The sequence below is a fragment of the Mus musculus genome, chromosome 2 (genome assembly GCF_000001635.26).
Source record: "Mus musculus strain C57BL/6J chromosome 2, GRCm38.p6 C57BL/6J".
Lineage (NCBI taxonomy): Eukaryota > Metazoa > Chordata > Mammalia > Rodentia > Muridae > Mus > Mus musculus.
In genome coordinates, this window is record NC_000068.7 from 137,631,090 (window position 1) to 137,775,268 (window position 144,179).

Genomic DNA, 144,179 nt, shown 5'->3' on the forward strand with positions numbered 1-144,179 from the left:
ACATGAAATATGTTACCTTGCATTTAAAAAAAAAAGTTGTTTAGGTTTTCATCACCATGGAATGTCACAGTCACTAAAACTCCAGCCAGCACACTGATGCTCTTGCTTTCAAAAGAAAGCTTGCTCCCTACTCATGTGTACCACATAACATGTCAGGGACAAATATAAGACCACCCCCTCTCACCTCTCGGCTTCAGTTTCTTTTTTAAAAAATGAATATAATACTACCCATTTCGTTTCTCCTCAGCCTCAGCTTTACAAAAGTAGAATCAAATAGGAATTGTACATATTTGTGTCGCACAGAATTGTTGTTAATATAAGTAGTGTTGAGAGTGTGTTCAGTTAACCTGATTGACATGATTGACTTCTGGTATGTTGAACCTTGTTTAGTATGGCTAGTGCTTAAAGTTTCTCAACATTTTCAAGTGTAAACTGTGTTATTATCTACCCTAATCTCCATGCTGTGACCATATCTCCAGAGCTTTTCTAACTCAAATAGCCTGTGTCCTTTGATGACTTCCATGGTTTTCTTAGAGGAACACAGTCCAACTCTAACACTGACCAAGCAAACAGGTGATAAGAGTAGAGTTAAAGTACAGTATTCAAACTTTATGATGGAAACATGAGTAATATTTGGAGCAATGGGAATTTCTATGATATTCTGATGACTGTGTGCATTCAAAGACATATCCAGTTATTAAGGCAAACAGCTACGGGTAGCCAAATAGAATATACTATAGGCAAATATCTAATTACTATATTGTGGTTTCATTCAAGGAGACTGAGAATCTCTTAGCCTGGGGCTCAGTGTAATCACGCTGATCACAGAGCAGAAGCTGGCTTTCTATGTAAGCAGAATGATGATGGCTGTTTCGTAAACCCATCTGTATTAACACTGACTCTGCCTTTGTGGCCATCCGTATTAAAGTCATATCAGTCACTGAAACTCTATTACCAAACTGTGCTGTTTAATTTACCACTTTAGAAAAATCAGCATTTTCCATCAATCCAAGTATCTGAATCCATTAGTTCTGCAAAGCAAGGTTTAATCTTTAAATATTGGTTATTTTATGATAAGTATACAGGCCTTGTGACTCTAAAGAACATTTTTTTTTACATGAGAGATTATCTTAGTGAGTATCTCTGACTTCTGCGTCCACAGCTTCTCTGTAATTCGCCAGATATAGCCCATGTTCCACATCAATGCTCAGCCTGGGGCCACTCCTACCTGCATCACAACCAATATCTGTGTCTCCACCAAGATCTGGCTTATTGTCACCATTAGCAGGTTCTTTCTGAGTCATATCCAATCTTTCCATCCAGCCATACCTTCCACTTTCTTTTCCAAAGTCTAGTCCAATGAGTCTCTCTGCCCTCCCCATCCATTGTTTTCCCAACCAATCACATCTAGCCCAGATCCTACATGTCTAGTCTGCCTCCATCTGCCTGTGCCACAAGCCATCTCTAGGATTCTGCCAAGATCCTTACTACCAATTCCCAAACTTGAAAACCCCCTCATACATCAAATATGGCCTTTCCAACCAGCTAAATCTATCCTCATACTCTACACTTGGATCAGGACTTATCCTTCCCACTAGACCAGTCCTCTCTGACTACTTGAATTCTTTCCCATGAAGCCATTTCCAACCTCTGGTTTAATCTACCCATACATCCTCTGCTGCCCCAACCAGCTATGCCCATAGCAGATGTAGAACTAACAGAAGAAGCCCACATACCCAAATTTCATCCCCCAAATACCAACTATATAAAAGATCAAGCTAATATCTTTTCTTGAAAACCCACAAAAGTTCTAAGACAGAATCTTAAAAAACAATCATAACCTTTATCACAATATTCCAGGAGTTTAAGGAACACAAACACACACACACACACACACACACACACACACACACACACACACACAGAGAGAGAGAGAGAGAGAGAGAGAGAGAGAGAAAGAGAGAACAGGGAAATATCAATTTTAATTGACAAATGTATACAAAATATTCCACCCAAACACTAAAGACACACTCTACTCAGCAGCATGGAGAAGTTTTTCTAAAATAGAATGTATCCTGAGATGCAAAACAAATGTTTATGAATTCAAAACATTGAAAATAACACTTTACATTCCATCTGGCCACAATGCAATACATTTTAAAATTGAGTGTAAACGAACTGCTAGTGAATGCAGAAACTCACAGAGAATAAACAACTCATTATTCAATGATGAATGGGTCAAAGAGAAAAATTCAAGTAAGACATAAACAACATCCTGGAACTAAATAAAAATGCAAAGCAACAAAATCTCTAGGACACATTGAAAGCAATCCTTCAAGGGAAATTACAGCTCTCAATGCATGCATTGGTATATCAGAGAGTCCACAAACAAATGACTTAACAATGCAACTCAAAAATTGGGAAAACAGGAACAAAATCAAATCCACACCCAGTCAATGGAAAGAAAAAATAAAAGCCAGAGCAGAAATCAGTGATAGAGAATCAAGAAATTAATACAGCAAAGAGTCGACAAATCTAATGACTATTTTGCAGGGAAGAGAAACAAGATAAGCAGACCTTGAACCAACTAACCAAAAGAGAGGACCCAAATTAACAGACTAAGAAATGAGCAAGAAAACATTTCAACAGATTATAATAGGCAACAGAAATCCAGAATACTGTAAGTGAATATTTTTTTAAAAAAATAACCTATATGCCATTAGCCATAACACCTTAAATAAAAAATAAAAAATGAATTTCTAGATTCAGTAATACCACCAAAATTAAACCAGGAAGTCTACAATCTGCGAGAAGTCAACAAACTAAACAGACTCATAGCAAATGAGTAATAAAGTAGGAATAAAATGCCTTCTAGCCAAAAAACAGTCCAGGACCAGATGGATTCACAGCAGAATTCTTCTAGTATTTCAAAGAAAGTCTTATAGCCAATCCTCCTTAAACTAATCAAAAAAATATACACATATACGTAGATACATTTAATAGCAATTGATTAAAAAATAACATTTTCTTATTAATCTTTTCTTAAATTTGGTTAAAAATAAAGTTTGTGTGGCTTTTCGTTTTAATATACCCAATCATTTATCTCTTCATTCTTCCCTCCTCCTCCCTCTCCTCCTCCTCCTCCTCCTCCTTTTCTTCTCCCTCCTTGTTATCTTTGAGATAGACAGGTACTGCTTTTTAACTCATGCTGGTCTCAAATTCAAGATCTTTCTGTCTCAGCCTCCCAAATGATGCATTTACAAGTATGTGCCACTAGGTCCAATTTAAGTTCCTGACTGTAAGAAACTCTACCTGATGAATAATTTATCTTTATATATGTACTCTGTGTTATAGACAATTGGGTATCATATGTTAATACCACAAAAGCAGAAAAACACAGAAAACATTTACCCCTACTGTTTTTCTTATAAAATCACTATTCCAAATGTGGGCTTCCTCCCTCATAACTTCATCTAGTCTAGTTACCTGTCCTTAGTTTCTACCTCTCTGTATGGCAACATTGGGAGTCCAACTACCTAAAGGATCCAATCCAACCAAAGCACAGCAGGAAGAAAGGTAAATACACTGAGACGAGATTTGAAAATACAGTCCTTAGAATTTGCTTATGTGTTATATTGGAGAGGGTAATAAAAAGAGCACTCAAGAATCATCCACTATCTTCTAACTATAAACTTCAAGGTTGCCATAGAAAGGCATGATGTTATTTTCTAGGATTGGGAGACTCTGATACAAGTACAACTTCTATATCAGATTCGAAGGTTTTATTGCTAAATTCGTAGAAAAATCAACAACCAATTGTGAGTTTCAAGTCTTAAGCATTGTCTTGGGACATAAATTTGAAGAAGGGCGCATCAAGACTCAAAATTAGTAAACTCTGCCGTGCAGACCAAATGTTGTCACTGATTTTTATGTATCTAAAAGCTATGAGTGCTTTTTCATGTTTAAGTGGTTGAGAAAAATCAAAACAAAAGAAATATTTCATGACACATGAAAATGATATGAAATTCAAGTTTTAGTGTCCATAAATAAAGCTCCATTGGAAGCTAGCCATAGTCACTCAGTTATGTGCTACATACGGCTACTCTCTTACAGCAAAGCTCAAGAACTGTGACAGAGACCATATGGCCTGCAAAGTCAAAACTATTTACTACACGGCTATTTATAGAAAATGTTTGCCTACCACTAATTTAGATGATATTGAACCTATGGGACTAGATAGTAGCTCTTTGCCTGTGTCCAGCTGGCCAGATGTCCTAGAAGAATGTGGGAACCTAGAAAGAGGGCTATCTATCCATTCGCCTGCTGTGAGCCCCACTTGTAGACTCTCCAAGGAAGGAACAACATCAGAAGAGAATGATGGATTAGTGAAGCCACACGGGGCTCCTGCATTGCAAGCTCCAAATTAACTGTACAGTGAACAGACTTGCAAACTTTAAAAAAAGAAAAAAAAGGAAAAAGAAAAAAAAACACATGGGAAAAGACCTTCTGTTTATTTTTCCCCTTATTAATTTACCACAGCCACCACTGAGTATCCCATTTTCTGTCTGGGAAGAGTGGCTGGCAGGGCCAGCCATCAAAAAGCAGCTGGAAAACCCCAAGAAATTATGGAACCCTCATAAAACAATGAAAGGACAATGTTTTTCAAACCACTTGAAAAAACTGAAGAGTCCATTCTGGTCATGTTATTGTGCTTTTCCTGATGTGTTAACAACTGTAATGAAGGACCTGGATAGTGTGGACTCGGGAGGGATGTTTCTAATGAAATTCATGCTCCTAAAAGAAGGATTCGTGGAATCTATTAGTGAGGCCCCTGCTTTAGCATGAAAACAGTGCCCAGGAGCTATCTAGCCTAAGAACCCAGAAAACGAATTTCTCAGCAGAACTTCAAACACATGAATGTTTTCAATAGAGCACCAAACACTGCATATTAATTATACTTACACATCCACTTGATCTGTACAAGTTCTCAGTCCTGAAGAAACCATTGAAAAAGAATCCTTTTCCAATAATTTAGCTAACAGAGAAGAGGAAATTCCAAGCCTTGATTTATGCACTTCAGGGTTGTAAGACAATCACTCGGTCTTTTAATTTTTTTAAAAAGTATCTATGCCGTTTTCATGAGGCATTTGAGTACATGAGGAATTTGATTTGGTGTTTTAAAATATTGACCTTGACACAAAGAAGACAAGAACCTATTGTATCCATTCACAGTTTTTTCTAGGAATCTTAAGGGTTCTAATTGTGGTGAAGCAGAGGCATTCTGTCTGTTGTGTACACTTACGCTGATTGGCCTGCCTTTGTATTTCCTGGTCACTTTGGTGACTATTTCCTTATCTCCAATGTTGCCAAAAATGACAATGAGGAAAAAGATTTTCCAAGCCATTCTATGTTTATCTATTATTATAAAAAAAAAAGTTGGCATTTGGGGAAAAAATTTAAAGTAAGTTACATAAATTAAAGTTTCAGGAATTACCATTTTCCAAAGTTTCATCATTTGTTTAAAAGGTTCATAAAATCATTTTGTCACAAGGTGGTAGTATGTTTTGGCTTGTCTGCATTTGGATATATATATATCACATGCCCATACTAGTTTTTAACCTGAACAATTCATGTGTGTATTTACATATATATTATATTTTGAGAATCTCATACTTGAATACTTTATATAATATCCATTCCTTCCTTTTTAACTTCTAATTCTTCCCATGTATCTTCTCACTTCTTTTTTTTTTAAAGATGTATTTATTATTATATCTAAGGATACTGTAGCTGTCTTCAGATGCACCAGAAGAGGGTGTCAGATCTCATTACGGATGGTTGTGAGCCACCATGTGGTTGCTGGGATTTGAACCCAGGACCTTTGGAAGAGCAGTTGGTGCTCTTAACCCCTGAGCCATCTCTCCAGCCCCCATCTTCTCACTTCTTAAATGTTACATATGTGTTTATATAAAAACATCCTGATGTGTCCATTTAATTTTTCACATATATAGATATGTTTAGAACTGACTTTTTGTGTTTGGATGACATAAAACGGGGCTTGGGGATTGGGGTTTTGCAAATGTTTCCCATCTACAATGGCTGTCATCTTGTGTTGTCATTGTGCAAGTCTTATATGGGTGACCATGTTGTCATTTTTATATATAGAAGACAGCATATCATAGCAGATGTCCCGGGACTCTGTCTCTTATCATCTTTCTGCCTCTCCTTCCAGTATGTTCCATCAACGTTTCATGTAAGTACTTTGTTTTAAATGCATCTACTAAATTTAACCCCACAAACAGTTCTCTGCAATTTAACAACTTGGGGATTTCTGTAATGGTTTCAATCTACTAAAAACAGAAAGTCCTTTGATGAAGGATGATCGGCACTGATCTATGGGTACAGGATATTTAAAATGCAATTAAAAATAATGTAGGTTTAAGAAATTGCAGAAGAATGTTCTCTTATAGGGTCATGGCCTCATCCTTCACAGGCAATCAGCTGGGTTTACAGTAGCAAGGAAGAATTTGTTCTTATTGATCAGGATCTTAGTTCAATTAGCCATCTGTTGTTACCCCCATGATATAAGCTCCACTATTGCACCCTTGGGATATCTTGCCACACTGGTTATTGTCGTGATTAAGCACTGAAGCTGGATAAGATTATTAATTAATTTTGTCCCATAGCAGCTCACATAGTACCTTCAGCTATTATGAAAGGGAGCACTAGTCCTCAGGGAGGAAGCTTCCAGAGCAGTTTCAGCTGAATTTTCTCCAACACTTGTGTCTGAAATATGTGGCATCTCTAGCAGTCTCACATTCCAGTGCTTGAAGATTTAAAAAAAAAGGGGAGGGGGCAATAGTAATATCTGTAACTCTCCTGAACTCCCCTGATACTGATGTTTTGTTAGACAATTTATGATTCTTGGGGTGACCATTATCACTTGGGGTAAGCATTTAACACACACACACATACACACATTTATACACATAAGTAATTCATAGTACCTACCTCTCTGCCCTGTTTCTTCTTGCTCTTTGTAACCTGTAATGATCAATCTTCTAGCATTTATGAGCTCAATCTTGAGCTTCTACTAGGAGCAGAGCATGAAGTATTTATCATTCTGTGTCTGCCTTATTTCATTGATTGTGTTTCAGTTTCATTTATGCTCCCGTGAAAGGCAGGACTTTATTCATTTTTACAAGATAATAATATTTCGTTGTATATTCACACCACCACATTCTCCTTACAGAGTCTTCAATCAATACTAACATTCTCTTTTTAATCCTTAAGTGCCTGACACAATTTCAATAAACAGATTGTTAGAGCAGAGAATGATAGCACTTTATTGTTTAAGACATACATTAATATCCAGGTTATCCTTTTCATTTGTTTTCTACTGTATTCACACAGACTGGCTTTATCTACAACCTAAGGTGAAAGAAAAAAGAAACAACAACAACAACAAAACAAACCATCAAACAAACTGACCAATCTGTGAAAAATTAAGAGCTTCCTTCAGCACTATCAGCAAACCAATTCAAAGAGAGAAACCAAATCTTGCTTTTTTATGCTTTGTTCACTTTCCATGTCGGACCAACAGTCTCAATGCTTGTCTCTCACTGGTATATGTACCAAAATACACTCACAATGTTGCACAGTGCTTTTGAACACCAAAGAAGGGCATCAGGAAGACTTGAAGTTGGGTTGCAAATAGTCCTGAACTGCTATGTGGGTGCTCAGGAGCATGTCTAGAGTTCTCTATAAGAGCAGCAACACTTTGGTACCTGGTATCTGTCCAGAAATTTGTCCATTTCGTCCAGGTTTTCCAGTTTTGTTGAGTATAGCCTTTTGTAGAAGGATCTGATGGTGTTTTGGATCTCCTCAGGATCTGTTGTTATGTCTCCCTTTTCATTTCTGATTTTGTTAATTAGGATTTTGTCCCTGTGCCCTTTAGTGAGTCTAGCTAAGGGTTTATCTATCTTGTTGATTTTCTCAAAGAACCAACTCCTCGCTTGGTTAATTCTTTGAATAGTTCTTCTTGTTTCCACTTGGTTGATTTCACCCCTGAGTTTGATTATTTCCTGCCGTCTACTCCTCTTGGGTGAATTTGCTTCCTTTTTTCTAGAGCTTTTAGATGTGTTGTCAAGCTGCTAGTATGTGCTCTCTCCCGTTTCTTCTTGGAGGCACTTAGAGCTATGAGTTTCCCTCTTAGAAATGCTTTCATTGTGTCCCATAGGTTTGGGTACGTTGTGGCTTCATTTTCATTAAACTCTAAAAAGTCTTTAATTTCTTTCTTTATTCCTTCCTTGACCAAGGTATCATTGAGAAGAGTGTTGTTCAGTTTCCACGTGAATGTTGGCTTTCTATTATTTATGTTGTTATTGAAGATCAGTCTTAGGCCATGGTGGTCTGATAGGATACATGGGACAATTTCAATATTTTTGTATCTGTTGAGGCCTGTTTTGTGACCAATTATATGGTCAATTTTGGAGAAGGTCCCGTGAGGTGCTGAGAAGAAGGTATATCCTTTTGTTTTAGGATAAAATGTTCTGTAGATATCTGTCAGGTCCATTTGTTTCATAACTTCTGTTAGTTTCACTGTGTCCCTGTTTAGTTTCTGTTTCCACGATCTGTCCATTGATGAAAGTGGTGTGTTGAAGTCTCCCACTATTATTGTGTGAGGTGCAATGTGTGCTTTGAGCTTTACTAAAGTGTCTTTAATGAATGTGGCTGCCTCTAAACAGTCCCATATCGCCTAAAGAAATAGAAGCAGTTATTAATAGTCTCGCAGCCAAAAAAAAAGCCCAGGACCAGACGGGTTTAGTGCAGAGTTCTATCAGACCTTCAAAGAAGATCTAATTCCAGTTCTGCACAAACTATTTCACAAAATAGAAGTAGAAGGTACTCTACCCAACTCATTTTATGAAGCCACTATTACTCTGATACCGAAACCACAGAAAGACCCAACAAAGATAGAGAACTTCAGACCAATTTCTCTTATGAATATCGATGCAAAAATCCTCAATAAAATTCTCGCTAACCGAATCCAAGAACACATTAAAGCAATCATCCATCCTGACCAAGTAGGTTTTATTCCAGGGATGCAGGGATGGTTTAATATACGAAAATCCATCAATGTAATCCATTATATAAACAAACTCAAAGACAAAAACCACGTGATCATCTCGTTAGATGCAGAAAAAGCATTTGACAAGATCCAACACCCATTCATGATAAAAGTTCTGGAAAGATCAGGAATTCAAGGCCCATACCTAAACATGATAAAAGCAATCTACAGCAAACCAGTAGCCAACATCAAAGTAAATGGAGAGAAGCTGGAAGCAATCCCACTAAAATCAGGGACTAGACAAGGCTGCCCACTTTCTCCCTACCTTTTCAACATAGTACTTGAAGTATTAGCCAGAGCAATTTGACAACAAAAGGAGATCAAGGGGATACAAATTGGAAAAGAAGAAGTCAAAATATCACTTTTTGCAGATGATATGATAGTATATATAAGTGACCCTAAAAATTCCACCAGAGAACTCCTAAACCTGATAAACAGCTTCGGTGAAGTAGCTGGATATAAAATAAACTCAAACAAGTCAATGGCCTTTCTCTACACAAAGAATAAACAGGCTGAGAAAGAAATTAGGGAAACAACACCCTTCTCAATAGTCACAAATAATGTAAAATATCTCGGCGTGACTCTAACTAAGGAAATGAAAGATCTGTATGATAAAAACTTCAAGTCTCTGAAGAAAGAAATTAAAGAAGATCTCAGAAGATGGAAAGATCCCACATGCTCATGGATTGGCAGGATCAACATTGTAAAAATGGCTATCTTGCCAAAAGCAATCTATAGATTCAATGCAGTCCCCATCAAAATTCCAACTCAATTCTTCAACAAATTAGAAGGAGCAATTTGCAAATTCATCTGGAATAACAAAAAACCTAGGATAGCAAAAACTCTTCTCAAGGATAAAAGAACCTCTGGTGGAATCACCATGCCTGACCTAAAGCTTTACTACAGAGCAATTGTGATAAAAACTGCATGGTACTGGTATAGAGACAGACAAGTAGACTAATGGAATAGAATTGAAGACCCAGAAATGAACCCACACACCTATGGTCACTTGATCTTCGACAAGGGAGCTAAAACCATCCAGTGGAAGAAAGACAGCATTTTCAACAATTGGTGCTGGCACAACTGGTTGTTATCATGTTGAAGAATGCGAATCAATCCATACTTATCTCCTTGTACTAAGGTCAAATCTAAGTGGATCAAGGAACTCCACATAAAACCAGAGACACTGAAACTTATAGAGGAAAGTAGGGAAAAGCCTTGAAGATATGGGCACAGGGGAAAAATTCCTGAACAGAACAGCAATGGCTTGTGCTGTAAGATCAAGAATTGACAAATGGGAACTAATGAAACTCCAAAGTTTCTGCAAGGCAAAAGACACCGTCAATAAGACAAAAAGACCACCAACAGATTGGGAAAGGATCTTTACCTATCCTAAATCAGATAGGGGACTAATATCCAACATATATAAAGAACTCAAGAAGGTGGACTTCAGAAAATCAAATAACCCCATTAAAAAATGGGGCTCAGAACTGAACAAAGAATTCTCACCTGAGGAATACCGAATGGCAGAGAAGCACCTGAAAAAATGTTCAACATCCTTAATCATCAGGGAAATGCAAATCAAAACAACCCTGAGATTCCACCTCACACCAGTCAGAATGGCTAAGATCAAAAATTCAGGTGACAGCAGATGCTGGCGTGGATGTGGAGAAAGAGGAACACTCCTCCATTGTTGGTGGGATTGCAGGCTTGTACAACCACTCTGGAAATCCGTCTGGCGGTTCCTCAGAAAATTGGACATAGTACTACCGGAGGATCCAGCAATACCTCTCCTGGGCATATATCCAGAAGATGCCCCAACTGGTAAGAAGGACACTGCTCCACTATGTTCATAGCAGCCTTATTTATAATAGCCAGAAGCTGGAAAGAACCCAGATGCCCCTCAACAGAGGAATGGATACAGAAAATGTGGTACATCTACACAATGGAGTACTACTCAGCTATTAAAAAGAATGAATTTATGAAATTCCTAGCCAAATGGATGGACCTGGAGGGCATCATCCTGAGTGAGGTAACACATTCACAAAGGAACTCACACAATATGTACTCACTGATAAGTGGATATTAGCCCAAAACCTAGGATACCCAAGATATAAGATACAATTTGCTAAACACATGAAACTCAAGAAAAATGAAGACTGAAGTGTGGACACTATGCCCCTCCTTAGAATTGGGAACAAAACACCCATGGAAGGAGTTACAGAGACAAAGTTTGGAGCTGAGATGAAAGGATGGACCATGTAGAGACTGCTATATCCAGGGATCCACCCCATAATCAGCAGCCAAATGCTGACACCATTGCATATAGTAGCAAGATTTTATCGAAAGGACCCAGATGTAGCTGTCTCTTGTGAGACTATGCCAGTACAGGGGAATGCCAGGGCCAAAAAGGGGGAGTGGGTGGGTAGGGGAGTGGGGGTGGGTGGGTATGGGGGACTTTTGGTATAGCATTGGAAATGTAAATGAGCTAAATACCTAATAAAAAATGGAAAAAAAAAGAGCAGCAAACACTCTTAACTGTTGAGCCATCTCTCCAGCCCAGTCTCGGATTTGTTGCTATTGTTTAGAACAAATCCCTTGAGAAAATTCACTGAAAAATATAATAACTTGTCTCTTGCTTCCTTTCATCATGTGTGCTAGATTTTCTTGTTGTTGTATATTTTTATGTTAAGTTTTAATGTAAGTTCTGTAAAGGATTAAGAAAAAAAAACCACGCTTTTAAAAATAGTAATAATAAGGCATGGTTCCTAAGTTACAATGAATAAAATACCTTTGGTAAGAAGAAGGTAAAGGCCTTCACAGTATGAAGATTAGACATCTGAGGGCCTTGGAAGTGAACTATGGCATTTTTTTTCTGACTTCCTTTGGCCAAGGTCAAGGCATCACTTAGCCTGGTTCATCATCAGTTTCTTTATCTTAGACAGAAAGCAGGATACTGGCTGCTCTCTTAATAACTGTAAGAGGATGGAGAAGCAGAATCTAAAAATCTGGAACACTTTCCAACTGCCAGGCAACATAACTCACTCCAACATCAAAATAGGTCATTAAATGCCATGAAAGGGTAAAGTACATGATCTGGAATCATCTTCCTTTACTGTTGTGAGGACAAAGGCTCTTTGTCCCTTTAAGAGTTTTCAGCCACATCTCCAGTCACATCCTAAAAGCTTTCCTCATGTGTTGGGTAGGTGTATCCGGTCACACAGCCCTGTTCAGAACTTCCTGGCAGATGTCATAATTTACTGTCACCCTCTTGCAGGAACCCAGAACAAGGGGCCCCCATGCCAGCACTGTGATCCATTGCCTGACAAGTCCTGGGTGTCAACCTTCAGCAGGCTCAGCGGAGGTGGAACACCATTTACCTGATAGAGCCTTTGATAAAGTTGGCAATTAGATGCACTTGGGAAATCCTGGCTGGAAACTAGTTTAGGAAGCATTACAACCACATCACGTTTCTTAAAAATTAATAGAAAAGACGGAGCACTCCGGTATTTGCTTTGTTCTCGGAAGAAGGCAGAAATATAGGGGTATATATGTAGTTTTATCTCTTTGGGTGTCTCTTCTGCTTCTTACTCTTATTTCCTCCAGACACAGTAATAAATCCCCTACCAGAGACAGGAGTGAGATGAAAGGGATCAAGCGACACGGTTTACAGTTTGGGATCATAGAGCCACATTGTTTTTTTAGGCCTCAAGCTCTTCCTCTCTGTTGTTTTGTTTGTCTGTTTTTGTTTTTGAGACAGGGTCTTAAATTGTTGCCCAGGCTTCCTTGGAACTCACAGTAATGCTCCTGCCTCATGCTTTCGGGCGTTGAGATTACAAGCCTGCACCCTAAAGCCCAACTCTCTTCCTGTCTTTATTTTTCATCCCTTTTTCTGATTCTTGGTAGTCTCTGTTCTCTCTCTCTCTCTCTCTCTCTCTCTCTCTCTCTCTCTCTCTCTCTCTCTCTCACACACACACACACACACACACACACAGAACAAAGGGGACTTAATATTCTATATGTCACTAGAGCTTTCTATCTTTGATGTTAGCACAAGAGCATGATTTGTTTGACATATATTCCACATCCCCCACCCCTTTGCTTCCTCCTTACTGGATGGCTTCAGCTTGCCAGTGATTAATGAGTCTGGAAGGTGAGCGACAGTTATCTTAAGGGCTCTAAAACATTTGTTTCCACAGCCTAGCCAAACTGTCCTGCTGCATTAGCTGTAGTTAGATTTCCTGTTGATAACGGTCTGCAGAAAATAACCCCCACCCCTACCCCAAAGCTGCCATCAGCATGAAGCCCTGTTTGTATGCCAACAGGGCAGAAGTTCTCACTGTCAGCCATGCAAATTTCCATTCTTCTTTAGGCAGATAAGCATTTTACCTTTGAGAAGGAGCTAAGGAGTCTGTTGTGAGGTTAGACCAATTCTCAACCTCCTTTGGATGCAGAAGCCTTATGAAATCAAAAAGTCAGAAGTGATCTGGAAAATGTGCTTACAAATAGTGGAACAGGGAAATGAGTTCTTCCCCTAGGCTTGTTCCTCCTGTGTGGGGTGAAATAGGTGGGAAGCAGGGACAGGGCGTTCTCTGTGTGATTGGAATTCCCCTGTAGAGTCACAGGAGATGAGCAAGCCTTTGGTTTTCCTTTTTTTTTATGTTTTATTTTGCACCTAGACCAATAGGCATGGGGAAAGCTGGCAGAGATGCGCACATGAGGTTTGTCCTCTTTAATGATCAGGTCTACAGAGGTTACCAAGGCTTGCTGACCACTGGAATATGGGGCCAATTAGGCCTTGGCTTCCTTTCAAGGTGGGCAGAGAATCATTTGGAACCACAGTCTATGTCATGATGCCAGTCACTGTGGGGAAGTGAATGAATGAGTCTTCCTTCCCATATTTGCTTCTGGACCCATGTAGTCATGGTCTCTTCAGCAAATAAAGAGGCTTCTTGGAATTGGCAGAGGTTGAAGTGGTATAAACTTAAGCAGAAAAACAGTGTTCTAATACTACAGAGAAAATCTAGAGCCTGGTGTGATGGTGCACACCTTTAATCCCAGCACTTGGGAGGCAGAGGCAGGCAGATTTCTGAGTTTGAGGCCAGTCTGGTCTACAGAGTGAGTTCCAGGACAGTGAAGGCTACACGGGGAAACCCTGTCTTCAAAACAAAAACAGAAAGAAAGAAAGAAAGAAAGAAAGAAAGAAAGAAAGAAAGAAAGGAAGGAAGGAAGGAAGGAAGGAAGGAAGGAAGGAAGAAAGAAAGAAAGAAAGAAAGAAAGAAAGAAAGAAAGAAAGAAAGAAAGAAAGAAAGAGAGAGAGAGAAAGTCTAGGGAGGGGAGGGGAGTGGAGGTGGTCCTCATTGCTGTGCACAACAGCTCCATCATATCTTCCTGGTGATGATTCTGAAGGAAACCAAGTTACAGTTTTCCTTATGATCTCATTTTACTGGGCTCAAAGCCCACCTCAATCATCATCTTTGGAGTCTAATGAGCTGTTTGCAGAACAGTGTTGAAAGGCACATAGGATAAAAAGAGAGTAAACTGTGTACATGCAGAGCTTCAAAATCTAGGCTCCTCGGCAGAATATTGCCTTCATTCTAGAAGAAACACTGGAGAAGTTTCCAATGATTCTCCTGCTCTTTTGCATAGCATCTGTGGTACTGCAGTCCCTCCAACCAAGACGCAGGGTCCTTGGTGTGAGCTGTTCTTGGAGTGGCATGCACAATCATTGGAAGGATACTGTTCCATTCTGCCTAAAGCCTTCAGTACATTCACATTCCTGCTTGCTCGCACCATGCCTGCTTTTCCCAACCATGACGTTATGCCCTGAAAAACTTTCCAGGTAATGAAACAGGAGAAACAGTTTTATGTCTCTCCAGCTGTCTTAGAAGAGGCCATGCTAAATCATCCAGAGACTGAGAACATGAACAGGCCCACGTCAGTGTCACCTAAGTCCTTAACCCAAAGACATAGGAGCAGAGTAAATTGTACTGCTTGGAACCAGAGTCCAGGGACAGATTGTTAAATGACATTATTGCAACAATACAAAACTGATCCTTTTGCCTATTGGTTTGTATCCTGGTCTCTGTTTACATCATATTTTTTTATTGTAAGCCAGTATAATGTCTTTCATGTAAATATCCAGGCCGTCATTTTATCTTTATTTACATGAATCCTTTCTTCTTGGAGCCCATTTTGTTCCAATGCAACACAGGACCCTAAGGTTATCACAGGACAAACAGCATTAATAGAGAAATGCTCATTTCTTCTCAAAAGTGATCTTCACTTTGGGTTATTTCTATTATCGTAGAACAAGAAAATAAATAAAAATATACACATGCGTAGTACATCAAGGATGCTTTGTGCTTGGAGAAAAAATAGCAAGCAAATCTTAAAGTATTCCTGTTGCATTAAGAAAAGAATAGAATGAAACTTTTGAGCACATTGTTGGTGAGGTTATTACTATTTCTCTGAACAATATTGAAGTCGGGGAGGGACATTTAGCCATGACATCCTGAGTCACTCATGTAACTCACTAAAAAAAAAAAAAAACCACTAGAGAGATTTATGAAGAATAAGCAGGGTTTACTCAATGAAACATATTTCCTCTCTGTCACTCTAGAAAGGCATTTCAGGACTTTTGAATTCTTAATTCTCCTATTATCAGACTTCTAGCAAATATCTGCTGGCCCTGGAGTCTAGAGAACTAGATTCTTCTGTCTTGACAACCATAAAGAAGACATGGCCTTGACAAAGTCATTTGTTCCCTTTGGGTTGGATGTTACTCTTAAGCAAAGGATTCTGTTTGATTCACTCTCAGGAAACCTCGAGGTGTGGGTGTCAGTGGTTTGGTGAGATTGTGGCGCTGGTCCTTTCAGGGCCTTAAAGGATATGGAAAGGAAGTGACAATAGTGTTGTTCTCTCTGTGGTCACTTCATAGCTTCTTAATAAAAATGAAAGAGAAATCAAGCACCTTGTAGGCTGTTAGAAAGCAATGATCCTTTCATCTCCCGCCTTCTACCTAGAGTGATCAATGCATCGTCTAGGCCCTGGTATGAAATAATGCATAGGAACTGAACACAGCCCTACGTGGACATTCTGAAGTATCCCCTGTGACAACTAGATGACATGTGATCACCATGACCTTCCATTCACTCTCTATCCAACAATGGCACCAGAAAAACTCATTGCTAACCTTTAAACCTGCAGCAAGATGATGAGCTGAGGCTAAGGGAAAAAAGGTAAGAGTCTCATCTTACAACCTTCTTAGCCTTTCAGACTCCACATAGATGATTACTCCACATGCATGCAGTAAAAACTATCATAAGCTTAATGAAGGAGTCAAATAGCATGGAAGTGTGTGTGGTGGGTACTTGAAAAGGTTATTAGAGACAAGGATTGGGAACAAAAGGCTAAACAGTAAATGATATATGCACTATGGCAAGCACAGGCACACACTCATACACACTCACACAGTCGCACACATATACACACCATACACATACAGGAACACACACACACACACACACACACACACACACACACTCCACTATTTTGCTATAGCACACAGGACTTATTTATCACTGCACCAATATTTTATAATTATCCTTTTGGTTATTCTGAAGATATTTTTAAGGTCTTTCTTGATCAGTTTTGACATCTTTGAATAGTACTCTGCTTTAGAAGGGGGCTCTGAAGCCATAGGTTCTTTCATTTTACTTTTTAAATCTATTGATTTCCATGTTATGTATATGGATATTTTGCCTGCATGTATGTCTGTGTATCACATGCATGCAGTGCCAGTGGAGGACAGAAGATGGCACTGGATTCTCCGAACCTGGAGTTACAGGTAGTTGTGAGTGGCCCTGTGGGTGCTGGGAATCAAACCTGTTCTTAGAAGAACAGCCAGATGAACAGCTCTCGATTAGCTAGATGACTCTGAACTTCTGAGCCATCTACTCTGCTTTTGAAGATGGCCACTTTAAATTCTAGGTTCTAATTTCCTTTTGAATATTTTGTCCATAATCTTCAGTTTAATTATATACAAAAAAATGACAATGTACAGTTCATATGGTATTACAAGAACTATGGAGAATAATAGACATAATTGAGTCAATGTCTTCATTGATTATTATAGATGTTTTAAAGTAAAACCAGATTCATCATATCCCTGTGACTATATGATAAACAAGCAAAGAGAATGGAGTTGGTGGTTTGTTTAAAAAGTTAGGCATAATAGTCATTTCTCATAAGCAAAAGAGTTGAGGATGAAGGAATACAGTGTAAAAATTGAATAAGACAGGTATTGAAGACAAAGTACATACAAAACAAAACCTAAGTGAAGTGTTGACTAATAGAGATGTAGCATCTAGATCCCATTTTAAGATGTTTAAGAAATAAACACAACTTATTAACCTGCTACAGTGTTTGAGTTGGACAGCACTTAGTAGTCACTTTAATTAAATCTTAGCTCCCCTGAATGCTGTTTATATTTATTCTGAGAGCTCTTTGGTCAGTGACTGTTTATTTCACATTTCACATTTCATATTTCATCCACCCATGAAATAATATTATATTTTTGAATAATTATAAAGGGAAAAAGAACAAAAATGAACCTCAACTATATATATGATAAATAGATCAAAGTGTTAATACTGTCAATTTGTAGCTGTAATTAAGCATACTAGTAGGTGATAAGCACAAATAGCATTTAATTATCAAATTCTAATAGATGATATTGGAATATAAATGAGAGAAAGAATGTTGTAATAGTCTTTCTTTCTAAAAGGCTACTGAATTATTGATCTAATATATACTTTAATAAGTACTATTATTTTCATTGCTAGACTGTATTATAGGTATTATAAGGAGAATTCAAATAAATACTAGTCAAACTGAAAGTGTGCAAGAAGAATCCAAGAAGGTAGAAGGAAAACATATTATGAAACATATAGTTTAAATGTGCATGTTCTTAAATATAAGTAGATTGAACTATTAAAATTAAGAAATATCAGTGTAGAATGAAAGAAAATTCTAATGAAATCTGAAATATAATTCCTGTTACTTGTGTTAATCATTTGACAAATTACCTGACAATGACTGTTTATGGAAGGAATGGCAGATTTTGTATCATAGTCCGAGAGTCCTCCATGGTGTTGAAGTTATGGGGACAGAGCTTGTGGCAGCTAGCTGGTTTCATTTTGTTTAGGAAATAGAGAAAGATGCTTTCTCCTTTTTATTCAGAACAGGACCCAAACCAGTGGCATGGTGCCACCCACAGAGGCAGGTCTTCCTATCTCAATTAACCTAATCTTGATAATCTCTCACAGCAATGCCCAGAAACTTGTGCCCTAGGTAACTGTAGTCTCTAGAAATATGACAATATAAACCATCATGAAGTATATTTATGTTGCTTTGTATAAGAATGGTATCTTCTGAAGTTGTGTACCTGATATGATCCAATTCTAGAAACTACAAATATGTATGTCTTTCTGTGTATATACACAATGCAAAAGAAAAGAAAGTTGAGTATGAAAGTTTAAAATATCCTTTGTAGGCTTATGCTTTTCAAAACCTAGTTTAATAGGTGTACTTAAAATGCCTTAAACTCCCTTTTAGCCCACAATCCACCAGAGACAGTAGAAAGGAAAGTTTAATAAGGTAAATAAAGGAGGATGTAGACATGTTTAGAAATAGTTCTTTGGGGCAAATCCAATCTGCATTGTTAAGATACCAGCAGTTCAGTTTACATGAATCAGCAGTGGTAGCTCAACCCACTCACAAACACTGTTCATAAACCAGTAATGGCAGTCAAATCCAGAAGAAACCTCAAGTCTCTGCCAATTGGCCAGAGTCAGGAGAGGTGGTAAAAAAGCCAACAGACTACAACCAGATGTTCTCTGTTGCATTTCTCTCTACAAAATCACAAAAGAAAAAAAAAAATCAATGATCAGCAAAGAGTGGCAAGGTGAACCAATACCACACAGTGTCATCACTGGAGACCAGCATTAGCAAATCCCAATGAAGACCAGCAAATAGTGTCAAGGCATACCAATACCTCACAGCATGGTCCACTGTATTTTGGGTTATATTGATATCCTTTCCAAACATCATGTGTTTTCTTAAGCATCTGTTCATATCACATAACATCACAGGACTTTTTTCAGAAAACCACTGCCTGCTCTCAGCAAAACATCCTCTCATAAGTCAGTTTGAAGAAAAACATTACATGATGCAACTGAGTCTCCAAAGAAACCAGGAAATTTCACTTCAGTCCCTCATGTGTTATGTGTTTGAATATGTGGTCCCAATGTGGAGGCACTCTTTTTAGGAGGATGTAGAACCTTCAGGATAAGCAGGCAGACAAAAATGTGTCACTAGGAGAAGGTACTGAAAGTTATTATCTTGGCTTTGATTCTTCATCATACAGTGAGATTTCAGAAGACACACTGTAGCTCAGGCACCATTTGCAGAGCTCTAGCCACCATGCCTTCATCATAATAATAGACTGTCTCCTCTTAAATCATGAGCCAAAGGAAATCCTTTCCTTACTGGAATTTGGTAACAATGACAAGAGTAATCAGTGTCCTGAGTAAGGGATATCACAAGGATATTAAGCACAACAGATAGAAGAATGAAAACATGAGGGAGTCAGTACATAAAAATAATAATAACCTTAACTCATAGAAAGATATGATTTCAATAGCTATGCACTGAATGACATGCTCAAACCATAGAAACAGCTATTAATACAAGCCCAAGGAAATATTAGAAATAGGAGACTATAATAAAGAGGAGACAGAAGACACAGGCAAAGTACACTCGTGCAGGAAAGTTTGCAAAGGACACTAGTGCAAGAAAGTTAGCACCCTTCTCTCAAAACCTGAAAAGATAAGTCACCCAAAATAACTTAGGCTTTTAGCATATTTCTCTATACAGTTGGTGGAATTTCAGGGGAAAAAAATTAGTAAATACAAGAATAGAGGCTAAAAATGTGTAAGATAGTTACCCATTACAATGGGTTAATATGATTTCATAAAGCATAAAATAACCATAAATGACAAGAAGACAATAGAGATCAAGGTTGACAAAATTTGATTCCTTGAAAAAATAGATAAAATTTATGAGAATCTGACTAATTAATAATGCAGGAATTAAAATGCAGAAATAAAAAAACATATATAATACAAGGAATGAAAAGAAGACCACCACACACTTATAGACGTTGTTTAAGATATTCTGAATAAAATCATGGTTTTAGATATAAATTTAAAACTCTTAAGAGACAGTTATAGTGACAGACGCTTGTAAATCAGTGCTAATGCTGTGGATGTAATTTTGCCAGTGGTCTACACTGACCATTTTTAACCCTTAAAAAATGTAAAATTACAGGGAATTTTATATTCAGTAGATAAACATCATTTAGTTCCCTTTTCTCAAACTTATGATGTCTTAGACTCATGAAAACCACATTTAAGTGAAGGCAAGAGAATGAGTTGGGAAGATGTCAGGTCACTGGAGGGAAAAGGAGGTCAGGACTTACATTAGCACATAGTACATAACACAACCAAGCCACCAAGGAAAGATGCTCTGAGATCTCAAAAGCTACGCTCTGCTGTGAGAAACGGACAAATAGAGACACACCCTGAGAACAGGCCAGGAACCTGTCTAGGTCAGAGGACCACTTTTCCAGGTCCTTAAGCCCTCTGTTGATGGTAGGGCACAGGTTTAACATTTTCAGCTCTGAGTTTTATGTGTGCCTTTCGAAGTCTTTACACTGAAAACCAGAAACTGTAGAATTTCAATATCAAACTCTGTAGCATAGAGTTCGACAAAGTTACAGACTGAAAAGGACCAGGGAGGGGCTATTCAGTGAGTACTTGTGATTGAAGCATGTTAATAAGGAACAAGGAAGGCTTTTCTGGAGAAAGGACATGAAGGCCCTCTGGAGTGCTTGCAGACTCAGATCAGGAAGCTCCACCCACCTTTTTTATTGGTTAAACTAGAATTGATTTGCATTAAGGAGAATCTACTTGCATATGGTTGAAATGGCTCCTCTTTCCCCAGCAAAATTGGTGTGGAAGTCATTCAGATTTTCCCAATCAAAGCTAGAACTTCATGCCAACATATCTTAACCACAGAGGGCCTGTCCTCATCTTGCCGAACTCATGCCAGAAAAGAATGCCTACTGCCAACTTGGAGATCTTTTGGCACAAATAACTTTCTGCATGTTCAGAACATGAGGAAAACAGAGACAAACACTTCTCTCTCCAAATGCTCTCCCACCTTGGGAGGAGGCTTTTTGGCCATTCCCCTCAGGGGAGAATCCCACACACCAAGTATAATTTTCAGGCATGTTGAGTAGTTGAGCAAAATTAAGTTGGACTCTTCTGTCTTAAATCTAATTAATCGTCTTCTATTGTACATTCATTCTATTGAAATATGGCAATAAAATTAGCGCAATTGAGTTTGCATTTCCTAGCCACATTTTATAAGCAAAGGTACTGCATAAAATCCTAATATAGAATAATTTAGAAAAGCAAAAGAATCAATTCTCAGCAAAGGAGCAAAAATACATTATCTTAAATTTCTATAGAACCAAACAGTAGAAGAGCAGTGCCGCAGAGATACAATAGTTATTATTATTTACTAATAGTAATTATTATGATATTTCACAGCCAGTCTAATCATCCACTGCGCTAAGCTGTTAGGTAACTAACATGTTTCATGACTACATACGTTGGTAATGAATTGCGGAGAAAGCGCTGCTTAAGGTGATCTATAATGATTAGTAATGCATACTTAATTCTTACTTCCGATTTCTGCTTTTCAAACATGTAGATGTCATATTTGCTACTATGTAGGGAAAAATGTTTACTGAAGATCAGAATTAGCCACATTCCAATGGCAGTGAACATCACAGCATTAAGACATGCAGTTGGAAAAAATTCATTAAATATTACATTGGAAAACTTTAAAAACTAAATTGCCATTTGAATTTTCTCCTCTTACTTACATGAAGAAATCTCAGGCAACACCAAACCAAACCAAACCAAACTAAACTAAAACACAACAACAAAAACTGGTTTTATTTAGTTATTTTGTCTCCACAAAGATGATGGTCCTAAAAAACATTTTCAGTTAGTAGTTGCTTTAATAGGAAATATTATAAAATAACCTATAAATCCACTACAAATATTTATGCAGTAGGTTGTTTAAATGCACACACACACACACACACACTATATATATATATATTCTGATAGATGACAAGGCATACTTTGGAGTTTGTTTATTAAAAGCTCTAGTTTTCCAGTACTGACTGCATAGAATCAGCTAGAAATAATGATCCCTGTTGGTTTGAGGTTGAATAGATCTATAACTTATGTGAATCCGAGTGGTTTACTAAGGTGAAGACCATGAGAAGGTCACTAACACATGCTTCTTTTCTTCCTGAAGACCACATGAGAAGTATGTGTAGGAGGGAAGCTTCCAAATGTTTCTGAAGATGAGTGATTACAACAAGATGATTTGTGATGTTCAGGAATGTTTTGAAAGAATAGGAGGCTACTTTGTTTCTTTGTATTTCTCACAGTATTCATTTTATTGCTTTGATAACTGGCTATATGTGAATTGATTAAGGATAAGCAGAGGAGTAACAAAGAAAAGATAGAAAGAAAGAAGAAAGGAAAGAGGAAGAAAAAGCCAATTTTTAGAAAGGTGCTTATGTCAACGTGTTTAGTTGTGAATACATTATACTCCTCATTACAAAATTTGTTATGTCTTATCAGCATTTTATGTTATGTTATGTCTTATTATGCATTTTAGTGAGACTTCTGTAGACAAATGGTGTAGCCATAACCAATAAAACTTTACTAACAAAAATAGTCTGCAGGATAAAATTATCTCATGACCTATTGATAGATGATGTAAAACATCTTAAGTAATTTTTCCTTTTCTAAAGAACCATTTTAGAGATTTTCAAGACTACATTAGTAATTTGACTTCAACAAAGCACAACTCTTTAAATTGTTTTTTTGGCAGCTCTGATTCCACGGTCAGTGCTCAGGAACCTCTGCATATCAACAGTAACTTCCCGAGACAGTGAATTCTTTCTGCTCATGCTGCAGTTCATGTGCTTCCCTTATGTCTAAGCAAACATGAGAAAAACAGAATAGATGGCATAAGAAGACATTGACTGTGACTAGGGGCTGCCCAAATATTCTCTGGGTTAGTCATTCTGGTTTCCAGTGGAGTGAATGCAGCATTCATTAATGCCCAGAGACTGTCCGGGCAAGGTCCAGACAGTCTGCTGGCAGAAAGAAAGCTGAAGGCAAGGAAGGCCTGTGTTGATTGTCGTCTATAGCTATGAGCCTGAGAAACAGTAGCTATGAATCAGTCTGTCTGAGGCTTTGCTGTCTATATTCACAATAGCAAGGAAGATAATATTTTACAAAGCTTTAAGGAGTAAAATGAGTCTTAACCACTAGAGAGAAGAATCATAGTCTACAGCTACATTGCCTAGAGGCTTAATGATGATTCAGTGTAAAATTAGACCAATTAAGCATCCCCCCCCATAGTGCTGTCTTGAGTGAGCAAGATAAGATCATCAGTTCCCTTTGACTCATGGAATCTTAAAATTAGATTGGATCTTAGAAATTTTTCTGGCCATGGGGTCGTTGAATTTGAGCATACAAGGCATCTCACTGGAGATCTGGTGAACCAGTTTTCACAGAGGGGGAAACTGAGCCCTGACCAGGTAAGTGGTGAACAGTGATTCATGAGAGTGGGAGGTGGAGATGGATCTCAACCAGCACGCTCCAAGCTAGTTTGATAGATTGATAGCCTCATTCATTAAGACCATCACTGTTCATTCAACAAATGTGATTTACCTGTTTATTCTCAACACAATGTTATCATAGAACCAAATCTGATGCCTCACAAGGATCAGAGAAGGCCAGAGATCTCCAGAACCTGCCACAGAAAGCTGGTCACTATCTCATACCTTCAAGGGCTTTCAGCACCAGTAACACATGTACAGGTAAAGAAAATGAGATCCAAAGAGTTTGTGTGGATTGCTTCAAGCCTGTGTACATACTGGGTTACCATAGTCTCTTTCAACATTCTGAAGATCGTGCCACATTTAGACCAATGTATCATAATCTTAAGACTTGGGACATAGATGCTAAATGCTCTGAAATGTCTTAGGTGATTTTGATATGCAGCCAAGTTTTGGGAACCACTGGGCCAGGTATACTCTTTTTATTTCATTCCACATGTGGAAAAGCTTGTCCATCATAGGGAAAATAATTTGGAAACATCAGAAGAAAAATAAAGAAATAAAGATTGTTTCTAGAGGGAAGCCTTATTCTACACACACACATACACACACACACACACACACACACACACACACCTCTAAATGGTTATCAAGAACTTACAGATTGAGCCGGGCTTGGTGGTGCACACCTTCAATCCCAGCACTTGGGAGGCAGAGGCAGGTGGATTTCTGAGTTTGAGGCCAGCCTGGTCTACAGAGAGAGTTTCAGGACAGCCAGGGCTATACAGAGAAATCCTGTCTCGAAAAACCATAAAAAAAACTTACATATTAATATAGGGGAACATATTGCAGAAACGAAAGGATCTACATGTTGCTGTTTTATTTTAAAACTCTAAGTCTAAGTTGAGTTTATGTTGTTTAATCTATTTTTGCATTGTTCACAAAATTAGATATAAATACTCCCAAACATTTAAGTTTTAAAAGTAGGCCTAAAATCAGTGGGTGGTTTCTCCTTCCTCGGAGCACCAATACTGTAGGGTTTTACGATGATATATCGGCAGGAATTCATCCAGTATGTGACCTAGTGCAGCTGCTTGGCTGCTTTTTCTCAGAAAGCTTTAGTGTAAATGTTTTAAAATGGCAGCAGGTGTTTGGGTTCAATTATCCATTGTATAATTCTATCTCCTGTGCTGAGGCCTGAATATTCTGTGATGTACATACTGGGCAAGTGTTCTACTGCTACAATAAACCCACAGCTCACACCAATTTACTTGAGCTTGCTTAAAAACTGTATATGTGTACGCATATACAGTATATGTACCACATATATGTATACATATAACATATAGAAATCTCTATGGTATATTTAAATTCAAAATTGATATATACAATCAAAATAGTACAGATTATATCACATTTGAGCAATCTACTACCAAACACCTTCATATAAAAATGTTCATTTTATTTCTCTTAACGAAAATATTTCAAATTTTTGTCAGCTCTTCCTCTATTCACAGATGGGCAACAGTTGAGTCTGTACTAAGGTGGGAGGCAGTCCTTCCCCTCTACGTGCATGTATTAGAATCACAGACCAAATACATTTCTGAATGCTGCGTCCAGAATGCAGTTCCTAGGCCTTGAGGAGCTTGCTGGGTTTTATAGGACATGATGACCACTCCCATCCTTGTTTATCTGGCCCAGCTTAACTTTCACTATTTGTTTCTCCTTATTCAACTATATACTGAAGCTGAGTCTCTCATCCCTTTGAGAGGTAAGTCAGAGGCAGGATCCCTCCACCCCCACCCCTACCCCAAAGTAGTTTACCTAAAATCCATTGCAAGTCATTTTCTCAACAGAGGTTAAAAGCATTCTTGTTCACAGGGATTTGAAGCTGCAATTACATTCTGAATAACATCTAGCCTAGGTTGTATTTAATCAGCATGACTTTAAGAGATTAGGAGAAATTGTGGGAAGAGCTTAGAATAGTTTTTCCTACAGAAGTCTGACATTCAGACCAAAAATAAGTCATCTTTCTATCCTTGTTCTTATGCTCATCTTTAAAATTCTTGATTTCTATAGGAAATCGTCCTGTGAGATTTACAAAAGAAAAGGCTAGGAAATGCATGTACTGAAAATCAAAGAGCTGGGATCGGTAATAAAGAGCAGGATACTTACTGAGAAAATGCCCAGCACTGACGATCTCTTTTATTGCCCTACTGACAGATTTATCAAAATAAATAGACCACCATGCTCTTTGGAGCTCCTGGGAAAGTGACCATAGCAGGAAACTTTTTAGAAGAGTCACTCAAATCAGGAGAAGATAGGAAAGGAGGGGGTATGACCTATCCATCAAGAGTAGGAAAAAGACGAATGGCATTTCCATCCTGGTCTAGAAAGTTCTAGTCTCCCTTTCTGGGACAGTGCCAAACTGTACACCACATCTCCACAATTATCAACAGGCAGCTCATGTCTGCCATGAGTACTTCTGTATGGGCAAACTTAATATCCAGGATATTCACCAGGCACGTAGTCTGGTAGATGCTGATGTATGAATCAATCTGTTAAAGCTGCTTATGTTTCTTCCATTCCTAGTCCCAAGCTAATAATAATAATAATAATAATAATAATAATAATAAATAATAATCCACTGTATTTTAATAAGGAAGGATTGGAAGTGCAGAAGGATGGCAGAAACACTGAGATATCTCACCCTAAGAAGACAGAAATAAAAAAATTCTAAGAGTTATTTGTGTCAAATCAATGGGGGCACCCAACCTGTTTATGTTTATTTCTATAGGTTATCATTAGGACAGTTGAAGTCACCTTTAATTACTTAGGGCTTTCTTTCTTTCTTTCTTTCTTTCTTTCTTTCTTTCTTTTTTTTTTTTTTGAAACACTATTTTCCCCCCTTTTATTTCCAGTCTCTTGCTTTACAAAGAAAGCACTTTTTGGCAATTTTGCCCCCCCCAACTCTATTTGTGCTACAAGCATAAACTAAAGGTATACTATGCTGTGTCACAGAGATACACATACTGCATATTTTGTGTGTATACAGGAGAAGACAAACTCACATTTTTTGAATTTTTATTCTACAAATGAAGGTAAATTTTTATTCTACAAACTTCAAATACATAGGCCTTTTGTTTTAGGATACTCACTCTACTTATTTATAAAATAATACCAAGATTTTTTTAAAGACACTTATTTCCACGTACATATTTTTGAGCTCTTTTAAGTAGGGAAAATGTTACCAAGCACCTGAGGTGGTAGAAGGCCTGTGACAGGCTAAGTCAAGTGCTGCCAGAAGTTGCTGACTGGTCACTCTCTGTGTGCTCTCTGTTGCTTCCATGTGCGTGTATATACATGGTCATGGACACGGGTGTTCATGGATGTGTAGTTTCCTTAATGAGTTGCTCAGCAAGTGTGCTTCTTCTTATCACCTAGGGCAATGACATCAATGGTTAGAGATTCCAGAAAGAGAAACTAATACCAGAGTCAACAGAGGATGGTACTTTCACATGTTACAGAAGACATACTCCACACCACACCATGTTTTCTGACACTTCTGAACCATAGAAGAATCTCTCTCTCTCTCTCTCTCTCTCTCTCTCTCTCTCTCTCTCTGTGTGTGTGTGTGTGTGTGTGTGTGTGTGTGTGTGTGTTGAAGTACCTAACTCACATTGCCTTGGCTCCCATTTCGGTTTTCTTCCTACAGGAAGAAATTTCCACCCAGTCTCCTTCATTGTCTGCTTTGTTGCAAGGAGATGTATTTAAAACTCTTATAAAATGTCACACTATCAGACAATTAGCATCATTGAAGTTCCTTTCAGCTGACTTGTTTTGGAAGAAACTGAGTTTTCCGAACTTTTGAAAGATGTGCATCACCAAGAGCTTTCTGAAGGACGATGGGAAAGATTAAGGCATGTATCTTGACCAGAAATTCCCACGCACAGCACAGCTGCAGTCCGTGTACCTCTGTCCCACGGCACACTACTGTTAAAAAATATTTTTGGCTTTTTGCTAGAGCCCATGGATTTCAGTGGTATGAATATGTTCATTCATTTATGCAACAATCATCACAGGGGTTCATTTGTTTATGTGACAATTCATGCCAGGCACAATTTCAAAGACTTGACCTGCCTGCAAATTAGCATAGAGCCTTCAGCCTGGGAAACAGTTCCATTATTTCAAGAATCAGAGAGAGCTGAGTTCACATTCCCAAGCTCTGCTGTTTAGTTAACACAGAACCTCTGAGAATGGTTCTAACTTCTCTAGATCTTACTTCTTCTAATTGACGATGTAATAAAGTTGTGGAACAAGACAAGGGCTCAGCAGAACTTAGTTCCTATCTTTTCAGGTGGTTAATTTATTTTATTTTATTTTATATTTTCTAACTGGTAGAAGTCTTTCCAGTACCCTTAACCCAACCTTATTTCACTCAGTGACAACTAGAAGGAGAAACTGAATCTCCAGATAGCAAAAGCTATCCCCAATCCCCACCCTGCTTCACCTCCCCACAGATGCTACAAGTCTTATGAATTCCTTACCTTATGCAAAGGTAAAAGGGGTGCCACTACAACCTGGCCTGAATTTACTACTGCCTCCTCCCTGTAATTTAAAGGGTTAATTTGCTTTCATGTTGCTCCCACTGAGAGGCACTGTTATTATGGGATGCAGATTCCCACAAAAATAAAGAGAGGTGCTTTTCTCAAAGCACAGACTGGCAAGATCATAGTTAATTTCCATGAGAGCAGAGAGCAGAAGCACAGGGCCAGTCTTTGAAATCCACTTGGGACATGTTATGTGAGAGAGACTGGTGCTTGAAAGACAGGAATCCCATACCTTGAATTCACTTTCCCATGAAAGGCGACAGGAAACAAAAAGCAATTCACCTTCCCTCCCTCCCCACTCTCTCCAGTCCACTTGTTTTTCCTGTATCAGGCAGCAACCTAGAAATTTCTAACTTGGGAACCACACCACCCTGCAGAACCAATGTGCATCTTCACAAGATCACCCAGAATTTACATGAAGCCTAGAGACATCATCTCTTTACTTGACCATCTCTGCTTATTAGGGGTCTTTTACTTCTTTCTTCCCCATTTTTTCAAGGACATTTTAAAAAGAAAAGAAGAGAAAATACCCTGACACTGAATGCTCTCATGTGAAAAAGGTCATGTCAGTGTTTTGAAAGTGTGCTATGTCAGAGGATTTGCATCCTATCGAGACAACCAAGAGTGGGCATGTATATGAAGTGGCATCTGTGGCTTTCTAATGTCATTATCTAATGAGGATCATATCAACCTTACTGTAATTCAAACCAGTTTTGCAAGCCATGTGTGACTCTGTTTTCCTGTAACTCTGGCGCTCTGCAGACACTCGGCAGCTGATCTCAAACACAGAATGTTCAAGGGCAAACCAAAAATGTCCACACAAAATTTAGGCATAGGAGTTAAGAATACCTTAGAAAATGCCTGGAGTTGCTTTGTTTGCTAAGTCACTTGATGTTTTGTTGTTGTGGAAGGCAAAGGCTTGAATTAATAACATACAGATGGGTATGCAAAATATGCACTTAATGTGTAAGTATAATTATGGCAAGAGGTTTAATTACACCGTGTCATGAATTTCTGACTCATTTGTAAACATCTTTATTAGCAAATGAGTATTGAACATTACCATATGTAAATTGAGATTTAGTTAGACTGTGTGGAAAAAAATAGGAAATACAGACATTTGTGCCTTGATTAGCTTCTTAGGACTGAAAGGGGGAATTATGTTTATATCTCACTATTATTCATCATTTATCAGAGAAAGCCATAGAGTAATGCATGTTAATTATTTGAAAAAAGAAGTATTCAGGAGAGCTAAATTCTGGTTCAATTCACCTAATTGGCAAGCAGAGCTATAATCCAGAAATTTGGCCCATTGTCCTGCCTCCTATACTTCTAAAACCATATCTTATAAATTCTCCATATTCCCAGGCATTCGGCAGGGAAGAAAAGAGAAAATGAGCTTTCAGTGAGACTGGAGGCAAATCCTTCTATTCCTGGAAACTAGGAGAAGGCAATCGTTAGCCATGAGCTGTTCCTCACTGACAGGTAGTGCCTTTACACTGCAGGGTAATGTGCCTGGTATGCTTTGAAGACTTCCCATGGTGGTGGGCTTGACAAGTCTTTCAGTGGACACTGATTCTTATCACCAATCCATAACAGTCTGTTTTGTCCACAGAAGGAAGAGGAGGGAGGGGAAAAGAGAGGGAGTGGGAAACTGATAACACTCTACATTTAGAAAGAGTTTAAACAGAGGCTTCAGGGACCAAACTAGATGGCTAGCTGAATCATTCTGGATTTTGCCTGGCACAAAAAGAGGTACTGGAGCCATGCACTGTGTGTCTGAGCCACCGGTCTCTGAAAACCACTTGCACCGATTCTGAATACACCCAGTGTTTCTATCAATAACTACATGTATAGTTTGAATATTTATGAGCTAGGTTCCAGACACATGCATTTTCCTGTTTATAGATAATTCCTTAAGAAGAATGTACATATCACTTGGATAACTTAGCTGGTCAGAGGCAATGAGGGGCAAAAAGAGGGTTACTTAGGGCATGAGTTTTGCAATCCACAGCTGGCATAGATATGAAGGGCCATTTATCACCCTTTAGTGACAAAAAAAATGGTAGGGAATGTTGTTTGCTTAGTTGCTTACTTTTTATTTGTGACAGAGTCTTACTTTGCCCAAGCTGGTCTGGATAGTAGACCTCTTGTCTCTGGCTGGGATTGCTCTTTAAACTAAAACAAAAACCAAACAACAAACAAACAAAGAACAAAAACAACCAACCAAACAGACAAAAAAAAAAAAAAAAAAAAAAAAAAAAAAAAAAAAAAAAGGAAAATAAAGAACCTCTAGCAACCAACAAGCAAAACAGTTTTTCTTTCCCAGAGAAGTGGAGTGATGTTTAAAGGGTCCACAGAGGAGCTAACAGGCTTCTGCTTTTGATCAAGGGTATCTCCATGGTTGCTTACTTTTGCTACAAACCACTGAGCTACATATCCTGTTCTTTGGATATAGGCTCCATTGCACAGTAATTTTTTTTCAATCTTCTGCACCACACAAGACACCATAAAATATACATATAAAAACATATGCTTACATATTAACTGAGAGATAATACATTGCAAGCATTCCTAGATCGTGATTTGTGCATAAATTAGAACATACCAGAAATAGATGTGCAAACAGCACTCACCCCAACTCTCTGCCTTGCTGGTTGTCTCTAGGAGAATCCCTGAAATCCAGCAGTCACTAAGTGAGTGAGGAGAACTTAATTAAAAGACCTTGCATCTTGCACTACTTTTGAGTCTGCTCCCTGCTTATTATGCAAGAGAGAACAAGTCATTTCTCAACTGATTTGAAGCAAAGCTGGCATGGCTCAGGGTACTACCACTAGCTGTGGGCTCTGTTTGGCACTTGGTTCCTGAGCAAACCTGGAAAACTGGCACACTTTCTCAGAGCTAAAGTCAAAAACTCCTACCATATCTTCCTTCATATTTGGACATACTTTCTTGGCTTTAAATCTCGTTAGGAGTGACACGTTGTATTTTGTCTTCTCTTTCTCCTTCTTTCTGTTTATCTGCCATTGTCCTCATGGTTCAGAAAGAAGAAGAAGAAGAAGAAGAAGAAGAAGAAGAAGAAGAAGAAGAAGAAGAAGAAGAAGAAGAAGAAGAAGAAGAAGAAGAAGAAGAAGAAAGAAAGAAAAATCTGGTCACTTTTGATCACAGCACCCAGAGGGATAGAATGGTGTCTGACAAAAAGGAGGTGCTTACTAACAGAAAGTACAATGTTTGTATAACTGGAGAGCAATAGGGAGCCAATCCATCTAGTTATGAGACTCACCCTTTTGTGTAATAAACTTAATGTTTGCAAAAGGCTTTATAACTAAAGAATGTTGTGTATCTCACCCTGTCATATGTTCATTGTTTGTTATGCAACTTCTACAGGTAAAAGGCATTACATATTTGGGGCTGTGAGGCTTAACCTAGAATCTTTGTTTATCCCATGCATTTAATCAGAACTCGGGCTCTGGATTCAAAACACCATGTGAACCAGCCCTTGAAACATGACCTCTTTGAGAGAGCAGCCTCTCCAGATCAAATGGAGTGTCCCATGAGCACTTCCCAGACTTTATTGCCAACAATTATTACACTAGTTGAAGAACATATTTTCTCACTGATATCCTGCTGCTGTTGTGAGGGGAATTGATTCTAACTGCCAGTTTCCTGCATTTTCTTCAACATTTCGATTTTGCAAGGGGAAAAAAAATCACAGTGATGAAAATTCCACACGTTACTGGGATGACTTCACAAACAGAACATTCCTGGCTTTGGAATTCCCCTCAGACTCCAAATGGAACTTACCCAATACAGAAAGCTTGAATCCATTCTGAAATGCAATAAAGACAAGGCAAAATGTTATCTTTGAGCTACAACACTGGGCTTCCAGTGGTCACTGGGAGTGGACACACATCCAATGCCAAACAGGCTGATAACAGACAGGAAGCTTCATTATAATCAGAAATGGCCTTCACTGCAGGTACAGTTCTGGATGCCATATTAATGTCCTAAGCCCAGATCTCCCCAGCATGAAGAAAGCTATGATTCAGGGGGTGCTAGGACCCAGAGCTTGAACGTTGATGGTCAGCTCACAGATCATCAGACTGAAGTCTAGCCAACAGGAGTAGGGGGTTGGGGTTGGGGGAGTTGAAGATATTTATCTATTGTGAGGAGATGAGCAAGGCAGAAAATGAGCCCCAGTTCCAAGTCTTCCCTGGCACTACTCACAGGAAAACAGCACAATATAATACAGAAATAAAATACAGAAACTTCCTCTTTACCAGCATTTTGAAGCTGTCCTGGCACCAATTTGCACTGACATCAGCTCACAGCAGGCGTAACATGAAATTTATCATCATGGAAATATGACCCTTGGCTGTGAGTAATCTAAAAAAAAAATTATAGCCCAAAATGGGGCAAATAAAGATAAAGACATTTGTGCAGGACAAATGTTGCATTTCCTATGCACAACTTTGTAGTTCTGTCTCAGGAAATGAATAGAATACAAATGGATGTCGACTGCCTGGGGGATTTCTGGTGCTATCTACACAGGGTTTATGTTCATAAAGCTGAGGGCCAGGTAGTGTATTCAAGATGACGAACTTGGATCACTATGAATCAATGACATGATCGAAATGAGCTAACAGAAAGGCTTCACAGAAAGTAAATGTTCTGTTGAACTTACTAGCTTTCTGTACCACAGCACTTTTCTATTTTTACATTTAAGTGGCTTAAACTTACAGGTCCAGAAGTGCTTATGTTGCATGCCTGTGTGTGTTATGCTTACGTGTGAAAAGTTTGCGATTTTTAAATGGACAAACTCAGAGTACTTTTGGTCAGTGAGATTCTTAGTTAATCACATGGGTTTTGAACTCTGCATGTATGTGTATTTTACTTTGGTTATGTTTTCAAAATGTTGATCTTAACTTCTTCCTGGCTCATGTTTTGGCATTTTCTACTAATTTCTTGAATTTATAGAACTGTGGAGGTTTTTGTTTGTTTGTTTTTTAATGCAGGATTCTTGTAAAAAAAAAAAAGAAGAAGAAGAAAGAAAAAAAGATCTTCCATAAAGGTAGACATTTAGAATGAGCAATATAGAAAAAGAAGGAAAAACTAAAAACATTCTTCTATGGAATTCTGTCAGTATATTAAAGATATACCAGGAAATCAGCTAAGCTAAGCTAAATAAACACAGACATTTTATACTCAAAAACAGTGCAGCCACTTCTTTTTTTTTTTTTAACATCAATAAATCACTGTCATAATTGTCCCAAAGTGATGTGGTTTGAGAAACAGCCATTGGGGGAAGTCGTTCTTCCCAAAATATCCACCTTATCTGGCTTTTCCTGATAGCTCGAATTCCACTGTTTGAGAGGGCTGCCATAGAGCCAAGGGGTGCAAATGTCTCTGTGAAAGGAGGAGCCATGAGCTATTTACACTTCAGGGTGAGGTGTTTAATCAAATGTGATAACTAACTGAGATGTGTTTTTCTTGTGAAGCCACTGATTTCCATGAAGGAAGGGTGTCAAGATAGCAGTGGGAAGCCCTGACAGGGAAGGTGTTGAAGACAAAACTCAACATCAACCTATGCTGATGGGTGTTTTTTACTCCCTGGAAGTTCTTGCATGACATATTACAATTACCTTAGCTTTCTCTTCAGATTAGAAGTTTTAAAGCCAACTTCATTATTAAGACTATGATCCTGGTGGAGTTTTTGTTGGTTCCTTTGATTAGTTTTGTCTTGTTTTGTCAAAGTAAACAAGGAAGAAGCAGAAACTTTTAAGAATCATCTATAAGCTGATTCCTTTGCTCATCATTAAAGTAGTTTGAGCTCCAGTGGCTACTTTTGAAGACTTGACAAACTATTCCTTAGACTTGCCCCTTGTCTTTAAGAAGAAGCAAAGGAACCTTGTAACAGCCATTTCTAAAGATGACCTTTATCTTGCTGTAGGCAATTTCTGGTTCCCTCCACCCTACTTGGCCCTTTCTGGTACCACATGCCAAATGGATAAGGAGATGGCACAGCTACTGGCGGACATGGTAGAAGCACTGATATTGTCTCAGACACGGGCAACTCTATCTGTATGGTGGAAAAGTCATATTATGAGGACCTAGAAGGTATATCACCTTCTTTGGTCTGTAATAATTCATTGGTAAGAAATTCATCTACTTCAGAATTTCAGCCACTCACTTGTCACCTTTATTAGATTCAGATTGGTAGAGGTAACTTGGAAATAACAGAAAGAAGACTAGCATCTCCAGAAGTAGATTGATTGATGATTAATTGATTGATTGATTTTAAATCAGAACAGTTGAAAAGCCAGTCTTTCCTCAGGAGAGGATACAGTACGCACATGGTATGGAGGGCTTAGGGTTCTTTTAGCATGGGATGGAGGACACTTTGGAAATGAAAGAGTCCATCTGGAGAGTAGTTCCCTTGCATTCTGGAAGCAGCATATTTGGGGTGTGGCTCTCCCTACCAGAAGCTTCCACAGGTGTCATCACTCAAGTCACTTCTTGTCCAGAGCTTCTCAGTCCACCTGAGGCTTTTCAGTCAGTCCAGTTCTGCAGTGTCTATATACTCATTCATTCACCGACTTTCTCCCATTCCCTTGACTCTAAAATAAATAATCTCCCCATTACTTTCAATTTTTGCCAATAAGGTTTTTAACTCTGTTTATCTATGAACCTAGTACACTGGATGTGATGGGGAAACATTTTCCAAGTTTTATTGGTTGATGTTGCCAATGATTAAGCTCAAATTTTCCAAAACATGGCTTGCCTATAAATACAGGGTAGTAAGTGAACCTGTGTACCAAAAGTTTCGTCAGCTCCAACATGAGGGTGCCAGTGCCATAGACAATGAGGACCAACAAGAAAAAGAATCAGCGGAGTGATGCATGAACACTTGGTGAAGACTTTTCTTGGGAAATGTCTTAGTTAAATACAAACTGGCTAGTGTCCCAATCAAATAGTCTCTTTGATGATTATATTTTTAACCAGACAGAAAACTCTTATATCTGTACTTAATAAAAGTCAACAAAGCCTACTTGTGCTTCTTTATAGCAAGTCTAATGACAGGATCATGCCTTTTAATTTGTGATAATTAATTTGACAACATTACGGTCTACCTATAACAGAAGCACTATGTCTGTAGTTGTCACAACAGGATACATAGAAAGACACAGATAGGTGGTGAATGTTCTTTAGTGTTGGTGATGCAGACATTTTACTAAGTACCTCTTTGCAAAGAAGGAAATAGAAAGCAACTGTCCTAAAGAAAGGCACACTTTCCTACCTACTGAGAGTAAGCCTGTGGCCCTACTGCTAAAGGCATCTGGGTAGGATGACACTGTTAGGTATATACTAGGTATTTTTAAGGAACATAATTTGCATTGTTTTGTCTTAACTTGCCCCTGTCCCTTTCTATGTATCCAGGAGGCTTTCATGGACACAGGCCTACTCAGTAGATTCACATAGCTGGAAATAATGTCTTTGTGAGTCACTAAGAGTTCTCTTGAGCCATGTGCCCTGCATATTTAAATGTGTGTTATGTATGAGTGCTTGTCAGCCTGAGGTCAATCTCAAGCATTGTTCTTTAGGAACTAAGTACCCTGTTTTTGAGACTGGGTGATCACAATTTGCCTAGACTGGCAGGCCAGTGAGCCCCGGGAATGAATCTTGCCTCCTCAGTGCTAGGATCACAGGAAAACCTCACTTGGCTTTCTCCTAGGTAACAGAGATTGAACTTAGGTCTTCATGTTTACATGATACATACTTACCAACTGAATTATCTTTGTAATTCCTCATTCTTTCTTTAACTCAATTGTACTTAATAAATTTTTCCATGTATTTATTTATTCATTTTTACTTGCTAGTTGCTGCCCCCTCCCAGTTCCCCCTCCTATGGTCCTTCAAATTTCTCTTCCCCTTCTCCTCTGAAAGGATGGAAGCTCGCTGGGTATCCCCCAACTCTGGTGTATCAAGTCTCTGTAAGGTTAGGTGCATCCTCTCCCACTGAGGCCAGATAAGGTAGCTCAGTTAGGGGAATAGATTACACAGACAACCAACAGACTCAGGGACAGCCTCTGCTCCAGTTATAGGGTCACCCACATGAAGAGCAAGCTGCACATGTGCTCCATATGTGCAGGGCATCTAGATCCAGCCCATACTTGTTCTTTGGTTAGTGGTTCAGTCTCTGGGAGCCCCCAAAGGTCCAGGTTAGTTGACTCTGTTGGTCTTCTTATGGAGTCATTATCGCCTTTGGGTCCTTCCAATCCTTCTCCTAAACTCTTCCACAAGATTGCAGAAGCTCTGCCTAATGTTTGGCTGTGGGTTTCTGGATTTGTTTTCCTTGACTTCTGGGTGGAGCTTCTCAGAGGAGAGTTATCCTAGGATCCTGTCTGCAAGCATAACAGAGAATCATTAATAGTGTCAGGAATTGGTGCTTGTCAGGAACTGAGTAGTCTAGAGCACAAACAACAATTGATTTATTTGAGCTAATTTTGTATCCTGACACTTTGCTGAAGGTGTTTATCAGCTGTAGGAGTTCTCTGGTAGAATTTTGGAGGTGCTTATGTATACTATTATCATCCATAAATAGTGATATATGACTTCATCCTTTCCAATTTGAATCCCTTTGATTTCCTTTTGTTGTCTTACGGCTCTAGGTAGAACTTCAAGTACTATATTGATTAGATAGAGAGTTGGCAGCCTTTTCTTGCCACTGATTTTAGTATAACTTCTGCAAGTTTCTCTCCATTTAATGTGATGTTGGCTGACTGGCTTGCTTTTGCTATGTTTAGGTATGAGCCTTGTATCCCTGATCTTGTCAAGATTTTACATGACGGGGTATTAGAATTTGTCAAAGGCTTTTTTAGCATCTAATGAGATGATCATATGATTTTTTTCCTTTCAGTTTATTTTTATGGTGGATTACCTTGATGGACTTTTGTGTAATAAAAGTCATCTTTGCTTCCTTGGGGTAAAGCTTATTGATCATAGTGAATTTTTTGATGTGTTCTTGGACTCAGTTTGCGAATATTTTATTGAGTATTTTTGCATTGATGTTCAAAATGTTTTGGTCTGAAGTTCTCTTTCTTTATTGAGTCTTTTTGTGGTTTAGGTATCACGGTGACTCTGGCCTCATAGAATGAATTTGACGAGTTTGGCACTATTTCTTCTGTTTCTATTTTGTTGAATAGTTTGAGGAGTATTGGTATTAGCTCTTCTTTGAAATACTGGTAGAAATCAGTGCTAAAACCATTTGTCTCTTGGCTTTCTTTTGTTGTTGTTGGTGGAGATTTTAATGACTGTTTCTATTTTCTTAAGTGTTATAGGACTGTTTGGATAGTTTACCTAATCTTGATTTAATTTTGGTAAATGGTATCTTTTTAGAAAACTGTCCATTTTATTTAGATTTACAGCTTTTGAAGTAAGACCCAATGATTTTTTTGAGTTTCCTTAATTTCTGTTATGTCTCCATTTTAATTTCTGATTGTGTTAATCTGGATACTGTCTCTCTGCCTTTTAGTTAATTTGGCTAATTGCTTGTCTATTTTGTTGATTTTGTCAAAGAATCAGCTCTTGGTTGTGTTGAATCTTTGTATTGTTTTCTTCTTTCTAATTGATTTATTTCAGCCTGGCGTTTGAATATTTCCTACTGCCTACTGCTCTTAGGTGTGTTTTTGCTTCTTTGTGATTTAGAGCTTTCAGGTGTGTTGTTAAGCTGCTTGTATGAAATATTTCCAATTTCTTTATGAAGGCACTTCCTCCTAAGAACATCCCATTAGCACTGCTTTCATTGTGTCCCATAAGTTTGGTTATGTTGTGCCTTCATTTTCATTGAATTCTAGAAAGTTTTTAATTTCTTCTTTTATTTCTTCCCTGACCAAGTGTTCATTGAGTAGAGACTTGTTCAGTTGTTTCCTTGAGTAAGTGGGCTTTCCCTTGCTTCTGTTGCTGCTGAAGTCCGCTTTAATCCATGGTGATCTGATAATATGCAAGGGGTTCTTTCAACCTTCTTGTTGTTTGTATCTGTTGAGGCTAGCTTTGTGACTGATTGTATGGTGAATTTTAGAGAATTGTTCATGAGGTGCTGAGAAGAAGGTATATTCTTTTGCGTTTGGGTGAAAGGCTCTATAGGTATCTGTTAGGTCTGTTTATTTCATAACATCGGTTAGTTTCATTATTTCATGACAGTGTCAGGGTGGTTGATCAAGAACAAATAGTGAGGCAAATTCTCACTATGCCTTTAGTCTCTTTGAAACCAGAAGTACTTTACCTATTGTAAAGTACCTAGAAAAAGTAACTAGGGCCATTTTAAACACTATGATTGTTGTTCTTGTTACTATAAAAAATGACATTTAGCAGATGAAAGGGTCTAATTGAAGACTTTCAAAAAAAAAAAAAAAGACTCAGGTGGCATAGGGACAAGCATTGCAACTCATGACTGCTAAACACTGTTAAACTGCTAAACACTATGGCTCTCCATTAGAAGGTCTAGGAAGGGCTCCCTCATATGGAGGTTTCCTTCTGGGTTTAGTGACTAAAACTGTATTTATCAATAGAACAAGATCAGTTCTGAGAATGCTGGGAAGGATCTCAGCAGATATCAAAGTAGCCTTATTAAGGACCACAACTGGATATAGTGGCACACTCTTGGAATCCAGAGGCAGGAGGATACAGCCAAATTGTGGCTGTATAATGTAAAAACTTGAAGTATAGCTTGGGCTGCAGAGCAAATTCTATGACTGTTCTACAAAGAGGGATTCTATCTCTATAGTAACAAAAAGATATATATATATACATATATATATATATTCTTTATCTATGATAAAAAGAAAACATAGCCTCTCCCATTGCAGATACTAGGAGATTGCCTCCCACTGTTATTTGTGCACCTAAAATAAGTTAATAGGTTCATTTTACCTTGCTTTTGCACCTGTAAAATATAGAACTATTCAGGCTTCTCTCATGAGTTATGGAGACTGAGTAAAGGCAAACCATATAGTGCCATCCCTGGTGAGCCTGAGTACAAGACATTTTCCTATTGGTCTGCTCTCCTCTTAGGCAGACCAGTACCTCTGTTCCTCCTCATTGTATTTCTGTTAGCTTAGATTTACATATCACACAAAGTAATGATCATGTCAACAAGTTTCCAGAGGAAGATATACCGCTTTGATGATACCAAAAAAGCTCAAATGGACTGTGGATTTTGAAGAGGCAAAATAAAAATGTCAATAAGCAGACACCCAGAACTTGTTTCTGGAAGATAAAAGGATGTGAACAAGCAAAACTTCGGGATTTTTTTTTCTCACAGTTAGCATTAAAAATGTAGCCAGAGGGCAAATGAGTGAAGTATCTTAAAGGAAATGCGATTCTAATTTAATCAAAATATAAGGGAATTTAAATTTTATACTTGATTAAAAATTCCCTAGAGATTATTACTGTGTTACTTGAGTCCTCAAGCACCGGATGTTCTCAATGGTCCTGATGTGACTGCATATTAAGGATGTGATCTCATGATTTTTATCTGTTGATTTTTAGGAGTAGATTCAAACAAACCTCTGATACAAATAAAGAGCCTTTCTCTATTTCAAAAATGTTTTTGTAGTAAGATTTTACAATATAGCTGCTATGTGCCAAACTCTATGATGGGAATCTCCACCAAACTTATAGCCAAATGAATAACATTTATAATTTGTGCATGAGCAATGAGAGTATTAAACAGTTTTCCCTTAGGTAGTCTCACTATTAGCTTAAGATGTTTTCCATCTCTTGGATTTTCTGCTCCATATCTTAAGTTTGGGGGTTTCAGTCATTTGTTATTGTGCTGGGCGGGTATGAATGTCACGCACTTTGGGAGAGATGAACGTACGGCATTGTGGTTCCTTATCAGCAAACTATCACCCAAGGGTAAGAGAAGTGTCCAGATCACAGAAAGAAAAGCTCTTCTAGGGCTCTGTGATGGTTCTGGGATTTCTGTCTCCAGTGGGATGTCTGAGGAGGATAGGATAGGTAGCTGCAATCAAAACAAGAGACACTGTTGATTCCGAGGCAGGCAAAACGAAGAGGAACTGGAACGGTCCCATGAGGAGTATCGCTGAAGGAGAGGATTCCTTTCCTGCCGTTCTTCCAGAATGACTGGACAGAAGTGATAAGGAACCAGCCTGCGGGATAGTATACTAGTATACTAATTTTGACATATTACTAAAATGGGATATGTTACATTTTGGGGCAATGAGCTCTTGAGCACCTAAGACACTCAACTAATTTCTTTAAAACTAAGATCCATTCATTGTTAACCAAGAGACCCCTACATGAAGAATGCATGACAGTTGGTAGAAAAATTAATTGAAGATTAAAAATTTTTAGAAGAGATTTCTTTTCTAAAATAAAGTTTTGTTTGTTTATTTGTTTGTTTTACAACAACCATCTGCCTGACAGGTTCTCATGTTAGTTTCTTACTAGGCAGGTGTAAGAGGAATATAAATATTTTCCCAACTATTCTACATTTAATTATATTGTCATGTCATTTTCCTCAAATTAATTACCCCCCTTTATAGAAGTGTCACAATTTGTAATTTTATTACACATACTGAAAGCTTACAAAAGTACATGCAACATTTTGGTTTGTTCACTAGAACATGGGACAATTAAGCAATATATGAATATGTTAAAGGAATTAACACAGTTATAAAAATGAGTTAAAATATGAAGTTTAGCACTTTCTGAGATTTTTGTGCAAGCTAGAGACAAACATGTTTGTTTATAGAGGCTTTTTAAAAAGGGAATGTGTTTGTATATGGTGCATGTAAAGTTGCAAATGTGTGATATCATACATATGCGTATGTGTGCTTTATATATGCATATATGCATGCAGGCCATAGATATGCAACATATCTGGAATTCAGTTCTGTATGTGTGACTTATAGAAAGATTACCACAAGAAGAAATTTATCACTGGTTTGTTATTATATCTACTCCCACAAGTTACAAACATCAATATTGAAGAGCTAGCATACTATAGAAAGTGGAAGTGGAAATGTGTCCTCCTGTCATAATAGAGAAGACTCTACAGATTCACTTGACAATCCAAAACATGCAGAAAGGGCACAAATGCAGATGCTGAGATTAATTTTTTCCTCCAAAATACTGAGCATGAAGGATGACAGGATGAATTCTCATAATCTGTTTCTACACAGCAGAGTCAATACAATGTGTGGGCAAGAGTAAACACATTAAATCAGTCCATGGAAATCAACTTGAATGTCACTAGAATTTGACACTATATAGAAGTCTATAGAATGAGATACTTAACTACAAGACAGGACCATATTCAAACTCCTGAACATGTCTACACCCATTTCTGCAGTTTCATACATCCACGTCATTAGACCACAGCCAATGTCAAAACCTTTTCCTAACATTCAACCTACCTGCCCATACCAGTCTCTATAATCAGCCCTAGCTTAGAAGGCCATTGGTGAGACCAGTGGCCCAGATTGACTTTCTAAAGAAATAGAAGGGTATTTGGGGGAATACATCTTTATCTGTTTTGTTGTTGTTGTTGTCATCTCTTTTTAGCTTTAATTCCACAGCGAGCTGCATCACTTGATAGTTTCCTATATGAGATAGCATGTATCTCAATTGTGATGTCTTAGTCAGGGTTTCTAATCCTCCACAAACATCATGATCAAGAAGCAAGTTGTGGAGGAAAGGGTTTATTCAGCTTACACTTCCACATTGCTGTTCATCACCAAAGGAAGTCAGTACTGGAACTCAAGCAGGTCAGGAAGCAGGAGCTGATGCAGAGACCATGGAGGGATGTCACTCACTTGCTTGCTTCCTCTGGCTTATTCAGGTTGCTCTCTTATAGAACCCAAGACTAATAGCCCAGGGATGGCACCACTCATAATGGGCCCTCTCCCCTTGATCACCAACTGAGAAAATGCCCCACAGCTAGATCTTATGGAGACACTTCCCCAAATGAAGCTCCTTTTTCTGTGATAACTTCAGCCTGTGTCGAGTTGACACACAAAAGCAGCTCTTCCTTAAAACCCAGTGATTAATCATTTCAGTGTCCTAGATCCCATTTGCATGAGTCAGTCAGATTGAATATTGATGGAGACTTTCACTTCAATTGACATCTGTACAACATGGAGTTCACAGGCAGTCATGGCAACATCTATAGAGAAAGTATTCTCTAAGTGCATGCATAGAGATAGCTGGATTGGAGGCTTTTATCCTCATTGGTATAAAGTTAATCTAAAATGTGATCAGATCTCAATCCACTATAATTTATTTAGTCTTGGGAGACAAATTTCACTTAACCATTAGGCATGCTCACATTGGCTTTCTTCTCTCTTTAATCCCATGTTTTCTATTCTGTTCCATATTATTAGCTAGAATAAAGGGTTATCTCTCTTTTCAAGTGGGATGAAAGTGGCTCTGCACTGCACACACAACCAGTAATAGCAATGGGTAGCAGTATTAGCTCAGTGAAAAAGCCACAGACTTTGAAAACCATGAAAAAAAATGATACTCTTAAGTATGTGACATTTAGAACATATAAGAAGTTACTGTGTAAAGAATTTGGTATGGAGAAAAAAATTAAGTAGTAAGAACTCAGCATAAAGTAAATTTAGAATCGACATCTATTATGGTACATCAAAGAAAAGGTATTGAACTTAGTAGGGTTATAAAAAAAGTAAAGTTAGTACCTCCAGGAGGAACTCTCAGAGTTTATAGAGAGAGTATATACCTCTACTAATAATATATAGAGCAGTGTATTTGTTCAACCACGACTATAAGAGCAGCCGCGAATACTCCATGAATCTGAGCATTAATGAGGGGCCTACCTGTGTGCTCTTTCGCTGTAGCATTAGCCTGAGAATGAGAAAACCATATGAACAAGAAGCAGCCATCAGAGATGCAGGCATCCACTCAAGCACAGGTAATGGCTCCCCACCAAAAAAACCCTCCAAGAAACAGTTCTCTTCAGCAGTAATTGTTTTTGACTCTGGGGTGAATCTTTTGCCCATCTAAGGTGGCTTCTAACTCACCAGCATATGAGCACCTTTGTTGTTTTGCCACAGAGGAACTAGGTAATTTAATATGGGACCCAGGTAATTTACAAATGAGCATAGAGTAATATTTTGGTGAAATTTTAGAGTGTTTCAGTATAGAATACACATTGGTTTTGGCATGTAAGTATTTGAAAACAGAAATCTAGAGCAGCCTTGGAGCAACCCTTAAGCAACCCAAATACTTTGCTGTTTTGACTGGGATTATGTTATTACTAAATATTTTGGTGGTGGTGGTGGTGGTGGTGGTGGTGGTGGTGGTAGTGATGGTATTGGTGGTCATGGAGGTGGTTGGTTGGTTGGTTGGTTAGTTGGTGTTTTGCTTGTTTGGGGTTTTGTTTCTGTGTTTTTCTTTACTTCTGTATGAATCACATGCCTTACTGCATTGTAGTTAATGCTTGATAACATCAACATAAGTGAGGATATGGATGGTGATGCCATCCAGAGATAGAGGAATTGAAGGTTTTGACTTGGTTTTTATAGGTTTCCATGAGAAAGAAGACATTGTAGCGCACATAGAGACAGTTGTAATTAGTTACCACTTTTATACAATACTTCCTTTATTACAAGCATGATTTAAGCAGCAGACACACGAGAAATAATTTAACTTTTTTAACAATACTATAAAATAGATAATATAACCCACTGGAAAGACTGAGAAACTGATTCAGTTTAGTGGGTTGACCAATAATATACAATTAGTAAGAAATGAGTCCATGATCTGAAACAAGATATTTGTGGTCAGTTTAATAGCTATAAAATGACATTGAGAGCCAGGTGTGGTGGCATACACCTTTACTTCCAGCACTTGGGAGATAGAGGCAAGCAGATTTCTGAGTTCAAGGCCAGCCTGGTCTACAGAATGAGTTCCAGGACAGCCAGGGATATACAGAGAAACCCTGTCTTGAAAAACTAAAAAGAAAGAAAGAAAGAAAGAAAGAAAGAAAGGAAGGAAGGAAGGAAGGAAGGAAGGAAGGAAGGAAGGAAGGAAGAAAGACATTGAGAACATCTATTTTTGAGTATCTTTGTACAAAAATGTATGTATCCAGAGAAATTTATTTTTGACATCAGTTCTCTTATGGTAGGGCTATTGAATCATCATTTAGACTCCAAGCAGACGCCAGGGAAAACCCGGTTTCTAATTAATCTAAGAGTTGGCACTATGAGGGAAATTAATGAAAAGAATTCTGGTAAGTTCCATTTCAGATTTTCCAATCTTGTAAGTGCAATGGTATGGTGAGTATTAACAGCCAAAGCTGTTTTTAGAAATCAATACCCTGCATTTGGTCCTGCTTTTAACTTTAACAAGTGTTGCTCTTCAGAGATTCCCCTTTGGGAAGAGATGGAAATGGAGGGCAGGCGTTTATGGTAAAGTGACTTACTAAGCTCCAATGTAAATGATCTCAGAGAAAGATTAAACCTCTAATTTTTCTCAATTCCAGACCAAGGATTTCACATGACGTTGCTTGGTTTTAATCTTTTTTTTTTTTTTTTTTTTTTTTTTTTTTTTTTTTGCCTTGCTCTGCTGCTGTTACTACTGCTGTCTCTGGTTTTATTCATCTCTTTTATGTCTGAGCATCTATAAAATTCAGAGTACCTATGAAATAATGGTGCAAATGTGAAGAAGACACTGCCCAGGAATGAACAAGCATTCCATAGATTCTTTCCCTAATTCCTCCCAAGTGACTCCTTGAAGTAATACCTCAATGTCACAATCTCCATCTTGACTTATGATTTTTATGAATTTGTCCTTAGACTGTTATCTCAAGATTTACCTACATCTTCTCTTTTTAAAATTCACTTTATATCCCAAACACAGGCTCTCTCCCTTCTCTCTTCCTGATCTTACTTTTATAATACCTCCCCCGCTACTCCTTCCCCCCCTTCTCCTCAAAGAGGGGGAACTCCTCACCCTGGGTTCAACTCCACCCTGAGGTATCTAGTCCAAGCAGGTCTAGGCACATTCTCTCCTACTGAGGTCCATCCAGACAGTCTAGGTAGGAGGGAAGGGGATCCAATGATAGGGAACAGAGACTGAGGCAGCCCCTATTCTACTTGTTAGGGGTTCCACATGAACACCAAGCTGCACATTTGCTACAAATGTGTAGGAGGCCTCGGTCCAGCTCCTGTATGTTATCTGGTTGGTGGCCCAGACTCTGTGATTCTTCATGGTCCCAGGTTAGTTGACTCTGTGGCTTCTTGTGGTTTCCTTGACCCCTTTGACATGCTCACTTCTTCTCTTCTGCACTCTTTCACAAGACTTCCTGGGCTCTACCCAATGTTTGGCTGTGGATCTCTGCATCTGCCTCCATCCACTGCTGGATGAAGCCATTCAGGAGACAGTTGTGCTAGGTTCCTGTCTGCATGCATAGAGGAGTGTCCTTAATAGTGTCAGTGGTTAGCTCGCTCACATGGAATGGGTCTCAAGTTAGGGTATTCATTGGTTGCTTGTTTCCTCAGTCTCAGCTTCATCTTTATCCCTGCACATCTTGTAGGAATGGCAAATTTGGGACTGAAGGTTTTGTGGATAGATTGTTGTCGCCTGCTTCCTCTGCAAATTCTGCCTGGCTATAGTAGGTAGACATTTCAGACTCTATATCTCCTTCAGGTAGGAATCTAAGCTAGGGTCACCCCCATAGACTCCCGGCATACTCTTCCATCCCAGGCCTCTAGTAACCAGAGATGCTCCCATTTTCATTCTCACCCCCTTAACCCCACATCTGATTGCCATCCCTGTCGCCCTCCTTACTTCCTCTCCTCCCCAATTCCCTCTCTTCATCCACCTCAAATGACTATGAGTTTCCCCTTCTGAATAAGATTTATGCATCCTCCCTTGGGCCCTCCTTATTACCCAGAATTTTGGGGTCTGTTGATTGTAACATAGTTATCCTGCACTTTATGGCTACTCTCCACTAATGAGTGAGTACATACCATTACACGTTTTTCTGGCTCTGTGTTACCTCACTTAGTATGATATTCTCAAGTTCCATTCATTTGCCTGCAAAATTCATGATGTCCTTGTTTTTAATAGCTGAATAGTATTCCATTGTGTAAATGAACCACATTTCAGAAATGTCGTTCAGTTGAAGGACATCTGGGTTCCCAGTTTCTATTATGAATAAAGCTGCTATTAACATAGTTGAACAGGTGCCCCTGTGGTATAGTGAGTATCTTTTGGGTATATGCCCAGAATGGTATAGCTGGGTCTTGAGGTAGAGTTATCCTCAGTTTTCTGAGAAACTGCCAAATTGATTTCCAAAGTGGTTGTCCAAATTTTGCACTCCCACCAGCAATGGAGGAGTGTTCCCCTTGCTCCACATCCTCACCAGCATATGCTGTCAGTTGACCTCTTTGTCTTATCCATTCTGATTGGTGTAAGGTGGAATCTCAGGGTCATTTTGATTTGCATTTTCCTGGTGACTAAGGATGTTGAACTTATCTTCAAGTGTTTCTAGCTCATCTGTGATTCCTCTGTTGAGAATTCTGTTTAGCTCTGTACTTCGTTTTTTATTGGTTTATTTGGTTTGTTGCTGTCTATCTTTATATATTTTAGATATTAGCATCTGTCAGGTGCTACCTACACTTATTATGTCTCTTGCTCAATCTATGGACTGTTGCTTAGAGCTTGATCTTAACAAAATTATTAAATGCTCTTTTTTTGTTGTTCAAAATATTCATAGATTTCTGTTAATGTGTAGCTCTTTGGTGTGTAGAGGCATTTTGTGTTTAAAGGCAAGGCAAATTTGGCCTTCATTTCTCTGTATGCCAGAATTGAACCATTGTTAGTTCAACCAATATTGTGAGGAATAGTATGTGCTTTAAAGAAGTAAGTAAGTTGTCATTTGTGATAGAATGTAATAAGCAGGTTTGATACCTCATTTTAGTACCCCTATATTGGAAAATCTGAAGGGTGGGTTGAAAACTTAAATGGTGTCGTGCAGGGGTTCTCAATCTGTGGGTTGTGACCTCTTTGGGGATTATGTATCTGATATTCTGCATATCAAATACTTACATTAAGGTTCATAACAGTAGCAAAATTACAGTTACAAAATAACAACAAAACAATTTTAGGGCTGCGAGAGACCACAACATGAGGAACAGTATTAAAGGATTGTATCATTAGGAAGGTGGAGAGCTATTGGTCTATGGTCACGTCTACTTGATTAATGAATATTCAAAGGCTGGCTAATTCTTAGCTGGTTTACTTTAGATTTATTCTACGCATCTTCCCACTTTTAAAAATATAGCTTTGCATTGTGCATGGTAGTTGTAGTGTCTGAAGATTAAAGCATAGTGAGTCCCTCTTCATTCTTCATAGACAAGTTTTGATCCTTTGTTCCATTCCAGTACCCCATGGATCCAATTAAATCACATAGATGACCCAAAATAAAACTAACTTTATTGTATAGTGGATGGTGAGGAGTATTGTACAATTTACCACATATTCAAATTTTTAGTATTTCTGTATGAATGATATATTATATATCTATATCTATCTATCTATATCTATATATGTATATATATATATATGCATTAACTGGGGAGCATTAAACCATAAAGCCTCTCTAGTGATACACCTCCTCCAACAAGGCCACAGTTCCACCAACAGTGGACCAAGATCCTATGGGCCATTCCCATTCAAAGTACTATATAAAAATTGCAAAAGAACACAGTAGCTTAGAAAGGCACCATTTGGTTTCCATAAGTACTTCAGAGTGGGCTTCTGGATTGTTGACTTCAAGTGGCTTATCTGGATATAATTTTAGAGTATATTCATAAAGCCCATCTCTAGTTAAAGATTTAATGCTGTGATAAAACACCACAGGCAAGAACACCCTGGTAAGGAGAAAAGGGTTTGTTTTATCCAACACTTAACGTGTAACAGTCTGGGTACTCAAGGAGGGCAGCAACTCAAGTACAGCAGGAACTCAAGCACTGCAGGAACCTGGAGGCAGGAACTGAAGCTGAGACCACAGAGGAGCACTGCTTACTGGCTTGTTCCTCATGGCCTGCTTAGCCTGTTTTGTTTTTTGTTTTTGTTTGTTTCTTTGTTTTGTTTTGTTTTTGTTTGTTTGTGTTTTTTTTAATTTTTTATTAGGTATTTAGCTCATTTACATTTCCAATGCTATACCAAAAGTCCCCCATACCCACCCACCCCCACTCCCCTACCCACCCACTCCCCCTTTTTGGCCCTGGCGTTCCCCTGTACTGGGGCATATAAATTTTGCGTGTCCAATGGGCCTCTATTTCCAGTGATGGCCGACTAGGCCATCTTTTGATACATATGCAGCTAGAGTCAAGAGCTCCGGGGTACTGGTTAGTTCATAATGTTGTTCCACCTATAGGGTTGCAGATCCCTTTAGCTCCTTGGGTACTTTCTCTAGCTCCTCCATTGGGAGCCCTGTGATCCATCCATTAGCTGACTGTGAGCATCCACTTCTGTGTTTGCTAGGCCCCAGCATAGTCTCACAAGAGACAGCTACATCTGGGTCCTTTCGATAAAATCTTGCTAGTGTATGCAATGGTGTCAGCGTTTGGATGCTGATTATGGGGTGGATCCCTGGATATGGCAGTCTCTACATGGTCCATCCTTTCATCTCAGCTCCAAACTTTGTCTCTGTAACTCCTTCCATGGGTGTTTTGTTCCCACTTCTAAGGAGGGGCATAGTGTCCATACTTCAGTTTTTTTTTTTTAACCTGGGACTACATGCTTAGGAACAGCAAGGCCCACAGCACGTGTGCCTTCCTATATCAATTATCAATCAAGTGAACATGCCTCAGGCTAGCCCCCAGGCCAGTCTGGTGGGAGTATTTTCTTAATCTCTTCCAAAATGACTCCAGCTTTTGTGAAGTAGACATAATACTAGTCAGCATAGCACATATTTCATTAATCAGCTTATCTGAATTTTAAGAGGCTTCATCTAACTGAGTTCTAATTCATAAAGACACTATCAACACATTGCTTTTGTGAGTGAACTCCAAAATGTCTGCAGTCCCTCCTCTTTCAGGATGTGTTCTCTTTTATTAGGTGTCCACAGACCATCAGTAGAGCCAAAGTCTGATCCCAGCTCCTGAGTCTTAGAAGGCCTCATGCCTTGTTTTATCCAGTGAAACTCGGTAGGTGTAGTGCTGTGTAAATTCTGCACCTTGTGACCTAGACGCCTTATGCACTGTTTTTCTTGGAGTAAAGTAACAGTCTGGTTTTGTTTGTAGAAGATAAGAAATCAAGTGGAGGAGAAATACAAATTACCATCTAAGTAAGTGTGATAGTTTGTATATGCTTGACCCAGGGAGTGGCACTATTAGGAGGTGAGGCCTTTTTGGAGTAGGTGTGTCACTGTGGGTGTGGTCTTAAGACCCTCACCCTAACAGCCTGGAAGTCAGCATTCTGCTAGCAGCCTTCAAATGAAGACAGAAGTTCCTACCAGCGACTGGGGTATTGCTGTGATAGGCCTGACTTTGCTTTTGTTTGGAAGAATGTAGATTTGGGAACTTTGGATTTGAAAAGCAGTGGAACGCTATAAATGGAGCTTAATGGACTATCCTTGTAGGAATATGGAAGACTTTGTTACTGAGAGTGATTTAAATTGTAGCTGGCCCAAGAGGTTTCAATGGAGAATTTCAATATGTGGCCTAGAGACTATTTTTGTGTTATTTTGGAGAAGAAGGTGGCTATTTTTTTGCCCTTGAAGAGTCTTCCTGAAGCTAAAGTGAAGGGCCTCAGATTAGTTGCATTGACAAACAAAGTATCAGAAACTACCGTCATAGACTTTGTTCTTTGGTTAGTCTCATGAAGAGCATTTTGAACAAGTGTAGCATTTTGTAGCAAGTTTAGAAAGGAAAAATATAAAATATATGGTTCAAATATTAAAGGGGCACCAGGAAGTAAATTGGAACCAAATCCTGTGTTCTAGGAGATAGCAGATTAAGGGAGTGGGACTTTGAGGCAAGATCCTACCCAGTTAAATTTAGATCCAGGCACGGTGGTACATACCTTTAATCCCAAGAGATAAAACCAAGCAGATCTGTGAATTAAAGGCCAACCAGGAACAGAGCAAGTTCCAGATGAAGTAAGGCTTACATCCAGGTGTGGTGGTACATACCTTTAATTCCAGGAGACAGGCATGCAAATCTCTTATTTCAAGGTCAGTCTACAGAGCAAGATTCAGGTCAGGCAAGCTTAGGCAGTGAAGGAGTTGGAAAGCAGAAAGCTAATGTATTGTCATAGAATAATGGGCCATGTTCCAGCTCCTGCAAGTTGCATAACCCAGCAGCTTCAGCCATTTGGCTCTGGCTTTAGAGTCAAGAATAGAGGGTGTTACTGGGACAATTGATGCTGGTTAGTTGGAACTAAGAAATTAGCGGTGATAAAGAAGAGATCTGCATCACTGAGGTGAAGTCTTCTGGGAAGTGTTTTCTGAGAGCACAAAGAAGCTGTGTTCCAGAGATAGTCAAGTTTGTACCTTGTGCTGCAGCTGTACTTGGTAATGTGTAAGAGTCACCCAGATAGTACTGGTTTTGAAGGCATGACAGGGTCATGACGAGCAGCTGAGGTTTGGCACTACGAGAGGCCATGGAAGGCCATTGGTAAAACTGCAGCTGATAGACCTAGTGGGGAAGCCCCCACCCAATTCCCGATTCGGTGTGCACCCAAAAAAATCACGAAGGACCATCTTGATATAAATACGTGAGGTCGTTTAATTACGGAGCTCTGGACTGACATGCATCCCACACAGGAGATAACAGATGTCGGCCACGAGGCTTGGAAGTTAGGGGTTTTTATAGAAAAGGGGTGGGACTGGGGGAGGAATTGGCTTGGTTTCATATGATTGGTTCATTTAAACATCAGCAGACTGTTAACATTTAACTTAGGTCAGAAGGGCAGGAGATAGGGAGGCACCGGGCCATTCCGGCATGTCATTCTCTTTATCTTTATGGCTAAGCAGCCTCAGGAATGTCTTAATGACAGGCCTGCCCGGGCATGTTCTGGCCTGTTCTGCTATGTTCTCAGCCTGAGGTTTCAAAGCTCACAAACAACTCTTTGGGCTATTTGACATAAATTACATGAATCACAGGTCTCAAGTTTTATTTCCTTTCACAGCCTCAGTTGTAGTTTAAGCCCCAGGACTGAAGGAGTCATGCAAAGGATTTGAGGCTTGGCACTATGAGAAGAGCCTATGAGAGGCTACTGGTGAAGCCTAGTTGCGGTGGAAGACCCCAGCTTATTGGAGATGCCATAACCATGGGATGATCAATAAGAACAGCAGCCGCAGTGGAGTGAATCAACCTGAGCTTAGAGTGCTACAGAGGGCAGATCTAGAGAAGTGATGCCAGCCCTTAGGAGTAGCCAAGAAGATCATGTGGAATCTCAGACATTGAAACAGGAAGCTGTAACATGGAAATTGCCTTGGAGACCCAATGATGTTAAAGATGCCAGAGCCCTTGGATACCTGCCGAGGAAAGCTGCTAACAGGGAGCAGGGCCAGCCCAGGAAATGAAGTCTGCTGCACCTTGCTTGCCTAGATTCCATCATGCTCCTACCTTGATGATAATGGACATGAATCTCTGAACCTGTAAGGCAACCACAAATATATGTTGTTATTTATAAGACTTGCCTTGGTCATGGTGTTTACTGTTCACAGCAGTAAAACCCTAACTAAGACAGTAAGCATCAGCCAACTGCTGGTAAATAGCCATTTCAGAATCTTCCTCCTCCACCTACACAAGGAAGTCCAGATAGGCACAAGACTGACTATCATCTCCATCAGCCAAGCCTGCTGGGGCTGCAAGAACTGCTCAGCTACAAGTCACCCGAGGCCTTATAAGATCCAGATGACCTTGTACCTCTGCATGTGCCCTGGTGTGTTTTGGCAGATGAGTAAATAAAATCTTTGTCAGAAAATTCTGCCACATTTTTTGCCATAGCATATATAAAAGTCTTGGCTCACTGCCCTCTTCCTCTGAGTGTAACATATCCATGTGTTCAATACACCCCTGCTTTCCAATGCAAATATATGTGCCATGAAATGTGTATGTCTCTATGGTCAATGTTGCATGAGCAACACATCACAACATGCTATGTTTACCTGCATCATTAGTTGTGGGACCTTAATAAAAACAACTTAAACCCTCCAAGCCTTGGCTTTTCCCTCAGAACAATGTGACAAATAAGACCCAGTTGGCCAAACTAACCTGCAGCTGAGGTTACTATTATCAACGTTGAGAATCTATGTGAGGATTTAAAATTGGCCTCAAAATTTTGACCCTTCTTTCTCTGAGAAATGTAGGCTGTGTCCCTGTCCTTTTGTATCTGGACAGACACTGACTGTGATCAAAGAGTCCCAGGCCCATGTGGTAGGAAACTGGTCGCTTCAGGGCCCCGTCTGCAGACTACTGTAAATCTCATTTTCCGCGCCTCTACCTGGCAGCTGACGACTCTAATGGCCATGTTAAAGAGAAGACCTAGGGAGACCCTAACCCAGACACAGAGTCCAAGCTAAGCTCAGCCTTCCAACTTCTCTGGTGTCTCTGGCATAGCAATAGAACTTCCTAATAAATTTAGCTGCCTACTAATGTATGAGTGACCCCAGGCAGTGTCACACAGTGCTGATAGTCTAACAGAGAATCATTACTCGAATGCCTGCCTACTGTCACTAGACTCTGTAAAATGTCTATTGTTCAGTCCTTCCACTTTAGGGCAGTTTGCTAAGTAGTCATAGATAAGGAGAATAATTTACCGCAAGACAGGCCCTCGGGATGCATGGTAACTCTAGACTATGGGGATTCCCAGGATGCAGGACTTTTCAGTGCTCAAACCTGGAAAGTCCCGGGTAAAAGTGGAGGAGTTGAGATTGCTCAATTCATGCCAGAGATTACCTTTGTTGTTATGTACTCAAGCAAAAATCCAACAACTTCTTTGTGATTATTTCTTACAAAACTGTCTTCAGGCCAGCAGACTCCACACTGCTGCAGGAGGTGAAAGTGTTTACAGGTAGTTGGATGACCTACAGGATGGCAGCGCCATATGTATAGAGAATATTGTATTGAAGGTAGTTCTGATTGATTTCCCCATCTAGAAGAAAACTGGTTTGTCAGATAACGACTTTGCTTAACCTTCTTTCACATGAATTGGGGTGTGTGGGGGTGGGGCAGCAGCAGGACACCTGATGGCATTTCAAACATGCTTCAACAAATATTTTGATTACCATATATTAATAAATATTGCCCTTTACCTTCTTAAAATGGCACCTGCTCAAATGTAATTTGGGAGAGACTTTTCAAGTGTATACAATAGCTACCTTAAGAATTTTCTAGGGGCTGGTGAGATGGCTCAGCAGGCAAGAGCACCCGACTGCTCTTCCGAAGGTCCGGAGTTCAAATCCCAGCAACCACATGGTGGCTCACAACCATCTGTTACGAGATCTGACTCCCTCTTCTGGAGTGTCTGAAGACAGCTACAGTGTACTTACATATAATAAATAATAAATCTTTAAAAAAAAAAGAATTTTCTAAACACAACTTATAGATTGAATCATACTGTCAACTAATTTTGACTATGATTTTCATAATTGCAAAAATGATGCTTCATTAAGACTTTTGAAAACAAACAGAAACACAACATGAAAGGGGTTTTAATAGAATTCAGACATTTTCTATTTCCCTGATATTTTCAGATGCATATACAAACCAGTGTATAGGGAATCTAGAATTTGATTTATCAAGAAGATCCAGAGATTTCATACTCTGAGATGATAGATAAATAGACTAATGTTAGGCAAAATCTAAGGAGGGTAAAGGACACTAGCAGCATTCCTCCTTGCAGTTTAAATTTCTCTAGAGCAGTGGCTCTCAACTTTCCTAATGCTCTGACACTTTAATACAGTTGCTCATGATGTGGTGACCCACCTACCACCATAAAATTATTTCATTGCAACTTCATAACTGTAATTTTGCTTATGTTATGCATTTTAATGTAAGTATCTGTATTTTCTGATGGTCTTAGGTTATCCTTGTGTAAGGATTGCCAAAGGAGTTGCAGCCCATAGGTTAGGGACCATTGCTCTAGAGGTAAGACATGGGCTCCTGAGTTACATGCTGGTGTCTCATAGGGAAAGACCAAGGTTTATCATCCAGCGATCCATGATAAAACAGAGTCTCCTCATGGAGACTGTCATACTACCCAGTGCCCAGGGCTGCAGGGTTCAGAGGAAATCCATTTTCATAAAATTATGAGGCTAAGACACACACATGGTTTTTTTTAGAACTCTTTTAACTAGTGCCATTAAATTTATTCCCATTTGAATTTATTCCCATTGAGAGAGTTATACATCATCTACCTATCTAGCTATTAATCTATCTATCTAATAGCATATATATCATAACGTACACACACATATATATATGCATAGTCTACATTTTATAAATTGTTTATAATAAAATAAAATTTGTCAGGACAAAGTTTGTCATTGAAAAGTTGTTTGTTTTTATTAGGAATGGATTTAGTTGATGTTAAGTATTCATTTGAGATATATTTGTTTATTTTAAAGCTTTGCTTCTGTTTTAGTTTATGTACATATGTGTATGTATGCGGTGTATTTGTGGGAGGGTAGGTGGGTGCAGAAGTCAGAAGGTACCCGAGTCCCTGGAGCTGCTTTGCAGGAAGTTGTGAGCTAACTGAGATGGGTGAGCCATTCAATCCAGACTCAGGTCTTCTGGAAGAGCTGCAAGCGCTCTCAACTGTGAAGACATCTTCTTAACACCAGAGTTGAGATTTATATACTCTTTCATTTGCATATTGATGTCCTATGCTTGTGTTTTGTGATTTGTGTACATGTTCTCCCAGCTGGTGTGTTGTGGTGTGTGCTGGGTCCTGGGTCACTTCTGTCTGGCCCACCCCCCACACTTTGCCAAAGTACACTTTCAACACTAGTTGTCCCTTATGCTAGGTGATGAGAGAATTTAGGACAGTGGAGAACTAACTGATAAGACTTTCCAAGTGTGAAGTGATTTTGCAGTCGAGGCCTCAGTTCCCATATGAGAAGGCATGGCTTATGTTTTTAAACTAAATAGAAATGCCTGTCACAGGCGGTTTAGGTTTTTTCCTATTTAATTCTATGTTTTCAAATCACGCTTTTCTGACCAGTGTAATTATAATGATGACATTTAGAGAAATGAGTCACACCTGCCCTCAGCCAGTTCTGCCAGCCCCGATGTGCTGGCCTGGACCTCATTTCCTCCCTCCAGCACAGTGTGCTCTGCTAGATCACAGATTCCTTCCTTATGGGCCTTGCCTGTTTTGGTCAGTACAGTATGGGCCTTTGAGACAGAGTAGTCCCCTGTCCAGATGAATCCTGCAGAAGGAGTTTGTGAGCCTCAAACCCTGTCTGGGTCACGGCTGCATATAAACACCTCCCTGTGTTCCCAAGAAATCTCAGGCAGGGTCTGCTAGACCCAGGGGATTTGGAAACTTAGCCTGTGAGGGCTTGCTAGAGACAGTAGGCTTTCCCACCTGGGCTCCCCACCCTGGGATGGTGGGGCCTTAGGGTGCGTGTACATTTCAGACACCGAAAAGAGATCAGTTCCTTTGCTGAAAGGCAAGCCTGGGGCAGTGTTTGACAGAGCTGGGGACACCAGGAGGGACAATTACCACGTAAGTGGTTCTCACGCTGTGCCTGGCACTGGGTGCCAGCTTGCACATTAACTCCTTTGACGGCACTTTCGTCAGTTCACTCAACATTCTCAAGGGATGGCTTTGTCAATTGTTTGGCTGGCTGCTATGTTGACAGTCGATAGCCCCTGGATGCCAGTTTAGCCTGTCTAATAAGAAAGAGGCCAGCGTGAAATTCTAGACTCAACTGCGGGCGCAGTATAGGGTGGCTCCGGCTCTTTTCTCTCCCCTTTTCCTCTCTCCTGAATGCCAGTGACTCTTATCAGTTCACCTCTTTCCTCCTCCCAGGCTTTGGAGACAGGGTGCTGCCTGAGCTGCTTCTGGGCAGGGCTGTGCAACCTTGGAAGAGTGTGGCATCCTTCGTGGAAGCAGACCCCGGATGCTAAGCCTGAGTGTAAGCACATACTCTCCTAAAGTGTTAAGAAGATTGGAGACAAATGCCCATGTTTAAGAAGTTCTCTGTGTCAATCCCAGAGAGCAGCAATGATGGAGTGGTCAGCAGTGGGGCTCTGACTACACCAGCCACACCCAAAAGCGTATATCCTAGAACCATGCTGTTGGTGAGCAGTGCCCAGACTGGAAGTTGGAAAGGAATCCTTCAGATCCTGTAGGAAGCAAGAGCAACCAGGAAGGCTCACTCTCAGCCTGGCTGTAATTCCAGGTGGAAACCCATTTCTTTCCGATCCTAGTTATCTTTCCGGATTCCTTAAACTACAAATTCTCAGAACAAGTTATAATGTAAAACCTACAGACTGGATTTGCATTTTGGTTGCCACACTAAGCGTCATTTTGCAGCATATTAAGTGAAACCATTGGGGAGAAATTTTTCTTTAATTCGTAGTCATGCTAACCCAAATCAATGTACTTGATATTTGAGTCAGTTTTAGCTTATTCATTTAAAAATGGTTTCCTTGTCTCAAAATCAAATAGAGTGACTCCCCATGCTTCTGTTCAAGAAAATAATTTCATTTCTTGATTCATAACCTTTTGTTTTTCATTTTGGTTTGTATGTTATTGTTAATGATGCCCAATCTTGATTTGAGGCAATGTCTGGCTATGTAGCCCTGATGATGTGGAATTTGCTAGGTGAACTGACTGGCCTTGTGGCAACCTCCTGTTTATGTTCCCTAAGTGTAGGAGTTACAAATATATGCCAACATACCTAGTCTGAAAGAGTTTCTTAAGTTCTATCTAATCATGTCTTCAGAAAGATAAGGGAAATTAATAGATGTATTTACATATATCACTAATATTTCAGGGTTTATCAGTCTTCTAGTCTAGTTAATCAGTTCTGACTTATGCATAATTTTTATTACCTTAAAGAACTCAAGGTGCTAATATATGCAGCTGATAAATACAGAAAATTAGAGGTGTGTGGGTAATTCGAGAATTTAAATGAATTAATTTTTTTTTTAATAATTGACTCCATTTGTGCTGTGTGTGTGTGTGTGTGTGTGTGTGTGTGTGTGTGTGTGTGTGTTTACAGTGCTGGGCCACTCACTCTAGTATGGGGACATATCCTCAGCCTTTAACTGGTCTTTTTTAAGTCCCCCTATCATGCTCTTTTGGGGACAGTGGGGGTACTAATCCACAAGCTGGAGGAGCAGCGATGGCCATCTGATATTAAGGGGAAGAACATTTTGAAATACATTTGCTGATCACTGCCACTGGCTTTGCAGAACCTAACAAGCTCCTCACTGATAGCATCGGTGGGATTAAGTCCCTCTTTTTGTACCAAAGGCTTTTTCACAGTTCAGTAACCGTTCCCATTGCTCCTATACTTTCCCACTCCACTTTCCCCATGCAGAGTGGGCCTTCACTAGAGAAGCTTAATTTCTAATAAAAACACTTTTATCTTTTCTTATTATGTTTTATCACCTCTTTCTAAATGTTCGTAAGCCATAATCATTATATTAGTGTCTGAGCGGGAAAAGGGCTCTTGGCTTTGGAGTTGAGTTTCTGAGATCTGAAGAACAAGCTGGCTTGCTGCTGCCCTAGAGTTTCCACCCACTTTCCTCTCAGTGTGAATCAAGAGGCAGTCAGGGGCTTGACATATGAACCAGAAACAAACAGCAAAGGACAGGAATCAGGAGCTCTACTGTGACTGCAACAGAAACTATTGTTTAAGGCACTTCCTGGGAATTATTTAGGGATTATGGTGTCAAAACTGCTTAATCTGTAGGAAATAAATCAAGGCCTTCAACTCACATCAGCAAATATGTATTAAGTGCTTATTCTGTGCCCAGGACTGAGTCAAGCACTGTACAAAAAGAACAACAAAACAAAACACCAGCAAAATATAAATTAATTGCTTTATAAGCAAAAGTGTCCGAGTGTTCTACTGAAAGCAGCAAAAGGTGGGTGGTACGCATGTTTGGTCTTTTCATTTTGTGAGATACAGAAGTGGATGCTCACAGTCAGCTATTGGATGGATCACAGGGCCCCCAATGGAGGAGCTAGAGAAAGTACCCAAGGAGCTAAAGGGATCTGCAACCTTATAGGTGGAACAACAATATGAACTAACCAATACCCCCCGGAGCTCGTGTCTCTAACTGCATATGTAGCAGAAGATGACCTAGTTGGCCATCAGTGGAAAGAGAGGCCCATTGGTCGTGCAAACTTTATATGCCTCAGTACAGGGGAATGCCAGGGCCAAGAAGTGGGAGGGGGAGGGGAGGGGGGAAGGGTTTGGGGGACTTTTGGGGTAGCATTGGAAATGTAAATGAAGAAAATACCTAATTAAAAAGATAATGAAAATATGTATATAAATGGTGCTATCCTATGGATTTGTGAGGCAAAATAAATCCTTATTCATTTAAATTTAAAAAAAAAAAGAGTTTTGAATCTCTCTTTAGCTAACCCCCTTAAACAAATTTACTTGTCCTAATTATTTTGTTTTAAGGACTCTGATGGTTTTGAAACCTAAGGAAGAGTCCTTGAAAATAAATATCTACCAGAGCCAGAGCGGGTGGAAGGGGTTAGGGGAAGAAGGAGGAGGAGGAGGAGAAGAAGAAGAAGGAAAAAGATGGGGAGGAAGCTAAAATATTAGAGGAGGGAGAAGTGTTGGAAGGGGAGAGGAAGGGGAGGAAGGGAAGGGAAGAGGAGGAGGGAGGGGAGAACGAGAGACAGGCTGTGAGGCTCTCAGAACTTTTACAGCAGTTAGGAAGACATAGGAGGCATGGATGGGAACGTAAACTACATGGGCTGCATTCGGAAGCACTTATTACACCAGGATACAAAAATAGATTAAGATCTGATGAAGACTTTGGAGTCTCTAATATTTAGGAAAAGTTTCCTCATGTTTGGTTTGACTTTTCTTATTTTACAAAATCAAAAGACCCCTAAGTTTTTCATTAAATTTCCCAGGTAGCTCTCAGGTTTCTAGACCGTCTCCCACAGCCCTTTCTAAGACAAATTCAACTAAGCTTGTTGTTTTAAAGGTTTCTAATCTCAGGAGACCCACATAGTCAACTTTGCTCATTTCCTGTGCCAATTAGCAGACAAGGGTGGTTGTCTCCCTACTGTTAGCACAAGGAATTCCAGGGACTGACCCTTTCAAATTTGACTCCCCAGCCCCTGGGAAAAGCAGTACTGGCTTTGGAGAGAGACAGGAAGTTGAGGCTCTGTATCCAGGAGCCTGGGAAGCAGAAGGGCATTTACAGGCCTAGGGTGGAAACTGAAGGATGAAGATGCTTCCCTTTCTCATCGGAGTTTCATTCTGTACTGAAGCAGTGTCTGAGACTACAGTAACAGCAAACTCGCTTTGCTTTGTTGGAATCAAGGAGACTCCCCAGCCCAATAAGCACTTGTGCCCAAAGGATCAGAGAATCTGGATCCCAGAGTTCACATGAAGGAAACACAAGCTTTGAATGTTGAATTGGCAGACCTGGAGCAGAGAATGGTGATAAACTGAGGGGCCCAGATTCTCACAGAGGCCTGAACCAAAAATGCACAGCTGTTCTCACTTCCTCAGAAACAGTGGGAGCTTGAACAGAATGAGGGAAGGGATGCTGAAAGAAAGTGAGGGGACAGCTAATGCAGCCAAGGTGTGATGGGTAAACTGGAATGGCTGAATCCAATGTCCTGAAAACAAAACAAAACAAAACAAAAACCTCTCTAAAACCTTCCTTGGAACAATTAGTAGAGTTCTCTGAAACTACCCATTCTACAGAGCTACTTCTGTAGACTACTAGTCACATTCTCCCATTATCTATTGATAATAGTTCTGTCTAATACACTGGCTGTCTGTTACAAATCATAGTAGTTTAAAGCAAACACCATTTATGATTTCTCCTCTCTGTAGGTGGCCTTGGGAGTTTTGTTGCTTTGGGCTTAACACCTGAGGTCTTCAGGTAAAGAGCTCCTCTTTTAGGGAAGGTCTCATCTCTACTCCACATGATCTCTTTACCTTTAGGAGTCTAGCTAGAACTTGCTCTCATGGTGATCTAGAGGTCCAAGTGTTGATATTGCATTGCAAGTTCCAAACAAGTATACTATTCCTTTCTATCACTGTTCACAAAGGCTATTGAGGTTCAACAGGCCTGAGTTCAGAGCCTACCACATGATAGGAGTAGTGACAGTCACATTACAAAATGGAGAATCCAGGGAGATTGCAATATTGAGCCACTTTGCAATCAGTCTATTGCAACCAACCTTAGTGGGTTTGTTGACATATGGACTCCTGATACAGACTGTCCTTTGTTTGAACTCCTCTAGAAATTGTGAATGAGAGAACTATGTCTTCAAGGAATTAGCTATGTTATGAGGATATCAACTTAATAAGGTTAAACAACATATGAATCCTATCTTTTGTTTGAGTACTGAAAAGCAACACTTGCAAACCTTGGATGTTTTGCTTGCAGAAATAGTTTACATTACACTTATCAACATGACTTTCATTTCAACTTAAAACCAGTGTGGTGTTTAGGTTCTGAGTCCTGCATTCCCATCCTGCTGAACTATTGATTCATCAACATCTGCTACTGGGTTGAGCATTTTCCTGGAGGACTTTAGCTATCTATAGATAATACAGAAAAAGTCCTTGGGATACATTTTGTCACAGTACAAGTGCATGTAATATTTTCAGGTTGACTATAGCTAAACTTCAGAGTCAAATAAGGAAAGTGGATTGATCCCTAGAGTAACAATAACTCTGCATCCCTTAGGTTTTAGCCCTTATCAGGGTACTGCCTTGAAGTATAGGGTAAATGTTTATACTTCAGGCAGTCCAGCCTGTAGCTACCGATCCATTTGTGATACCCGGGGTCCTTACTGTCCTCCAAAGGGCTAGAGGTTAAGGTTTTGTTACTGAATTTGGTATTTCTGGGACATGGTAAAACCTTTAAAATTGTGGCCCAGTATGAGAAAGAGAAGTTATTGGTAGTATGTTTCTGGTGTGGACATTGGGGCTATGTTCTTTTTCTCTCTTTCTGCTTAACCTCTCAGATGCCATGCTTACACAGGTCTCTTCTGTCACCATCTCCCTTTCCGTGATACATTGAGCCAGCCAACTCTTGCACCACAATCTACTGTAATAGTCACAGACCCAAAGCAACAGAGAAAAGTCACCATGAACTACAGCTTCTGAAATCATGGGGCAGGATAAACTTTATCTCGGTAAGTCTGTTGTCTCAGTATTTTGTTGTAGTCGTTTGTATAGATTGAATGGGACGTGTTCCTCTCAGGCTCATTTAGTTGGATTTTTGATTTCCAGCTGAAACTTCGAGGTTGTGATGCTATAAACATGTTTGAAGGTAGGGACCCACTAAAGAAGTGAGTCATAGGAACTTAAGCCTTGTAATTTAGATCTCTACCCTAACATTGGCCCTGTCTTTCATTCCTACTGTTAGGGTGTGAACAAGCTCCTGTCATCATGTTTTCTCCAACATTGTGGACTGTATTCCCTCAAATACTGAACCAAAATAAATAAGTTCCCTTCTTAACTTACTCCCTCCAGGTAGTTATACCCTCTTAGGAAGATTTCTTATTTCAATTTATCCTTTTTTGTTAAGGCTCAAACCCCTACCCTAACTCACACTAAAACACAAAACTCCAATGGGCAAAGAGCCATGACCTTCCTGAAGATTTCTTGTAGCCTGTCCTAAATTCTTGAGGTATGGTACTATATGGCTAAAGTGCCTGACTAAAATATGGGAAGGAGAATGTATACAAAGAAAAGAAAATGTCTATCCCACATTGTCTTCCATGGCTTATATTTTTGGTGTGTATCTGATCTAGATCTTGTTCACATGTAACTAAGTGACTTTCTCCTTCCAAATTAGTGCTCAGAATGGAATAGAGTAGTCTCACTAAACATGGAAAGCTATCAAAGAGAAGGTCACAGGTGGTAATAATAGAGGTAATCTCATAACAAGATTCTTAAAAATATACCCCAGAGCTGTTAGATTCAGCAGTAGATACAAAATGTCTGCCTCAACTTAGCCCTTTGTCTGGCTTTAAGTACAAGCCAGCTGTTCATCAGCCTCAGGAAACAAGCTGAAGAATAACTAATTAGATGAAGATGTTTCAAGGTTGAACAAAAAGAAGATGGTATTTCGATGCACAGAGAGTTGGCTGCCTCTATCATAAATCTTTCTTCCTCTCTGTGTACCGCAACCATTTTCAGCAACTTCAGTGGAAGAGGAATTTCTGTAGCCACTCAAGAAGTTGTAATGTGTGGCTCTGACTCAATTGTCTGGAAATCTGTGAGGCAGACCTGGCTGGAGACATATGCTATGAGAAGCTCTCATGCATGGGGAGACTGTAACTCTCAAGCGTCTAGAAACTTGTCTTCTGAGAGTCTCCCATGTGTCAGGGACATACCACTAGGTAAACACCAGTAAACAAAACCATCTGTCTGTTGTCCTCAAGTACGTACAGTCTAGGGAAAGATCAAGACAGATGGTTGAACACTTGGCTTGAAACTTTCTGTGCTAAAATATCTTGATAGCTCATTACCATAGGATAGACATGAAGCCAAATATCGAAAGTCATCTGGAATATAGTTTCCTTTCCCCATAGAGGCACACATAACCTTAACTTTGTTCTTGTAACAGACAATTTACTTTTATATCTACCATTACTCTGTTGCTTTTCCATGTTATTTGGGGTAAAAGAACTTTTCATATAAAGTATTAGATAATGTTCTTCATAGGATGGGTACAACAATATGATGTCAATCTCAATGTCATTATCAATATTGGGGGTAAAAGAGTTGCCAAGAGGATGATTGTAGATTAAAGGAAGACACATAGCAGCTAATATTTATAGAAACAAATGAAGGCTTGAAACGAAATGAAGAGATGAAATAGAATATATAATACACACAGTGAAGTAGGGGATGTGCACTACACATCAGCAAATCAGCTACTACATTCTATTTAATTATCACTACAGGGGTTGTGGAATTATTATTGCCAAACATGCTCATTTTTTCTGGAACATACAATAACCCATATTTGATGTGCATGTCAATTTTTCAAGCCTTACAAGTTGTTGGTATTGGGGGATCGTGGGAACTGTAGATCACATAAGACATGCCATTGAGTTGAATGTGGCTTTGGTCAGTGAGCAGGAAGCTAGAAAAGGGGCCATGATTTTGCACGAGGAGAATGTGTCCACATCTTTGTTTTCATGTGAATGAAGACCAGTTGGGTATAATGTGAAACAGAAAGTCTCTCTCCAAAACTAAAAATTCAGAGAAAGCTGCTATAGTTCTACAGGTCTACAAGAATATGTTAAGAGAGAAGAATGACATCTTTGACACATGAATGTCATTATACACAATTCTTACCTCCTCTACCTTATGGTTTTCATTATATATATATATATATATATATATATATATATATATATATGTGTGTGTGTGTGTGTGTGTGTGCGCGCACGTGTGTGTCTGTGTGTGTCTGTGTGTGTGTGTCTGTGTGTGTCTGTGTGTCCATGTGTGTGTGTCTCTGTGTGTGTCTCTGTGTGTCTGTGTGTGTGTGTGTCTGTGTGTGTGTATGTGTGTGTGTGTGTGTACCTATACCTTGCTCTGTCTGAATGGATTGCCTCTATATCTTGGGTTGACAGATGTTTCTCATCAGCAGTGGCAATATTGACTGCAAGGAGAAGCCAGATTTCAAGCTGCTTCTAACTTGATTTCCCAAAGCAATAGATCTATTCAGTGATGCCTTTCTGGTTCAATTCAATGAAACTGCAGAAAATTTGCAAACTAAATCACTAAGAGGAGATGCTCATAGAAAGTATATTTTTCTTCCTTGGTTGCTGTGATTGAGAATATCTTCAGAACACCATACTCTGTATCCTCAATGTTTTCGGAACTAAGGGGCTGGGAGGACTTTGCTTTGCTAAGCATATACTATATATGTTTTAGAGCTCACTCATATTTGCTGCAATGAACTGTGCTTTAACACAGTTCTTTCCTGGTTGTCTAGGCTTGCTTCTTTGAGTTTTTCTGATTCCTTTACAACCAATTCCTAGTGAGCTCCCATCACCAACTTATCTGCAGTAGTCCCACTCTTACTCCTGTTTTCCCCACCTGGATGAAGTTTTCATCATCACAGAACCACTCGTTCTCACTGACTTCTGCTAAAGTCAGACATTCATACATTGCATTCTCAGAGAATGTAAGCTCGGGACCAGGGATAATCTTGCCACTTTTGTCCAATGGCTAAGACAGTGTGTGCTTGATACTCACGATAACTACCCACGGAGTGACTCATTGACTCATATGTCTCATAAACTATGGTGAAACATACATGCAAGATCCTGGCTGGATATTCACAAGCACCCACTTCCATATCATATAAGATTTTCAGTATGAACGATTGTATTGTTGTAATTATACTTTCCTGTGAACAGTTTTACATATACTTTTATGTATTTCCAATTTTTGAGTTTGATTTTTTTTTTTTGGTAAATGATGTAATGATCATTCTGATATGTACAAAACAAGCTAAAACATTTTTCTTTCTTTTTTTCTTTTTTATAAATTACTCAAAGTGCGTTTGTGCTATGAGAACATTTTCTTCAGGCTAACTTCAGGTTTAGTTGTGTATAGATGGGGTAACATTTTCTTTCAAAGATAAGTTGATCTAAAATTTGAAGAAGATATTTACGGGATTTGGTTTTTATTTGGTAAATAACAGGTTTAAATTTTGAAACAGCTTTTTATTTGTACGGATGGCCAACTTTTAATACTGGCATTATATATTTTCATAACAGTATTTTAATCATTCATTAGAGTGTCTTTCATATGAACTCATTCATATTTCTCTTTGGGATATATTGTAAGACACCTTCTTAAATCAAGCAGAAAACCTCACACCTCCTTACAACTTTCTAAAGTTGGAATTCCAAGTATCAGTTATTTTAGAGATGAACAGTATAAAAAGAAAATCAAGTATCAGTTCTTTAGTTCAACTCAAAAACAAACATTTTTGAGAGTCAATATTATATTCTAATATAATGCAAAGAGCAGCAACATGAAGAAAGAAACAATGTGAATTATTAGAGTTGAGAAAATACTTTAAATCTGGCTTGTGGCTACCCTGACAAGTGATATTGATGATTGGGTCTACTCTCCAATTACTCAAGAATCAACTAGGTACATTATCTTCAATGATTTCTTTTGTTGGGGATAAGAAATCTGCTGGGGCTGGAAATCTGTAGATATAATAGCCAATTCATTCCAGTAAGTGCATGGCCCAGTACCCCCTGAAATAAGCTCTGATCATTGTGACTAAAGACCATTAAATTCAAAAGATATTTACTCATTGCTGTCATTTTTCACAGCCACACTTGTTATTGATTCTTCCCTCTTGGCACACGAGTTCCCCATAGCTTCTGTATCAACATTTCACATTCGTGAAAGGCTTTATCTGAACTTAGGACTGGATCCTTTTCTCTACTTGCTGACTAGATTTTCTTTTCTTAATTCATAATCTCTCTAAAATATTTTAGTTGCATACTTCTCCTTAAATATCCATCACTATGATTTAGAGTCTGATCTTTAATTCCTGTACTTAAACTTTGAAATATCCATAATTATACAAGTTAACTTCAATGAAGTATCTTAAAGACCCAACACATCCTTCTTTTCCAAGATAACTTACAGCCTGGACATCTGAGCTCCTCATCCCAAACCATGCCTTTTATAACATTATGGAAATTATCCTTCATTTCATTGCTCCTCAATCTAACCACAATTTGGTTGTTTTTTTGTTTGTTTGTTTGTTTGTTTGTTTTTGTTTTTGCTAATAAATCTCAATATTGTATACTTCCAAATCTTTAATCACTGCTTCAACTTAAGCTATCATTTCACTATTTATGAAAAACCTGCACTCTTTCCAAGTAGGTCTCATTCCACCTACTCAGTCATTCTCCAGCTATGTCTCTCCAGTCTACTCCCTAAGAATGATTCAGAGTAGGTTCACCCCCATAAGTTTCAAATGCACATATGTCCTGTTGTATTCTGAGCACACATTATGCCCACCTCTTCTTTTCTCTACCTGTTCTCCACCCACATCTTAGACTTTGTAATACACTAACCAGGTTTGCTTCTCTTCCTTTGTACGAACAATACCTCTTAGTTTACTTTTCATGTTGCTATAACAGAATTATTGACAGAAACAAATTAAGGGAGAAAAGATTGATTCTGATTCCTGGTTTCCAAGGTTTGAGTATATCAGGTCATCATTGTTGTCCAAGAGGTTGAGCAATGGTACAAGAATATGACACCCATGTTTAGTACAAGTCCCCAGTCTAGGTTAATACTCGTTAGAAAAAAATCCCCATTGAGTCCTGAGAGTCTCTCACTTCCCAGGTCTCTGGTGCATTCTGTAGGGTATCCCTAAACTCCTATCCCCCAAGGTTACCTGCTTCCATTCTTTCTGCTGGCCCTCAGGGCTTCAGTCCTTTTCCCTCACACAATACCAGATCAGGTTCCCCTCTCCCCTCCAGTCTCTTCCCTCTCTATCCACTTTCCCTCCCAGGTCCTTTCCTCCTTCCCTACTTGTGATTGCTTTCTTCTCCCTTCCAAGTGGGACTGAGGCATCTTCATTTGGACACTTCAGCTAGTTGACCTTTTTGAGTTCTGTGGACTGTATGTATCTTGGGTATTCTGCCCTTGTTTGTTTTTGTTTGTTTGTTTGTTTGGTTTGGTTTTTTTGGTTAGCAGGTTAACATCCACTTATTAGTGAGTACATAACATGATACCATGCATGTCCTTCTGGGTCTGAGTTACCTAATTCAGGATGATATTCTCTAGTGCCATCCATTTGCTTGCAAAACACAGGTTGTCCTCATTCTTAATAGATGAGTAGTATTCCATTGTGTAAATGAACCACATTTTCTTTATCCATTCTTCTGTCATAGGTCATCTGTGTTGTTTCCAGCTTCTAGCTATCACAAATAAGGCCTCTATGAACATAATGGAACACTTGCCCCTGTGGCAAGGTAGGGCATCTTTTGGGTATATTCCTAAGAGTGGTATAGCTGGGCCTTCAGGTAGATCTCTTTCCAATTTTCTGAGGAACCTCCAGACTGATTTCCAGATTGGTTGTACCAGTTTGCAATTCCACTAGCAATGGAGGACTTTTCTTCTTTCTCCACATCCTTGCCAATATGTGTTGTCAACTGAGGTTTTGATCTTAGCCATTCTGATTGGTGTAAGGTGGAATCTCAGGGTATTTTTGATTTGCATTTCTGTGATAAATAAGGACTTTGAACATTTTGTTTTAGGTGCTTCTCAGCCATTATAGATCCCTCTGTTGTGAATTCTCCATTTAGTTCTATTGTCCAACAGTAGGGAGAGGGAATGTATAGAGCCCACCTCCAGCATGAAGACAGGACATCAAATGAAGGAGGAGGCCACCATTTCACAGTAACAACTCTGACTCATAATTGTTCCTGTCTAAAGAATTACAGGGATGGAAATGGAGAGGAGCCTGAGGAAAATAAGGTCCAGCTACAGGCCCAAAGTGGAATCCAGCTCAAGGAGAGGTCCCAAGGCCTGACACTATTACTGAGGCTATGGGGCACTCACAAAAAGGGACCTAGCATGACCGCACTCTGGAAGACTCATCAAGCAGCTGAAAGAGTCAGATACAGATATTTGCACTCAATGGACAGAAGCAGCTGAACCCTGTTGTTGAATTAGGGAAGACTGAAAGAAGCTGAGGAGAAGGGAGATTCTGTAGGAGCACCAGCAGTCTCAATTAAACTGGGCCCCCAAGATCTCTCAAACACTGGACCACCAAACAGGCAGCATACACCAGCTGATATGAGGTCCTCAAGACACATACAGTAGAGGACTTTCAGGTCTGTGTCCATTCAGAGATGATGCACCTAACCCTCAAGAGACTGGAGGCCTCAGAGAGTTTAGAGGTCAGGTGGGTTGGGGGTGGGGATATCCACATGGAGACAGAGGGGTGGGGAGGAGGTATGGAATGTGGAACAGTTGGAGGGTGGACAGGGACGGGGGATAAAATATAGAGTTAAATAAATAAATAAATTTTTAAAAAGAAAAGAAAAAAATCAACACAGATAGTCCCAAAGTGGTGTCTTACAAGCCTCCTAATTGATCCTGAACCCAAAAGTTGTCTCTCTCCTTTTCTTCTCTCTTCCTCCCTCCCTCTCTCTCTTTTCAAATTCTTAGTGTTTCTTTCCATAACAGGATTTTCTATGTGGTGTAATTTTTTAGGATTTCTAACTCTCTGAGAGATCACCATGACCCAAAACAACATGGGGACCAAATGGTTTATTTCATTAAAACTTCCACGTTACACTTATGATCCAGGAGAGTCAGGCCTGGGCCTTAAGGCAGAAACTCCAGATAGGAGCTGAAGCAGAGGTGGTGGAGGAGAGCTGCTTTCTGGCTGATTCCTCATGGCTTGCTCAGCCTGCTTTCTGACACAACTCATGATCATCTCCCCAGGGTTGCCCCTACCCAGGGTGCATTAGGCCCTTCCATATCAATCATTAATCAAGAAAATGCACAAACCATGGATGCATTTTCTTACTTGAGACCCCTTCTTCCTAAGTGTCTCTAGCTTGCATCAAATTAACATAAAACTAGCATATGGTTTCCCATGGTCTTAGGGAACCCAGGTAAGAATAGGAATGGACTGGAAATGTGCAAATGGAATTTAGAGGCTCATTAAAAAATTCTAAAACTGGGCAGTGAGGATAGATGCAATGTTTCATAAACACTAAATATTAAATTATATGCTTAAGTAAGCAAATATTAGGTATGTAGATTTAGCTCAATGTGGCTGATAAATAATATTTAAAATTAAAACACTGTTTCCTTAAAGGGCATGAGAGTAACTTTCCTATTGCTGAAGATGTTATGTATTTCAGACACAGGGCCTCCTCCTTGAAGGCAAGTTTTAATGGTGCCAGAAGGCACCCACCCTACATGCTTCCAAAGAAAAGACACAACTTATAGTCCTACCCAGGTATGAGCATATAAACCACAACAATGTCCCAGTAATCCAAAGGGTGCAGTAGTGGGTCACATAGCCAGCAGTTCTTTAATCGGACTTAAGACCCACACAACAGGAAGAAACTTGTGTCTGGTACTGGGAAGGCAACCAACTACCTGGGGCTAGAGAAGAACTTCTAGAATCTTAGAGAAGAACTCACAACTGTCACTTTGCTCAACTAACATAAATCCCTAACTACACTCTAAATATTTGTCCTTGTGCCCACAGATATTTGTAGTCCTCACCTATAATCGTGGAAACTTCTCTTTGCAACACGTGAAGACCATTGCAGAAAACCACAACCCATAAATATGCAGAATTGTGGGGTTCAATACCTAAAAATACAAAACACCTTTAAGCTCAGGGATCATTGTGGAAGAGAGGCAAAAAGGTTTTAAAAAGCCAGAGAGGACCAGGAAGTATGCTGTGAGGGTGTGTCTTTTAGTAATGCCACAAGCTACACTCATAAAGTCTCAACAGCACAATCCCCTAAGTATGTGCTGAACAAGGACAACAGGAGAGGCCATGTGGAGATGAAACATGCAACACCCACGAGGACTCAAAAATCTACAGGCAACTAAGAAATGCTGTGATTAGGAGAAGTAGTCTGTCACAGGGGAAAACACACCGATTGACTAGACAGTACCAAATGATCTGCTCTGAAAACATATGCGAGTAATATTAAACAGACCGTGCAAGTTGTGTTTATGTGTTTAGGAATATATATGTATATACAAATATGCATGCAACAGCTGTTTTAAGAAGTGAACACAGAATTAAAGGAGGACAAAGATGGGTGTATGGGAGGTTTGGGAGGAAAAGGGGAGAGGGGAAAATGGTGTAATTGTACCATAGTCCCAAAACTAAAATAAATATTTTATTTAAGTAAAAATTAAAGAAAAAGACACTAAGAAAGCAAACTCTATTTTCCAAAATGCAAAATCAGAAATGAGAATGTTTATAGGTAATCCTCAACTAGCAATGGGTCAACTTACTATTTTTATTTAATTTTTAAAAATTTCTTCTCTCATATATTACATCCCAATAGCAGTTTCCTCCCTCCTTCTTATCTCCAAGTCGTCGTCCCCCCACTTTCCCTCTCCCATAATCCACTCAGCTTTTCTTTCCTATCAGAAAAGAGCAGGCCTCCCATGGATATCAATGAAACATGGCATATCAACTTGAAGTAAGACTAGACATATCCCCTTATATTAGGCTAGATGAGGCAACCCAGTAGGAGAAAAAGGGTCCCCAAAACATGTAAAAAGAGACACAGAGAGCCCCTGTTCCCAAAGTAAGTACCACAAGAAGACCAAGGTACCCAAGAGTTATATAAATGCAGAGGGCATAGATGAGTACCATGCAGGCTCCATGATTGTCAGGTTAATCTCTTTGAGCCACTGTGAGCTCAGGTTAGTGTATTCTGTAGGTTTTCTTGTGGTATCCTTGACCCCTCTGACAGACTTCTTTAAGCTCAGCTTAAAATTTAAGATATTGCAAAGTATCGTAGATTTAGTAGAACTTTTATCTTGAGTTGTAATTTTTTCCTGATAACCCCGATGTTCTTATTAGAAGCAAATGGAACAGAGCTCAGTGTTTTAAATGGGAATAGATCAGTAGTACTGAAGACCATTTTCAAAAGAAAAGTGGGGCCTCAGTCAGAGATAAACCAGTATGGAAGCGTCATCTACATTCTGCCCACACATCTTCAAAGCCTTTTACAGGATCCTGCAGCACGCAGACTCATCCAAGCTCCGCACTCACCTCTAAGATCACCCCTTGCCTCAGCTCTTTTAGTTTTCTTATCTATTTGATCTTGAAATACTTTGCTTTGGCTGAGATAATTTGAATTGTAATACTCCATCATGAACACTATCCTGGCTCATAGTCCTGCCTTATCCCAAGAGCAACTTTAACTTAGCTTTTGCAATATTTCTAAAGTTGTTCCATCATTGAAAATTAGAAATTTGCGTAATAGTTTAGGTCCTCAACTTTCTTAAATAATTTACCCAATGAGAAGAATTACCTAGGTTTCTGTCATTTATCTTACCAAATATTCTCTCAAGATATCTTATACCTTAGTTCCTACCATTGATTTATTGATGTTAAAACTTATCACAGAGGACATGGAGATGAATCTGGCTTGTGTCTTCCTTATACATTAAAGAGTTTAAAAATTAAGAGGGTGAAGACAATACTTTCAAATTCTTAGCTGTGTGTGATCGCTTTCCACCCAGCCCCAGCTAATGTGTCCCTTTACCTATTTTGCTGCCAGATCTTTGTCACTCTTTATGTCTAAATGTGTGTGAGCACTAGAGAGCTCTCTTCTAGCCATGACTGGACTGAGTGAAAAGGCAAGGAGCTCTATTCAAGACAATAACCCCCTGCTGAAGAGTGAAAAGGATGGGCTTTTCCAGTGGCATAGAGAACTTGAGAGTTTTGACAGTCTCTTGTCTGATTTGTGCACCTCATGTTCTAGATACAGTCACCAGCACTGTGACATGGATTTCAAGTGTCACTTAAACCTCATGAATTTATTTGGCATTAACAAGAAGCATAAAATTATAATTATTCCTTAAGTGTTACCTAAACCCTTTTCTCAACTCTCAAGTTGATTACTGTATCATATAAAAAGATATTCACCACACATTTAGAATCCATTTTAGAAACAGATAAAAGCAGAATTTGATTATGGAAATATAACTGGGCCTAGGACATGTAACATTTTTAATTTGCAGCCAAAGTCAGGTTTGGGGAAATTTCTGATGAGTCCTTTGTATTGCTGTTGTTATTAGAGGAAAAGGTCTGTTTCTGATGCAATCTAAGCAAACCAGACATTATCACCACTTGATTATTCATTTTGCTAGTACAGCCTGTTTCATTTATTACAGGAAAGTCAAGGTTGAAACTAGATCTCTGCAATGCATGTTTGTGGCTTTATGTGTTTGTGTGTAATAAATATCTTTTGGTGTTTAGTGTCTACTTTTTACGTTATAATTTGGCATCATTTGGATTTGCCTTTGCTCGACCCAGTAATACTATGGCATCTGTAGCCTTAAATAAGAACTCACTCAGGAGGATGTGAGAGACAGTTTCCTTTTGGAAGCTGTTGGGGAGTGGGTAGGAAGGGGAAGCTTTTTGTTCAGTTATGGAAAATGGACGTGTGTCTCATGGTGTCCACAGTTTAAATAAACATAAACTCTGAACCAGAGATCATACCCATCATTTCCTCAGAGCTAGCCGTACTAAACCAAAATATAATTTTATTTGGCTAACCCCAAAGTAGGATGTGGGTGCCAGCCTTGAAAGCCACACGATAAGGTTTCCAGCAGACACCACCAGGGTTGGCTTTGTCTCGAACAGGGAAGTCACAGAGGCATCAGTGCTTGCAGCCCATCACTGTGTTTAGCAAACAGAGGCAACCATAACAACAGGGTGGAGAGGGTAAAGGGTCTCTGGCTGGCTGAGCATGAAGTCTGAAAATTGCTGCATATTATAATCTCACTAAGGGACAGGCCATCTTTAAAGAGGTGGGAAGAAAGATGGGACCCAGGGCAGAACCATGGTCAGAAGCAGCTGTCTCATCTTCCTATGAGTTATAGAGTCCACTAATTTGGAATTTTTAGAACTGCTTGATCTTCTCTAGTAAATCTTTTTCATGTGCCCCCCCCAAAAAAAACAGTGATTCACCAATAAACAAGGCAGTAACATGGCTTTTGCCATATCCCCAGTGTCTCTTCCTTTGAAAAGAAAGATTTTGAGGGTGGGAAGAACGTAAGATCATGTCAGTCGCCTCCAATTCTGGGAGTCCCAAGTCCGGATTTGCTGCCTCATGGGTTTCCACGGTGGGGAGTTCTATTTATTTATTTACTGTGGATTGTTATTTTTTCCTTCACTCTCTGGAGCCAGGAAGGGGTGAGTGGATGATAGAGTTGGGTGCTCTGAGTTAATGACTAGCTCTGTATTCAAAAGCTCGTCTGCTTTTGTCCTCACCTGACGCCTCAGTGCTGCCAATGAGTGGGAATTAATTTTACTGAGACCTCTCTGCTCCTTAAAGGAAGAAAAGAAAAAAGAAAAAGAAAGAAAGAAAGGAAAAAAAAACTGCTCACTTGGCTGGAAATGCCTTGACAGAAGGCAGAGCAGCCGGTCACATTCGAATACTGTGTCCTCTGGATTTGGGGGCAGAGAGGGACTGGCAGATCCAGGCAGAAGGAGTGTGGCTAGAGTTATAGAGACAGCCTATCAACAGCTCTCCTGCTCAAGGCATACCCTTTCCTGCCGCTCCCCACGGAATCTGTGCACGACCCCCAGCATCTTTCCCAACAATCAACTCCCCATAAGAAGGTAATCATCTTATGGCAAATTGGAGAAGAAGAAAAGACAGTCTAAGAAAATGTTAGGATAATAGAAAACTCTTCAGTGTTGTAACCATCTGGTGCGTTGTGCTAACAAAAGGGGTGATAATTGAGTGCCCAGTAACTTCTTTTGGTCCTAAATAATGGTCACTCACCCCGATTTGTGTTCTTCACAAGAGTAATTCGCCATCATTTCACACCGCATCTGCACCACATCTCTGCTCTCAATGGCGCCTTACATATAAGTTACCACACTTAATTAACTCCACATCATTCTCTTACAAAGAAAAGTTTGTGTGGAGGCCCGAGTGGCAAAGAATCACAAATGAGACTTTAGTGATACTTGCTTTGTGGAATAAATGGAGATTGATGGGAGCTCAAGCCACCAGGGGTTGGCTCCTGGTTGGGGCAGGGTAGAGATGTGCCCCACAGCTTTAGGTTGGGCAACAGCTGTGGATAAGCTTAGACAGGCGGCCTTGTGGCCATGCTTGCTCTGGGAGGGATGGGAACCCATTGTCCCATAATCTCGCTTTTGAAATTGTGCTACAATTGATTCGATCTGATTTCTAAGGTACTGTCACCAGAGCATCATTAAACGTCTTTTAAGAAACCAGAGAATAGACTAGATCACCAAAGGCGGCTTTGTTGGCCTCTTCGCAGATTTTCTTTAACATGTGCTCCTGTCACCCCCTCCTCAGACAGAAGGGATGAAGCCTGCAAGTGCAGAACAATTAACGTGGGTAATTTTAGTTTCTCTTTAATTAACACCCCAAAAGTTATTGCAAAAATGAAAGCAATAATTCAAAAACAGGAGCTTTAAAATCTTGTTTCTTCGTGGACTGAGAATAATGTTTTCACACTCTTATGGCTAGACATAAAACTCACTAAAATGATCACTAGCTGCTAGTGCTGCTGCTGCTGCTGCTGTTGCAGCGCACACACACACGCGCACACACACACACACATTCTTGTGCGTGGGCATGAGCTTTCCTCTACAAATGGATTAAAAGGCTTAAAAGGTGTCTCCTCTAGAGGCGGTGTGAGCAACAGCCAGCCTGGCAGCTTGAGCCTAATGAGGACATTAATCAGCGGAATAAAGACGAAAGGATGAAAGCAGAGATTCTTCCAGTCTCCCAGTTATCTTACTTATAAGCAAATTAGCAACTCTTTATCCTCTCTTTAAATGATAAGGAGGGAGCCACTTTGGGGACATTTAAGATATTTCTCACAATAAGTGTCAAAATACCCAGAAAGCTCCCGGGGGTCCACCTCCCACACACAGAATGACCTTCATTTGTTTATCTAAATGCTGACAAATTGCAGTATTTTAACAGCCTATCTGTAGGCTTGGCTTCATTTGCATGGTGTGCCCCCTATCTTTGAGTGGATAATGAGGCTCAACATAAAGCCCCCATTGAATGCTCCACAGAGCCCGACAGTGATGAATACTGAGCTGGAGAATTAGGTGCTGTGGAGAAGAATATGCTATTGTGTGTAACCCCTATCCTTTCATCTTTCCTGCTGCTCACTTTCAGGTCTTTCAAGGAAACTGCCTCTGTCCCCTTCCCCCCCACCTCCTAGTGTCTTTTACTTCCCTTTCACTCTGAATGGGCACCATCTTCCAAATCGGCAGCTCAGCCTCGCAGCTATTTTAGTGACTCTAATTATGATGCCCTCTTATCCTATGAAATGCTAGAGGTTTCCTTTCACGGTGTGAGCCACTGAGAAAAGCCATAAGCCATTGTCCCAGGAGCATTTGGTCATCCACCCACTGGATTCTCAGATCCTCGCTTTTGCATTGCAGAATCCAGCCACCTTCTGTCCGAAACAGCCAGCTGCTGTCACCAACAGAGTCTTCACAGAGTACACCCTCTGGGCAGAGATAGTGTTTAGGAAAGTTAAAGAATCTGGCGATTTGAATTTCATTAGAAGTCTAGTATTGTGAAAACACATGCCTGGCCTTCTGTAGGTTCATCTGATACTGCTTATATTTTTTCAACCAACTGAGAGAATATTTAGCATAGTTGCAATGAGCTATGCAGCATGGACAGTCTCTCTGGGGAAGAATGAATGCTTTCCCACCCTAGAAGGCATTCCTTAATGTGATAAGTGGGCAAAGCTTTTGGTGATAAAACAAAAGACTTTCAGTATATGTTTGGTAAGGTCCTGGAGAAGGATAGAGACGGAAGACTGCTTCATCTTCAAAACAAAGAGGTCAGGAAAGCTAAGAAATGTGTCCCAAGTCACAAGGGGACTCTGTGAAGGAACCTTGTCCCTAGCTGAGGGCTGGAAGAGGCAGGAGCCAGCTTTTTTTTTTTTTTTTTTTGGTAAATTTCCTTTTGGGCTGGTTCATCATGCTTATTTCCCTTTCTGTGGGCAAGGATCCTTGCCAGTTTAGTTTTAATAGGCAAGACTATTTACAAAGATGGATGGTAATTCCTAGACCTCTGCATCTTCCCACTCAGGTTGCTGGTTCTAGGATATAGTGCCCCTAATTCTCTAATTCTAACAGTAACTCTTACGCCAGTAACTCTTCGCTTTTAGTAGCTTTCCAGGTTAGCTGGCCATGTAAGCACAGCCTCGAATTCTGGCTTCTTGAATTCCCTTACTCCGCTCAGTGAGGCAGAGAAAGTACTAGTAATAAAATCTATTGAGCTGCTTGGAAACTAGCTACTAGCTAAAGACTAACTAGCTACTAGCTAAAGACTAACTAGCTACTAGCTAAAGACTAACTAGCTACTAGCTAAAGACTAACTAGCTACTAGCTAAGACTAACTAGCTACTAGCTAAAGACTAACTAGCTACTAGCTAAAGACTAAGAATCCATCCAACCTTCTGATTTTGACCCTGTGAAACGAGACACACTCTTCTAGTCCTTAGTAACTTTACTTATGAATCTTCACTGTGATATTGTTTTTTTTCCTTGAATCATCACTGTAGTACATAACCATTATAGAAAACATGGAAGTTAAAAAATGTATTTTACTCCTAACCGTTTCCAATTTACCATCTGATCTTCAGTAATCCATTACTTATTGTGTGAAGCCCATCAGTCTTCCAAATATGTCAATAATAATTTTCATGGCTATGTACTTCTTTTCATTGACATATTACATTTTTTTGTCTTAGAAACAATTGTTCTATAGTATATATTATTGGATCTAAGGAGTACTGTTTTATAGTCAGTAATACAAGCCTACAAAGTTCCATGGCATGAGGTGAACAATAACAGAAGTTAACAACAGGTGTGGATGCTTGTTTATGTAGTTTGTGTACCAGAACCATTAAAAATTTATAAAATAGGAACAAATGGGAAAACATTCTGACGTTCTGGTTTCAGTTCTACTGCCTAAGTGTAGGTAAGTTCCTTATCATGTCTCAGTCATCTTTTTGTTCAGCTTCAAAGGATGCATAACAAGGTTTTGTCATCTAAAATACTTATAATGACTTTTGGTCACATGCCTTAGACATTTAGTACAGTGCATTGTAAACATGGAAGAGTCTGTTGAAAAGTAAAAGCTTAAGAAAGAGACTTATAAAACCTTCAGGACTTCTCTGTGATTGATTCTCTTACCCCAAGAAGGGTGTTCACAGAGTCTCAGTCTTTCTCATGGCTTGGGAAGAAACTGGATGAAGGTATATTTGCCCCCCCTTATGTACAAATCCCAGGAACCTGCCCCTGCCTAACTTCAAGGGCCATTGAGAAATAGTTGGAAAACCATCTGTACTAATGAGGTGAAGGAGTGACTGATAAAGTTGTTGTACATGCTCTTTGTAAGTTAATGACTTATATCTGTTTGTATCAGGATGTACTGCCCCTATAGCACTGAGTTGACATATGTAGTACCATTCAAGTGCTAACTTTTGTTTTAGAGAGAAAGGGAGAGTTACATTAAAAACACGATTTTAAAATACAGAATGGCAATGTAACATGAAAAATAAATAGCAGTCTCTGTATTTTAGTAAGCTAGCATTCTCACTAGGCTCTATTTTTTCCATGACAAATGTGTATGAGCCAATCGTTGGTCTATTTTGAAAGTTGAATTTTAGTTTTCTACTAAAATAGTATGTTTTCAAATTGTCTTCCCACAAGTGAAGTGCAGACTGATACAATAATCATGCAAAGACTGATAATAATAATAATACAAATGGTGAGATGACTGTAAGAAAAGCAGGAACATAGCTTTTGATGTACTTTGATCACTTGTCTGAGACACAGTCACCTCTCAGATAGCAATGACAGCCAGCTGTGAGTGAAAACAGATGCTTTTCCAGCTAAATAAAAATGTTACTAATTTTTAAACTATTTTACCTAGTCAGAAATGAAATCCTCACTCCACCCAGCTAAGGAACTTCCTAGATAAATGTGATATATTCTAGTTTTTCTTGTTCTTCAATGACCATGTGAGTAACTTCTGTCCAGCAGATGCAATTGCAAGAACCATGATCCTACTTCTGGAAGTATCCTTTGCCTTCTTGCATTCGAGCTGGAATGAGACAGGATCAGTAAATGTTCCCATAGTCCTCTTGGCTAGCATCACTTGAGTTATGTCTTAAATGTCATCTGCATGGTACAAACAATATAACAGAGAAATCTTGGGTCTCAACACCAGATAGCAATGTACCAGGGTTCCGAGACTTACTTTTGTCCATAGCTTTGAACTAACAGAGGGAACTATTCGTCATTTTAAGGCAACTGTTATTAGAGTTATTTGCTTCTTATAGTATGAGCCTAAGCTTACATTATATCATATATATCTATATTCAGCATTCCTTTTTGAAATTAAGATGGTTATTAGGTTTCTGAGATCTTTCTGAAGTATACCAGGAAGTAGTAGTAGGGTATATAAGCTTTCCATTAAAGTTAGGCTTATAGATTCATCCACAACACGACTCAGAAGAAGACAGTGGTATGTGATCCAATACAAAAATGTCTAATAGATCACAGATACATCAGTGCTCTTCTATAGAAAAAGATGGTTGTGGAATATAGTGCTTACATATAGCAAATGATGACAAAGTAATGTGAAGGTAATAGGAATCTTTGTTCATCAAACAGGCTTGCATGTCAAGGGCTGCCAAAATGCTTAGATAGTCAAAATTCACCTTGGGAAAGTACCTTACTGTCAAGGAGTTTTCTCACCTGAGAAAAATTCTTCACCTGGAAGTAATAATAGAGTTCTGTTCAAGATTAAATGAGTCAATGTGCAAAAACATTACAACAGTGTCTAAAACACAGTACACTCTCGGAAAGCCTGGGCTATCATTTTTGTTATTTTTATGTCTGGAGAACCTCAAAATGTAGTGGGAGTAAAAACATGTAAAGATGTTAGCGATAGCACAGCATAACAATTTATATCATACCAATGTGCATATAACACTCTGGACAACACAAAGAGGAAATCTACGACTGGAAGAGGTATTAGGGAATTTCCCTACAAAGAACCTAGCCACACAGAAGGGTTCATTGAAGAACTAGACTCAGAGAGCACTCTCTATACATGGAGAACAACATTCCAGGCCGGGGCTCAACTTGTGCAAAGACAATGAAAGCAAGCTAGTGTTCGGTATGTATATGGAAGTGATGAATATCACTTCTAGTTATATGTAAAGAGATGATGTGAGGTATGAGGTTTCCATGCCCAACCCTCACTGGGGTTTGCCACTATGAGTTACTATGTTAAGACACGTTTTTTGACCATGGAGTGAATAATGAATCAAACCATGCAGTACAAATTAACCATGTGTACAGGGTTAATTTGAAGTTATCACCTTGACTAGTAATAGAATTGTTACTATGACTGGATAACCGATAACAATATACCATAGTTTTGTGACTCTCATCTGTAAATTTTAGTTAGTAAAGGAAAAAGAGATTTGTAGTTTTAAAGCAATTGATATTAGGGCTATTTGCTGCTTATACAATGAGCCTGATCTTACATTCTGCTTTGATTCTCAATATTATTTTTTGAAATTAAAGAAGTTGTCAGATTTCTGGGACTCTTCCTGCAATATACCAAAACTAACATTAGTAGAGGGGTGGATATGCTGCCCATCTAGATGTGTACCCATCAAAAACCAAAATTCTATCTCTGGCTTAGTAGACTGGTAGCAGGCATTGACCAAACTTGTTTCAAAGGTTAAGAACATGGTAAATTGTGTGTATGCCCGTGTGTGTGTGTGTGTGTGTGTGTGTGTGTGTTTCTGGGAGAAAATATCTGGGAGATTATTGTGTAAGGAAGTTAAGTGAGGACCAGATAAAACAGTTTCTAAGTTAATATATCTCATGGAAAAAAACTAGAAAACTGAATTTTAGTTTTGCTATCACAGCTACACTTGACAAAGAATCAAAGATTTGAAAAAGATGATTTCATAAACAATGACACATACATATAAGATCTGTAGAAAAACAGAAATGGGCGCCCTCTACCATAATTGTTGGGGCTTGAAGTAGCTTTTAGTTTCATTCTATCATTCAAATATTTCAGGGAAAATATTTTTGATATATCATTTTCACTAGATTCATTAACTTTTAAGATAAAAACTGAGCAATTACGTTGGAAAAGAACAAAAACATGCATCTTGGATAAAGTAAAAACATCAATCATGTGACTTTTGATATATAGGAATGACTAGAAGTAAATACAAAAAGCTTGAGGAATTTTTAAGAAGTTTTACTGAGAAAGAACCCTTAAGCAACTCATAAGACAACCCTTTTGTAGTCGTCTATGGCTACTGAAATTTTCAACAACTTTCAAACTTGTACAATCAGGAAGCAGACTGAGAAACTTGTGTAGTCTCAAAGAAGAACATATTCTCTAATAGCCATTGAATATTATCAAAGAATGTAATAGAAAAAATGAATATGCTAGAAAGAGTTTAAAGAGTACTGGAGAACTTTGGGTGAAGGGTTTCTTCCTAAAGAATAGAATCAGATCTAATCATGTAATATTCTGAGTTTTTAGGTTCTTATGAGTCTGGGGTGAGAGAGATACTTGATTACTGGGTGCTATAGGCTTTCCATTATTCATCTAGTCTTTTGACATTATGCAATGGAAAGAAAACACAACATCTGTTTATAGTTAATACATTTTGGGTCTAAAAGGAGCTATATTTGAACATGGCAGAACCAAATTGATATTCTGGATATTGGACTGGATACCATGATAGGACAATATGTTAAAGTCATTTCTTTCATGGAGAATGTGGGTTTTATTTATGCATGGAATTCTGTTAGGTAAAATATCAGTAGGAAATCAGGTACTCCAAAGATAGCATACATCAAGGAAGGTTTATAGACAAAGGGACTAATTGGAAATGCATAGCAGAGTGAAAGAGGAATGAAAGGTATTATAAAAATCACAGACCACTGCTAGCCACAGCCTGAAGAAATGAGAAGGGGAGACTGATTGGTAAGACCTGGAAGGGAAAGACCAAGGCATATGGGTCAAGTTAAGAGTGTCAGTGTGCTAATGTGACCTCACAGGGAAAGAGCCATGGGCATAAATGCCATGAGCTCACCCTTCAATCCTCTCAAATCTTCTAGGTCTTTATCTTGGTAGTCCAGCTTTAGGTTAGTGGGTACCAAATCCTTTTGAGGTAGTCCACATATAACAGAAGAGAGCTAGATGAAGAATAGGGAAGGCAAAGAAAAGATATATGGCATAGGAGTAAAGGGGAGAAAAAGTTACTCACTAACCACAGCAAAGAATTGAGGCACATAACCCTAATCACACTCCCCTCTACATAGTTACAATTGAGAGTCTGAGGTGGAGTATAAAAATATGCTGTAAGCTGTAAAGACCAGAGCTGCTTGCTTCTGATTGGTCAGACTCAGAGCCACAAGAGAGCATCGGTGGCCTATATGGTCTAGACTGATTCCAACTTTCTAACCCCTTTCTAGGTACTGTGCTGTTGATCCAGAAACGACCAGTTAAAGTGAGGAACCAGTTAAAGGGAGTGGAGGGTCTGGAACTTATAGTGCATACACACTAGACACTAATCACAGTGCATATCCCACTAACTCTTCTAACTTCTTGACTAATGTATTAGTGTTGCAAATTCTTTCTTCTTCACTGTATCTGTGCCCTTCTCTATAACATTGTAGCCCTTTTCACTAAAGACTTAGGGGCTGAACCCAATACAGGCTGCTCTTGAAAATTGATTTGGCCTACTAGAAAGTGGTACATGGGTAATATGCCAGTTCTATGCAAAGGGATTGTGGCAAAAAAATAACCCAGTTATCCTTCAGCAAGATGAGAAATGCCTATAATGGATCTGAGTCACTCTCTTCTCTTCTACCAGTTATCACAGGGTTAACTTGCTGAATCCTAGGCATAGGATGAGCCCAGGTCCCATAGTATATGTCTAACCTGCCTGCCTTGCTCCAAGTATGAACAGTTTTGCTACATAGCAAAAGTACAATACAATAATGTATCACTAACACACTCTCTCACATCCCCATTAAGTTGTATCTTCATAAAACTATTCTGTTTCAATGACATTTTTGGCTACAAAATCATTTCAGGGCCTCCTCTCTTGTGCAGCAACTTCTAAGGTGGCCCTTTTCTTTATTCCTTATTAGAGATTGTTAGAGCCTATTCACACTGGACCTTCTTAATCATTGCCTAATTTTTCTTAAATTAAGCCAGTAAATTTAATCAACCCTGAATTTGGATCTTTCACAGCTATTACCTTAGGGGTAGAATAATTAAATGACTTAAGCCTCAATGTTCTCTGCAGGAAAATGGAAACAGACATCACTGAAATTAGATATATATGAAGCTTTTAGGCAAACATCATGAAAGCTTTCACAGACAGATAAATCACAAGAGATGAGCTGGGATGGCCTGCTTGCTACCTCACTTAGGGCAGAGACACACTGTGTAAATCTCCAGCCTCAGTGGAAGCCATGTGGTGGGTGGGGCTCAGAAACACAATTTAGACTTCTGGTTCTTGCTCGTCCCATCATTGTCAGGGAAGAGCAGTTTTAATGGGGACCAGTAATGTTAGGAATAAAAACAAAGAGGCCAGAGGTCCTCAGCGTATTTGTGGTTACTGTTTACATATCCCCATGAGGGTAGTATCTCGGGCCACGTAATTAAGCCAGCAAAGTTTAGGACAGCTGATTATACCGAGAGGAATGCAGAAGGCACCTGCAGCTACTGGAGAGAGTCTACTGTTCTATTTTCGAACTTTTGTTTTGAAGGCCAGTTTATATGCATGTTATTAAACTCAAATTTATAAATTTATGATGAGATAAGTTACATAAAAATGACAAAAATATCCAACAATTATCACATCCTAATTATTCAATGATACCTTACTGTGATCCACACTCTTACTATCATTTATGTCAGTCCTACGTGGTCTATGTAGCACCCGGCATGTCACATAATGCATTGCTGACAATATTTTCCCAAGTCAGTGGTCCCTGGTGCCACATTCCAAAACTGAACATAGCCATAGAAAAAGCATAAAAATTACAGAAGAAGTCAGTGAATTTGTACAACTCTGGGGGAAGGGGGGGCAGTTATTTGAAAGCCAACTGATCATGTGGAGAACCATGCCTTCAGTGACTGCGTAGGTGATACTACTGACCATTGTGGACTGGACCATCTTCTCCACACCTGCTTTTGTGATGTTAGGACATTGCCTGTCACTGTGTACACCCCTGCTTGGAAAGATCTTTTTCTCCAATATTATACTAATGACTCAAGCAAATCTAAGTGGAAAAATCATCCGATTTAACTACAGAATGCGGTCATTGTAATTCTTAGCTACCTCATGGTCTGGCAAGAGGTGGGGTGAGAACACTATAGCAAGGATGAGGCAACCTTGGAAACCTGGTGCAAATATTTTCTGACGAGCCTTTGACCTGCCTTCTTGGCTGACTGTCATGTGATGAGGGGCATTTTGACTTGGGAGGCAGGAGACCAACTTTCCTGGTGAAGCTCAGTTGCCTATTTATTACCTCTGTGACCTGGTTCCCATCACTTTCATTCGTCTGAGAAAATGAGATGACCTTTTGGACCACATGTATGATCTTATTTAGTTTATAAATACCACGACATTTAGTTCACAGAGAAAAGAAAAAGGAAGGAAAAAAATCTGTAAAAGTTACTTATTTCTGCTCCTTCATTATCATTGGTGAAGAAGACAATGTCAGTGGATGTGTGCCCTGAGTGATTATACACACACACACACACACACACACACACATATATATATATATATATATATATATATATATATATATATATATGAGAGAAAGAGAGAGAGAGGGAAAGAGAGAGAGAGGAGGAGAGAGGGAGAGGGGAAAGGGAGAGGAAGAGGAAAAGGAAGAGAGAGTCTGGAGTTCATATAGCACAGGCTTGCACTGAACTCAAGATGTAGCCAAGGATAACCTTAAACCCTGATATCCTGCCTCTGCCCCCCAAATGCTGGGATCTCGGGTATGAGCTGCCACATCCCATTGTATTCTACTTTAATAGGAAAGGCTAGAATAATGTGAGAATGCTTGTCTATGTTGAGAGCGTAACCCCACACCTTTGTCACTCCAGCTTTTGCTATAGGTCAGGCTGAAGAGGAGATATTGGAGCTCAAAGTCTCCATCCCATGTGAAAACTGCACAAGTTCTGCTCCTGCAGGCAGCCCTTCAGAAACTACTTTGTACATTCTCACAGACTGTGTGTCTCAGCAGGGGGTAGGGGTGGCTGAGATGACACAGTAATGGGCCTCAGGTTTTGTTGGGTAAACAGTTACTCTGGGACTAGTCAGCACCAGCTGTCCCCAAGCAGGCCACAGGCCTCCTCCAGGCCCCTCCTCTATGCTCTGAGACCAGCAACTACCCACTGTCTCAGCTTCCACTTGGCTGAGCGGGGACTGGACACCACTGCCTCTGAGCAGAGCAAGGCCACTCCCCACTCAGCCTGAGTCAGACCAAGTGGATGGTATGAGCTCTCACTGAATGCAGACTAGAGTTGACTCAAGCCCACAAAACAGGAAAGTCAGACTTCTGTGGCCAAGGTCGCTTCACCTCCTCAGTTCCCAACACCCTGGGTCAATCCACCCTAACTGTGAGCACTGCATCTGTGGGAAATCCCAGAGCCTAGAAGGACCCAAGATGAGAGTGGGGGTGAAAAGCAGTTTTATTGTGGGAAGGTTTGTATGTTTAGGAGGGAGTTGCCCATGTGCCCTCATGAAAAAATTACTTCAAACTTTACAAACAAGGCCTAAAGTTCCGGGTTTTCACTGCTTGTCATTTTTGTGACCCTGCTTCATTAGGAGTCCCCAAAGCCTTGTTGTTCCATACTTCTTACAGTAGCAATCACTAAAAGGACTCTTTAGGATTTATGACTTGATATATATTTGCCCAAGGGGACTTGCTGTTTCAAAAGGTGGCTTTAGGCTGTCTTGTCTGCCCATGTGACCCGGGCAGCATTAGTTAGTGTTATTTCTTGGGCCCACCCTGGAAAAGAGGTGTGATCCTCTGTGAAGTCACTTACAAAACAACAACATGCCACAATAGTCAAGATATCTGTGTGTCTCCGTTCTCATTTCCTTTATGTACTTAGGCTTCACAGTAGAACACATACAAAAACATACTCCAAACCTGGCTGTGTACTCAAGACACGGCCTTTCCAACATTACTGCAGTTTTTCACAAAGTGTGTCTAGTCTCCAAAGCCTAATTGTGTAACTAATTAGTTTTGATACTTTCCTATGGGATTCTTATATTTGGTTTCATAGTACTTTATTAACTCACCAAATCAAAGTAGGAAGTTGATAATATTTATCATTTAATACCATGAGTACTAGTAGCCCCTTCTAGATATATGTTCAAGAGAAATACAAACATAACCCACAGAAAACCTTGCACGTAAGTGTGCATAGCATCATTTTTCACGGGAGGTAAATATCTGACAGTAATGAAATGTTCTTTAGCTGCAGAAAGTAACAAAGATATAATACTAGTCAAGAAAGTGACAGGTCTACATCATGGCCCAGTCTTGAAAATATGCGAGTGACAAAGCCGGCCTCCATCATTAGGGTTTGTACAGTTGGCTCAGCAGTTAAGAGTGCTTATTACTCTCCCAGAGGAGAAATGTTTGATTCTCAAACCCACATGACAGCTTACAACTATCTCTAACTCCAGTCCCAAGAGATCAAATGACCCCATCGGGGCCCAGGCACAGCAAGGTGAACATAAAGAGATGAAGGCAAAAACACCCCTGCTCATAAAATAATAAAGTAAATAAGTCTAAAAAAACCAAAAAACCTTCTATGTCTGGAACACTCAATTCCAGAAACAAATGCAGATTAGTGGCTGCCTAGGAGTTGGGCAGGGAGATGACAGAAGAAAAATGCAGGGATTCTTTTTGAACATGGTGATGCTTACATGACTGTGAATATGTGAAAATACACTGAAAGGTAGACTTCTAATTAATTCGTTGAGTCGTATATGAATTGGATCTGGACAAATCTATTATAATACAGGCCAGGGGATGGCACAGTAGGTAAAGTGCTTGCCAGACAACCATGAGAACCTAATCTCTAGGATGGAGAAAAAAACGCTGAGCGTGGTGACACATTCCTGTCTTAGAACTTGGAGGTGGAGATGACAGGAGGACCTCTGTGGTTACCGGCCAGCCATTCTAGCTTACTTGCTCAGCTCTGGGTTTCTGGAAAACCTTGGCTCATAAACATAAGGTGGAAAGTGATTGAGGAAGAACTTGATGTTGACCCCTGGCTTCTACATGCATGTGTCCACATGAAAACCTATACACCCAAAATAAATCCACTGTAAGAACAAGTAAATATCGAAATGTACTGATCTTGTTTGTTTTTTAATAAATAAATGATCTTTATTCATTTATACTTATCATTAAAATATTTTGCCACATAAGAGCAATATGAAAGCTATCACTTTACTGAGTAGCAACTATATATTAAAGTCATTAGCTCAGTGATATCAAGGCCTTTTAAAATGAATAATTACTTTACCTAACCAGCAGAAAGGGCAAGTTAGTTGAATGAGCTGATGGCACATTTGTTCTTTGTCTTATATGACTTGCTCTCCAGATCCTTCTGTGGCTGGATCTCCTACCATTTCTTTCTCTTGTTCTTCATACCAAGTTTGCCATGCTCCTACCTCAAGGCCTCAGCCCTGCTCTCAGTCTTCCTCTGGACTGTTCCTTGAACATCCATATGCATGAATTTGCACTCAATAATTCAGAACCACCCAGAAACTAATTTCTCAGTGAAATTTCCTCTGATTTCTCTAGTTTATTCAGCAAATATACTAAATGATATATTTAGTATATTCATTATTTATTGTATGTGTACACTGACAAAATATAACCTCTATAAGATCATGAGTATTTTCTACTCTGTCTTTGGAGTGGACTGTATCACAGTAGTAGCTCAGTTAATATATGAATGTAGACATTTATAGTTTTAAGTTATGAATTATGTTAATTACTATTATAATACCTCATATTTTAAACATACTAATTGAGGTTGGATAAAGAAGAAAGAAAAATAATTAGAAAAATTATCCACAGAGATTGAAGAATCAGTTCTTCAAAAATAAATCAGCCTCTAAGAAGAAATAACAGTCTATAATTTTAATCTGGACTATGTCTAAATATCTTATTTAGAATATTTATTTGATAGATTTTTGTCAAAGTTTCCTTACAATTTATGGATATATGTGATATCTATCTATCTATCTATCTATCTATCTATCTATCTATCTATCTATCTATCTATCTCTGTATATATTTGACTAACACACATATATGACATATATATGATATATGTCAGATATGTTAAGTATATATCTTATATATAACACATCATATATATGTTAGTCAAGTATATATAGCCATATGTTTATTAGCTAGTTAAATGAACAACAAATAAGCACCTTTTGTTTTGTATATTATTTTGTATAATGATATAACATTAAGGCTCACATTGTCATAGATGAACCAAGAACAGGTAAAAAAATATCACAGAGATCACAGATGCTGACAGCTATAGGGAGAAACCACCAAGGAAAAGGACCAAGAATTACAGAGTTGCAGGGATGGATAGATAAAGCCAGTCTGAACTAGTGGCTTTTTTCCAGGGTTAGGAGCTAGGTGACAAACTCTACTCACCAACAGGAACAGAGAGTAGTTAAGGGAAACAGCAATTTTGTAGGTCACCAAGTGTGAAGAGAATCAAAGAATGAAAAGGGATGTAAGAGGAGGCATGACTGAGTGGCCTCCACGAGTCAAGAGTCAAGTCTACTGGAGTTAAGTCATTCTGGGGCTTTGCAGAACAAGGTCAAAAGTCATAGCTTTACTCTTGGGTTAAGGGAAGGAAGGTCACAGTGACAGGGTCTGCTCTAAATATGATGAGTGACTTGATCCAATCTCTTTCAGAGGAACTTTAATGTTAGGCCTAAGAAATTGTGAGAGCAACAGGAAAAATGGGGAAGACAGCCCCTGGCTATGCTTAATCTGGAAGACAGCGAAGTGCCACAGGGTGAAGGAGCCTTTACATTGGAGAGACCTCAGCACAGATGTTACACAATGCCATCCATCCCGGGAAAGTCTCAGTATGCTGGCCAAGCTGGACTGCATCTAAGAAGGATGTACTTCTTCAGATAAAGAATAGCCTGCTCTGCTGTGATTGGCCGCATACTCTCCATCTTCTGTGATTGGCTGCATACTCTCCATCTGCTGTGATTGGCTGCATACTCTCCAAGGCACAAGTCAAAAAAAAATTACAGAATACACTCTGATTCAGGGTGTGACGTGAGGATGCTCCCTACTATTTTCCAATGTTGAGCAACACAAGAAGTCTTAACTGAATTTGCTTGTAAAAGTAGGGCCCTCAAGGCAGTCTGTAAGACAATACTTCTATGTTAGATAGTTTTTTCCTGTGGGAGGATGGTAGGAGAAACACATATATGGTATAGGCAAAGTGACTCAGGAGAGTATGAAACATCTTCTTAGGATGCTGTTTTTGTGGGAGGGACACTAAAGCAGCTACTGTGGAAACAACTGTACTTAAACTTCCTGGCGGTTGCTATTGAAAGTGAACCTGGCTTATCCCAGCACAAAGAGGACATGGGTTTGTTCATAACAGCTCCTAAAGGTCACTTACCTGGGACTATTCCCAGGTGTATGAATTTCCAATCACTGCTGCTTCAAGCTAACTTGAGGTCTTAGACAAAGAGGAAGTTGTATGGCTATGGCCCAAAGGAGGGAGGCCCAGGGTTACTTAAGGAAGGACGTGCTGCAAATACCATTCATTTAAAGTATCACACAAGTGTCACCCCATGGCATGCCTTTCCCTGCTTGCCAAACCTCATTTCTGAGACATAGGCAGTGCAAAAGGAACACCTTGGCTTCACAGCCTGTAGAAATGAGAAGAGAAGAACAGCAAGAACTTAGGTGAGTCCATCCCATATCAGGGGCAGAATCCTGACGTTCTTTGGGGGGAACTCAAGCATAGGAAATCAAAAGAGTGTTACTTAAAATCAGGTTATATCGCATTTATTACTATCCTAAGTATACGTAAGAAGCCACAGGCATCCCTCTTATATAACAATGAGCAATCTTTCCCTTGTTTCTCTTTCTCCATTAAATGATGTATCCACTCATTTTAGGGTGAGGCATACATCTCAAAAGATTTGAATATATACATTCTATATTCTTCACTATCCAGATGTGAAACAATTGACTTGAAAGTGTTTTCCTTTTTAGGTAAAATTTTGATTTATCACTAGCATTAATCTTAGAGAAAATTATGTATGTGTAAGTCTTAATTAGACTATGGAATGAAGTGTGCATGTACACACACACATACACACACACACACACACACACACACACACACACACACACACACACACTCACACTTGCATGGAAATGGTGGTGACCTGGTTTTAACTCTAGTGTACAAGCAGGGCTGTTGTAAGGCAGAAATGACTTCATCAGGAAATCCTCAGTCAAACTTCCAAATATACAAATAGATGCCTTTTATTCTGCTGTGAATCAAAATGATGCCATGTCCTGTAATTAAGGATGTTAGTGGCCACGTTGAGTGAGAGCCAACCACACTTAGCCTTTGTTTCTAAGACAGTCATTTTCAAGTTCAGCATCTTAAGGCCAATAGGCACCTTATTTGGCAAAGATTCAGTTCTGTTCCTAAGTCATTTTAGGGTAATAGAATTTTCTTTCTTTCTTTTTTTCCTCCTTTTCTCCTTCCTTCCTTCCTTCCTTCCTTCCTTCCTTCCTTCCTTCCTTCCTTCCTTCCTTCCTTTCTTTCTTTCTTTCTTTCTCTTTCTTTCTTTCTTTCTTTCTTTCTTTCTTTCTTTCTTTCTTTCTTTCTTTCTTTCTTTCTTTTCTGTTCTCTTTTTTGGAGATGTACTGGTTGTTTGAACTTGATGCACAAATATTTATATATTTGGGCATGTTACTATGCAGTCAAAAATCAAAGAGTATTGCCTAAAAAAGCAAAATACAGAAACAAGTCTTAGCAATTATTGAATTGTTATTGAGCAAGATAATTACAAAAACAAACAAACAAATATTCAAACCCCTGTTGCTAAATGCAAATCTACGTGAGAGTGGGACACCAGATAACATTGCCTTATTATTTCTTCCTTACAGGAAATAATATGGAGTCATTAGGCTTTCTAAATATTAACTTCTCAAACTGACTGTGTAACTGGCTCCTGGGGCCGCATACAATGGCAGGGTGATATGGTCTGTTGATCTGGCCCACAGTCTGATGGGAGGGGAGCTGAAACACAGTTTTGTTTTGTTTTGTTTTCTTAAGCAGATCTACAAACCTCTCGGAATCAACCACTCCTTTTTTGGAGTCACTTGAGCCCTTGACCAAAGGCCTGCCTGAGTAGGATCTCTTCCTATGGATGCAGCAGGAACTCTCTATCCGCCTCCTCCAGCTGCAGGAGAGAAGAATTCACCGGAATGCTGAGATAATGCCTGAACTTGCTGAGCCCTCCTGCCTCCTGCCACCTCCATCAAGTTCTATCTTTGTCTTAGGCCCTGAGTCATGCCCTACACCGACCCCTCAGTCATCTGTGACTCATAGCAGAGAGCAGTTATACCCAATGCTGAGCCACAGGAGCAGACGATTATTCTATTCTTCTTTATTCTCTCATTCTCTCTCTTCTTCTTCTTCTTCTTCTTCTTCTTCTTCTTCTTCTTCTTCTTCTTCTTCTTCTTCTTCGTCGTCGTCGTCTTCTTCTTCTTCTTCTCTTTCTTTCTTCCTTCCTTCCTTCCACCTTTCTTTCTTTCTTTCTTTCTTTCTTTCTTTCTTTCTTTCTTTCTTTCTTTCTCTCTCTCTCTCCCTCTCTCCCTCCCTCCCTCCCTCCCCCCTCTCTCTTTCTTTCTTTCTCTCTCTCTTTCTTTCTTTCTTTCTTTCTTTCTTTCTTTCTTTCTTTCTTTCTTTCTTTCTTTCTTTCTTCCTCCGTCATTCTTCCATTCTTTGCTTCTGAAAGTATCTGTATCAGATCAGGACCCCGAGACCAAGTTCTAAGCACAAAGTAGATTTATTTGCACCAGATGGACAAAGGACAGAGAATAAGAGACAAAGACAGGATGAAGACAAAAGCAGAGATGATAAAGGACAAGGGAGAAGGGGAAAGGAACAAAAGAGAGGGGGCAGGAGTACCAATTCTTGGGGGGGGGAATGGGAGGACAAAGGACTGTCTCTGGATAGAGAGGAAAAAGAATTGGCTCTTAGGAAAATGGTGGTTTCTAAAGGTAAAACAAGAAACCCTGTGTTAGGATGAGGTATTTAATTTTAATTGGGCATGTTAATTAGATGAACCAAGGTAGGCTTTTGATTGCTGGATTTGAATACTTTGATAGCTGGACCTTGGTAGTCAGCCTCTAAAGGAGGAAATGTCCAAATAAGGGAATAGACCTTGAGGGCTCGCTTTAGGAATGTAATCTAATGGTTTTCAGCAAGGCAGAGGAAATGGGGGAGAAGGACAAGGCCTGCCAGACTCATGTCATGTGTGTCGTGCTCGGGCTAGCTAGAGGCCTTTCAATTCCTCTCCGTGTCTCTCTCTGTCTCTGCCTCTGTCTCTTCAGCTCTCTGTGTCTCCGACTCTCTGTCTCTCTGTTTTTCTCTGTCTCTCTACCTCTGTCTCCATCTCTGTCTTCATCTCTCTCTCTCTCTTTCCTCTCTCTCTCTCTCTCTCTCTCTCTCTCTCTCTCTCTCTGTCTTGTTCTCTACCTTGGAAGAAAAGTTAGGTCAAATGGTCATATCTTGAGCATCTTCTTCAAGAGCTTCTCTATCATTTGTGTCTTTAACTTGGGAGAAATTTTATCCTGAGTGGGCATTTTGGTGGGTATTTTCTTTTAAATGCCATTTTGGGTCAGATTTCTTTCTTGTAGAGTAACCTATCTTTACTTGATTACAAATATGATACTGAATAATATTTATTTATGTATTTATTATTTGTTGTGTGCTTGCTTGGCCTTTGTAATATGACTTTACAGTTTCTCCCATTAACCTGTGGAGTCTCTCTACTTCTGGAATCTGTATTTGCTGTCCTTTGGCCTTCACAAGTTTCAGAAAAGATTCTGTCTATTAGAGCAGAGTCAAGGCCAAGGCCAGCCTACTTCAGCCAGACTGCAGCTGACTGACCCTTAAACAACAAAGAAATGAGTCAACAGAATAAGCCAAACCTTACCCAAAATGAAAAAACTAATCTCTTGATGTCTAGCTTTACAACAAACAAACAAACAAATGAAAAAAGAATGCGGGTTATCTGCTAAGATTTCTAGTAGTTTGTCATTGTGATAGTAGGTAGCAGACATGTCAGCCTGGCCCTTTAGTCCTATGGGTGGCCTGGCAAGTTAGATCCACATACTCTTGTAATAATGTTTCAAGAGATTTTATTTCTTAATATTGTGTTAGTTTTCACAATGGTGTATTCCAATGGCTTCAAAATGGGACATATTTGTGGTTTTGATACATGCTACACAAATTCATAGAAATAGAAAATGTATTGTTACACATAGACTCATACAGCAGTAAGTCCAGATGCATTGTGTACGTTTGCTAAGGCCAAATTGAAAAGTGCTACAGACATGGTGGCTTAAATCAGGGAAACGCATGCTTTCTTGATTCTAGGAACCAGATGTCTGGGTGCAAATATCAACATGGCTGGATTCTTGCTATGTGTCTCTTCTTTCTTATAGTTGCTTCTCTCCTGTGTTGCCACACTACCTCCTTCAGTGCACCCTTGTAATCATCTCCTTTTCTATTTTTCTTTTCCTTTTTTGGGATGTGGTGTAAGTGTTTGCACATGTGCATGTGCAGACACATGTGTATACATGTGAATGTGCTTAAGCATTATGTAGAGGATAGAGGACAACCGTGAGTGTCTTCCTCCTTTGCTTTCCACCTCATTATAAAGCCTTAAGCTTGTTGTTTTGACTAGACTGAGTAGTCAATGAGCTGCTGACATTGGATCATCTTCTTTTCTCAACCCTGCTTCTGCCAAACTCTGGCATTGCAGACATATGCTAATGGATCAGCCTTTTCATGCGTGACTTGGGGTTGTGAACTGTAGCTTTCGAGTTTGCACAGCAACCCTTTATCCACCTAGCTATCTCATCTTATAGGGACAGTAGTTGTAATGCATTAGAGCCTATCCTAACAGCATCACCTTAATGACATCAAGTCTATGAAAACATGTCTTTAATGTCTTAAAAGGAGTCACATTTAGAAATATCTAGGGCTTAGACTTTGTCATTTGAATTTTTGGGAAACACAAGTCAGGCCCTCCAAAAGTGCCGTTATGATGCCTGATGCTATATCCCCAAAATATAGGTACCATCTTTCCCACAATCTGTCTATGGTCCAAACTGTAGCTAAGAATAAAGTCTCACTACTTTTCTCCACAACATCCACCATTTCCACCAAGAATAGAGTGTCTATTCTTCACTCTAGAGTACTGCTTATCAAAATCCTTTACAAATCTTAAAACCTCACAAATCTTCCCAGGGTGGCACTCTAAATAAGGAACTCCCTTTCAAGTCTTTTGCTATCACCCTGCACTCTGTTGCTGCCTTTTTACCACCTGCCGTATTGCACAGGTATGTTGTCCCTGTGATCTGGAGTTACTCTCATTAATTCTATATTTCTCCTAGTTGCTACTACATCAGTACCTGTGGCACAGATCAACATGATAGCTTTTTTATTCTTTTAGTACCTCTTACTGGATGCATAGCCTCCCTTGATAGTAAGGCCAGACAAAGTGACCAAATTTTGGCAAAATTAATGTACTGTGAATCTTTTATCTGTGGCTACATTAGTCAGCTCCTATTCACTGTGAGATGCATGCATTGCTTTTTCCCTATTTTGTTATACGCTGTATGATTCATTTTCCTTCTAGACTTTGAGTGGGTTCAGACAATGACAGAAATAGCTGAAATTGGCTTATCAGAAGGGAAGCTAGGATATGTGTTTTGTCTCTGTATTTCCCCACAGCATCCTTATGAGTAGCAACACCTCTATGATTCCACGTTGATTCTTCAGGATTCTACTATGAATCATCTTTCCTCTGTTGGACATTTCCTGATGAGAGATGCTAATCAAACACAACAAAACAAAAATTTGCCCATTGTCCCACCAGCCCTGAGTTGTTATTTAGTTGAGGCAAACTGTATGGCTATTTGACACCTGTGCTACAGGAATTAAACCTCCTGCCCCACAGGCCTGTTCTGAAAGTAAATAAGCTAAAATATGCAGAATTAGGAGCTGAGAACCTCACACATGTTACAAAGCATGTTGTTTCTTTATAGACATGCACCCTGACTATTTATTTCCCCCTTCAGTTTTTGATCCTCAGTCTTGCTACCATTTTCTTTGATCCTCTGGAAGGTTGTAGTCTGCTCTGCTATCTTTTGCTCCTTTCAGTGCTTACTGTGTAGAAATCTCATGCAATTCACTTAAATATATTTCTTTTTAGCTTCTTTATGGGACATGCTTCCTGGCTCCAACCATAATCTCTTTGCAAACATAATGCTCTTGTGTGCAGAGCTGTTGTTTTTCCATATCACTCCCTCAGTTAATGCCCACCATTCTTGCTGGCCTCCTGGTGCTTCTCATGGAAAAACTGTCAGTGGGCAGATGAGAGAACTGGTCTCCATTCCATCCCTGCTACATTTTATGACTTCTGGATTCTCAGGTCACACAACACTCCAATAAGAAAAAGCTGGGATTCACTGACATATTAAGAAGGAAATGTGTGAAGTACACATGTCGACTCTTTTCTTGCATATGCTTTATCAAAATGGAAGGTTAAAAGTTCTACTCTGGAAATCCAACTTTAGTTTATCTGGGCTGGTTCTTAAAAACTCACTCAGCATTCAAACATTCCAGGGGCTTTTAGTAGAGATGGTGATGGGAAGATCTCTGATAGGGAGGACTAAAGCATCAGAAATATTCAGGGCTTAAAGGGAGGGGGACTCTTTCTGTAAAAGGGAAGGATGCTAAGAAAGATTGACTGTAGAATTGGTCTCAGTTCATGAATACTTCTTTTCATCAATGTTCTATGTAGCATAGTACTGTATCAACACAGGGCTTCCTGTGGAATTCACTTTGGTTAATGGAATTTTGTACTAATATGCTAAAATATTAATATATAACAAAGAATAATATGACAGCAAATATTATGGGTATCATGTGAACTATAATATGTGTCTCTGTGTTTACAAATGCATATATATGCACATGTATATACATACCTTTAATATTTAGGGGTTGGAATATAGTTCATGGTACAACACTGTCTTGCATGTGCAAGATCGCAGCTTCAGTACCACCAAAGAAAAAGTTCTAAACAAGGGAAATTGGAAGAACCCTAGTATTTAAAAATTTTACCTGCAATTGTTATTGTAGAATTTCATAAATGAGTACTGTTTTAGTCAGGGTCTGTATTCCTGCATAAAACACAATGACCAAGAAGCAAGTTAGGGAGGAAAGGGTTTATTCAGCTTACACTTCCACATTGCTGTTCATCACCAAAGGAAGTCAGGGCAGGAACTTGGAGGCAAGAGCTGATGCAGAGGCCATGAAGGGGTGCTGCTTACTGGATTGCTTCCCCTGGCTTTCTCAAAGTGCTTTCTAATAGAACCCAGGACCACCAGCTCCGGATGACACCACCCACAATGGGCTGGGCCCTTCCCCACTTGATCACTAAGAGAAAATGCCTGACAGCTGGATCTCATGGTGGCATTTCCTCAAAGGAGGCTCCTTTCTGTGTGATAACTGCAGTTTGTGTCAAGTTGACACAGAAGACCAGCCAACACAAATATTGTGTTTATGACATTTTCCTCTCCCTCTGCTCCATCCAATTTTTCAGGCCCTCAACACTCCCTCTTGAATTCATGGCCTCTTCTTCGTTATTGAATTTTATACACATGCACACAGACATGTATAAATATTACATGTTGAGTCCCTTTAGTGTTGCTCATATGTATATGTGTTTCGTTCTGAGACCTTGAAATTGGATTATCTCTCACGAGCCTGTGTGTAAGAAACGGAGTTTTCCATCTCTTAAGAACATTAGTATTTTGATTTTTATTGAGTACACTTGGTTCTGTGCTATTAGGTCAACCTGTCCGTTCAACCAATAACCCATCTACTCATCTGTAATTAACTAATTACTGAGTCTGGCTTCATGACAGGCTATATAATAGTCCTTTCAGTTAGGGTTGTTCTAGTAAGTGATTTGGTTGAAGCCCTTCTCATTCATTACTTACCACACTGGGTTGAATATTCTGAGGTCTCACAAAAAGATGTGGACTCTCATCTTAGGGATGGGATTTAATGCTGTTATACTTCAGCTTAATGGGCACTGGCTAAGCTTCCTGTTTGGGACAAGGCCCATATCCTATTCCCCTATCATTTTCTAACTTTTGGATGAAAACCCATTTCTGTGCATGCAAGTCTTCAAGCTCTGGTTTTCTGCCATCAGTTCTTCACATTGTCCCAAGTATCTATCACTTCCCACTCTCCCCTGCCCCTCATGCCCCCTGCAGTGGGATCTTGTCCTTTCTTCACAAAACAAAACAAAAAATACTTCCATACATGTACACATTACCATGTGGCTAGATTGCAACTGACATCAATTAAGTAAGGTAAATTCAGTTATCCCTTGATGTCAGGAGCCTCTGTGGATACCAAAATACACAGGCTAGTCCAGTTCCTCATCAAAACACATACTTTGATATGTAATTTACACATACTTTTCTGTATGTCTTAAATCATCTGTATATTACATGCAACTTCTAATAAAACATAGATGGTTTATTAACAGTCATTATGACATATTATTTAGAGAGTAATGACAAATAAAATCTGCATGGATGGTTATAGAAAAAAAATTCCTCCATTTTTCATCTGAGTTTGGCTAAATCTAGGGGCATGGGACCCACCTATACTTAAAGCCCAATATACAGGGAGAAAGCCTAAACAGATGACTGGGGTGCATTTTGAAAGGGAAGAGGAGAGAGGAGACAGTTCAATAATTGCTTCCAAGCTACATGGCATGCTCTGTGGCTAGCCAGGCATGAGAGTGAGTGCTAGCTTGTTGTAGGGGGTTGGGTAGGATGGGCTGTGTTGAGAGACTTTATTTCTCTCATGTCTCCCTTTGCCTCTTTTCATGTTATGCACCCTGGAAAGCCAGCAGGAGGAGATCATTAGGTTCTGCCTTCACTCAGGATCCTCAGAGATGTGATCTCAGATAAGAAAGACAGTGGTAATTGTGAATTTGATGGGAGGGACCAACAGAAGCACAAGGAAGAGAGACAGGGAAAGTACAAGCCAGGAGATGGATGTGTTAGTATTCAAGCCCTCAGTGGGCACCCTGCTGCTAGATCATGTAGGAATTCTAGGAGGTGATGGAAGTTGGGGGTTGTGGCATAGTGGATTTATTTATTATTTCCCATCAGTTAAGGTTTAGGCTAGCTGTGGTGTACATCAGCTACCCAGTACATTTGCAGGACATTTGAGCCATTCATAGTTCCCTGATAAAAGCCCTTAGGCCAAATGTCTCAAGAGTAAAAGGCTTTCGATGTCAAGGGAAATGGGCAGGGCTGCTGCTTGCTTTGGCAAGTGGGAGGTGCCAGAGAGAGATTTACAGAGTGAGAGGAAGCTGGGATTTTAGGCCTAGTTATCACCTACTCCCTCCGCTGGCCACACCTTGCTGTAGCCTTCAAATAATGTTCACAGTTCGAGCCAGGATGTCCTTCCCCATTTAACTCCATCTCCCTGGTTTGCAATAAACATTCTCTGGCTGCCCTTTCATCTCATGCATGGTGACAATTCCGGGATGCCACAATCCCTCAGTGCTTGTCCCCAAACACACTGCTTCTCTGTAAAAAGTCCCTTTACTAAATGATTAAAACATACACTTTAGTTCCAGTCTACTGAAACCCATACCTTTGTGCCTCCTTACTATTGTCTTTTTAAGGCAAAGATGACTCTTTCCTCCCCGACGCCCCCCCCCCGCCCCTTTCAGAAGCAAAACAGTCAGTGATAAATTGTATAAAGCCATGAGGGTGCACATGGTGAGGAGGTAACACGCTCCTGATAAGTCCCTATTCTAAAGTCACGTGGTGCAGTTTGTTGTATAAAAGTATTATTATTGGCAGTTTGTTATATAAAACGCATTATTATTGATACCATCTTCCTAGCTCTGTAGCCCATTGTCTATTACTCTGCCAGGTCCCTGGTGGGTCCCATAGCTGTTTGATGTAGAGGAATGCTCAGCAGTGAGCAGCGGGTAGCTAGGCAGGCTCAGCCAGCCAGGTGACGCTTAGCCAGATGGTCCCCTCCCGCCCACAGAGGACACCATTGAAAATCTGAAAGAGACAAAATGTCTATGGAATCTCCCAAGAGGGACCAGATGCTGCTTAGGAAAAAGCTGTTCACAAGATGCAGTCTCTGGGCACGTGGGGCAGAAGAAACCTGTCTGTGGAGTAAAGCAGAATCAGGGAGCCGCCCCTTGTCATTTCAGGATAAAACAAATGCCCTCTCATTTCCCATTTGTGGTTATTAAAATGACCTCTCCCCAAATCAGAATTAAAAACAGATCCTAGAAGAAACTCCTGTACCTACTTTGCGATTTCAGTGGAGAGCTGTCTGCTTCAGGCTGGGCCTGGTCATTTTCTACCCCACCCCCACCATCTTGCTAGTATTTCTTTTGGCAAAAGTACATCCTATTGGAGCATATCCCACAGACCTTAAGTAGGAGGCAGCGGGTCTTGTGGAATGGAGCACTATCCAATGGGGCTCCATGATGGTTTTGTTTGATGTGACCCCGAAATGCCCGCTGGGATCTGTGAACAGACAGTCCCCTGCGGGAGTGCCCTCCGCCTCCCTTTGTCCTGCCCGGCTCCAGGCTGCAGCAGCTGATCTGGTTATTATAATCCTGAAAAGAATTTCTAGGTGGCCACAGTGACCATAAGGAAGCGAGAAACCATAAGGGCTGAAAGCCACCAAGAGCAACACATGGGCTATTGAGCGCTAATCCTGCCCTTAATTAGAGGATGGCCTCAGCCTTGTGGCGCTCTCAGCAATCCAAACTGAGGAGGAGAGGAGTGGGCCAGGGCTTGAAGCCACCATTTACCGAATGTGACGTCATCAGCACCGTTTTTTTAAAAAGAGGCAAACAAGTGTATAAAGAGTCGATAGGGGACAAATCCCGACTGCATTTACGATTCAATTAAAATTGTTGGAGTTTTGTCTGCTCTTTTTCTCTTTACCCCATTTTTAAAATCATGTGCACTTCATCGAAAATGCAATCGTCCTAGATCATTGGTTTACTTACCTTAGCCGCATCAAAGTATGACGCCATACTCACCAACATCTGCACAGTTTTCTCTCAGGCTGTAGTTCTTAGAAATAAAACTGATGGGCAGGCCAGCAAAGAACAAGTTTGCCTCTTCTGAGACTACCTTGTTGACTTGCCAGTCTGACCCTCTGTTTCCATGGCAATAAAAAAGCTCTGTCTTCTTCATTTGAGTGCCCAGAGCATGCTACCACATTCTGCCAAGCTTCCTTCGTTTTAATTTCTCTCCATTTGCCTGTTAGCTGCGTGGACAATATCTGGCCAATGATCCACTAATCATGTTTGATCATTAGGTAAAACATTAAAAAGGAGCCTTTAAGAAGTAAATGATCAGTTTTCAAAGTGTTACGAATCTATCCATGCTTTAATCTAAGTGCACACCTTGCAATAAAATAATTACAGGAAAGAAGATATGTTTTTCTATAACTATCCTGCCCCAACTCTGGCACAATTTATACCTTGATTGATTCTCTTAATACATGGTGTGATAAGGGGCATAATTTTCTTTTTTCATTTTTTGTGAAGGAAGTAATTGAGGTCTAGGTTTTCCACAATTACACAGAAGACTCATAACTTGGGTCTTTAACACCTTACGATGATTATTCTGGGGACTGTGAGCAGATCTCAATACACAGTCAGAGATTCAATTTCCAGGTGCCCCTTCAAGAAGGTGGCAGTTTTCAAATGTTAATTGCCAAAGTTACAATCCCCACCCCCAGGAGGTAAGGGCAGATCAACTCAGGGAGGTAACATTCCACCTGAGGTAGGAGATCTTTGAGAAGCCAGGGTTTTCACCAATTTTCTTGGGGAGATTTGAATTACTCTTTCCATAGAGCCCTGAAATATTCACTTGAAGGAATCCCTTAAGTGCTTGTTGAAAAGACAGCAAAACTTGCTAGGGAAAATGATGGGAGAGGCCTATCGGTTTAACCAAGGACACCTGTGTACTCAGGAAACACAAGTAGAAGCCTGAAATGTGGAAAGAGACTGGATAATAGGACTATTCATTTTAAAGCAAACTCTTTTAGCTTGGAGCAGATGTATACGGACACTTGCTAGCAAACATATTTGAAGTCAGTTATAAGTATTGACTTAATGTTTACTCTGCTTGAAGACATATCATTGCTGGGTTTTTTTGTTTTGTTTTTTGTTTTTGTTTTTTTTTTTTAATAGGATACAGGCCTGGATTAGGAGTAGGAGATAAATAGCCAATTTATATCCTGTCCAGAGTTCTAAAAGAAAGAAATGGAGAGTAAGATTAATTTACCACATTTAAGTCCTGCCAAAGATCCCACTGAAAGGCAAAAGGCTTGTACACATTTATATTGGATCTCACACAATATGGAAGACGACAAAGTATTAGGAGAGATTAGACTAATTAAACTAGATTTTGAGAATGCCTCAAAGAGATCCAAGGTACTGATATCTTCCAAGTAGGACGACAGTGAAGGCTTCCAGAAGCTTGTAGCCCAGCTCTCTGGCTCTGATGGCTTTAGCCATGGGAGCACACTTGTGTATGCAGTGACATCTAGTGACAAAGGAAAATAAAGCCAGCTCAAATGTTCCAAGAGTTTGTTCAGAAATGACCCTGCTGTCCTTATTTCATAATACTTTCTACTGCAGACAGATAAACCAGGTTCCACACCTTGTTCATAGAGGGTCAAGAACAACACATTAGAAAGAGTGAACAAACAAGCCTGCCTGCAGAATGCAACAGGAATCAACAGAGACTCCTCTCCCCTTGTCTATTCTCAAAGCAGCAACTAATGACATAAAATCTGTGGTTCTCAGGAGCTGTTGAAGAGCTGTGAGAAATCAGAACGTCTCATTCTCAAGTTCACATTCAAAAGCTTGGGTAAGACACACGTGCAAATTATCCCACCAAGACGAAGCTTTACATCCCTTATTAACTTTATTCTTTATTGAAACCTGTTCTTTTTATTAATTGGAGACAGTCATGATAAAGCATTTCCATTTTAACTGACTTCAGGATTTGAAGAAAGTTTAGTGTGCTAGATGAGTAAATTCAAAACTTTCTCTCTAGAAGATCTTAAAGTCTTGCCTTGGTTCATGCTGAGTAATATGAAAATCCAGAATTGTCACCTTATTGGTGCTTGGATTGGGAAATAACCTGTGAAGAAGAATTTCTACTGGTTAGATATTTGATCTGTAGTCTGCAGAGCTTGGGCTATCAGAGATATGTTATGGGGTGCAAAGAGTTTCAGGATAGAGTGGGAACTAAGAGTTTGTTAAGGAATGCCTTGGGGTTTTATTTATGATTGCAGATCCTTTAAAAAATACATTTCTTCTACATTAAACAAAAGTTTCTCCTGCATAAAACATATTGGAAAGTTGCTAATTTAGAGATTCCCTTGGAAAATAATATTTGTATTTCTTTCTGTGAATTCCATACAGTAGCGTCTGATCATATAATATAATTACCCCAACTCCTTCCATAATTATTCTCTTTACCTGCGATTTCCCATCCACCAAACTTTGAGTTTTTCTTTTTTTCATTTTCTTCCTTTCTTTATGTGAGGGTTCCTCTGCAGTGTAGTCAACCTACCATGGGTCAAGACAAGACATGCCATCATGTGATGTCAAAGCTGGCTCTCCTTCTTCTCAAAGCTATCAAATGCCAATAGTTTCCTCTAGGATTTTGTTTTCATGTCTCTCCTTCCACGTTGAGCTTGTGCCTCACCACAGCCTGTGCAATTCCATCCGATCTATGGCTGAGCATTCCACCATCTCTTACTGTCAACCTGTTATAAAGTTAGGGGCTTTTATCTTTGCTGATGAGGGTGGGTAGTGGTACCGTTTTATGAGTAGAGATCATTATGAGTCATTTTATAATATGGCCATTTAGCAGAAAACCAGTAGTAGGTTCTCCTTTAGGGCTTATAACATATCTAGGCACATGTTGACAGTGCCTTTTAACAGTCACAGAAAAAGATTTCATCTCAGGGAGAGTACCTAAGAGCCAATAAGAAAGTGATTGGTTAGGTTGGAGAGATGGCTCAGCAGTTAAGAGCACTGACTGCTCTTCCAACGGTCCCGAGTTCAAATCCCAGCAACCACATGGTGGCTCACAACCATCCATAATGATATCTGATGCCCTCTTCTGGGGTGTCTGAAGACAGCTACAGTGTACTTACATATAATAAATAAATAAATCTTCAAAAAAGAAAAAAAAGGAAAGTGATTGGTTACTTTAAAAATATTTGTGCCACTATTGCACCAATTGGCGTATCTTTCCGGGGCAGTCTTTGTTGCAGCTTGCAGCTGGTTCTCCTCTGGTAGTGCAGATACCACCTTTTAGCATTTATAATAGCCAATAGCGGTGAAGTTTACAAGTGAGTACCAGCTTGATTTTATCTATCTATCTATCTATCTATCTATCTATCTATCTATCTATCTATCTATCTATTTATTTATATGCAAGTCCAGTTTTTGGTGACTTCACCAATAGGTTTTTTTTTTTTTTTTTTAACCTTTGAGTACTGGAGGTAACCAAGAACACTGGCAAATAGCTTGTAATGTTGGGGTGAAGGATTTTTAAAATTCCATTGGCCCAAATCTCACAAAGATGTAAACAATTCCTGGTGCTTATGTTTCTATTTGCTAGCATGTGGTGTCCTTCTGTTGTAGAGAAACTTCATTAAAACTCTTTTTATGTATTCACTAGTATAAATTTTAGGAAGCTTCTATAGTCGTGGGTCTCCAAATGGCTTTTTCAAAAGGCCTTTGGTGTTAATTGGGCATCCCATATTTCCTCCTCCCTCCTACCGCCCCCCATCTCCCACCCTGATTTATTATTTCCTGCTCCAGTATTCCCCTCTAATTTTTGTATAATGTAATAGCTTTTCCTCTCTCTCTTGAATGCCCCTCCCCATGACCACATAATAATTTGTTTAACTCTCTGGGTATTCCAAATGCAATACACACATCTGAAGATTCAAAGCAAACAGGCATTCCCCAAACCAGTTGACCTGAGTTCTGTTCCTGGGAATTACATTGTAGGAGAGAATAGACTGTTGTAAAGTATCTTGTGAAGGTCACACTCACCTCCACTTTCCAAATAAATCAATCAATAAATAAATAAATAAATAAATAGAAAGAGAAGAGATATAAATGACTGACTGACCGTATATGAGAATGTTCTAGACTGTTGTAAAGTATCTTGTGAAGGTCACACTCACCTCCACTTTCCAAATAAATAAATAAATAAATAAATAAATAAATAGAAAGAGAAGAGATATAAATGACTGACTGACCGTATATGAGAATGTTCTAGACTGTTGTAAAGTATCTTGTGAAGGTCACACTCACCTCCACTTTCCAAATAAATAAATAAATAAATAGAAAGAGAAGAGATATAAATGACTGACTGACCGTATATGAGAATGTTCGCCATTACTAATCAAAAGAACAATGCATATGAAAATCATGTTGACACATTCTTTCCTTATTATGACTGAAATGGTAACTTCTGGCTAATGCCATCCCTGTTGGGTCCTGGGAAACCTTTGGGTCCCTGCCATCTGGAGCTTTCTAGTGACCACTCTCATTTCTCCATTCCCCACTGCTACACACCTCCATTCAATTTCCTGACCCTTTGTACTTCTCTCCACTCCATGTCGCCTCCTCCCACACTGGATCTTGCCCCCTTTTTCTCTCCTCCTTTCTTTGTCCTAGATCCCCCCTCCCTCTACCTCCTGTGAGGGCCTGAGTAAGACTGAAGAATCTACACTTTGGTCTTCCTTTTTCTTGGTTTTTATATAGTCTGTGAGTTTTATCGTGGGTATTCCAAGGTTTTTGATTGTTTGTTTGTTTGTTTTGTTTTGTTTTTGTTTTTGTTTTTGTTTGCACTTATCAGTGAGTGCATACCTTATGGGGGTTTTGTTTTATTTGTTTTTTTGTGACTGGGTTACCTCACTCCGGATGATATTTTCTAGTTCCATCCATTTGCCTGTGAATTTCATGAAGACATTGTTTTTAATACCTGAATAGTACTCCTAACCACCAAAGGAGACCATATCTAGTGCATGGCCACCCACCCATCTCAAAAATATTAATCCAGATTGCTCCTGTCAAAAGGAATTACAGGGACAAAGAGTGGAGCAAAGACAGAAGGAAAGGGCATCCAGAGACTGCCCCACCTTGGGATCCATCCCATCTGCAGACACCAAAACTGGATGTTATTGTTGATGCCAAGAAGTACTTGCTGATAGGAGCCTGGTATAGCTGTCCCCTGAGAGGCTGTGCCAGAGCCTGACCAATAAAGAGACAGATTCTCAAAGCCAACTATTGGACTAAGAGTGCAGACCCCAATGGAAGAGTTAGAGGAAGGACTGAAGAAGCTGAAGGTTCATACCCACAGTAAGAACAACAATATCAACCAACCAGAACCCCCCCCCCAAATTCTCAGGGACTAAACCAACAACCAAAGAGTACATATAGAGGGACCTATGGTACCAGCTGCATATGTAGCATAGGATTGCCTTATCTTACATCAATGGGAAGGGAGCCCCTTGTTCCTGTGAAGGTTCAATGACCCAGCATAGGGGAATGATAGGGTGCTGAGGCAGGAAGTGGTGGGTAGGTGTAGGAGCACCCTCATAGAAGCAGTGGGACGGTACGGGGGGGGGGGGAGGATAGGATGTTTAACTGGGAAGGGAATAACATCTGAAATGTTAAAAATATAACCAATAAAATAAAAGAAAACAAAAGGAAATAATAACTTCTATCTAGGATGTGGAGCAAAGGAGTCCTTGCCTACAATTGAGGAGAATCATCCTGAAAACTAGGATTGGGATTCCTAAAAAAAAAAAAAAAAAAAAAAAAATAATAATAATGTTTATAATAGAGAACTGCAATATGTTTAAATAAAAAAACCAGTGTGATGAAGAAATATCTGAAATCCAATGTTCACTGTCCAATATTTACAGCTGCCAATTTCTGAGTAAATCTACTTGCTCATCAACAAATAGAAGATATTGTATAATAGGTGAATATTACTTAGTAACAAAAAAGAAAATAGAGTCATTTTAACTAGGCACAGGTCTGGAGGGTATATGTTAAATGAAGTAAGTCAGGTCAGACGCAGAACTTATATGAGGACTCTACAGAAGCTGAAGACTAGAACAGTTGTTGCTAGGACTGGATGGGATCAAATGTCAGTCAAAGGTGGCAAAGTTTCTGTTATCTAAAGATCTATTAGAGAACTGCTGATTACAGTTAATCACAGTGTTTTTACTAATGTATTGAATACTAAGAAATTACTAAAATAGTGTGTCTTAAATGTTCTTGCTGTACACAATTAACAAGCACACACACACACACACACACACACACACACACACACACACACACAGACCATGTGAGATGATGGGAATGTCCAATTGTGTGATTAAAGAAATCATTCTCCAATGCAATACTTACCAAAATATCAGATTATTAACCATGAATAAAAGTGGAAAGTAAGTGAAAAGAACCTCCAAATACATCATCGAGTCCATTTTATATCAGCATCTACTGCTGAGCATAGGGCCTGCCCTTCAGTGTGTTTAGTATCTCCAGTGAGATTCTGTTGGAGAAGACAAAATGGCCATTTGGTCATCAACTGGAGATAACTTCTAGTTTATAGCTTTAGAGCATGTATCCACTTCTCTCAGCATAGGGAGTCCATCCTGTGCAGACATGTGCAAGCCTTGGGCATACTGTCAGAGTCTCTGTGAGTTTGTGTGCTATGTTTAGAAGGCTTTGTTTCCTTGGTGTTTTACTTCCACTCTGGCTGTTACAATCTGTCTACCTCCTCTTCTTCAGGTTTCTTGAGATCCAGGTGAGGAATTTACGAGAACCATCCCATTAAGGAAGGAGTGTATGAAGATCTCTCACTCTGCATATTGTTTGGCTGTGGTCTCTGTATTTGTTCCCATCTACTGCAGGAGGAAGTTTCCCTGATGATGGCTTAGCAAGTCACTGATCTATATGCATACCAGAACGTTGTTAGGAGTCATTCTAATGCTATTTAATAGAGAAGTAGTATTTTGTTTTCTCCTAGGTCCCAGACCCATCTAACCTTAAGTTCTTGGCCACCCAAACATTGCTTTGGATGGGCTTCATTTCATGGAGTTTGCCTTCAGTCTAATTAGATATTGATTAGTTATGCCCATTAGCTTTATGCCACTAAATGCATTTTCAAGGCAAGTTAACACTATGGATTGAATGGTTTGTAGGTGGGTTGGTGTTTACCCTTCCCCTTTGGTAGCTTACAGTCACTTCCAGTATTATGAACATTAGTCCATAAAAATAAAGGCTCTGACTTTTCTATGTTCGCTGAGTTGTATAGGTGTGATATTCGCCAATGGAACCTTACTCTCAGTTTATAGGGACCAAGCAGTTGCCTTGGCAATAGCCTGGGTTGTTTGGGCATTCCCATGAGATCTCTTTGTCCAAAAAGACAATTGGATATAACCCATTACTTAGACCTGGTAATGGGGTAGGAGAGGAAGGAGTGGACACAGCAAGTGGTTTGCTACAAATCTGGTGGTAAAATCAGGAGACTGGTATTGGAAGACAGGAGGGAGAGTGAAGATTGCCTAACTTATTTCCTGGTTGGTGTGGCAGGAGTGATTCCAAAGAGCACCTGTGGTAGTTGGTGGCTGACTCAAAAAGATAGGGTAGGAAAAGAAGGCTGTTTTTTAGCTTCTTGAGTATTCTCTACACTGATTTCCAGAGTGGCTTCACCAGTTTGCAATCCAACCCACAGTGAATGACGCTTCCTTTTTCCCACATCTTTGCCAGCATTTGTGGTCAATTTAGTTGTTGATCCCACTTTCAGAGAGTTAAGATGAGATCACAAAGTTATTTTAATTTGCATTTCCCTAATTCCAAAGGATGATAAACATGCCTTGGTATATTTATATGCCAAGTATATTTGGCATTTTGGAGAACTCTTCATATCTGTAGCCAATTTTAAAAATTTGACTGTTTGTTTTTTTGACTTTTAAAAAGTCCTTTATACATTCTGGATATTAGTCCTCAGTCAGATGCACAGCTGGCAAACATTCTTTCCCTTTCTGTGAGCTCTCTTCACTTAACTGATTGTTTCTTCAGTAGTGTAAAAGGCTTTGACTACAAAAATTGGTTGATATAGTTTTACTGTCAGAATAGAAAAGCAGTAGAAAGAACAGATAGCACCCTGTAACACTCATTAAAAGTAACAGTGGCCATGCATCATTTCCACCCAAAGTTGTGGTGGTGGTGGTCATGAAAGATAGCAGGACTTCATTGAAGTCACTTCAACTGGAAAATATATTTCTTTCTGAATGGGTGTATCGCATACCTTTAGTCCCAGCTCACGGGAGGCAGAGGCAGGAAAAGTTCTGTGAGTTAGAGGCTAGCCTGGTCTACAAAGTGATTTCCAGGACATCTAGTGGTACATAGGAGTGTCTCCAAAAAACTAAAACAAAACAAAACAAAACAAAACAAAACAAAAAACCCGAACAAACAATACACAAGAACAAAACAAACAAAAAAAATGCTATGAGGTCAGAGCTGGGAGGGAGCAGATTGAATGCTGGCTTATCACTATGGAAACCATGAGAAATGGAGAGAAATAGTGAAACCAAGGCTTTTTAGCACTAAAGACATCTGTTAAAGTTGATGCTGTGGCACTTTGACATCTGAGAAGCCAAGTGGGTATGGGAATTGTAATAACTATCAAAGTATTTGAGCAAGGGCCTTTGAGATCATAGGTGTATAATGGCATTTGCTGTTAAGTCTCAAGACCTGAGTTCAGATCCTAGAAGAAAAAGAGTAGAAGGGGAGAAACATTCACCTTCAAGCTCTCTTCTGATCCTCACAAGTCCACAGTGGCACTGGTATACACACACACACACACACACACACACACACACACACACACAAGTAATACATTTATTTATGTAAAGACAAAAGAGATTTAAGCAGCAGTTGAACATTTCTACTTATGATAAAAGATTTTATGAAGGATGAATCAGAGCTATCAGTCACAGCAACTGACATGAAATTACACTGATAAATGACCTTTTCATCCCCTCTTTCTGATGGTTTGTTGCTTGTGTGGCCACTAAAAGTTTAACTGTTTAAATCACCCACATCATCTTATTATAAATGCAACACTGGGCATTTCAAACACTTATAGCTAATCCAGAGTCTGGAGCCACCTTGGAGTCTGTTTTTAAAGAGCCCCCAGGTGACCCTATTCCATGTCAAAAGTAGAGGAGCATAGTTTTGAACAATGTGCAACACAATGACACGAGTGAATATGATCTAGCAACACACAAATGAATCCTTAAAAAACAGAAGTTCAGAGCTACCCATCTGCAACTTCTTTGGTAGGTGGATTACACACTGAGTAGTAGGTTCCCATGAGAGAATGAGACAACTCTTCTGTGTCACCCCACATTTTGTAAGCTTAGCACCAAAACTCCTACACTGCTGGAAACTACCAACTCTCAGACAAAGTAATTCAACTGTTCATGCTTATCATGTGGCTTGGAAGCCAGTGTTTGAATCCGTGGGACTCAGACAAGTCTTCTGTTACCTCCTAAATACTAAAGTATTTACTCTGCAAAGTGTTTTGAGGGAGTTGGTTTCCCAACGAAAGGAAAATGTCACAACTAGCAATTAAGTTAATTTGAAACCAATGTTAGACTCATTTGAGTAACTTTTACATTTTATAATTGTTAAGAATATGATTCTGAAGCCAGGATTTCATGTTAGAATTTGGTTTCTTTCATTTTCCATCTATGTGGTCACTGACAGATGAATTAGCATCACAGTGTCTTCATCTGTGAAATGAGCCTACCACAGTGTGTATTCAAAACATTATTCTAGTATTTTTCATCATTTTTCCCATCAAATAGCTGTCACACTTTTTTTTGGTTAGAAAGCCCAGTATTGTCTGTAATGATAGTTTTTTTCTAACTTTATATTTATGAGCTTATTTTTAGTTGCAGCTATTGCTTTAATTTATCCTCTGGTTAGTTTCAAAGTAAAATTGACTAATTCTTATATATTAATATAATTCTGTTAGGCAAATATAAATTTTCATGTATTTTAAACCTTGTTATTAGTATTAGAAATATGATATTTCATAGTAACTTTAACCAAGAGACATCTTGATGACATCATATAAGTGTTAGCCAACCAGTCACAGTATTTAGATGGATCTGAAGCTACATCTGATACTGACAGAAAAGAGTAACTAATTATTTGATTCGTTTCACAAAGGTGTGCATTTATTTTGTCTCTGAAAAATAGGTGGCAGAATGAAAAATATGTAATGCTGTAGTCAAATAGACAGACAGTGCAGAAATGCTTCCTAGAAGTGAAGGCTAAAAAAGTCTCTCCCTTTCCTAGTTGATAAAAGCTGAAGAGATGTGGACACAGCAGACAGATTCCAGAAATATATGTTTGAAATTAGTATACAAAGATTGTATTTGCATCTATTATACTTAACAAATCTCAGAGAACCTGAATCTACTTGTATTATAGACATAACTGATTTAATCTTAAATCTATGTGTATTATAGACCCAATTGATTTTGTATTTCCTTAGAACTGAGTAACACATACAAAGAAGTGGTGTGTTATGAAAACATACAGATGCGCAACATATATCTACATATATATATACACATACATATATTTGGAAAATATTGGTATCTTTTTTATGATTAATACATTTATTTGTTGGCTTATATTCTGAGTTTCATCTTTTTATATCCAAGTATTTATATTACTTATATGCATGTAGTATTGGATCAAATGGATAAGATTTGCCAGGTGGTAGAGGCACACACCTTCAATCATCATTCAGGAGGCAGAGGCCTTGTAGATTCTGTGAATTAGAGGCCAGTCTGGGTCTACAGAGCAAGTTCCAGGACAGGCAGGGCTACACAGAGAAACCCTGTGTTGAAATCCTGAAAAAAAAAAATAGGATAAGGTTGCCATCTTCATGGACACAAGGCCTACTGTAGACTACATAATAAAATGTCATATTTACAAATATGTGATTTCAAAGAATAAATAAACACTGAATTAGAAACTTTACTGTAGCATAATATCTGAGAAAACAACTTAAAGGAGAAAGGATGAATTTTCAAAGGGTCCAGTCCTAGTTCAAGTGCCTGTGCCAATCTTCAAAGCAGGACATGGGTGAGGGAAGTTGTCATGCAACCAGAAAAAAAAAAAAAAAAAAAAAAAAAAAAACCAGGACTGGGGGTGTAGGTTGGGAGGGAAGAGGACAGCATGAGACACACCTTTCAATGGCCTACTTCCTCTAACCAGAGCCAACTTCCTGATAGCTTATTTAGTATGCAGATTTTGGGGGATTAACACCTTACTTACTGATCTGGTGGTCCAGTCACCTCTAAACAGCACCATTGTCAAGGAACGAAGACTGAAGCCCATGAGCCTTTGGTGGAGACAGCTCACATAAAAACCATAACCACTAATGTTGGACGGAGACTGTGGCTCTTGCACTGCTTCACAGTCTGTGAATAAGAGCATTGCCCACATTGTTCTCTGAGATGAACTATTTCTTTTTAACCGTTTTTCCACTAAGGTTGTGCTATGTAATGCTATGTAATGATACAAGATAGTGTAAATGGTACCCTTCATACCAAAGTGAGAGATACTTAACAGGGTAATAGAAGCCTTCTGGTGAAAGGACAAATGAGACTTTGCTGATCATAAAAGACCAGGGCTCCCCTTCTATAACACTCACATTGACTGTGTGGCAGCTGTTCCATTCGCTCTGCATGAAGAGGTGTGAGACTCAGGAGAGCAGTGCAAAACTACTAACACCCCAGTCACTGTTACTGTGTGAGTCTAAATTTTTTCCTTCATCAGTGTTTCAGAAGTCTACTTTTTCCCATCAGAATTTATGGAACTAAAAAACAGGCTAAATTGTTTGCTTGCGTTTATGTTGAAATATGTTTTTTTGGCTTTGAAGTTCGTGGACAAGTCTCTCAACCACTCTCTCACTGACTCTGCCTCTTTCTCATTTCCCTCCAGTTTGAACCATTTTTTCTATCTCCACCTTCCTTCTTTAGTAATCACATTAGATTCAAGACAGCCAAATTCTTGTTCAAAAATCACTTATGATAGCATATGAACTTTGAGCATTTTACTTATAACATGAAAGTGATTTTTTTTTCTTGCAAGCAATACTTACTGAAAAATGGTTCACTTTCCCACTTGCTAAAACAGAAGACATTAAAAAGATATTTAAGTGCACATGATAATTAAGCATATATGAGAATGAGGGTGATCAGGCCTACAGAGGAGACTTTTATCATGAGGCTTCTTAAACTCCAGAAATAATTGGAAAACATTTGTCACTAGCACAGGGACTGTGGTCTCTGTTATGCATGATCCTGACTGTGGAGTCTTCTGGCACCTCACTACCATATAGAGCTAGCAATATAATGAGACATATTTTTAATTAAGATAAAGGAGGACCATGCAGATTCATAGTTTACTATGTTATTAAAAAAGTAATATGAAAACCTATTCAGTCTATTTTTAACAGTTCACATAATGATATGATAAATTATACTAACCAATTTTCTAATATTAAAGCTTCTTTATATTCCTGTTTGTTTATTATGTTCTCTTAGACTAAATTTATCTCTTTAGAATTTGATAATTGCCCCTATACTCACCTGTAGATTTACATAATAAAAAAAGAAAATTTGTAGATACACACTTTCTCTAATTCCTTCTCTGGTATCCTTAGCAATTATATACCTATAAAAATTCCATAGAAGAAATAAGTGTAGAAACACAAGAGCCTGACTACAAGCAGAATAACAAAGATGATCTTGGTGTGTGTCCTACTTAGCATTAACTCTTGATGTGACACAACCTAGAATATTGGAATAATTTCTCAATTGAGAAATTGTTTTCATCAGCTTAGTTTGTGGGAGGAACGTGGAAGAGTTTTGAACTTTGGGCTGGAAAAGCTATTGAGTTTCATAAACTTCATAAACTATTGTTATTTGGGTCTTGAAGACAATGCTCAGTGTAATGTAGACAGTGAAGGTCTATGTCACAAGACTTCACTGGGAAGTAAGGATTTAGTGAAAAACTGTATTAGGAACCCTTGGCTCAGGATTTATATATGCTGGTTACACTGGGGATGATAAAAACATTTAAAACAGTCAGAGGGGTCAACACCATTGAAACACAGTCTCTTTTGCTTTTGTAGGACAATGGGTTATTGATGAGCTAAGGAGGAAGAATCCTCTGTGATTAATTAAAAAAAAAAGAGTATCATTGAGGTAAAATACTCTGTGTTTTATTGGTACAAAGGAAATATTTTTCCTCCGAGTTAGTGAACAGAAGCTGTGATGTAATTGGGCCAAAGTTACAATCAAACTAGCAGCAAATTTCTTCTGGAAGGGACTGGTTTTGAAGGCAGGAAAGTTTCAGAATTTAAGAGGTCCTTGAGAAAAGTAGAAGCATGGTACAATATGGAAAGTCAGAGTTCTCAAAGAGAGGCCAGTGGTTAAGGTTCAGACTGTAGGACATGAAAGATGCTGTGACTGTCAATTGCAGTGTCAGGTGTAGAGTGGAACTGGCCTAACCTTACAAGAGCAAGTGTGTGCTCAAGATGTTAGATCTGGAGAAATGGTGCTTCTTCGGCCCTTTGGAGCCCAGAAGATTATATTATGAGTGAGTCCCATATGCCAGACATCAAATGAATTCAGTTTTCACTACTGGATATTGAATTTGCTTTTATATTACTGTTTTTATGCACTAGTTATTCCCTTTAAGATTAAAAACGTATAATTATTTTTAATTTTACAGGAGCCCATAGTTAAAAAAAACTTGAGATTTTAAAGTGTCAAAAAATTAAATCAGTCTACTATGTCTTACATTATAATAGTAACATGGGATCTTGAAAAAGAATGGAAAATTATTACTTAAACTGATGTATCTGTTCGTAAAAATGACAAGTGTCCCAGTTAGATTTAACTATCAACTTGAATATTGTATTTCAATTGAGTTCATCTTTATCAGATTGCTTTGTGGACATGTCAGTGAAACATTTCTGAGATTATTTATTGAAGTCAGAAGGAAGTATCATTCCTTGAACAGATGGCTCTGGGCTGTATTTGGTGACTACATGAACATAAGCAAAACAGAGACAAGCCATCTACCATCAAGTTCCTGCCTCAAGTTTTTCTCTTTACTTCCTTCAGTGATAAGTTGTAAACTGGATGTATAAGCCAAATAAAGTCTTTGCTCCCCAAGTTGATTTGAGTGAGAATGTTTTATCAAAGCAATATAAAATAAACTTGGAGAAGTTACTGCCTTAAGTTTAGGAAAGTTTTAAGAATAAATCTTCTGCATTCTACTGTTATGCACTGAAAATTCTAGATATATTTGGAAGATGTATTTGGTTTATTTTAAAAATTATCAGATTATATTTTGAAAGTTCTGCTTGGCTTGTATTTCAAATGTTTTCTCTTGCATTCTTATTATTTTTATATTTTTGCTCCATCCACAATAAATTATTGATGGATTGAGGAATAGAAATTGAATGGGACAATGAGGCACAAACTGTGGATTAAAACAGTTTGCTATAAGGGGAGAAGAATCTTAGAAACTTAAAATATGTAAATAAAGTAGCCTCTTAAGTACTTCTCAAACATACTAGTATCAGCCAATTTTTTCCTTTTACACAATTACTATATTACATTATTTGATCACAAAGTCAGCCATCTTTTATAAAGAGCTCCCCAGTTCATGTAGACTCCAGGCATGTATCCTGGCCACTCCTCTTCTCATCTCTTTATAGAACTCTTTCTCTGTGTTTTTGTCTGTTTGGATTTTCAGTATCAATTTTTTTTCCTAAAAAAGTTGGTTGTTTAAACATGTTGGATAGCTTTCCAAAGTGAGGAAGCAAGCAAGCAATGCCAGAGCATGGCAGCCAAGAGCAGGCTTATAATGGCACCCTGATTCAGTGAAGTCTAAACTAAACTGACATTGGCAGAAAAATTGAGCTGGGTCACTCAAAGGCATCCAGTGAGTGCCCCTCAGTTGGTGCCACCAGTGCCAGGCTCCGTGCATCTAAGGAATCTGCAGTGATCTACACAGGAACTAAAATATCCTGTGATTTGGGAGCCTGCCAGATAATATATCCAATGCTTTGGACTAGGGTTATGAGATGATTGGGGCATCCAGCATTAAAATTTGCCAAGTTTAAAATTCATTCAGAAGTTAGTTCAAAACTTTAAGACATCAAGAGTTTATTTTTTTATGGCTGAGTTAAGTCGGGCACTTCTGTTATACTATTCTTTCTGTTTAGAAATGTGAAGAATCTTTCAGAGTACAGAACATAATCCAGGCTGCAGAGATGATGTGAATGTTCTCCAGCGTGCCTTGCCACTTCCTTCAGAAAACAAGAAGGTTGCCCATGATTTTTGAGCAGCCACTCTAGTGCTAACAATGTCCCAACAAGAAGTAAACAGGCAGTTACAACACTATTTTCTGAATGCCAACCGTGTACTGAAAAAGTAAGCCGCATGAACATCTTCACACACACACACACACACACACACACACACAGACACACACACACACACACACACACACAAGCCAGAGGTAGAGAGACTTGGGGAAGCCACCAAGGGAACATGACTCAAAAGCCTCACCAGAGTCACCTTTTGTGAACATGTCTACTTATTAGTTCTGTGATGACAGAACAGGGGACCAAAAAAGTGTCATAGGCTTCCAAAAATAGTACTGCCTGCTGAAAAGTTTCTCGATAGCCAATGTCTCAGAGACACATCAGACCCCTAATTGCCATGTCAGAAATAGGCTTAACTGCAGTCTAGTATCAAGTAGAACACAGGGTATCTCAAAGAAAAGGGGGAAGACTGAAAGACCAACTGAATAGATGGTTGGGTGGCAGGGAGGAAGGAAGTAAAGAATACACAGGAAGACCACAGGGGCATGCTGGAGTCCTGATGAATGGAAGGCAGCATGGATGGTCTTCACCCAGAGGGAGCTTTGCCATCTGGTTCTTGATATGGCTCCCTGCCTGATGTCCTCAGATGGGATGGATCCATGGCATTTGGCAGCAGAACAGAGATATACTGTATTTATAGAGCCCTGGTGGGTGAATATTGAAAAGAAATAGATTGATTGTCATTCTGTAACGCCTTGTGTATATATAAAATCCAGATCTGTGTGGAGAGGAAAGTTTTGGGATTGTCATACAAGAGTAGCAGTATTATGGGGAAAGGAATGGCAGGACAGGGGTGGACTGGATGGCACAAGGAAGTTCCAGTACTTAAACACTAGAAAGGAAGAATAATTTGGTTTCTGTCCCTTAGAGGAAAGATAAGATGCTCTTTTTTTTTTTTCTGTTCTACACCCACCTTTTATAAATCCTTAACAAATTCTACAAAAATTTGTCAGTATCCCCAGCCTGAGCTGCCTCCTGGATGGTCCTGTCTGTGACAATGCCCAGCTGCCCATCAGAGATTTCTACTCCAACCGTCATTTGTAGATCTGTAACAGCTTATCAAAGGAGAGCTTGTCATCTTTATTCATATTGTATAATCTGAGAACAAAGTACAGGTTCTTCCTCTGGCAGTTGAGTGATTTTCGTTGTTGTTGTTTTGTTTTGTTTTTATGTCCCTCAATGGGTCAGAAATGAGTCAAAGTTCTCATCAGTAATCAGAAGCTCACTTGGGCCTCACCCTCTGAAATGAAGGCATTGCTTGTGCTGTCCCCCACTGGGTTTATGGCAAGTTCTAGAATCATCTGGAAACCTCCCAAGCTTAGAGTTCCAGCCTCTTGTATTGGTGGGGAAACCAGCTGTACAGGAGAGTGATATGAGTGTGGAAAACGTCAGTCTCTTTCTTGGCTTTGCTCTCTTTGATCTTCATGTGGAGGTGCGAGAACCCAACTCCATACTACAAGCTTCTTCCAGAACAGCAGTGCCAAAAACAGGGTCAAGAAGAAGGGAAGGAGGGGAGGCCTTTTGCAGATTTTAAATTCTGTCATTTTTATTTCATAAAATCAATAGTTGTTGTATGGTCATTAAAAGAATGAATAGACTTGGATCAGGGGTATTTTTTTTTGTTTTTGTTTTTTGTTTTGTTTTTGTTTTTTGAGACAGGGTTTCTCTGTGTAGCCCTGGCTGTCCTGGAACTCACTCTGTAGACCCCTCACTCTGTAGACCAGGCTGGCTTCAAACTCAGAAATCTGCCTGCCTCTGCCTCCCAGGTGCTGGGATTAAAGGTGTGTGCCACCACTGCCCAGATCAGTTGTTTTTTGATAACTTTCTCATATTATGTTTTTTGTTTGTTTTTTCATGGATACCTTATGGTATTGATGGTGGTTCTGGTAGTATGTATGTGATACACATACACTCAAAGAAAGAATTTGACCTAAAATTTCCTTTCTCCTCTCTCTCTCTCTCTCTCTCTCTCTCTCTCTCTCTCCCTATCTCTCTTTCTTTCTTTCTTTCTTTCTTTCTTTCTTTCTTTCTTTCTTTCTTTCTTTCTTTCTTTCTTTCTTTCTTTCCTTCCTTCCTTCCTTCCTTCCTTCCTTCCTTCCTTCCTTCCTTCCTTCCTTCTTTCTTTCTTTCTTTCTTTCTTTCTTTCTTTCTTTCTTTCTTTCTTTCTTTCTTCTCTCTCTCTCTTTCTTTCTTTCTTCCTTCCTTCTCCTCCTCTTCCTCCTCTCTCTCTATCTCTGTGTTTTTCTCTCTCTCACTCTCTTTCTCTTTCTGACTTAAGAGTTTCTTGTTATTGGTATAATCATAACTCCTCGTTTTCTTCATCTTGTCATATAACTGCCTTTGTTGCTAGAGGGCAGATAGCTTTATATATGATGGGGATCCATACCTGGTACTCATTCCTACACACTTTATATGCTAATTCACAGTAATTCGCAAGACTCAGGACACGGTCAAATGTAGTTGCTCCTAAAGAAGAGGGGTCTTCAGGGTGAATATTGTATTTGTAGATATTATTTTTAGATAACTAATTTATTCAAAGCCATTTTTAACATTTAGTTTTCCCTCCAACTAATTGTTTTTTTGGTTTTTTTTTTTGCTATATTTTCAATACCTCTTTCATAAGCTGTGCTCTGAGACTCTGTTGCCCTTCAGTTTAATTGGAGATATAATTTAATTTATTATTAAGGTAGTTATTATTATCATTTTATGTTGATTTCAGAAAGGAGAGGACAGCAGTATCTTCATAAACTTTAACCAAAATTTGACTTAATTAAGGCTTTTCAGGCCATTCTAGAAATCTTTGAGCTCAGAATTTGGAATTCAGTTGTAGAGTATCATATGCTACATGAATCAACACCTAGGTTAACCTACAATAATAGTACAACCACACTACACTGTGGCTCTAATACATCCGACAGTTGCACCTCTTTTGTCTCTCTGTAGTTCTGCCATTTTTTAACTATTTGCATAGATAATTCAACTGGGATATCAATTATAATTAAACATGCCATGAAAATTATCTAAGAGCCACATTTAACCAAAGATGGTAACTTCTGGTCACTTTCATGCAAAAGTGGCATGCTAGAAATTTCTAGCAAAGTTAGATATATTGTAGACAACTTAGTTAATTTGAATGGTAACGTTGCCTGATACCAAAAACACTGTCAAAATCACTACCTACCACCTATTGTGAATATCTGGGAATTTCCCAATCTCAAGTTATTTGGAGAAAAAAAAGATTAGTTATGCTAAATTTAAATATTTTATCTTACTTTTAAGTAACTCTGAGATTCTGAGTATTAAAAGTATGGTCATATTGAATTTGTAAACTCATGTACCACCTCCCATGGCAAATTTCAGAGCACTAAATTTTATCATTGAAGGTATTCAGACAGACGACCGAGTGTGGAGCTTGAAACTCAGTTTTCAGCATGAAATTGAAGCTGTCATTCATCATGGCTCACAAGCACAGGCGAGCTCAATACAAAAGCCACCTTGCATTACTGTCCATCCTATTTTCTCTCCTTACACTGGAAAAGATACCCCTTTGTCCAGACAAATGGAGTTAAGAGAACAAGAGTAAATTAAACCAGGGTCATCAAAGAAGCAATGAAAGCACTTGTATATTGGAGACTTTATTATAAACTCTGATTTGTCTCCCACAGAACCGATTTTAGTATTTTTGTAATTAAATAAAATTCTGGACTAAGGTACTCAAGGAAAGTTTTCCATATATTTCCTCAGACTCCTTATTGTGGTATGTTGGATTTTTAAGTAGGAAGGTCAGGAAAAAGCAATGTTATTAAGAAAAGCAATCACGTATATGGTCAGACAAGAAACTTGATCGAACTTTCTAGGCTGTATATAAATCATTTTCTCGTGATGAGATGTTGGTAATTCACTTATTAAACTATGCCTCAGATCATTAGCATCAACATAATGGTCTTTACTGTCCTGAGAAATAATGCTTGAAATTTTATGTACATTAATCTTCCCAAAATACTGACTATGATTTGCTAGATCTGACTGGACCTGAGGATCTAAATTCACTAACAAACTTGAAAATTCCCTATGAGAAATGATGCAGCAGCCACAGAAATTCCCACTGGTATCAAGTGTTAGTAATGTGGCTAGTGGGAAGGGGACATTTAACGTGTAAGAATAGAATCTGGTGCATATATTAGAAATTCTTTGTCCCTTCTTTCTTAAATACAAAATAATAATGTTTGTTAGGACATGTTCCTAAATGTGTGTTGTTGTATTTGGCCCACAGTTGCCACTTCATTGCCTTCCCTTGTCCCCGATAGTCCCCTTCTTCTTATAAATAGTTCTTGTTGAGCTTTTATGACATATATCTGTTAAAACAATTAACCTTATGACATGAGAAACTAACAGGACATTTGTCTTTCATTTCTCTTCATTATCCTCTCTTACCCCTTCTCTTTTTAGAGTCCCTTGTTTCCTTTATGTAGTCTCTCCCTTCTTCCTTCATGTAGAAGAAATACATGAAAATATATAAAAAGGTAAACATATATGATACACACACATACATATTTTTGTGATTTATTTATTTATCAAGATGGTGTCTTCTGTACCCCTGACTGTCGTAGAACTCACTCCATAAACCAGACTGTATGTGAATTCAGATATCCTCCTGCTTTTGCCTCCTCTACTAGGATTAAAGGCGTGTACCACCACTGCCCAAGAAAAAGTCTTTTTTTTTTTAACTATATAACATCATTTTTTTAAAATTAGGTATTTTCCTCATTTACATTTCCAATGCTATCCCAAAAGTCCCCCATACCCTCCTACCCACTCCCCTACCCATCCACTCCCACTTTTTGGCCCTGGTGCTCCCCTGTACTGGGGCATATAAAGTTTGCAAGTCCAATGGGCCTTTCTTTCCAGAGATGGCCGATTAGGCCATCTTTTGATACATATGCAGCTAGAGTCAAGAGCTCTGGGATACTGGTTAGTTCGTAATGTTGTTCCACCTATAGGGTTGCAGATCCCTTTAGCTCCTTGGGTATTTTCTCTAGCTCCTCCATTGGGGGCCCTGTGCTCCATCCAATAGATAACTGTAAGCATCTCTTTATTAGCATCTCAAAACCTGGGTGATTTGCTCTGGCCCTTCTTCTTTCATCCCTATTTGTTTGCTGTTTGTTTGTTTGTTTTTGTGTTTGTTTGTTTGGTTTGTTTTTTTAGACATGGTTTCTCTAAGTACATCAGGTTGACTTTGAACTCACAAAGATCTACCTGCCTCTGTCTGCCTTTTCTTCCAAGTTCTGAGATTAAAGGCATGTGCCACCATTGCCAGGCATACTTTAAATTTAGATTTTATATGTGATAGAAGATGTGATATTTTTCTTTCCTGGTGTGGCTATTTTATTGAATATGATGGTCTTCATTTCCATGAATATATCTTGTTATACACACATTCCAAATATAGAATCAAGTTATTCTACATATAGATCAAGTTTCAACAAAGCCTTAGTTTCTGAGGATAAAATGTCTATAGGAGCGTTTGATGGCATTACATGCAGAAAACCATAAAAACTTCACCAGGGCAATTATAAACAATAATTAATCCATGGATATAGATTCAACATTTAAAAATGGGCAGTATTTCTGTGCACAAATTGTAGGAGTGGTAAAGAAACAATCCTACTTATCACCTTCACTTAAGGCTTAGAAACAAGTTTAAATGAGGAATAGGAGACATAAGTATTGACAAATGTAACACAGTGATGAAAGGAACTGAAGAGTGTCCATTTAAGTGGAAAGCTATTCTGTGTTCAAGGACAGAAACAACGGATACTGAAAAAATTCCCACTTACTATTCAATACAGTCTCAATCAAGTTATAGTGGCATGATTTAAAAAGCATTTCATTTACTTATTTACTTACTTGCATATGTGTGAGTGTGTAGGGATAGATGTAGGCACACATGAACATGCAATAACATGCTTGTACTCTACATGGAGTCTACTTGGAGGACAGTAGATTTGATGATATCAGCTATTTCCTTCTACTACAAAGTAGCTAGGGATTTAAATAAGGTCAGCAGGTTTGGTGGTAAGTGCCTTTATCCGCTGAGCCATCTTACCAAAACATATGTTTGCTTTTTTTCTTTGTTATAACTAAAAATCACTCCCAAAATATGTGTGGAAGAATTAAGCATCCCAAAGAGCCCACCAATCTTTAGCAAAACACAAAACCAAACCCAACCCAAACCAATCCAACCCAACCCAACCCAACCCAAACCAAACCCAAAACAAGGTCAGAGATTCTATACTTTCTTACTTCAGAATATATTGCAAAGCCATAATGACCTAGATACCATGTTATTACATTAAGACAAAGCCACATTAGCCAATGGAATATAACAGAGATAAATATACAGATGTGCATTTAATAAGTTTTTGAGAAGTGTGCGAAGAACATATACAGAAGAAAGAACAGCCCCCCACCCCTTAACAAATGGTTTGGGGAAACATGTATTTCATATGCAGAATAACTAGATTAGACTTTTTCATTACATATAAAAATAAACCCCAAAAGAATAAAAGATCTAAATGATAGACCTAATACTGTAAAAACAATTAAAAAGAATTTATGCCATTGATATGAGCAATTTTTATGGGGTGACATTGGACCCAAAAGGAAAGGTAAGAAAAAAAGGCAGTATATTTTAAGAAAATAAAAAAAGGCTTCTGTATAGTGAGTAGAGAGACAGCCTCTGGAATGCACAAAAATATTTGGAAACCATACACAATCTGATAAGAGCCTAATAATATTCAAAACACATACAGAACCCAAACCATATGAAGAAAACAACAGAGCAGGCATGGAAGCACATGCCTATAACTGAGTAATTTGAGTTGAAGCAGGAGGATGTCAAGGCTCCAAGGGTCATGCTAGTGAGCCGTTACTGTAAAAAAAAAATGCAGACAGACAAATAAAACAAAGACAAAAACTATATACCAACAAATTGAATAACAGGAAATATTTTCTAGAAATGCAAACTGTACAAAAACTTGCTCAGTGAGAAATAATTTGTGTTATTGTGCCATATTTGTGTAAATGATGAATAATTCAAAAGTATAACTCTAAGAAGAAAACAATCTCCTTTAAAATAATGTAAAACAATGAGATAAATGTAATAAAAGAAATACATTTTCATGGACAACTACAAAATATTGTTGAAGAAGATGATTGGGAAGATGTGTTCAAAAACTGAAAAAACTAGCATTTATTAAAATTGGCTTAAGCCTATACAACTCTATGCACAGATTCAACATAAACACAGAATTCCAAAAATCAATAGGTTGATTCCAAGTTTTGCATTAAAATGCTAACTTTTGGGAATCTCAAAAATGATTTTAAACAAGAATAGATTAGAGGACTAATGTTTCTCAATAATCAAATCAGCCACAACAACAACAACAACAATCCATTTGTACTAGGGTAAGGATGCCCGTAGCTGAGGAGTAAGGTAGAACTGAGTCCAAGTGCAAACTCTAAAGCTTCTATGGAGTGCTGGCTGAGGAAAAAGAAGACAGGACAGCTTTTCAATCAAGTGAAGCTAGACACCACCCAAGACAATCCCTGTTGTCCCCAGTTCAAACCATATCCAAAAGGTAAGGTGGTCATATAATTCACCAAACATGCTTGAACTATTAAAAGAAAACAGACATATTGATCAGATAATCTCACAGTTTCTCAATTATGGCATCCAAAAATTACGAGAAAGAGAAATTAGATGTTACCAAAATTTAAAACTTTCATGCGTCAAACCACACTGTGAAGAGTGACTTCAGTCTACAATCTTGAACAAAAGGCTTGTCAATCACATATTTTGTGAGATGCTTGTGTGTACATAATGTATGAATATTAGAATTTGGTCAGGAAAATATACATCAGCTAATTTAGAAAGTGTGCAAAGAATTTAGTAGGCATCTGTTCAAATCGATACACAGATGGGCATCGATTGGAGCATAGATCCTCCGTGTCACTAGTGATGAGCAAAATGCAAATTAAACTTGGTGAGCTGCCAGGGTGCATCAGCTAGATTGGCTTTAATTAGCAAAATAGTGGTGTGTATATAGAGGAATTAACATGCTCATCAAATGATGGCAAGAGTAAAAATGGTGTGTTCAGATTGTGAAACAATTATGTAGACCCTCAAAATATTAATTATAGTTACTGTACAACCCCAAGCATTAGTTAACTTTCTGTTTCTGGGTTGTAGTAATACCCTTGTAGAACCAACTTAGGGAATAAAGTGTTTGTTTCACCTTATAGTTCCTGAGGGGATGTGGTCTTCACTGTGGGGAAGGCATGCCAGCAGGACTATGAAGCATGGTGGGTGGACAGAATGCATACTGATCGCACTTCATTTACAGTCAGGAAATAGAGTGAGAGAAGAGGGAGTGGGTCAGACTATGAAACTCGTGAAGTAGGTCCTCCAACAAGGTTCTGCCTTCTTCCTAAGTAGCCCATAACCTTCCCAAATAGCAACACCAACTAGAGACAAAGTATTCAAATGCTTGAGCCTACTGAGGTTATTTCTCATTCAAGTCACAGCACTGCACAAGTGTGTGTGTGTGTGTGTGTGTGTGTGTGTGTGTGTGTGTGTGCGTGTGTGTATAAAGGCCAACCGATGACAATCAAGTGTCTTCCTTCATTGTGCTCCACGTTTTATTTTTTTAAGGCAGTGTTTCTCCTAACCCTGGAACTATCCCTGAGGTTAGCCTGGGTGGTCAATGAGCTCTAGGGCATTGCCTGTTTCCAACCCCTTGGCAGGCACTTGTGTTTCAGATATGTGCCTTCATTCCTAGCTTTTATGTGGTTATCCAGGGTGTGAACCCAGCTTCTTATGCTTGAGTGGCAGGCACTTTGATGACTAAGTCATGTCTTCAGTACCAGTGCCATTCTTAGATATGAAAAAACAGTGCATATGCATACACACATATTTACGAACAAATATTCCAGGTAGATTCAATCCCAAGTGTTCATTATTGAATAAGTTTATAATGAAATACTTAGATACATTGATTCTATGGGATATTTACTCCTGAAAAGGAAGAGAGCAAATCTATACAAAATATGCAGATCTGTAGAGACAGAAAGTTAGTACGTAGCTCACATACCTGTGCTTGGGAAGAAAGACGGGGAGTGCTTTGTAACAAATACAGGTTTTCTTTTGTGGTTCTGAGAATGTTCTAAATGTAGACTGCTTAATTCTATCTTCCTGGGCAAAGATAAAGATGTGGGAGATATATCTTTTAAAAATTACGTTCTAATTTGTCATTTTAAATGAATTATACAATTTATTAAATGAATTATACAACTAGTTCCTGAAGGTATGATCTTTCTTAGTACATTTACAAAGCAGTATATTTGAGAGAACAAATGGAAGGGTATTGCTTGGATAACTACCATGGATCTGAAAAAAACGTCATCTAGTGTGAGCACTTGTCAGTCTTCTGAAATGATGTAACTTGCCAAGTAAATGGAAGTACTTGCATTCTCCAATTCGCAAGCCAGATCATCTATCATCTTTACGTGAGTTTTCACTTGGGAGCGAATTTTACTTCCCAGATAGATGATTTCTTCTGGAACCTGGAGGGGATTATTTTCTTTTAAGACCTTTTGCAGCCTAACCTGGAAGCCTTGCCTGAGGGATTAGGAGATGGAACGCCACAGAACTGTTCTTCCTGAACTGTGCCCTCACTGTGGTTACTCCACACCCACATGGCAGACTTAGAACAAGCTCAGATTTCCTCTCCTGGTTTCTCTCTGGCACCAGTTGCGTTAAGGGAGAATCAGACAGGAGTGTCCCACAAAAGCTTTTCTGCCGGCCTCTGTGAGGGCTGAAGCCTGTCTGTGCAGGTTTCTCCATGGGGCTGGCCCACCTGTGGGGCTGGCTGGACCCTGAGTGAAGGGGAAAAGAGAGGGGCTGATCCAGTTTCCCAGCTTTGAAGTGAAGAATGAGCCCGAATGAAGAAGCTCCTGATCAAAGGCTGCCCAGGCTGCCTGGCGATAAGGAAGGCGGCATTAACTCTCCAGGGAGAGCCCAGGCAACTGAGGCCAGGTGGAGAGAGGGCTCCTAGCTCTCTGAATAGGTGCTTTTGTTCCTGCACCCTGGGACAGCAAGAACTATTTGAAGCAACTGCAACCAGCAATTTCTAACTCGGATTGGTTTATTGCGATGGCTTTCAAACTTTGATAGGCATCAGAATCACTTTGGGGGAGGGACGGGGGGGGGGAGGTGTTTCTGGAAACAGAGGCTTGGTTTTTCCCCTCAACACTGTCATTCCTTAGGTGTGTCTTTCTGTCAGTTTCTCACAGGTGATTTAATCGCTAAAGTTTAAAAGCCCAATGCAAGGTTTACTAATAATCAGAAGGTGAAAATTTTATTTTGAAGAAACAGTTTAGGGCTGGGTATGTGGGGTGTTAGTTTAGCATGTGTAAGACCCTGGATTGGTCCCAGAACACACACACACACACACACACACACACACACACACACACACTATAAACACATTGCTATTTTTACATAATTTTTACATATTAAACACACTCAAAAATAAGAGGCTTTATGTTTAGTCAGTGTAGTCTACCACTCAACTGGGTAGGATGGCAATTCCTCTGTGTGTATAAAACCCTTTGTTAACATTTCAGACACTGGGCTATGTGCTATGGGTGGAGATGGATAACACAGTTCTGTTGCCAAGAGCTCAGCATCCTGCTGAGGAGACAGACATGTAAACAAAATAAATGAAGTATTAGAAGAAGAATGTGAAAGGCTGTTCCAGCCCAGGAAGACAATGACTAACTCCCGCCTGGAGGGTGGGAGAGGGCAGAGGCTTTCCCAAACACTGGAGCTTGGAGGCTAGTCTAATGCTGAAGATCAACTTGCCTCCCTGGCTGGAGAAGTGCAGGTGGCCTGGCACAGGAACGGGGAGATTCCAGTCCTAGGGAAAGGCCTGTGCAGACTCGGGTCTTCAGAGGCCTGGGGAGATTTGTTATGGCGGGATTCACCAGCAGTTGGTGATGGAACCGCTGAAGATAATGTGGACGAACAGCCTCGATATGAAAGGACCTGTCATCCCCAGGAAGGCAGCTGGGGTCGTTTTCAGGCAGGAGAACTCAATGTAAGAGTTCAGCTGCAATCCTGGGTATGAAGTGTTGCTCAAATGCAGGAAGCGTCAATCTAAATAATATAAGGGATACGTTTGCAGACACTATAAAACAAAAACCCTGTGGTGTTTATTTCCAACTGGATTCTGCAAGAGCCGATGAATACTAATAACATCATTAGTATTTACAAGATACTTCATAGTCTAAAAAGAATCACAGTTATTGTCACATAATTGCAATATAAAGCACATTGTCACGAGCTTTGAATAGCCCTGGAGGCAACACATCTGTTTTTTTGACTCAATCTTCTAGAATACATTTCTTCAAGAGGTTGAAGAGCTTTCAGTGTCACCCAGATTATGAGGCAGAAAAGGCTTAATCACACATTTTCTGAGTGTGAACGTTTTTTACTATATGGTGGATTTACTGAGCAAGATAGCTCCAATAAAGACAGGTAAAGATCAGAAACCACCAACTGTTTTACAATGGCATGCTGCAGCCTAGAAAAAGAAAGCAAAAGAAAAGAAAATGATTCTGTACTTATCCAAACAGGCATGCATAGACTGGGGCTACAGTCAGTGTGTGAGAGCCGAGAACTGCAACAGAAAATGAGAGCTCAAGTGTGAGGCTTACTCTCCTAAGGCTTATTTCCTGCTTTGGGGGCAGCATTCTCGGGTGTCTCTCCTCCCCTTGTAAACCTGAGGCCAAGGTTTCTCTTTCTCTTGGGATCACCCTGTTTATGTCTACGAGGTTGCTCAGGATTCATCATGTGAGGGATACAACTTGCATTATAATCTCTCACTCTTACCCAGCTCGGCCATGTGACTGGCTTTGACCAATGAGACATCAGCAAATGTGATATTAGCTGCATTTGGGGAAATACTGTACCCTTAACCTTGCCTATCCGTGTACCTATGTCTTCTGAGAGTCATTTGCTCAATCAAAATTACCCCTCTAGCCCATGCATGCAGTAAACTGTGGGGAGAGTATATGCACCTTACACTGACTGAGCTCAGTTGCCTCTGTTGAATGTTAAAATGGGCATGTCAACAAAGGGCTCTAGAGTACTCACTTTTTAATATAAATGCAAGTTGCTTTTCATATTTTAGTAGGCCATCTATTATTGAATTAATACTTCCAAATTCAAAAAAGACTGATGCAACCTGGCAATGACTGATGTAAAAAATCAAACAATGCTCTTAAGCTGAACTAAGTTAAGTGCATTCTGTGTTCAGAACTTTGGGATGGATGACAGAAACCACTACAGAGAGCTTGAGGTACCTGACCGCTTGCTATCCCCACACTTTCATTGGTCAATTATTATAAAAATCAACTGTGAACCAAACTATACCTCATCCCTGGATATTATGTTACAGAAACACTGTAACCTTCCTAAGCCTGGAGATATGACAACATTCTAGCTCTGGACTCTTGGGACCCCTCCCAAACCTGTTCACTTGGGAATCCTATGGTGGTTCCCTACCCTGTCTCCAGGCATTGCTGCTGTCTCTGCAGGGAGCTCTTTTCCAGACTAGCGGACTATTTTCATGGTGGCGTATTTGATAACATTGCTCAGAAACTTGCCTCCCATGTTTGACCCATGCCAAAATCCTGTCCATTTTTAAACCTAACTTTGTAGGCTATGATGTTAGTAGAGCTTACAATAGCCTCTGAGAAAGGATGGTCTGCAACTGAGGGAATATTAGCTGCACTTAGGACCTAGAAGAGGAATTAGCTGTACAGCTTGTTTATTTATTGGGTTGGATCCCTCTCATTGCCTGAGAGAAAACAGAAAGCTCTGTCTGCATTTCAGTTATGCTTCCACCAGCACTCAAACTCCTTCCCCTGACCCTAGGAGATGTGGTGACTTGCCGCAGCTAAAGCAGGATTAGGACTCCCACGCTAACATTAGCAATTGATTGAAATGTGGTTTCAGGTGAGGGCAGGGAAGAAATAGCACAGAACAATACAAACAAGTTCATTGTGCTAACTCTAAGGTAGAGTTCCCTGAGAACCAGGTGTGAGCTGGATAGAAAGGATATGACTGGCACAAGGTTCCTCTGGGCAGTGGGGAAAGGTGGGCATGTATTACAGCAGTCAACCTCACCTGACTCATTCAGAACTAAAATTTCTCCATTTTTCTTAAATTCCGTTTACCACCCTCCCCAATCTCTCTGACTTTCTGTCTGTCTGTCTATGTCTGTCTTGTCTCTCTGTCTCTGTCTCTTCTACTTCATCGGTAGACATGGATGTATGCATTTCAATAGGAAAACCATACTTGAGTTTGGATTAGTATAATCCTCATTTCATACACTGGTGAGGGAAGAATGGACACAGAGGGCTGAATTTGGAAGAAGGAAATGGGAGTGAAAGGAGTTTGTGGGTTTGTTCTGTGTCATGCTCAATTGAGTTACTTGGTTTGCTAATATATGGGTCTCACAACAATCTCTGATTGTTAGGAAGCATTCTCTCAAACCAAGGGAAAAAAACCAACCAAACAACACAACAAAACAAAGCAGGAAAACCAAAGTGTTAGACTACTTTGCCAACGGTTGATCAGAGAGTAAAGGCTGGACGTGGGACTTAAGGTCACTTTCATTCTTCCACCGAAGATTCCTTTCCATCCTCTATCTTTTTATCACTGGTCTATAGCGATATCATTGTCTAGTGATACACTTTATTCATTTGATTAATGTTATTGGCCAAAAGTCAAGTCACCAATGTGCTAAGTATTGAAGATTTATTACTGCCTTTACTATGAAGACTTGTCTTTCTTTTTTCTTCCTTCATTTTTGGGAGTTTCTTCGCTAAGCTCTGTGTATACATGCTTTGACTCAGTCTGATTCTGTCTTGTGGTTTTGGAACCAGTACTAGCCTAAGTGCCTGTTCAGAATTGGCTATGTTATACAACCCATATCACTGAGAGCTAGGCCTTTCTTTGGTACTCTTAGGAAAGAAGCATTTTTCTGTTCCTGAGAGCTAAGTGAGTAGAATTTAAACCTGGTCTCAGCAAGCCATCATTTTGAAATATAAGAAATTCTGAACATGTACTACATGCAGTAAAAATAACTAAGGAGCACAGACAAATGCTTTCTCTTCTCTCTCTTCTTGATTTCTCTCTTAAATCCATTCCATATTTCAGTTGCAAGAGAAAATGATGACTGTCCAGTATGCAAAGTTAACCAAGATAGAGTTGATCTCTGATCTCATGAAGGCTACAGCCTATAGGGATATGGGTGGTAATCTAAGACTAAAATGAGTACTATAAAGATGAAAAAGTACCTTGAAGAAAAGAGATATCACGTATAAAAGCCTATTGTATAATTATGCCTGAGAGAGAATCATATAACCTTGTCTGTAAAAATGACTAGATATATGAATCTACGTGTTTAAGACTCTAGATAAAATATGGCCTTGGCCAGAGGAACAAAAGATATAAAACAGATAAATGCATAGGCATTTAAATGAATGAGGTTTAATGCGCTTGTAGAAAAGAACAGTGCTATAATATGGGACAAATGTATGCAAGAACCAAGCTGGGCATGGTCCTGTGGACTGTGGGAAGGAGGTGGAACTTTATCTTGAGAAGTAAAAGAATCCAGTCCAAGTTTTCAAGCATGTTTGCATGATTAGACTTGACTTTTAAAACCATCTACTGTGATTGGAATTGACTAAAGATAGCTATAGTGAAAGCAAGAAAACCAGTTAGAATATGATTGCAATAGTTCAGGGAAGAGATAAGAGTATCTTGGATTGGGGAGCATTATCAGTAATTATAGAAGGATAGAAGCTGGCTTGTCACTTGTGGCTTGTGGGATATTATGAAAGTGCTTTTGGCACAGTGAGGGATATCAAGTGAGGCATAAGAAAGAATGAGTCCCAGTCATTTGGCCTGAGCAACTCAATGGAAGATGTTCTTCTTTCACACTACATACATTAATTATTAAACTTGACTTATGCTAGGGCCCTGAAGAATTAAACTCAGGCTTAATATTGTGTTTGAAGAATGTTTTTGAGACGTCCAACTACAGATGTTCCCTAAGCAGACGGAATTTAAAAACCATGTTTGGGGTTCTAAAGGGGTTGTAGGTAGAGAGGAAACAAAGCCCGAGGCACTAGTGTGCCCAGGAGGCTAAGTGAAGCCAGGATCAGTGAAATGACTTGTGGTAAAGGTTGGTGAGAACCTTGAGAGGCTCCAACTAATCGATAGCTTTCATTATCTGAAACAAAATAACTCTGACATGAAAATAATAATTTTCATAATAAATAAAGTAAATACATACTTAGGTATTTTAATGATGGAACCAAGATGCTCTCAACGGTCAGCTCAATGTCCAAAGAGATCTACAAGGGTCATAGAATGGAAAAGTCTCAAAATAGGCAAAAAATATCTGGAAAAAATAAGAAAGTTGGATACACATTTCCAATTTTACATCTTACTACAACGTTGCACTAATTATGACATTATTATGGACTTATGGATTGATAAGCTAAAATTGACAAACAATATGCTCTGCCATTAATATTCAACTGATTCTCAATGAAGTGAGCAAGTGATGAAATGGAAGAAATGGAAATGCTTTAGAAAAGGTAACAGAACAGCTATATAGCTTACGTATGTAGGAAAAACTGTATCACTGTTTCACATCATAAATAAAAATAGCTAGGAATGAAGTGTAGGTACGTCTGTAAGGGTTATCACTATGCAATCATTAGAATAACAGTTGGATGTGATTTCTGTTTGCTTCAGCTAGGCAATGAGCTTAGTTTATGCACAACAACAAAGACCAGGAGATAAAATTTAAAAAAAAATTGGGTTAGACTTCTTAAAAATCTTCCTCAAATTACACATTTAAGTAAATAAAGGACAATGTGTATTACCATGGGATGTATTTGTTAAGACATATACTTGATTAGGAACTTTTTAATCTAGTGTATGTAAATTATATAACTAAGTAATAAGAAGTTAAATAACTCAATTAGGGACTACACAAAGTATTTGAATACATAGTTCTAAAAAGATTTACAACAGCTGCTATGTATATGGAAAGATTAATAATATCATTTTAATTTAAAAACAAATTAATATTCCATGCATGGATTGAGGTTTCACTTGCCATGGCATCCATGTGGAATCAGAAGGCAACGTTGAGGCGATCGTCCTCTCCATTAATCATTTCATGCATTTTCAGCATCAAACCTAAGTCTCCCAGCTTAGAAGACACTGTCACTCTATAAGCCAGCTTGTTGGCCCAATTAATAAGATTTGTAATTAATGAAATATAAAACAGATCCATAAAATTTATTGCTGCCTACCCATTAGGATAGCTATAATAAGAAAAAGCAAAAACAAGCAAACAAACAAAAAAACAGGCAATAGTGAATAGATGTCCCTTTTTGGCCTCTCTACATGTGACAGAGGTACCTTGGAAAGCACGCTGACAGTGCTGTCAAATGTGGATGAAATATCGAGTTAGCCTCAATCAATTGATATCTGGATTATTTCTGCTTCTCAGCCCTTATGAATAATACTGCTATGGACAAGTGTGTACAAAACGTTCTATGGACAATGTTCTGACCTTTTCATTTGGTCTTTAAAGAATTGATTTTGTTGATGATTTTACAACTCATATTAACACACTTAATTATGCATTAGAAGGCAGTTGTTAATTCTTTTTGTTTTTGTTTGTTTGTTATTTTTCTCATACATTGAGCCCAACCAGTTTCCGCTCCCTCCATTCCTCCCAGTTTCTTCCTACACATTCCCTCTCCCTTAAATCCATTCCTCTCCCCTTTCCCTTCAGAAAGGAGCAGGCTTCCCAGGGATATCAACTGACCACAACATAGCAAGTTACAATAAGACTTAGGTACAAACCCTCTTATTAAGAATGGATGAGGAAACCCAGTAGGAAGTCCCAAAAGAAGGTAAAAAAAAAAGTCAGAAACTCCCTTCCCCTACTCCCACTGTTAGGAGTCATACAAGAACACCAAGCTACGCATCTTAACACATATGTAGACAATCAATCTCAGGCCCATACAAGCTTTGAATAATGCTTCAGTCTTTGTGAGTCCCTATAAGCCCTACTTGGTTGATTTTTTGGACCATGTTCTTCTAGTATCCTCAATCCCTTTGGGTCTTACAGTCCTTCCTCCCTTTCTTGTGTGGGGTCCATGAGCTCTGCATAATGTCTGGCTGTGAGTCTCTAGAACCGTTCTCATCAGTTGCTGGAAAAAGCCTCTCTGATGACAATTTGGCTAGGCGCCAATCTGTGAGTACAGTAGAATATTATTCAGAATCACTTCATTGACTTTTATTGTTGTTGTTGTTTTGTATGTTTTTCAGTTGTGTTTGGTTCTATCCTAGGTCTTTGGACTATCTAGCCTCTGATTCCTGGCAATCTAGGCAGTGTCTTTAAGTACAGCTATAGTCGGATGTCATCTCAATATAGATTTCAAAAAGAATGCCATGGACAAATTTTCACACTGAAACTATGAAATGAAGTTGTGATGGGCTCAGGACAAAAGGGGTGCTTAATAATATCTAAAAACTGGTTGTATGTATGGAGATGGAAAATTTTTGCACTAGTTATTTGCTGCATGCTGATACTTAAACTAGTTCTCTACAGAGTCATAAAATAGCCAACAGAAAAAAACAACACAAATTGTTCAATTGATGCAAATCAGATAACTCTTAAAGACATTTGATTTTATGTGTTCCCTAGTTTTTCATTGCTTTGCAAAACACATGTACAATAAAATTTACTAGCTAAAGCAGTTTATAATATCTTGTAAAGCATAGAAAATCACACATACAACTTGCCTAAGCATGTAGCTACACACACACACACACACACACACACACACACACAGAGGAGTTGAGCAACCCTTACCAACTTTCCTGGTAGAATGAACAGCTGACTCTGATACATAGTAATTCTTGTTATCCTATTCACACAGTCCTTGGCAGATACCACTTTATTTTCTATATCTATTAATGTGACTCCACAGGGTTAATGGAATCAGACAGGGTCTATCTTCTTGCAACAGGCCTACTTCATTTAGCACAATATCCTCCATATTAATGCATGCTTAGTATATGTAAGAACTGCCTTCAAATACAAGTCTGAGGAATGTTGAGTATATGTGCCTGCATAATTTGCTTGTCCATCATTAAAGATTGGACCTTGGATGGCTTATCATTGTATAGTGCCTTTTTACAGTATATTACTAGATAAACAAGTATGGGAGTCAGCCTAGATTCAAAGTTATTTGAGAAATAGACTGCTTACTTGGAGAATGCCAAGGTTGTGTTCCAAGTCATGTGATTGCAATCCAGGGAATAAGTGTCACTATTGATGATTTATCAGAGTAAGTCTTCATTACATCTTTTTCTTTCTTCATAAGATCTCCAAGGTTTACATCTGCATGTTATCAATTTATGAATGTATTTAATATATTTCCTCTTAGTACATAAAATATATATGAGGGCCAAGGCTGTGATAGTTTTTATTTAAATCAAAAGTGGTTTCCTAGCATAATTTTTGGCTCCTAGTAGACACTAAGTGAATGATTGATTAATAATCTCCTGGATAATCCTCCAGGTTAATTCAAGTACTAAATATAATATTGGGGAAGTAACTCAGACAGATCTTTTAATTGAATCTAACTGATACCCTCTAAGAAAAGTTATATGTGGTAACAGCTCATATACACCTATACTTCCAACTACCGAAAAGGTCAAGGCATCTGAAGATGATTTATTGAGTTAAAAACATGTGCAGAATTTTGAAAATACTTTGAGGAAAAAGCCCAAGTTGACTGTGCTCCCACCTCTGTTGATAATATCAATATAATTAATATCAATATAAAAAACTACTTATCCAAGAATTAGCACCCAGGTCTGGAGTGAGGCTCTGAAGTCCACATTGAAGGCTATATGTTGTTCTCATTGCTTCTTCTCCTGCAGTTTTGGTAATAACTGGTGGTTCCTAACACTTAGAAGAATGGTAATGATAGTGAATATCTAATCCCAGCATTACTGGATGGCATTTCTCTGGAGTTCGCAGCAGCTGTGAAGCGTGCCTATCTCAAGAGTCTGGACTGCAGTTATTCAGGACTGTAGTAAGAATTAGCAAATTTCTGTATATAACTAATGTCAACACTTCCCTTTCTTTTCCTAAGGAGATTAACTCTCTCTGCCTTTACTAAATTTGTTGTATCAGTGATCTCTCCTCATTAACACTTCCATGTTTACCCAGTTTCCCATAGTAACTTCTTTCTATTCAAATAGCTGGCTGGTCTGCTTTTTTGCTGTTGTTCTAATTAGACTTGTACTAATGTGTACACAAAGTGCTGAATGTTTTCGTTATTCTAGTAGACTCACCTAAAATCTCCTTCACATAGGTAGGTTGTTAGGAAAATGCTGCAGAAAATGGTCTTTCGACAGAATCACAGACTCCTCACTTACTGCTCAGAGAACTCCACCCTAAATGATGTCTCTACACACCCTGGAGCCCAGAATATCCCCACTTGTGGAATATGTTGCACACACATGACAATTCCAACAGCAAACATCTGTTTTGAGATATTGGAGGCGTGTACAGATAGACTCATATGCACAAAGAAGAAATAGCAATTTAGTCTTGCTTGTTAGCAATGGCTCCGTGGGTGGATGAAGGGGAATCCTGGACCCACCCTGCTGGGTTCTGGAAAGAAATGTGATTATAAATGGCCATAGCCAGGAAAATCTCACCCTATAATAGGACATTTGATTCTCCAGTGATATAGAATTTGATCCTAAGCATATCTAATTTTCTATTTTCTTTTAAGATCTCACAACACTTTAATAGGCAAAAGTAATATGTGATTGTTCTTTGTACCCAAAGATACTTTTTATTTCCAATGCTTAGTGGATGTGTTAGGTTATAAAAGACAGGACACATTGTATGCTAACTGATGCTCCAGTTTAGCAAGGAGAAATTTTTCTTTCTACCAAAAATATTACTTTATAAGACCTTCAAAGACACAATCTATCTCCAATACAATAAAATGTAATTGCAAAAGGAAATCGAGTCCAGGAAGTCTGAGCATCTACTTATTTTATCAGATCAAAAACCTCATGGCCACTTCTAAAAGTGATAATGATCCGGCCCTTTTGTTCCATTTATACTTACCTAAATGGGCCTATAGCCATCATTTTCTTTCTTTAATGTGCATTTAATTTTTGAATCATGTATCCTGATAATGTTAATATAAGTGTTTTTCAAAGGCTCATGGTTTAATTTAAGCATGGACTTTACAGCTTGGCACTACTCAGAGGTGGTGCAAGTCTAGTGGGTGGGGCCTAATGGAAAGTACTTAGGACATTGGGTGTGTGCTCTCAAAGGGTTTGTAGTACCACAGTCTCCTTCATTGTTTCTTTTTCTTTTTGGCTCTGAGGTGAAAAATTAGTTCCACCACTCACTACTACAGATGAGTACTGCTTTGCCACAGGGCCAAAGCAATGGAGTATAAAGAACATGTACTGAAACTGGGTGCCCAAAAAACTTTCCTCCTTTAAAAAAAAAATTAATTAATTAATTAATTTTACAGCAATGGAAAATTCACATGATGTGAAAATTTAAAACTCAGGTAAACATCTTACAGCTATTAAATCTGTTGCAGAATCTGAAAGACAGAAGAGAATCCCTGAAGCTGGCATTGAAAGCCCACTTTGTCCTATTTAAGACAGAGTTGTTCCCAGTTGACATCATTCCTCATTTACCCCCTATGATGGAATTCATGGGCTCAACAGTGCTCGAAGGCTTTAACTGAGGTTTAAAAACCTTTGACTGTGTATCAGCTATTATGGTAATGTAACAAGCCTTAAAAAACAATTTAAATACCATAGTACCTGTTCAGGATTTGCTGGATCATCAATAGGACTGAGAGGGGCTGGACCATGCTGCTGCTCATGCACATGGCTAAAGTTGGCAGCCATATTAACTAGGCTACAAAGTCAAAGATTCAGTGGTTGGTGCTGATCCTGGCTTCTAGCTGGCTCATCTGCCTCCCTAATATGCAATCTGAACTTTCTACCTGACAGCAGTTTTCTAAGAGTGCAAGCCCCAGGTGCAACATTCTGCTTGTTGTATATGTTGCAATCTCATGGGCCACAGGGATTTACATAGCCAGTCAATCCAGCAGTCAGTGTGTCTGAGACATGGACACAGGGAGGTATGACTTGCTAAAGGTGATCCATGCAATAATTTACCATGGGTATTTGAAATAAAAGAGTTCAAGTCTAGAAAATTATTTCAAATTGATTATATTCTTATTTCTTTTTTCTTTATAGTCATACATTCCATGTCCTATGCTCTCTCTATTACATATGTCCATATATCACACACATACACAGAAACACACTCAGGCAGGAAAATGTTTGATAGGTCAGTAGTTTCACAAAAGTTGAAAGATTTGCTCAAGTGGTCATAAACAATGTTTCTGAGCCGCAGAAATAGAATATATCTTCTAACTTAGAATGTAAAACTGATTTTGAAGAAAAATCTGATAGTATATATAATGTCTGAATGTCCCAGGGCTACCCTTGCTAAGTACCACACAGTGAACTAAAAATATAGAAACTTATTCTTTTCTAGTTCTAAAGGCTAGAAATCTAAACTAAAAATATCAGGAAGACGATGTTCTGTCTATAGTTTGTAAGGAATTCTTCTTTCCTCTTCTCTGCTTCCGCTGCCTTGCTAGTGATCTACAACATTGCTGGACCTCTAGCTATATTCAATGCGAGTTTTTCGGGTAACATGACAATATCTGTGTGTTTCCTTGCTCTTGCCTTCTACAAACCAGTTTCTTTTTATTTTTTCTTTTTATTTTTTATTTTTGCTTCTTTTTTATTTTAATTTATTTTTAATTAGGTATTTTCTTCATTTACATTTCAAATGTTATCCCAAAAGTCCCCCAGACCCTCCCCCCACCCACTTCCTTAACCACTCACTCCCACTTCTTGGCCCTGGCGTTCCCCCGTACTGAGGCATATGCTGAAACCATTGCATACAGCAGCAAGATTTTGCTGAAAGGACCCTGATATAGCTGTCTCTTGTGAGGCTATGCCAGGGCCTGGCAAACACAGAAGTGCATGATCACAGTCAGCTATTGGATGGAACACAGGGCCCCCAATGGAGGAGCTAGAGAAAGTACCCAAGGAGCTAAAGGGGTCTGCAACCCTATAGGTGGAACAACAATATGAACTAACCAGTACCCCGGAGCTCGTGTCTCTAGCTGCATATGTAGCAGAAGATGGCCTAGTTGGCCATCGTTGGGAAGAGAGGCCCCTTGGTCTTACAAATCAGCTTCTTATGAGAAGTTATATTGAACTGGGTACCCACAGTACTCCAGCTTAGTATATTCTAAAACCATATCTGAATTAATAAAGATGCTGTTTCTAGACAAAGCCAGTTTGGAGACCAAGTGATATTAAGCTGTTGGTACAACTTTAGTTGGAGAAGGGAACATAATTCAATCAAAATGTACAGTAGCTAAAATTCTTCCATCACATTTGTCATTTCATTAGTGACATCTATAATTAATACTATCAATATCTATTGGACCTGTACAATGTTTTCAAGCTTAGTCAAATGATTTATATGCAGTTCTCCACTTGCGCCTCATGAAGGTTTAGTAAAATGGACATTGTACAATTTACATTGTGTAAACAAATTGTGAGAAACAAAACTAAACAAGATGAAAATGACAGAATATCAGGTGACAGCAGATGCTGGTGAGGATGTGGAGAAAGAGGAACACTCCTCCATTGTTGGTGGGATTGCAGGCTTGTACAACCACTCTGGAAATCAGTCTGGCGGTTCCTCAGAAAATTGGACATAGTACTACCGGAGGATCCAGCAATACCTCTCCTGGGCATATATCCAGAAGAAGCCCCAACTGGTAAGAAGGACACATGCTCCACTATGTTCATAGCAGCCTTATTTATAATAGCCAGAAACTGGAAAGAACCCAGATGCCCCTCAACAGAGGAATGGATACAGAAAATGTGGTACATCTACACAATGGAGTACTACTCAGCTATTAAAAAGAATGAATTTATGAAATTCCTAGCCAAATGGATGGACCTGGAGAGCATCATCCTGAGTGAGGTAACACAATCACAAAGGAACTCACACAATATGTACTCACTGATAAGTGGATACTAGCCCAAAACCTAGGATACCCACGATATAAGATACAATTTCCTAAACACATGAAACTCAAGAAAAATGAAGACTGAAGTGTGGACACTATGCCCCTCCTTAGAAGTGGGAACAAAACACCCATGGAAGGAGTTACAGAAACAAAGTTTGGAGCTGAGATGAAAGGATGGACCATGTAGAGACTGTCATATCCAGGGATCCACCCCATAATCAGCATCCAAACGCTGACACCATTGCATATACTAGCAAGATTTTATCGAAAGGACCCAGATGTAGCTGTCTCTTGTGAGACTATGCCGGGGCCTAGCAAACACAGAAGTGGATGCTCACAGTCAGCTAATGGATGGATCACAGGGCTCCCAATGGAGGAGCTAGAGAAAGTACCCAAGGAGCTAAAGGGATCTTCAACCCTATAGGTGGAACAACATTATGAACTAACCAGTACCCCTGAGCTCTTGACTCTAGCTGCATATGTATCAAAAGATGGCCTAGTCGGCCATCACTGGAAAGAGAGGCCCATTGGACACGCAGAGTTTGTGTGCCCCGGTACAGGGGAACGCCAGGGCCAAAGGGGGGGAGTGGGTGGGTAGGGGAGTGGGGGTGGGTGGGTAAGGGGGACTTTTGGTATAGCATTGGAAATGTAAATGAGCTAAATACCTAATAAAAAATGGAAAAAAAAAAAAAAAAAAAGAAAATGACAGAATATTCAGTCCCTAGTGAGGCAATAGCAAAGTTGGACTCATTCTGAAGCGTAGGTTTTTAACCAACATTGATATACTTTGTAGGGTTATTCCATTTCTGTTCATCGTATCCTATGAACAAGATGAGTGTTTGAAAAAAAAAAGTGAGGCTGAAAGCTCTTGATGAACAGCTTTTGACTCGAGATGAACAATACCATTGATTGCTCTGCTGACTTCTGTTTTCGCCCTTTAATTCCAGGACACTAAAACATCATCTCTTGCACCTACTGATACTATATAAGGTCCTTCCAGTAATGGGCAACCATGGGATCTCAGACTAATAAACTGAAAGGGGAAGATGGAGGTCTTCTTCTTGTACAGTTATAGAATTGGTTTTAAGCAAGTCTTAAGTAAATTAGAAACTAAATTTATAAAGCTGACATGCAGAACAAAGGCACATGCAGAAATTTTTATTCTTGGACTTAGAAATGTGACGTTCCTTCATTTTTTTGACTAAAGACAAATGAATCTTTAAAGAGTGATCACTAGAAACCATCTAGAAGCTATTGTACACACCAGAATAACACTCTTTCTTTGCTTGGAACCTATCTAGCCTTAGCTGAGAAATAATGAATGGCTGAAGGGTTTCCTGCATCAACAGTTTATTATTGATCTTATGAGATATTTTTAGGTAAAAAGACACAAACATTAGGAACAAATCTTTGTAATAATTTTTTCCCATTAGTGTGTGTGTGTGTGTGTGTGTGTTTTCAGAGAAATTCCTAGTGCTGTAACTCTGTTTAGGAGAAATAAATAGAACATATGTCTCAGAGTCTGACTCAGAACAACCTCTACATTTTGCTTAACATTAAAACAATTGTCAATTTGGATTATGCACATTTTTTGATGAAACAGACAGAGATCTAGCAAAAATTTTATATTATATTTATATTAAAAAATATCCCAAGTATATTCAGTGGAGATTGTAAACCTTGGGTTTTATGACTTAGAAAATATATCTGACTGTACAGATGTCTACATTTGTGTCTAAAGCAAGAGGCATATATTCTCTCCTAAGCTTTGAATCAAGGCCAAGAAGCTTATATATTTTTCCTCCTCCATTAACTAAAGAAGTGTGATAAGCAATCAGAAAAAAAAGTGGAAATGATCATAAACATTTAATGGTAATATTTAAAAATTATCTTAAGCCGGGAGTGGTGGCACACGCCTTTAATCCCAGTACTTGGGAGGCAGAGGCAGGTGGATTTCTGAGTTCAAGGCCAGCCTGGTCTACAAAGTGAATTCTAGGACAGCCAGGCCTATACAGAGAAACCTTGTCTCAAAAAAACAAACAAACAAAAATTATCTTAACACAATGATTTCCAAATTAATGCACAGGGATATCCTGTGTGCTATAATGATTAGCAGACCTGGAGAAAGTTTAAAGCATGAATTTTCTGGACATCATCTAGTTGTGGGTCTCTGTGTTATTTCCCACCTCCTGAAAACTTCTTCTCAGCCGGTTGAGGAAGACACTGATCTATGAGTATATCAGTGTGTAATTAATAGTCACGTTACTGCTATGCTCATTCTGAAGACTAGTAATAGTAGGCTTTCTTTGAAGTTCATTGAATATCTAGTCTCAGTTGCTTGTCCTCTTTAGCAGTGTCAAGAATGGATGGGGCCTGAAGTTAAATCAAAACATGGTTAGTTATTCCCACAACATTTGTGTCACTATTGCGCCAGTGTATCTTGGAGTTATGTCAGTGTTGTAGGTCACAGGTCTTGTGGCTGGTTGATACTGAGGTACTTAGGATTTTTTTTCCTTCAGTAACAAGCAGTGTTCCTTCCAGCACCAGGAACATTAGTCATTAGGGATAAAGCATCTAGCTAGGTACCAACTCAATGTTTCTGTGCTCAATGACATGTGTAAGTGGTCTTTTAAGCAATAGGGTCTTACAATTCAGGTTGTGGAGAATAACAAATTCCCTGGCAATAGCCGATGATGTCTAAGGGGTTCTAAGCACTCAGTCATAAATGAGATGTCTTCATCAGCCCCATCTCCCCAAGCCTTGAGAAAGAAGGGAGATAGACTGTGGGAGCCAGAGATGCTGAATAACTCCTAGGAAACAGGGTCTTCCAGAAACCACAGAACTGATGTCTATATGACCTCAGAGATGGTGAGAGCACAGGCAAGACCTGCACACATTCAAAACAGATAAAATTTCAGTAACGAGAAGAGGAAATGGACCTAAAGTCTCACCTCTAACCAAGACATGATGTGAAACTGATATCTACTGGGAAAGAGAAAAGTCAGGTTGTTTTGTTTTTTGTTTTTTCCCCAAATAACAGGACCCATGTCCAGGAGTAGTTGGCCAAAGCAAGACAAACTCCGTGGTATTTCTGTTGGCTTTTTGTTTCAGTGAGTTTTTTTTGTTTGTTTGTTTGTTTGGTTTTTTTTTTTTTTTTGTCATATGATTTTTGTTTGTTTGGATATTATCTTGATTCTTTTTGTTTGTTTGTTTGTTTGTTTGTTTGTTTTTGTAGAAAGAACATGGAGTTGTATGGGTAGAGAGGTGAGGAGGATCTTATAGGAGTTGGGGGAAAGAAAAAAATTTAATCAACATAAATCATATCAAAGTATTTTAAATAAATAGAAAAAATATGTGGGATTTCTTTTGCCCTAACACCCTAGTGATGTTTATCTATAGACCTATAGGTCTTGTTAGACAAGTAAATGGGAGACTAAATTATTCTCCAGAATTCTCCATCCCTGGGATGGACTGTGCTGTCCCTACCCCATCAATAGTTAAGATGGCCTAGTCGGTCATCAGTGGAAAGAGAGGCCCATTGGTCTTGCAAACTTTATATGCCTCAGTACAGGGGAACACCAGGGCCAAGAAGTGGGAGTGGGTGGGTAGGGGAGTGGGAGGGAGGGTATGGGGGACTTTTGGGATAGCATTGGAAATGTAAATGAGGAAAATACCTAATTAAAAAAATGGCCATGTATGTTGTTTTGGGTCTGAAATGGGAATTTTGCATCTTTCTTACCAGGCTTGGGAGACTAATACAGATCTTCCCATCCTTTACTTTTCTTTTGAAAACAATGAGCTGTGACATATCTCAATTAAATGTAAACCTGGGAATAAGAACCCACAGGAAAAGTCCACAGTCCTCCATCTGGGAGAGGCAATATGTAATAGAAAGCCTTCATTGCATAAACCCCTGAGGTTTGTAGTTATTTATTTTTAAAGTCTGGCTCATTCTATTTTGACTTCTACAAGATGAGCAAGATGGTTTGTATGTATGAAACTGGGATTAAAGAGTATACTTATATCAATTATTTAATTGGGTACTTTGGCCAAGACATTTAATGTTTTGGTATCACAGGTATCTCAGATTCAAAATGTGAATGAATTGTGATTTCCTGAATGTACAGAGTATTGTTTTTTTCTGGTTTATTCCTTTTATATTATCTAAAGTTGGATGTGTTTTGATTCAAGATTTTCCCCACTTTAAAAAAAAACGATCATTTACAAAGATGTATTGATATATTGTTTGTAGTAAGGTTGGGAGCTGAGAAAGTTGCCTGCACTTTTGCATTTCAGAGAAGCTTTGGAAGTATGACTAAACATAGAAAAATGTCTGAATTAATGAGACACACCACCCTGATCAATGGGCACAGAAAAATGAAATTATGTGACAGTTGTGATAACCTCAGACACTGTTTTCATCTTCTTTCGATTCACTCAGTTGGCAAGACAACATTCATATCTGTTAGAGCTTTTTTTGTTTTGTTTTGATTTTGTTTTGTTTTGTTTTGTTTTGTTTTGTTTTGTTTTGTCTCAGACTTTAGCCAAACATCATAGTTGCCTGGGCACAGGAGTAGATTTTCTCATCAGCATATAACCACGTGCGTGCACTTCCAGTGGGCTGATGCTAGGATCTGGCTTATATGCAGAATGAGGGAAGGGTTGCATTTCTGGAGGAGTTTCATTGAGCACTTCTTGAGAAGTTGGTTTCTCATCCATTCCCTCCCAAGTTGCCATGCAAGTTTGGTCCGTCCAAATGCCAGTCTGAGCACTTGGACATACTTCAGTGAAAAACACAAAGCTTATTCCTCCTCAGGGTTATATTATATGGGAACTGGGTCAAATGAGCCTCACCTTAGATATATTGTTTCAGGGAAGTCTTCCCTTAGAGTCTTGATGGGATTTGTTTAACACAATGTGCTGGCTTGTAAAATTGAGGAGGTTGTCCAACTTACCAGGTTAGAAAACTTTGGTTTCAGATTGCTATCACCTAACTGGTCTTTATATCCAGGAAGGACCCCACTCCTATTTATAGCAGAGGGATTTTTTTTTCATCAGTGTGTGTGTGGGGATGATTGTACTTGACATTGAATTATGATCAATCAGACATCCAGCTGGGACTCTGAAACTTGAGGGTAGGATAGGGATGTTCCCTGTCAGAAGGCCGTTGTGATGTCCGTGGCAAACTGGAGAGCTCAATGAGGTTGCAATGGGTGCCTTGCAGCACTGCAGTAAGCACATAGACCTACAGCTCGGGGTTACTGTCTGAAGGTCAGGCTTAATGCAGTCATAGA

At 39.1% G+C, this 144,179-nt stretch overlaps 1 long non-coding RNA gene across 12 annotated transcripts; it reads left to right on the forward strand.

Annotated features, from left to right (window-relative positions):
- The first annotated feature begins 32,303 nt into the window (after positions 1–32,303).
- On the forward strand, positions 32,304–91,314 carry Gm14064. Of its 12 annotated transcripts, XR_375021.3 has the most exons (7): positions 32,304–32,498; positions 32,803–32,896; positions 43,402–43,475; positions 56,561–56,666; positions 56,747–56,933; positions 61,735–61,888; positions 90,956–91,314. It is a non-coding gene; the product is annotated as a predicted gene 14064 (long non-coding RNA). The 12 variants fall into 12 exon arrangements; XR_866773.2 differs by having other exon boundaries at positions 56,561–56,933; XR_375023.3 differs by lacking the exon at positions 56,747–56,933 and having other exon boundaries at positions 61,718–61,888.
- The last annotated feature ends 52,865 nt before the right edge of the window (positions 91,315–144,179 follow it).